Consider the following 137,741-nt stretch of genomic DNA (forward strand, 5'->3'; position numbering starts at 1 on the left):
AGCAATATGCCTTGCTTGTCTTGTTGCTGTTTGAAAGGTTTTTTACCAGCCTTGGTTCGGAGTATCTTATCTGATAGTCCTTGATAGTCTCCTGTGACTTGGAAGAGCTAGAAGGTAAAATTCTGTTGGGTCTGATAACTAATGAGGGACGACCTTCCCCTCCTGACCTGCCCTTCTGCTAGGGCTCCTGCACGGAGCAGTGCTGTTAGCAATGCTAGTGCGGTGCCTGCCAGAAAAGTTGGCTCTGCCAAAGGCTTGCCTGGTGGCAGGGACAGCGTGGGAACGAGCTTCCCAGCGCGGAGGGGGCCGCTGTGCTGGCTGTGCCAGCCGCTGCCTGTCTCAGGGTCGCTCTCTGCAAGGGGTACTGCAAGGACGCAGTGAGCCTGCACGGGTGGCACACAGTGTTTGCCACTAAAGACGTCTCTGATGTCACCTGAACCAATCTGGAGAGCAACAAGAAGAAAGCATAGATGTACGAGCTGCTCTCTCTGAGACCAGTGGGAGATTTGCCCCAGGCTTTGAAAGCCCTGCCTGAGACGTGGTAAAGGTAGGCTTTCAGAAACAGCCCTCTTCAAGAGGTGTTCTTGAAAAGGAAGAAGTTACAACTTCTTGCTGCTCCAGCCAAAAGGTACGCCTAAGTTTAGTGCTGCAGGATAATTAGCCCTTTGTGTACTTAACAAAACAAGTCAGGGATGTTCTGTACAAAAACTTTCCCTCGGCAGCTGTCAGACTTGTTAAAAGCTGTAGATGAGCAACCAGTCAGGACACGTTGTGGTTTTCTTGGGAAGAAAGTTGTTACAAAGACTGTCATGTTTCTTTATTCCAGAAAATCAAATTAGCTCCTCTCTATGCCATATTCTAGCAATAAATTCCTACAGAAAATACATCCTCCTTCCAGCATGGAGGTAGGAAAATAAGGCAAAAATAGCTCATGCAAAGCTAGTACTCTTTAGAGAGAACATTTAGAAAACATTGAATCCTTAACATCTCAATCCCTAGCATTTATTTAAGAAAACCTTCTCTGGCATGAGTGGCAATTTTTTCTGGGCAGAATCTCCAAGAGCAGTCTAATATCAGCACAAGAAATGAAAGATACCAGAGTTTTTGATAGAGAATTTATTTTCCACAGCATATTACTAGAAACAGAAAGTATTAGAAAAAGTTAACTGAGAAGAAAAACAGCCAATAAAATATCAGTAAATATTAGAGCTTTACTAGCAGTTATAGACTGACCCTGATGAAAATGTTAATTTGCATTAGCAGTTATTTAAAAAGGAAAAGTCAGAGTGAAAAAAGGAGAAACAGAACAAAAAACAAGATATTTTTCTGTTTTCTAAACATTGGCTACTCATTCACCCCGCTTTCTGCTAGATAAGAAAGTTCTCGTGGTGGCTATTTGTGAGATACTTAATGCAGTGAGACTTTTTTTTTTAATTATTTGTGCCCAGGAGACAAATGTGTAACCATATGATTTTTTCCCCCTGCTATGTTAAAAATGCATTTATATTTTTTCAAGCACACCCCGAATAAAGAGGGCACATCTGTTTTAAGTCCTTCTTTATGAAAATTACTGAGCTTCCTCTGAAAGCTTATCTTTTAATTTCAAAATTCTTTGTAGCAATAACTTAGATAATAACCAACCATATTTCTGTCTTCTTTAGAAAAAAAAAGAGAGAGAGAGAGAGAAAGAAAGAAAGAACCATTTTGAGCTTTGAACTCCCCCTCCCTCCCCTCCTTGGGTCTCCTTTGAAAAGGCCCCCCTCATTTGCGTTTAAAATGGATGTTTCATACTGGTTGATTAGTGTTAGTATGGGATACCAGCCGCTCTGAGCCCAAGGCTCAGCTTGAGATCTGCGGATTATTCATCAACTTCCCCGGCAGGGGGGACCGTTTCTCACTTTCACCGCACAGCAGCAAAGTGTTCAGCTTTGCTTTTTAAGATTTTTTTTCCCTTTTCACAAAGGTTTTTTTTTTCTTCTTCTTCCCCATGAAGGGGTTACTTGAGTGTACATAACACCAGATCACTTTTAATACCAAACCTCCCTCTCCCCCACCAGCTTTCTTGGTTTGAATAGTACGTAATGGATCAGGACCTATTTACCATATGTCTGTCTGGTTACCACCATTGTTTAAGGCAAAGATCATTTAAATACATAAATTGAGACTTGGAGAGGCACTTGATTGTATCACTATATTATGGTCATTTTATAGCTTCTCCTTTTTTTCTTTTCCCTAGATCTGACTGGTGTTCTGTTTATTATATATTACAAGTTAGAAAATCTGTAGAGGACATATGTCAGGATGTGTCTGTATTAACAATATTTCAATAACATTTATCATCACTGCTATCAGCATTTTGAGTACCAAGCCTAATCCAGCTCTAAACAGGTTTTTACAAAACTGTCATTTAACAGTAGCTACCTATATATATTGGTAATATTTTATTGTTCTTACTAATCTTATCTGCTGTGATAATACCTGAGAACTAACCAAAAAGGAGTTCTCATTGTGCAAAACAAAAATAAGCAGCAGACAATTTTGTATGCCTAAAATCTAGTCCACTTTTGTATCATCTGATCTTGCAAAAGATGAGATCCTTACAAACCTGGGGTGTCCTGTCTCCATAAGCCATTCTGGATACAACAATACAATAGCAACATGAAGGCTTTTTTCAGACATTTTCTTATGAATATATATATTTTCCTTTGCTCCTTTGTCTCCAGCTGCCTAAAGGCATTCATCTTTCCTTCAGCGTAGTGACCATATACAAAATTATAATGGCTACAAAAAAGAGGAATTACTTTCTTTTAGCTTTAACCATCTAAAACTTAGGCATGAACCTAGATGATTAGTTTAGGAGAATCTATTGTTGATAGAAAGAAACCAGCACCAGCAGAATGAGCCCATCCTAGCAATACTTACGACAGGAAACAATATCCTCTAGATATGATGCACTATTCCCATTGATGGGGTCTAGATAACTAGTTCAGATTAAATTCCTAACTTTTAGATAGCAGAAGTTGGGTGAGATGAATCACATTTATTAAGATAGAGAGTGATTTAGTGTAATGCTCACAACTGTTAGTACTTCTTAAAGCTAACAGCTGCCACGAGCAGGATTTTCCCTTTTGGCTCCTACTCTTATCTCTGAAACCTCGGGAAAAAGACATACTTTCTTTGGTACTTTTAGTAAACTGTGTTTCCTTCTGGACATTTTTAATCTGCATTCAAGGAGATTAGTAGGGATAAGAGAAACAGCATAGCAATATGCAGACTTTGAAAACAAGAACTTCTTTACGCTCAGATGGGCACCCAGAATTCCCCCTTCCTTATAAATATAAAATAATGATGTGTTTTCTCTCGTGGTTACTTTCTTTTTCATTTTGACCTATACCTTCTGGCTGAGGCTGACCTTCTCTCACCATGAAACCACTGCATATAACAGTCAGACCTGCTATGTTAAAGTACAAATGGCCACAACCACTGTGCATTGTGCCAAGCTGTTGATATATATCTGTTATGCTCCTCAAGGAACTGGTATCTTGGTACTCTGTCTAGGTCCCGTATTCCATGAGGGCTTTGGCAGGAGCTGGTACCTAGCTGCTCAGACCAGATGTGTCCAGAAGACACAACTGTGAGTGTCTGGAAACCAAGCAGTCAAAGAATGATTTTAGCCATGTTGAGGCTTAGATCTCTGGGATATGCTAAGTGGAAATTCGGCAGATGGAAGTTTGGAATTTAGGTGCCTAAAATCTCTGTAAATCTTGTCCTGGGCATATGCCTGTTTCTTTTGACAAACCCTTAATGCTTCCTTACTCTTTTCCATTTTCTTTCTACTACTACCATTATCACAGCAGTATCCGAATGCCTTTCAGAATTGCCTTGTGAATTCTGTCCCTTTCTTCTTTTCCCAGAAGGAATTTGTGCAATAACTACAAAAATTTAAATATATTTATATATTTATATATGCATATGGACCAGCAAAACAAGTAACCAAGATGTTGACTCCTGCAGTCAGGAGATAGCTATTTTCATCAGAGACATCAAAAGAAATATATGAAAGAGGTGATGATGACAATGAAGCTGATAAGTCAAAGAATGTTGCAAGAGATATTGCAAGAGATGGAAAGACATATTTTACATACTGTGCTGTATTACAAATGATGCAGTCTGCGTAGAATATTCCAGGGAGAACTCAGAGAATATACTAGGTTAATATGTGGCTGGATTTCTTAAGGCCACTTCAGCAGGATACTGTCAATTGGCAGAGCTCCACTAACTTGACTGGAGTTGGGCAAATTGCAACAAAAGAGGTACCGAAAGAACCCCGGCTGAACCCTCAGTCATTTTGTTCAGTTGTGTCTAGAGGTATGGTGATACTTCAGAATTATTGCTTACAAATAGTGGTAAAGCCATTTATGCTAGACTTAGTTGACAAGTATTTGCCCAACTCAATTCAAGTCAGTGACGCCATATACAAGTGCAGCTTCTGTTTGATAAATATAGTATAATATCAAATATACTTGATTGATAGTACATCTGTATTTGATACAATTGGCTCTGAGACTTACCATTTTGTTTAGGGAAATGCTGATTTGTCACTATTGTTAAAGACTATAGTGCTTTCCTGTTCAGATTCCAGAAGTTAATAATGTAAAAAGAATTTAATGAGAATTTAATGTTATTGTTTGGTCTAAAGGTAGAATGAGAATATCTACAAAAGAAAATACAGCAAGTAACTGAAAATGATTTTCATTTAGGAATGTAAATTTGGGATCTTTTAAAATCCTGTTCTTCAGCTTATTTCTAATTTTCTGAAATGTATCCAGGCAACTTGCATTATTTTTCTCCAGCTTCTTCCAGCATGAATAGAGTGAATGTGGCTTTTCCTTGGAAGGTCAGCAGTCTGATAGCAGCTCTTATCCACACTCAGTACAACCTTGATCTGCTCCTCATTCCAGAGGCACTGGGTGTCCAAACTGCATCCTGAAATAAATTGGAGCCAATTCAATATACTCAAACTTACAGCTGGTCAGTCTTTTCTTGAGCTATTTCACCATTTAAGACTAGTATGCAGGAGTCATAATAATAGCTGTAACCTTGAAATCTGTATTACTTCTATAGTTAGGACAAAAATAATAATGGTCAGCACTTAATTCAGAATATTTACTAAATTGTAAATTTCTCATGTTTTTAGACTTTTATTTTACTGAGTGAATAAAACCTTACAGTCATAGTCTAAAATCCATAGGACTGTGTTACTGCTTGAGTTGTTATAAAAGCACTTCTTCAGAATATCCCTGCAGTGTTTTGTTTTGGGAGTGTTCACTGGTGAGCTTAAGCCACAACTGATCCCTGATGCTTATGTAATGCACAGGCTGGGCTAAATGTGCAAATGATAGTGCCAAGCTACACACTGATCCTGTGCCCTCAGCTAACTCGTGAAAACTGTAGCAGACTGCCTCAGATAAGTCTCTTCTACTCTAACTTATGCTATCTCTTAACAACATGAATGGGTAAATCTTTCAGCTGCTCTGTTAGGACAGTTTTACAACCTCTTTTCATCGCGAGTGCAATGCAATGGATAGTATCGTGGACCAGAATGCAGTCCAGGACAGCTTTTAAATGTGATGAAGTTACTGCATCTTCAAATTAATGTTACTGAGAGCAGGATCTTTACTACTTTGTTGATCACCATGGTTCCTCGCCACAGTCCGTGTGGAAATCCATTTAGCAGGAGCATTTATAACATGGTCCATCAGGCTATGATTTGATATTTTAAAAGTTAACTAAACCTGAATTTTATGAAGTCATTGTTTGCAAATATTCCAAGGAGAGTGAGTGAAATGGTGACAAAATGTGTTTAATGTAGGTACATATAAACTTTGTTTAACATAAAATGTGTGAGAATAATTTAAATTCAGTTGCAGAATTAATTGTCGACGTTTTTAAATTGTAAAGCACCATTTGCTCTCTAAAGAACGTTCACAAAAAAAAGAAAATAACTCAGGTATTTATTGTTTTGCTTCAATTTACATTGGTGCTATAAATAGCTGACAAGAAATGATGACAAATAAGCTGTTGTAACCCTTTGGGAGTTGATTAGGTCATTTGTGAGAGCGTTCAATAGAGTCATTTGTTGCCCTCAGGTGTTTGAGAGTCTCTTTACCCTTGGGAAAGGAATTTAACAAAGGAGTGTATTTCAAAGAAGGCACTCTGTGTTTTCCACCCTTTTTCTGAAGTGTTTTCAAACACACTCCAAGCTAAAAATTCTCAGAAGTGAGAAAGGAGGTATATATCAGACGACCCCTGAAGCAGCTGACAATCCCAGGGAGCCGAAGACAGGGTCAGATTCTAGATGCTTGAATCCCAAATACATTTTCACCATAGGAGGCCCTGATTTATTTTTGCCCCACCCACTGGGTCCAAACTTTGAAATGCACAATACAAAAGCATTGGACTAATGCTCTCCTTGCATTTTTTTATTCTGCTGAAATATGACGTGTCTTATTTTTTGTCTGTTTCCAAAAAATACCGGGCAAGTCCTTTGTTACAGAAAGATATTGCATCTACCTTAATCTATATATCTTCTGAATTAAATAAAGGAATAGCATTTGCTTGGCTATACTAAAACAGAGTGTCAGGCAATATCAATATAGCCATCGTAAGAAATCTGTTAAACATAGATTTAAGGAAAAATTAACTACAGTTCTAGGTAGCATCTAGGCAGTTATCTGAGGAAATACAATGGGCCAGACAGTTTCTCCAGTGGAAGGAAGGGTAAGAAGGAAGCCAAGGGGAAAAGGAAAATGGAAGTGAATCATTGTATGTTATGTTTTTTTTTTCTGTTTTTACTTCTCTGCAAATTTCCTATGAAATTTAGCTCATGATTCCTATCTCAAATGCACAGAGTAATCAGTTTTAGCATCACCTATCTTGTATTTAGTATAGGAGGTGCTATGAAGTGAATTCACTAGCTCATTATTTCTGCTTAATTAAGATACTTAGAGATGAATATCTGTGGAAATGAAAAGGTTAGTAGTGACAATGATGAACTAATAATGGAGTCCAACTGATTAGAGTAAATTTGCAGCAGCACAGTTGTCCTGAATTTAATAACAACAGTTGATGGAGGCCAGGTAATAAGAAAGATCGTTGTTTTTCTTTTTCCTTTCTGGCTATTGTCAACAGGTCCTGGGCAAGATCCTCTCTGTTTCGGGAGAAGTGTCCTGTCTATATGCATTTTGCTTAAAATAACTTTGATTTGAAGAGTCTATCAGAGAAATGTGCCAGATAGAAATAAGGAAACCACAGACTAAAAAAGTAGTGGGAAAAAATTATCTTGATTAGGGAGCTGTCGCAAGGACAGTAGTTCAGACTAGTGTTACAGGCATCTTTGGCAGAAATAGGGACAAATGCACTAGTGAGATTCATAGATTGGGCCAGGGATATGCTAAATTATATAAACTAGAAATAGGGGCAGAAAATAAGAGTAAATTACCTTTATGCAATCCTTATGCAAATGACCAGAAGTTGGCAACTACTGGATAAGATATTCAGATAGCTGATATTCAGAGGGGAAGGATAACCAGGGAACTAGCAAAGATGGGCATGAGCAGCTGAACACAAATATTTATTATAATAGTGCAGCAAAAGAATCCACACAATTTAGGATTGCATTTAACGTAAAATTTTGGATTGAGTCAGGAGAAGTCTTGCCTTCTGCTCATCTCTTGATCTGTTCTTGAAATATTGTGCTGATTTCTGGATATCTCATTATCAGAGAGATATGGGCAAGTTGGATGGATTTCATTAAACTGCAGTGAAAATGATTAGAAACATGGAAATTTTATTTTTATGTATATGTAAGCAAGAGAAAGTAGTGATGGTATCTTGTGATACTACTGATCTGTCAGCATGAATTTGACTTCATTAATCATACAGGATAAATCTTTAGAATTAGTTTTGTAGTTAACTTCAATTTAATGCCGATCAACCTTCTAGCATCACCACACCAGCAGTACAGGAAGACTACAAATGGTTCAGAGATTTTATATTTTGTTATCAGGACTTTCTTCCTCTGTAAAACCAGATGTTCTATTTGTCACTATGAGCCCATAGAACTGGGCTTATTGGGAACCATTAAAAACTGTTAAAGTGCCCTAATGTACAGAATAATTTTGGGTACTTCTAAAAAAAATCACTTCTTTAAAAATGTACTTAGACTTCTAAGGGTTGGAAGTTAGTGCTTTTTATCTTACAGGGAGGCTGGGAGATTTCGCTAGTACAACTGCTGTTGTTTTTAGCACAGTGTGTGTTTAGCACAGAAGTATATATTGTCAAATATACTTCTATAGCAGAGGGAATTCTGGGGAGAAGACCCCCAGGAAAGGATGAAGCTGTTACATAACTGGATGACCATAAAAAAAGAAAAAAAAAGTGCAGATGCCTACTAGAAGTAGGGTGTAGTTAAGAAAGATTGAATTAGTTAGCAGAGAATATTAAGATAGCCAAGTAGGTGATAAATTAATGGTCACTTTTCAAGACGAGTTTAAACCTTCCCTTTTATTCTCCCATTCTGTGGGTGAATCTTATCATTTTGAATTTCCTGAGAAAGGAGTAGACACATTGCTCTGCCAAGGCTACCTTGCAAACTGCAATTGCAACCCTCTCAACAGTCCCCAAAATAAATAGGAACCATGGCTTTATTTTCTTATAGTACAAGCCAAGTGAGCAAAGGAATGGATGCTACACTTTTTATAGAATTTGCCACTCTCCCTTCCATAGTACAGTGTCAGGCAAGAGTTAACTCTATGTTTGAGAATGAGAAAAACAGAACAAAGCAGTGTGAAGCAGAGACTGTTCTCAAAAACATCTTTCAGATTTCTGGATGAGGTTTTGTTTCCCTCAACAGAAGTCTGAATGTAGTGGGCATTTCTGGCTTACATTTTTGGGAGCTGACTATTGCCTGTCTGTGTGTATATAACACATAGGAAATAGCATAACACTGTCTGTGTTCTCACTGCGTGCTGGCAGGCAGGGATTTGTACATTCCCAACACCCTTAACAGCTGGCTACAGTGGTTCCCAGACCGTCTCAGAGAGTACTTTTGTACTCCTGGTCCTGCAAATATAGTCACTGAATAATTCTTTTATCACTGAAAAGAACTACTTCAAGAAGTTTATAGCTACAATAGAAACTAGAGAAGGATTTCAAACTTTGCACTGGAGGTTAGCAACTAGGGATGCAATGTAATAAAGATGCCTGGCTATCGACCAGAGTTCCCCTGCACAGGGGCTCAGGAGGAGACCACAATAGCCAGCACTTTGAGCCAGCCTAACATCAGCACACAGCACTCGAATCCTTCTGTCCCCTTCTTCCTCTGATGATGAAGAGCTGATGCTTATGGCTCTTCTTGTTTTTTGCTTTCTTGTTTCTTGACTGGAATCACTGTGCATGCAATTCACAGCTAATTCAGACAACTAAGCCACTGTGCGCTCCAGAGATGCCCCAAGATGAAGAATGGCTGAAGTAAAGCTGCTACCATTGGAATAACTCATGTAGCCCACATATCTTTTGTTTAGGCTCAACTTGTGAGCACACAGAAATTAGACTGTGGGCTAGATGAATATTCTGACAGTGAGTGCTGCTTATTCCTGGCTGTTGCTCATTCCTCGTTAGGATCTTTCTTAGGGGCCTTTCAGTATCTTCCCCAAATTGTCATGGATATAATCCACAAACTGAGTACATCTGACCTGGAAAGTCTTGTTTTCTCCTGAGCTGCTACTTTGGTCCAAAGAATCTGAACTGATCAGTTTTGTTGAGACAGAATCATTCTGGCAAGGCACAAAAAAGCAACTTGGAGTGCCTGGGGAAACCTATGATCAAAAAGAACAGTGCAAAAGAAATCAGGCACCTTCAAGATGAGGAAGCATCTAAGCAGGAGATTCCAGTATCAACGTTTTGCATTGAAGTTCCTTATTGTACACTCTGTAAGCACACAAAGTCAGTCTACTACTCCATTTGCCTCAATGGAAAGTTTGTCACATAAGCCATTTAGGTAATTAAAATCTATGTGTTTTTTTGTAAAGGGCTTAGAATATCTTAGGAGGTTTGCAGAAAGATTTGAAACTTGCCAGTATCTCACTAGACCGCCTAGACCCTGCCTGCTATTGGTTGACAAAATTACCAAACTATTTGGGTAGGGAAATTTAAAATCATTTGCTAACACTAGCTACAGCAAGATTAATTCGTTTGTGAGAGCGTATTTCCCATCAGAGTCCCAATAATAGCCCTTTCTAGTTCCCCTGTTAATTGACACCTGGGTTGGCAATTTGAACACATAAATGTAAGACTGAACTAATATGGAAACGAGATTAATGATATAGTAAGACACTAATTCAGATCCTGAACTGAAATGTATCTTTGGTATCTGAGGTTGCATCCATACTTTGGAAACATCTGAAAAAAGCCATTCCAATTCCTCCTCATTTTTCTAATCATCACTACCTTCCCAACACTGCCAAAAGCACGGGATTCAGATGCCATTCATGTAGCGACACCAGCACACCAACGCTGCCTCAGTTAACATGTTTTCTTACCTTGTGCTCCCAGTTCCTCAGTAGTTCTGGCTTAGTAGACTGCCTCACTCACGTGTGCCTCAGATGAAATTCTAGCCTGTTAAATTTCTTAATACTTTCTTATGCAATCCCTGCATCACTTCATTATGTGGTCCTCATTTTTAACTCATTTTACATATACAAGAAATATGCTTCCGTAGTGACAAATACGCTTCCAGCAGAGGCTGAGCCCTATTAATTTTAACTTGCTGTATTATGTATCAGATCATCGTGACTGATTAATTCTAAATGAGAAATGCTAAAACAAGATTTAAGGAAAAGGTTTAAAACTGAAATTAAGTCTTCATTATTTTGCTGTTAAATAATTTAAAACAGCAGTCTTAAACATGGGGCAATACATTTAATTTCCAAGGCACTTCCTAGATTGCATCTGGAGTGAAGTTAAGTGCTAAAACACCACTGAAAGATTCTTGTTGTCACAGAGAGAGTGCAATACAAGATGACAAAAATGACATCCGATCTTGACAATTGAATACAGGAGGAAAAGATAAGAAACTCTTGTTAACGTCTTTGAAGTAACCTAGCAAAACTTCTGAAAACTATGAATCCTTGAACAAAGTCTACAAATACTGTCTGGGATCTCAAAACATCCATCTTTACGGAATCACATGGAATTCAGTGAGGGTCAATACCCCACTGAATGTTTTGATGTCATTGTAAGACTGAATTCACAAGCATCTTAACTAAAACCTGTTGCCTTTATTGGTAGCCTGTGATAGATTCACTGAAACTGTGAAAGGAGCCATGTATCTTTGATTATGTGGACTGCAGATAATACTTTTGCCTCTGTTTCCCATTTGTGCAAATGCTATATGCAGTATACCTTTTCTATATGCAGAATGTACCCAAGAAAGCCAAATTTTCAAGAGCAACAGCTAATCATAAAAATTACATTTACTCTGAATCATTTACATGAATGAAGCAATAGAACACGACTAAATACTGCCTCTTGTGGAAAGAAAAGTACACGTTCAAATATAACATCCTTTGAAAAAGGTTAGGGAGCAGCAAATGTTGATATTATATTTTCCATGTAAATAGACTAAAGACTATCACTTTCATGCAATAAAACGTTCAGGATAAATAAACTGCTATGGAAGCAGAATACAGGCTCTGTGGTTTGGTTGATGAAGCTACGCAGGTGTAGAAGACATGCAGAAACCTGTTTGATGCTTAGTTGTGCACTTCCATTCCTTTCAACCCTTCAGACCAGACTCTGTATTTGTAGGGAGCCGGGAGCAAAGTGCTTTTTCTAATGCCTTACTAATACACTGAGGAATTTATTCCGCACTTTTGTAACTAAGGATATCATTTGTGCATTTGTGTTCTTGGCTTCTCAGATGAGAGCAAATTTGCCAGATAATCAAGAAATTGACCCATCTTTCAGAAGATATTCTTGGAATAGCTGTAATGAATTTGTTAATTCACTAGCTTGTAGATTGTGACTGTGAATCTGATAATTTCAGTAAAATGTTGTGCACAAAGGAGTAGCAACACTGGTCTCTGTATCAGTGACACCAATATACAAATTCAGTGCTTTGGTCATACATCAATGCTGTGCTGCAAGTCCACTCGCTCTCATGCACAGGGCCGACAGAGGTTTCAAAGGAAACATTTCAAAAATGATTTTGCAACTTAAGAAAACATACTTCAGCAATTACCATTTCCTTTACCATGAAACCAAATTCACTGTACATTACAGCTTTAAAGCTGAGATCTAAGGTTCAGATCAACTCTTTAATCCTGACTGTGGCTTCGGGTACTTCCTGATATTTATGAGAAATGCTCCAGGCCTGCAGCTGGGCTTTGAACAAAAAAATAATGAACTTTGTTGACTGTGAACAAAGTTCTACACTATTTTAAAGAAAGTTAAGCTGTGACATTTTTTTAATCTGACACTAAATCATATAACTCAAATTCTCTGCATAATTCAGGGATGTTCAGAGCAATAAGACAATTAGATCAAACTAGCTTGCTAAATGAGCTGAAATCTCTCTATCTAAACTTGAGAATTCTTGTTAGTGTCTCTTCTGAATGTGTCCCATTGCTTTTTGGACTAATTTACTATATAATACCAGAATCAAAAGTCTGTTTCAGTTCTAGTGTACGCCATACACTAATTCTCCATCTCCTCTTATTATGTAAAAATGGGGATAAGAAAGGATAGGACTGCATCTTACAGAATTTCATAACCATTTATACAATATGTTTTACAAATCTAATTATGGTATTAACCTCTGGAGGCCTTGTTCCTGTCTCTATTTAATTTGACTTCTCTATTTAATGTGACTATTTATTATGAACTTAGGTCAAATCACTCTTCCTGCTCACTTCATACAGGATTTGGATACAAATTAAATGTCAGCTGGGACTGATGTGAATTTGGAAAGGGCAGAAATTAACAGAAAATAGAGTTGTCAATACAGAATGGGAAATGTAAGAACAGATATGATGGTTCATAAATAAGAGGCCACTTTCTTTCCAGGAAAAGAGGGCTCAGGGCGCTGTCTGGCAAGACAGGGCTTGGGCTGAATAGTGGTGTTAACTGTAGCGACTAGATACCCTGGTAAACAGAGAGCACATGAAGCAGAAAAACAGTTTGCATCTGTTGTAGCACATTGTTGTCAAGGAGAACAGGGGAGAGGCCTAGGAAGAGTCCAAGATTAGAGTGGGTGATGTCTTATGAGAAAAGTTACAAAGAATAAAGGGCTCAGACAAAACAAGTAAGGTCATGAATGAAAAATAGAAGTTAGAGATGAAAAAATAGACTAGAAAGCAGCAGAGGAAATCCAGAGTTGAAAAATATACTTTCCCTTCTCCTGAAAGAAAATGCTTGTATTATATTTGTTATGCAGTCGGGTATTATCTCCTTAATTTTTTCCATAACATACCTTTTACTTTGTTTTGGTATGTAAATAATAGTTTCCCTGCCTCCCATACTCCACCCAAGGTAGTAAGTAAACCAGGTGCTACTGCGTAAGCAGATCTGTTCCTCTATCCCAAGCATAATTATAGTAAATTAAATACGACATTAAAAACTTGCATTGGGAAAAAGCAAGACTGTTAACTCATGAGATATTATTTCAGATAGTCTTAAAACCTTGGCTCTCTTACTTCAAAAAAACAACATGAAGAGGAACATAAAAACACTGTGGTCCAGATTTAAGAGTACTTGATACCTACCACAGGAACCTGAATTTTAAAGTTTATTTTGAGCAATTCCCATTTGAATTTTTTTATTCCATGTTCATAAAGTTTCAGGACCAACATGTTGGGCTCTTGAAAATTTAGCCACAAGTGTGATGCTGCGTTCTGTTGTGAACTGTTCCTTGTATTTTTATGCTTCACCACAGGTGACAATACTCTTTATTCTGGTATCTTGAAGTATTATCTTTTCTGGGGCTAGAAGTGAAAGAGCTGTCAACACCTGGACTTTAGAACTGCTTGGTGTCACAAGAAGAATGCGAGAGTAAGACTTGCATTAATATGCCTTATATTAATTATATTCAAAATACATTGCCAGGAGTTTGCAACACACTTAAAGATCATGCTAAAGGTATTGAAGTGAGCATTTTCTTCACTGTGTGCATTCATGCCACATATTTATTTACCATTCAGAATCCCAGAGTGCTGCTAACTACATAAGTTAACAGCTGTCTGCTAGTACAGTTCCTGGCTCCCACCTCCTCAGGCATCTTTTTCCTGTTTATACTTGTACATCAAATGGGCCTTTGGAAAAATCCCTGATTTTCTTTTGTTCTGTTTTCTTTGTTCTGTTTCCATGCGGTCTTTTCCCCTTTGGAGATGACAAGTATGGGAAATGGCTTATTGTAGCAACAGGAGGCAGAAGGCAAAAACAATTGCATCATGGGTAAAGCAAACATCAAAGCAAAGCGCGAGCCAAGTAGCTGTGAAAAAAATTATTTCATATGTGATATTTCAATGTGTTTAAGTCCAGTGTTGGTAGATTTTTGGCAACACAGAAAAAAAAAATGCAAACAGCTACCATTTTCAAAAAGTTCTTTTTCTCTGTGTTTCTGCTTGAAACCAGCCASGAGTCAGTATATGACGCACCTGTTGCAACTGGTGCATTGCCATTTATACATTTCGTGTGCCTGTGAAAATTCATTAAGCCTACCTATAGAGTCCCATTTGTAACTGGGCTTAAATCAGGAAAAAAACAAGTCTGAAAGACTGTGAAAGCCAAATTGGAACCTATCTTTCATTAAGTACTAATTAACTGTCTTACAACCCACGTATAAAAATTAGGTTGCTTATTGTTGATGTTTATTTTCCTTTTATAAGGAATTGCTGTAGGTAACCAGCCTAATTAAATACTTTTAACAGCTCCCATCTAAAGATAATTAAGTTCTGCAGAGAAATGGAAGGAATCTGGCATAAAAAAAAAAAATTAAGCATGGAAAATATTTTAAATGAATAAACAAACATAACTATTTCCCACATATTTTGTGTTTTTTTTGCCAAATTTACATAACATAAATGACTTTGACTACATCTTTATATTCTGTTTAAATACTGCTGAGCTAACAGAATCTGCATATTGTGTTTTTGCAGCTTTAACCCTCTGACCCACTGGAGAGTTCCGCGGGCTACTAAGTAATAAAAGTTGCTGCTGTTGGTAAAAAGCCCATGGCAAGCAGTAATCAGTGCTCTTAAAAGCAGTGAGCATGCCTCATCTAAGTGTATGTGTTGAATTTGTTAAATATTTATCCACATTTATATTTGAGTAATAAAAATTACATGCTGAAAGTGCTTCAACTTTAAGCAGCAGTATCAACACTTAACTTTCATAGTTTTGAGGATTTTCTTTTTAATTTGTAAAAAAGAATTTGGTTTCCTACATGGGTTGCTATGCTGACAGCAATTAGAAGCGCACCAGGACTGAAACCAAACAAATGGAGATATTTGTATTATTTAAGTATTTATGTTAACGCTGCCACCCCTTTCTACCTGGAGTAACAGGGAGCAAAGGAAAGGAACATTTTGCTCCATTCACTGCAGTTAGCTGACGTAATGGGATCAGACTGGTCTTTTACAAAGCTGGGGTTTAATTACATAGGGTTATCTCCTGCCCCTTGAAGTCAGTGTCTCCAGATGCATCAGACATCTAATCTTTAAGCAAAGGCACACTTAAACAACAGAAATGTGCACTTAAGCGTTTGTGTTGTCTAGACATTCCTTATTTCTACAGAAGTGCAGAAAAGCTGGCATAGAGAGTTAATTCACATTTAAGGCTGCTTACCTCTGAGTCCTAAGATCTGATAGTCCTATGCCAAAGCAGCTAAAATAAAAGTTGTCATTCTCTATAAACAAGCAGAGCATTTCAGTCAGTTTTGATACTTAGAATAAGGCTTTTTTTTTTCCCACCTGATTGCTACCCTGCTGAAGAACCTATCTCAATGCAAGGATGATTGCTTATGTGTTTTAAGTTGTTAATAATTGCTGGATAGGGTTGTGTCCCGTCATTCCCTCCAACAGTTCGTGTGCTGTGCGCATTCGTGCCCATTCCTAACTCTTTATGCCCATGTTGTGTACGTCTCTGGAAAAGAGCGAGTTTAAGCAGCGCGCTTGTTCATGTCACTGACAGATGCAACCTTGCGCTGCAACACCGCAGTTTTATTTCTTGTTTCCTTGCTCCACCTTCTGGTTGACTTAGACAGGATTCATTTTTCAAGCGAGAACTGGGATGTGGAGGGATGCGCCTTTAACTGGAAAATCCTCCTCTCCTGCACACGTCCATCGCGACGTCTAACTGCTTTGAAATCTCACCGTTGTCCTTCTGTCGCACCGTTTCCGTATCGTCCATCTCACTGGTGCCGCTGGAACAGAGCGGTTAAGGAAACCGCACACCCGGAAAACTAAACACGAGTCATTTTTCCCCCTAGAAGCTACCTCCTCTGGGACCTTTTAACTCCTGGCCCCGGCACCTGTTTCTGCCGGGCTCACCAAGGTCGCCAACGCCGCTCCAGAGCGAGCTTTGCTCAGGGGGCAAAAACCTGCCCAGGGCAACAGGAGCGCCGAGGCGCCGGCTCTCCTCAGGGCCCGGCCCGGAGGGGCGCCCGGCCCGCGGGCACCTCCCTACGTCGAGAACAGCACATCGTCAGTATTTGATGAAATACCCGGCGCCAGTTTTATTAACCGCCTGAGGAAGCAAGCAGGGGAGCAGCGACGGCGGCGCCCAGTCCCGGGTGACAGGCGGGCGGGAAGCCCCCATTCCCCTTCCCCCCCCCGCTGCTTCGGGAACTTTCGGCTCTGCCGCCGCGCCTCGAACTCCGCCCTGCGGCCGGCCGCGCCCCTCGGCCCTCCCCCGCAGCCAATCAGAGGGGACCGCGTGTTCCGCCGTTCGCGCCACTGGGGGCCGTGCGCCTGTGAGGGGGCCGTGCGCGAGCGCGAGCGCGAGGCGGGCGAGGCGCTGAGGGCCGTGGCCGCGGCGGTGGCACTCGCTCGCTGCGCGGCGCGTCGCGGCTCTGCGGAGTGTCTGCGGAGCGGGGCTCGGCTCGGCTCGGCTCCCTGCGCGCCGGGGAACTGGCCTGAGGGACTGTCGGCTGCGGGAGTGGCTGTTGGCGCCCGGCGGTGAGGAGGCCGTGTGGCGTCGTTTGGAGGGCGGTCGTTGCTTCTCGCTGGTGCAGGATCGGAGCCCCTTCACCGCCCCGCGGCTGGCTGAGGTACGGCGGGGGATGTGCCCGGGCTGGCGGCGCGGCGGGGGGTGCTCATAGCCGGAGGGGAGCGCCTTCCCCCACGGATCCGGTCCCAGAGGCTGCTGGAGGCCGGCGGGGCCATTAGGGCGAGCCTTGGGGGGGGGGGAGGCGACAGGTCGCGGGGGCTGGCGTGGGTCGTCAGGGAGCCGGCCTCAACCGACCAGGCCGTAGGGGTTGGCCTGTCTTCTGAGGGAAGCATGCACTGCTCCTAGTGTAATGAATCACGCTGGGTCAGGCCTCGAGTGAAACTTGAGCGTGACACCGGTGGACCCCAATTTACACTTGTGCAAGGCTGCAGATCTTGCTGTGCTCTCTAGTGTAGCTGTCCGTCGCAGCTTGAAATTTCTAGCCAGGATGCTCAAAGGTGACTCTAAGAAGCTGTAACTTAGCCACACTAGTGTACTAGCAAGGACACCCAAGAAAGCAGGAAAGCTTATAGAGAAAGATCTGTTTTACAAGACCAACTATACAGTTCTAGGCAAGAAACAAAAAGTTTTTGGGCAGCTCGAAGGAGTTCTTGTCCGGAAACTCGTTTGCTTGAGTTAACTGTATAGTCTTGTCTAAATAAAGCTGTTGTTGTGCTCTGTGAATTTAGCAGACTGCTTAGCAAAGAGTGGTTGGAAACATCCCACTTTTTTTAAGTTTTGGTCTGTTTTTACCTGACCTTCTTAAGCAGTACTAAATTTCACTGCTCTGTGCGTTTTTTAGCAGGCTAACCGAAAACAACTTAAGGAACTGCGTGCCTGCCACTGTTAAAAGTTCCTTGGTATCCATGTTTAAAAAAAAATTCAGCCATGTGAAGTACAAATATTTTAATGTTCACACTACTGTGCACTACTTAAAATGGTGCATTTGTTGTCTCTTTAGGTATTCATGGCAGCAAATGAGAATTTTACCATAAGTTGGGTAGGAAAGCCAAATTTATTTTTTCCTTGACATTAAATGAAGACAAATGAAATAGTGCTGCTCATAATATTTATTGGAGTAAGACTGGGGGAAGGAGAAGATCAGACACTAATGCTGTAGGTGGTTTGTCTTAGAAGAGAAAATGACAGGAAGAGCTAGAGCCAGAGCGAGAGGAAGACCTCGAGGACAGGAGACTGCTATTCCTTCTGTAGGAGCTGCATCTGTAAGTTTGTTCTCTTTTTAATTAGCACGGCAAAGGTTTGAAATGGCATACCTCAGCTACTTCCTTTTATTGCTGCACGTAGATATGTAATGTCAGGTATATGGTCACATTAAATCCTTTTGAATAAAATTTTTTTTGTGTGATTACAAACAAGTGCTTTACTGTAGTACAATTGTCCTAATAGAGCTAGTCAAAATAGGTAGACATTTCTGTATTATGCTTTGTTCACTGTGATATCCTGCAGAGAAGCAGGTCATATTAGGCTGTTGATGAATGTTTGTCCAGAACGTGGGTCTGGCAAGTCTTCTGACCTGATCCTAATGTTTTTTGTTTTAATATCAAGGGCTTTACGTCTCCGTATTTGAATTAGTGCCCTGTAAAAAGTGTAACTTGAAGGTGGCTGATACTTTTGTAACTCAAGTCACTGCCACAGACCTGGAGATTTTGTTTTAAAGCAGTTCCTCAAATCTGTCAGTTCTTAATAACCATCTTTCATCTGAGGTGTGGTTAGAGTGCAGGAGTGCCCCTAAATCATTTCTCATCAGTATCAAGCAGATGAGTTTAAATCATGATAGAAAGTAGTTTGTGCTTCTGTTTCCCAAATAGTGAAATGTGCCTTGCTTTACCATTAGCATTGATGCACCTTACTGAACCGGGATCAGAGCTAATAAACCTAAGAGACCACATTAGTTTGAACGTGGGCTCTGCTTTGGGGAATTGCAGGATATGTACCTTGTACTCCGAGAGCGAAGGGGTAGAGCAGATTCGGGAATGGATTGCTGGCAGCTTATGACACTGGCTCCAATGCTTTGTTGTAGGACAGGACAGAGCCAAGCTGGCTCGGTAGCTCAGGTTTCAGGGTTATCCTTGATATTGGCCTGTTGCTTGCTTCCACTTAAAGTAGATTTGGTTACTCAGCGGGAGGGACTAACCACACTGTTGTGGCAGACTGCTGTTTTGTGGTTACATGTAATGTGAAACTGTGAAGTATGGGATTGCTCCTGGCTGAAGATTCAGTGTTGTAGTCGCTGAATAGAATAAATGTCTGGTTTTTGTTTGTTTTTTTTTATGGGAAGATTGCATTTTGGGGGGAGGGGAATCTCCAGCTGGTTCAGCTTATTCCAAAGTATTCTTCTAGACATGACACTTTCAGTATTTCTTATTCACTGGACACTAAAGTTACAAGAACTGTTTTTACAAAAATAAGTAATCTTTTGTTTGGAGTATCAGATGATGTGTTAAAAATTTAAAATTCAAAGAATTTGGATGGGGCTTGGAAAGAGGAGGATTGCATTTATTACTGGTTAAATGAACATAAAAATCCAAAAGCTTGTTATTTTGGAGTTTGACATGCAGAGGAATAATTCTAATTTCTGTTCTTTGTAATACTAGTTATGAAGCTGAGGATAACTTTAATATTACTGAATAACTGATACATAAGTCTTTTTTCTGTTTTAAGTAACTGAACAGTTACAGAAATTTTGGTATTCTGGAGTTGGTTAGTGGCTTTGTTTTTACAATACTCTCAGCATTATGTTATTTCTTCTCCTGTGGTAGGAAAAGTTGTTCCCAACTGTTGCAGGCTTTGCAGGTTCAACAGACTTTGCCAAGTCAGCTGTCTGGCCATCTGCAACCTCAGCAGCCATGTCCTCTGCCGTTACTGTCAGCAGGAGAGCTTGCTGGCCGTGGGCGACAGAGAGGCCCTCTGGGTGTTCCAAAAACAGAAGGTGAGAAAGGGAGAAAATGAAATTTATTGCCCACAAGAACGCGTACTTTGGACAGAATGCAGTTAATATGTTCTTTATATTATATTTCTAATTCTTTCTTTTCAAAATGAGATTCATGACTAAGATTTGGAAAAGTGTGCCTATCTTGTGATCGCAGTATTGTTCTAATGTGCTGTGTAACTAAACTAGAACTTTGAAAACTACCTTAAATGTGCTGAACTTAAACAGAAAACCATTTTCTCTGTCAGAATAGTTTAAAAAATAAATATCAGCTGACATGGTCAACTACATGAATTCCAATAACAAACTTCATTTGGATACCTCACTATTATTCTCGAATTGGAATCAGGAAATGCAGCTTTCTTACCTTTTTCACATCACAGTGTCTTTAAGCAATTCATTGAATTGGCTGAAGCTGAAATGAAGGATGTGTCCTCTCTGTTTGCAGAAGAGATTATTGACTCAGATGATACAGGCATACCTCGGAGATTTTGTGGGTTCGGTTCCAGACCACCGCAATAAAGCAAATATCCCAATAAAACGAGTCACACAAATTTTTTGGTTTCCCAGTGCGTATAAAAGTTATGTTTATACTATACTGTAGTCTATTAAATGTGCAATAGCATTATGTCTAAAAAAACAATGTACATACCTTAATTAAAAAATACTTTATTGCTAAAAAATGCTAACCATCATCTGAGCCTTCAGCCAGTTGTAATCTTTTTGCTGATGGAGTCTTGCCTCGATGTTGATGGCTGCTGACTGACCAGGGTGGTGGTTGCTGAAGGTTGTGGTGGCTGTGGCAATTGCTTAAAATAAGGCAGCAATGAAGTTTGCCGCATCGATTGACTCTTCCTTTCACAAAGGATTTCTCTGTGGTGTGCAATGCTGTTTGATAGCATTTTACCCACAACAGAACTTCTTTCAAATTTGGAGTCAATCCTCTCCAACCCTGCCGCTGCTTTATCAACTAAGTTTATGTAATATTCTAAATCCTCTGTTGTCATTTCATCAGTGTTCACAGCGTCTTTACCAAGAGTAGATTCCATCTCAAGAAACCACTTTCTTTGCTCATCCATAAGAAGCAACTCCTCATCTGTTCAAGTTTTATCATGAGATTGTAGCAATTCAGTCACATCTTCAGGCTCTACTTCTAATTCTAGTTCTCTTGCTGTTTCCACCACATCTGCAGTTACTTCCTCCAATGAAGTCTTGAGCCCCTCCAAGTTATCCATGAGGGCTGGAATCAGCTTCTTCCAAACTCTTGTTAATGTTGAGATTTTGACCTTCTCCCATGAATCACGAATGTTTTTAATGGCATCTAGAATGGTGAATCCTTTCCAGAAGGTTTTCAATTTACTTTGTCCAGATCCATCAGAGGAATCACTATCTATGGCAGCTATAGCCTTACAAAATGTTTTTCTTAAATAATAAGACTTGAAAGTCAAAATTACTCCTTGATCCATGGGCTGCAGAAGGGATGTTGTGTTAGCAGGCATGAAAACAACATTAATCTTGTTGTACATCTCCATCAGAGCTCTTGGGTGACCAGGTGCATTGTCAATGAGCAGYAAYATTTTGAAAGGMRTCTTTTTTTCTGAGCAGTAGGTCTCAACAGTGGGCTTAAAATATTCAGTAAACCATGCTGTAAACAGATGTGCTGTCATCCAGGCTTTGTTCCATTTTTAGAGCACAGGCAGAGTAGATTTAGCATAATTCTTAAAGGCCCGAGGCTTTTCGGAATGGTAAATGAGCATTGGCTTCAACTTAAAGTCACCAGCTGCATTAGCCCTTTATAAGAGAGTCAGCCTGTCCTTTGAAGCTTTGAAGCCAGGCATCGACTTCTCCTCTCTAGCTATGAAAGTCCTAGATGGCATCTTCTTCCAATATAAGGCTGTTGCATCTACACTGAAAATCTGTTGTTTAGTGTAGCCACCTTCATCAGTTATCTTAGCTAGATCTTCTGGATGACTTGCTGCAGCTTCTACATCAGCACTTGCTGATTTGCCTTGCACTTTTATGTTATGGAGACAGCTTTTTTCCTTAAACCTCATGAACCAACCTCTGCTAGCTTCAAACTTTTCTTCTGTAGCTTCCTCACCTCTCTCAGCCTTCATAGACATGAAGAGTTAGGGTCTTGCTCTGCGTTAGGCTTTGGCTTAAGGGAATGTTGTGGCTGGTTTGATCTTCTATCCAGACCACTAAAACTTTCTCCATATCAGCAGTAAGGCTGTTTCACTTTCTTACCATTCGTGTGTTCGCTGGAGTAGCACTTTGAATTTCCTTCAAGAACTTTTCCTTTGCATTCACTACTTGGCTAACCGTTTGGTGCAAGAGGCATAGCTTTTGGCCTGTCTCGGCTTTTGACATGCCTTCCTCACTCAGCTTAATCATTTCTAGCTTTTGATTTAGAGTGAGAGTTGTGTGATGCTTAGAGGCCATTGTAGAGTTATTAATTACCCTAATTTCAATATTGTTGTGTCTCAGGGAGTAGGGAGGCCTGAGGAGAGGGAGAGAGACAGGGGAGCGGCCGGTTGGTGGAGCAGTCAGAACACACACAACGTTTGTCGATTAAGTTTGCTGTCTTATATGGGTGCGGTTCGCAGCACCCCAAAACAATTATGATAGTAACATCAAAGATCACTGATCACAGATCACCATAACGGATATAATAATAATGGAAAGGTTTGAAATATTGTGAGCATTACAAAATGTGACGCAGAGACATGAAGAGTGAGCACATGCTGTTAGAAAAATGGTGCTGATAGACTTGCTCGACTCAGGGTTGCCACAAACCTTCAATTTGTAAAAAACGCAATATTTGTGGAACGCAATAAACCGGAGCGCAATAAAGCGAGGTATGCCTGTATATTACTCCAACTTTTTTCAGGTGGCTAACCAGCTGTTCTATCTAATCATTAGTTAACTGTCTGTAAGTCTTAGGAAGCTAATACGTATTACCTGAATGCTATGTTTAGATGAGTTTACTATATAACAAAAGCTGAAACTTAACCTTTCATAGTTTCTCTTAATTTTGTGTAGATCTCACTTTTAAAATTAAAACTGTATTTAATTCTGATTTATAACTAAAGCTCCTTTGTCGTTCTTACCCTTCCCCAATTTTCAAAACTATAGAATGTCAGATTTCAGCGGGCTTTCAGGAAATGTCTTTAGGAGACAGGGGTGGACGTCGTCGAGACTTCCATGATCTTGGGGTAAATACTCGGCAAGCCATAGAACATGTTCGAGAATCAAAAACTGGTACGTTTAAGATTATATATAGAGCTATAAGTAAACCAGAATGGTACTGTTTTATTTCTCCTTTTAGCTTTTATTTGAAAATCGGAACTGACTGTATTACAATATCACTTAAAGAGCCAAATAAGCAAATCTTTATTGTGTTTAAAAAAATATGAGTTGCTCCTGATATCTGAAGAGGAACAGTTAGGTGACATGTCTGATGCCGAAGTACTTCAGACAAATTGTATAGTGTTTTAAATTCTAAGTATTTAGATAGAAATAATGCTTTTATTATCCTGATGTGCACTTCTCCAAGCAAGACTTATCTTTTAGTTAAAAACTTAATGATATTTTATTGAAATTGTTACCTAGACTTGTTTGGTTTCTTATTTCTCTGCTTGTCTTGTAAGGATCTATGTTTTTCCCGTGAGGGCAATATTTTCTACCTTGACAACTTCAAATTAAACTAGTGTAGTTCAGTATTTAGCTTAGTTAAAGACTTCTGAACTAACTTTTCTTGGTGAGATTTTGGAGCTTGCTGGAGCTTCAGTGCAGTATTACAATCAGTTTGTTTATCTTCATGCCACAGCTGAAGCAAATTATCAGATGTTTAGCTGTTTCTCTTCCACACAATCAAGGCAAGCCAGGATTATTTGGCTTCTGTAGGTTTGCTTCTATAACTTCTTGTTTGTAATACATTCACCTGACCGAATTCATAAAGATGTCCGAACAAACTTTGAAATTGAGAACTCTTTGAAAGAAATGTTTTAGTGATTAAAAAGGTGCAAGTTCTGTGCTAATAATACTTTTATATTGCAAGTAGCTCTGAGACATCACAACAATATTAAATAGTGAATATAGTCCTCTCTTGCTTAACTGGATGATAATTGGAGCATGCCACAGGCCCAGGAACAATGGGAATTGCTTCTGCTTGAGTCAGTTTGGCCTGGAAGCAGTATAGCCATTTTCTTTCTCATCTAGATTTTTCTGTCTAGCGTTATGTTGATGCTAGCTCATGTATATCTGTACTTTATAGGCAGCTGTATTGGTGGCCTTTCTTTTTCTCTTTATAACCTTGTACAGTTTTCTAGCATAATTAATGTGCTGTGCATCTGGTGGGAGTTCTTGTTTTCATCTGGCTTATTCTCTTTTGGATAGAAAAATTTTTGATCAAAATCACATAAAAATGGATAATCAATGATCAACTGCAATATATTTCTTGTATTAGATGTGTCTTTAATTCTAAAAGAAATTAAAATGAAACATAAACAGATTGAAAGAAATCTTGAATTAAGTAACTGATCTGGAGTTTGTTCTCACAGTGTATTAGTTTCAAAATCTTGAAATACCAAAAGGAATGTCGTATTACTGCATATGAATGGGAATGTGGATATCTTTGCTGATTGATACGTGGTTAATTTTTTGTTCTGTGCCTATGATTCATGTAAAGAAAGAATAATTTGTCCACACCTGGCCACCATTCTGACAGAAATTTATCTCTATTGTACCTGGTTCTTCTCCTTTGGGAGACAGGCTACTGATCTAAATGCTTGCATCATTCCATGAAACAGTTTTCCTGCTAGATGAAAGAATTATGAAAAGATCTGATAATCAGGTGGCTACCTATGATCATACTGTGCCTATGTGAGCATTTTCTATAGCTTATGGTGTTAGGAGAGTTGCAGTAAACAAATGACCTCTAATGTTTGAATCGATGACTTGCTATTTTAGACTTTCTCAAAGTTGTTAAAATGCTACAAAAGTGGTAGAACTTTTTTATATCTATTAACACGTTTGCCTGTCATTTTAGGTTCTTCAGGTATTATGATAAGATTAAGTACCAATTATTTTCGTTTGACGTCTCGACCCCAGTGGGCTTTATATCAGTATCATGTTGACTATAATCCTCAAATGGAAGCACGCCGTCTTCGATCAGCTTTGCTCTTTCAGCATGAAGAGCTAATTGGAAGGACACATGCATTTGATGGAGCAGTATTATTCTTGCCAAAAAAACTAGGGAATAAGGTGTGGTATGAGAATGCTATATTCTTTTTACGTTGACTTGCTTTTTATGATGCTTCCTGTTTCTTACTAGTCTGGGTGAACTTTGTGAATTGCTATCTTGTGAGCCATACTTACTGCATTGAATATGTAAGTATAAGCTAATTTACTTGCCTGTAGAAATTTGGTAATAAACTTCTAATTCTGATGCTCAGGTTCTGCAGGCTAGAATAATCCGCACATTTGTCAATAGTGCAGACAGTATTTTTCTTTTAGTTTTCTTGCTGCTTCAATCTTTTCATAGCTTGTGTATTCTTACATCCAACATAATTGAAAGGGTGGGTCACTTTGACTATACTGTACCCTTACTAATGTTCTGTTCCGAGTTGTCTGCTGGTAGAAGATGCTTTGGAATGGCCTCCATTCTGCTCAATTAGTCTTTTTCACCTGAATGAACCAAGCATTCAGGTTGCAGTTTACAATCATAGACAAAATAGGAATTTGATTTCCTACTAAGTCTTGAAATTATTACCTGGAGTCTTAATGTGCTGGTGCAGTTCAGTATTAATGGAGCAAAGTCCGGACATAGCCCTGTTTGCCTCTGGTTTTATTAACCAGCCTTCACTCTCTCAGGTTACTGAAGTGTTTAGTAGAACCCGAAATGGAGAAGATGTGAAGATCACAATCACTTTAACGAATGAGCTGCCACCTACTTCACCTACATGTCTGCAATTTTACAACATAATTTTTAGAAGGTTTGTTTTCCAAGTTATATCTCTGTTTGAAAAATATGTGGCTTAAGTGTTGCCTTTCCAAAGGATGGACTACAAATCTATATGACAAATTTACATTTGTCAGACTTTGTAGCTACCATTACTACATGGCTCACCACACTCGGCTACATTTTACTGTGCTATGAAATGTGTTTCATGCGCATGCTTCTGGCACATACCAGTGTGAAATGAATTTGTACCTTCTTTCTGAACAGGTAGATTGACACTAGAGTGCTAACTGCTGTAGACAGTTCCCCTCCCTCTGTCCACCTTTTCTGCATGTGAATTTGCCTGTTAAAGCAAAAAGTAGTGTGGGACCTTAAACTGACATACTACTTGCATAATCTTTCCATATAACTTTGATGCCTGGAGTACCTAGTTTCATCTGAAATGTAGCCTGGTTAGACTGCTACCATCAATTGGTTGGCAAAAGGCTGAGTTGTGTGCTAACTTATTCTCAACTGCTTAGTTGTTATTAACTTTGCAAGTGTCCATGGCATTTCTACATTTCATTTAACCAGAAGTTCACATTGTGACTTGGTTTCATCTAGCCAGATGAACCAAAAATAAGGTTCTGCAGAAGGATGGGACTGTGGGTAGTTTGATTGGCTGAATAATAATAGTAAATGACATCATTATTTCAACTTCTAGGCTTTTGAAGATAATGAATTTGCAGCAAATTGGACGTAATTATTACAACCCCAGTGACCCAATCAGCATCCCTAATCACAGGTTTGGAAAAAAGGATACCCAGGTTTAGCAGGGGTGGGGGGGGAGGGAGGAGGGAGAAAGGATGATGCTTTCATATCAGTCCAGTGATTTACCTTCTAATAAAACCATAGGCTTAAAAATTAATACTCCTGAAGCAGTACAAGACCTTATGCTTTTAATTTCTTTTATGTATAACTCTAAGATCTGATTATTCTTTACCAGTCTGTGTTCTGCTATTACATTTTACTTAAATGTTAGAAATCTTCCTTAAATATCTCTAAGGCTGAGATCTTTGAGTACTTTAATTCTAAAGCTCATGAGTGTCCAGCCTTCATTCTGAAGGCCATTTAGTCTGCCAAGGAAATTCATAGCTGGTTGCATCCCACTGGATGGGTAGTTTTGGAACTAGCTTATTGGTAGCTGTCATACCCCACCCCACCCCCTTGGCTGCCCCAGAGTGTGACTGATGCTTCTGGCTGGCCCTAGGCCTGTTTTACATGTTGGTAAGCTCCAGTTTGACTGGGGCCCAGTCATACGATTGTGGTGCACGCTCTTCCATTAGACTAGCCTATGTAATCTGGTTGGTGGAAGAAATTGGGCAGTGTTCCTCTAGATAAACTGTTGGCCTTTGACTCTTTGAAATGTCTTGAATACCCAAACACTTTTTACTTAAGATATTTAAGACTAATAGCATGAAATGAATTTCTTAGGTTTTGCAGCATCCTTAGTTCAGTTATATTGCTACATCATTAAATTAATCTTTTATCTTAAGTTGATTAAAAAATGTTTTCTGGCCTTTTGGGATCTTGCTTATATTTAGATAATGGTTTCTTTGTGTTTTGACTGCTTTTCAGTATCTAGGGAAGTAGACGGAAATAAGGGAGAAAACAGAGATGTTTTAAAGCATGCTAAGGTTCTGTATGTTCTCTTTTGACAGGTTGATGGTTTGGCCAGGCTTCACAACTTCTATTCTCCAGTATGAAAAAAGCATTATGTTATGTACAGATGTGAGCCATAAAGTTCTTCGTAGTGAAACAGTGTTGGATTTTATGTACAATCTCTATAACCAGGTCGAAGAACAAAGATTTAGAGATGTCTGCACTAAAGAACTGATAGGTCTAATTGTTCTTACAAAGTAAGATGTTTAAACTTTTTTTTTCCCCTAATATGTGTTAAGCGTCAATTGGTGTAGGTTGTTACAACAGAGTATATGGCATAGTCAGATGGGATACCAGTGTGTACCAGAAATAATTGAAAGCCAGATAAATCTGTCCTGGTGTAGTATTCTGACTTGGCTAATGCTACTTGATGCTTGCATGCCTGAGATCAGACTAAATGATGTATTTATTGTGGCTATATGGCTTGAAAAGCTATTATCTCTGGCTTTTGCATGTTGCAGTCTCTTTTTGCTTGGCAATATATCTTAGCAAATACAACCTTAAAACTTAACTAAATTTGCTTTATATGAGCCAGTTGCACTTCATTTAGTTAAGGTGACTTGTGAAAGCCAAGAGGGCATCATTGTTTAATTTGCTTTAATTATGGTTCTTGTTAGCCTGATTAGTTTATTTTCATCTGTGACTCAAACCCCTCTCCCCCCTTATATGTTTTTAAGTTGCTGCTTAAATAATGAACCTGTTCGCTGACTGATGATGAACATAAAAAAAAAAAAAAAAAACTACTTGGCAATGGTGTTAGTGCCATTACTTGGTATACAAACCAGGGACTTAGCATCTCTGAGAACCAATTATGACTTTCTGACAGAGAAAGATAAATTCTAGAAGATTTGGTGTTATAGCTCATACCTATGTATTTTACACTTTTTAAAACATTCATCGAAATCTTAGTAATATAAGTTTTCCCTCTTCCCCTTTAGTTCTTAATGATTTAAAAGAATCTTTTAGCAGTCTACAAGTAGAGTTGGTATTATGTAAGATAAAGAGTCTCTTAGGATTCTTGTCTTCTCAGACTTCTTTATTTTTCTGGGTTTTTTCATGTTCTGAGGTAGACAATGAAGTATCAGAAAGCATGAAATTAGCATCGTTGTCAGCTTAACAAACTGATCAAGGTGACAGCATTTGCAAAAAGCAGGAAATGCTTATTGGATTGTTCCTGTTTTTTACTCAATTCTACTAAAAGCTAAATTGTATCTGTTATAATGGATAACTTGAAGTTACTGCTGATGGAAACAAAGTTTCAGCTTACATGAGTACTGCAATTAACTCTCTTCTCACAGTTCTATTTCATTTATATTTGACTTAAGATTTTTTAAAAACTCATGAAATGTTTTATTCAGGTACAATAATAAAACATACAGAGTTGATGACATTGACTGGGATGCCAATCCAAAGTGTACCTTTACAAAAGCAGATGGCTCTGAAATCAGCTACATAGACTACTATAAGATGGTACGGAGTTTGTGCATTCTGCTTAAACTTGAAACTTCAGAGCGTCAGTAGAGGACTAGTTATAATGTATGGATTAGTAATTAATAGTCATCTTTAGTAGAATGCTATCTTTAATGGATATTATAGAATCTGAAAGAAGTAACTACCCTAGATGGCATGCATTCCACTTGTGTTATTTCATAGTGCTCAGATTGCAAGATTGCACTTACGATAGGCTGGACTGTCCCTTTTCAGCTGACTATTACAGTTTGATTACTGGAGGTAGAATAAATGGACAGTCATGTTAAGAGAAATTACTGTTTGATAATTCTAATTCTTTGAGATGCAGTTTATGTATATCTTTCATAGCTTAACCTTCTCTGCAGCTGAGTCCTACTGCAGAAATTAGTGTTTTTCTACGCATCAGCTCCTTCTGTAAAACAGGATGGGGCAGTTGTGTCCCCTTCTCCTGTTTCTGTTGAAAGGGTGAGGGAGTATAAGTGGTCACCTAAAATGTACATTTTTATGGCATTGGCTTGTCCTGAATAATACTGTTTACTGAGGTAGTTGGAGAATACATACTAGAAATAGCATGGGATTCACTGAGCCTTTTCCAGGGAATAATTTTTTTTTCCTAAGGATAAATAGGGCAAAAAGTTCCCCACCCCCCAGACCGCCTTCCAGAACAAAATATCAGGCTGTTCTTTATTGATTTAATAAAATAGAACCAAAAATTATATTGTCCATTCCAGTGCAGGATGGGGTTTATAACTGATAATTTTTCTCTGGCATTTGTCATTTGTTGTGATCTAGTTTTTGTTTGTTTGTTTTTTAAAATGCTACCTTTTGCATGTATCTTAAGGTGTAGTTCTCATTAGTGTGTCACCAATCACTTAAGACTGGAAAAGAGGTAAAGTAGGAAGTAATGTTTGTAACATTACTGAGAGTAATGACTCTCAGTTTGTGTCATGTTTCTTCCTTCTAAATCAAATTAGGGTCTGTTAAAGCAATCTTGCCAAGTGCAAGAGAGGTTGAAGAAGGGGAGAATTTCAGAGATCTACTTGGAATCTTGTTTGATTCTTGTGATGTCTTGAGTTAAATCCCCCTGTAGGGCAGGAACCTTGCCCATAAATGATCATCCTGATTTGAATTAGATGCTTTGGGTGGTGCTGACTCGAGCAAAGCAGGAGGATTGTTTCTATTTTATCCTGCAACTCAGTAACTTGATATCATAAGTAGAGAGGATAGTGAGGATAATGCCTCATTTGGCATTTTCTGGCAGAACCAGTTCCCCTTAAGTTAGACATACTGTTGGGCAGGGTTTTTTTCCCCCTAGGAAAACCATTCAGTTTCTAAAGTGAGCATTATTACTAAGAAAAGTGTGTGTTATGAGTAAACTAACACATATTTCTAATACAGCAATATAATCAAGAAATTACTGACTTGAACCAGCCTCTCTTGGTCAGTCAGCCTAGAAGGAGGAGAGGAAGCCTCATGCCAGGACCTGCTGTACTAATTCCAGAGCTGTGCTACCTAACAGGTACTGTAGCAGGGGTTTCTAAGCGTCTATCAAACTGTATCTCCTACCAGAACTGGTAGTTTGACAGTAACCTTTTGACAGATTAAGTAGAAATAGTTTGCTTGTATAAATGTGAGTTTAGAAACATGTTTTGAAAGGAAAAGCTTAGATGTTTAAATGAGGCTGTAAAGTTGAGGGATTTCTGCTGTTATATAGCCTTCACATATGGTGTTGAACATTGGCCCACTGGTAACTTGTAGACTTTTTGGTGATAGAACTTCTGTTGAAAAGAGAAATTTACCATACAGAAAATAGAAATATTTTATAGAAAATTTTATAAAATGCTAATACATAAATACATATTTTCATATGTGAGATGTTCACTTTGCACTTGCAATACCTGTCCTCTCAGCACTGCCTTGTTGTGCTTTGCGATTATAAACATTGAGCTGCACTTCTTGCTCTTTAGTGTCAAGTAGAAAAATCCAGAAATTCATTTTCCTTAATATGCAGGGTTAACCGAGAAGATGCGTAATGATTTTAATATGATGAAGGACTTGTCTGTTCATACACGACTGACACCTGAGCAAAGGCAACGTGAAGTTGGAAGACTTATTGACTACCTACAGAAGTATGCTACCTTGATATTCTGTGCGTCTTTAGCATGAAAGATTTGTGTGAGAAATTTCTATTGCAACAAAACTTTGGAAAACCTATTGGCCTTAATAAATAAATAATATATATATAAAATGGATCTCAGCCAGACACATTTTTTATGTTTTAATTTAAATCTTGTCTTTAAATAGAGATGACAGTGTTCAGAGGGAACTTCGAGACTGGGGTTTAAGCTTTGATTCTAACTTACTATCCTTTACGGGAAGAGTTGTTCAAGCAGAAAAGATCCATCAAGCAGGAAGAGTGGTAAATAAACAACTTAAAATCTTTTAGACCTCTTTACCAATGAAACAGATTGTTAAAGGATTAAATGCTACTTGCTGATTTATTTTTTTTTAAAAAGGGGATTATGTGTGAAATCATTATAAACAAGTCATTTATTGTCCAAACAGGACATTTCTGAGCTTCTCAAATTGTTTGTAAGCCCTGTTTAAAAAAAAAAAAAAAAAAAAAAAGTCTGAAGATTTTTCTGATTTGCATTACGGTAATGTCTTCCTTTCAAAACAGTCCCGTCTGTCTATACAAAGTGGTTTAAGATATACAAACTAGGAGAATAGAGATGTTTCTAACTAGTTTCTGTTTATTTAAAATGCTAAAGCTTTCAAATGAAAAGCTATTAATTATTTGATTTCGGTGGACAGAATCTATTCACTAATCATGCAGAATCTATTCACTCAAAGCTGGGTTAAGTCTTCAGCATGAATAACTGAGCTTTCAATGAAATAGGAAATTGGTTGCCATAAAATACTACAGATCTGCTCTATAGTAGTCTGTGCCCTGATGCTGTGTCAGTCTGTTGCAAATCTACAATGGAATTAATTTTTAACTCAATCATGTCATGCTCTGCCTATCCTGGAAGTTCTTCAGGAAACAGCATGTCAGCATCCAATAACAGCGTTCCTGTGCTTAACTGTTAATTGTATCTCTATGATTTGAATTTCAGATTTACTGTGTTCAAACCTGTTACTAGTTAGTTGTCAATTTTTGACAAAACTTTTCACCAAACTGAAATCAGCCAACCCACATGCATGCTAGTTTACAACTAATATAATTGATGCTCATGCTGTTAATTAACAAAACCTGCATAAGAGGCTCAGTTGGAGGAACTTTGTTTGTCAGTGGATGCTAGATGGAAAAGGTCATTTCACAGCATCTTAATCTGTATATCTGTGTACTTGCTAAAGCTTTTTTTTTTTTAATTCTAATTCTTGAAAAGATCTGACTTCTGTATAATACTTTACTGTTTCTTAAGAAGCAGTTACTTTATAAAAAAAATGTGAAAAATCAGATCTAGGGAGGAAAATATGTCCGTACAGAATCAGCTATGTCTCTTACAGCTGTATCTGGCCAAAATCTGTGCAGCAAATAGTAACAACTTATGTGGGGTAAAAATCAGAAGCATCTTCACATAATTTCAAATGAAGTGTTTAAACAGGATGGCTTGAAAGGATTAGATAAAACTTATTTTAAATTGGTCAGTGACAGTAGCATAAATTGAACAGATTAAAATCGTATCAGATTTTTCTAGGCAGGGAGTTAGAGCCTATCCTTGATGTGTATAAGGAAGTAGCTTTAGTATAGCTTGTCTGGTAGGATGTTGATTTTCTTTATTTCCTTCCCCCTCACCCCAATGCTCATTTACAGTTTGACTACAATCCTCATTTTGCTGACTGGTCGAAGGAAACTAGGGGAGCTCCCTTAATCAACGCAAAGCCTCTGGACAACTGGTTATTAATATACACACGGCGCAACTATGATGTTGCTAATGCATTACTTCAAAATCTGTTTAAAGTCACACCATCCATGGGAATTAGAATGAACAAGGCAATCATGTAAGTTTTTGAGGCATCTGCTGGGAAATACTTTTACACTTACTAAAGTATTTCTGTTAGCATGCTTAGGTTGTTAAATGAAGAGATAGTATGGAATTCCATGCTACCTGTTTCTGTAATGTTTTAATAAAGTTGCTTTTGGTATGCAGATTCTTCAGATGTCTCAAGTGACAGAGTTTTAGTCACACTTCTATCTGTGGAAGCTTTTGCTGGGGGTTAGGCTTGCCAAAGTCTAACAGTATTAGACATCTAGTTATTGAGCAAAACCTTCTCAGATAGAGCTATGTCTAATATAAGGGGGAACATAAATGTTCATGCTGACTTTGGACATACCCTGATTTGTTCTCTTTACAAATATATTCTTTGACTTTGACTGCTTGTGCTTGTTTTTAACTTTGGCTTTAGTTGCTGTTGGAAGCCTAAATTGGAGGCAATTCCTCTGAATGTTCAAGAAGTGTGAATATTGTATGTTTGTTTTGTTAACAGGTATAAATGTGACACTTTATACAGTACTGATGCATAATACGTATTTATGCTTTTGTTAAAGTTTCAATAACTGCCAATTATTTTTTCTGTAAGTATTCATGGTTTTTGCTCTTCCTTTTCAGGATTGAAGTAGATGATAGAACAGAAGCTTATTTAAGGGTTTTGCAACAAAATGTTACCTCCGACACAAACATAGTATGTATTTGAATCCCTAATTTCAAAGCATGTTAATCTCTATAATTTGTATCTTGATAATACTAATGGATACGTTCTCAGAAATAAAACTCATGGCTCCTGAGCATCTACTGTTTCCTACATGCCTGCTCTCATACTCCTGTTCAAACCTCAGACTATCTAGAACACTTCTCTGGAAAAGAACCTTCATACTTGGTCCTGAAGTATAGACACTAAAACTTTCCAAAAATTCCTTTCATTGTGAACTCTTCAATTTTTCTCTTGTGTACAGGAAATGTTCTTGAAAGAACTACAACTGTAATGTAAATCTGAGACTAGCTTCTTAACAATTTTTTTTTTTCCTTTAAAGGTAGTTTGTCTTTTGTCTAGTTCTCGAAAGGATAAGTACGATGCTATCAAGAAATACTTATGTACAGATTGTCCCATTCCAAGTCAATGTGTGATTGCTCGCACTTTAAACAAGCCTCAGAGTATTATGTCCATAGCAACAAAAATTGCCTTACAAATGAACTGTAAGATGGGTGGAGAGCTTTGGAGTGTTGAGATCCCAGTAAGTAAAAAAATATATATATATAAAAATATATATTAAAAAAAAATTTACTACCCTTTATCTAGTATTCTTTTTCTACTTTTTTTTCTTGTGTGTGTGTATGTAAGAAGAGGTGTGAAGTTAAATGTGAGATAAGAGTTGTAGAATTCTAAGAATTCAATGCCCATGACTTAAACTTAAGTGTCCTGAAACCATAGAGCATATATCATGATCTGTTACACTGTAGGATGGAGGTGACAGGTACTTTTGGCATGTCTGCGCTTACTAATACATGTTCTGTGTTGATTCCTTTTAAGCTGAAACAGCTAATGGTTGTGGGAATTGATTGTTACCATGATACTGTATCTGGGAAGCGGTCAATTGCAGGATTTGTTGCTAGCCTGAATCAAGCAATGACCCGGTAAGATTCTAGTACCAAAGAAAAAAATAAGTCTCTTTAACATTCCCTTAACTGAAGATAAACTTTTTTGTGATGGGTCATGATATAAAAGTGTCTGAATTGCTTTAACTGTATTGTTAATTGTTTTTACTGTTAATGAGAACTATGTATTAAAATAAGAACAGACTTCACTTGTGAATTCTTCCTTGTGCTCTGTCCCGTATGGACAGCCTTTTCTTCTAGAGTGCTTGTAGGAGGTGGCAAATGGTGGGGCAAGGGTTGGGATAAATAGTGAACACTAGGGTGACAGACTCTTCTCTCTTTTGTGTTGACTTATTCGAAAGCTTTTTGGATTAAGAATTTCATGTGATGCTAAGGCACTTGCCTGCCACAGGAGCTTTGCAGGGGCAGTATTCTCATACAGTATACTAACTCTTGCTTGCGTGCCTTGTCCCTCGGTAGCCCTAAAGACTAAGCGGTCATAGCCATTTTCAAAACAACTCTTTATTGAAGTAGACCTAGGAAGTGCTTTGAAGGTCATCTTGTATTTTCATCTTCGCAGGTGGTTTTCACGCTGTGTTCTTCAGGATCATGGGCAAGAACTTGTGGATGGACTCAAAGCCTGCTTGCAAAGTAAGGGAAGGCTTGCTACTCTTGCTGAGTCAGATTTAAGGAATGATAGCTTTGCTTTTTCAAAACACACCTCTGCTGACTTGAGGGGAAAGATTGCCAACTTGCACTTAGATAAAAACAGATTAAAAATACAGTTATAAATGTTGCTGACAGTTAATAGCATTTTGCATAGATTCTGTCATTGATTCCCTTGTTTCTTAGCCATAGTTAAGTAGTATCAATATCAGTGCACCTCAAAGAATATTTTGGAGGAGACTGATTTAAAGGAGATCAGAATTAATTTTACTTTAAAGTGAACAAGTTTTCTTCTGATTTGCATCAGTCTTGAAGAAACCTATCCTGCAGAACAGGTGGAGGCAACAATTGTAAAATAGATGTGGTGGGTTTTGATCTGTGAAAGGGATTTGTTTTAAGCTTACAAATAAGCAGCCCTGAAGTTTTTAGAGTATGGAAGGAAGGAATGATGCTTTCATTGAGTATGGATTTGTTAGGATAGTATACTTGTGCACAGTTATATAACCCTGAGATTGCTTCTTGTTTCTCATCATGGTTATTGTGTATATTATCTCTGAACAGACTTTGGCAATGCAGATTCAGAAGTCTTTTCCATTTAACTTCTTCCCTCAGAAATGTGTTCCTTCAGTCTGATATCTTGTTTGCTGAATTCTGTAGATAAATGGTTCTAATTATGTAATCGAACGTATACTAGTACTTCTAATATAATCCTGTAATGTATGTAAGAATGAGATCCTCATATGTTCAGTGAAGTGAGCCATTTTAGGTGAGATTTTTTTGGATGACTGATTTCAGTTTAGAACTATCTTAAGAGCTGAGAACTGAATAAGAATAGAGAATATGACTTTGAGATTTTAGTATATGATTAATCTGTTTGCAAAAGATCACTTGTTGAATTACACCAACTTCTGCAGTAACATGTTCTAAAGGGCAGATTCATACTAGAATGTATAAATAGGCATGTAAGATGGAAGGTGTGTGAAGTAAATGTTCTATTCTGCTTGGCATTGCTAAAGCCTCAGCTAAAGTACTGCATGCTCCAGTATTTCAGGAAAGATGAGAGTTCGTGGCAGAGTCCAAAGGAGACAATACTCAGAGGTTTGGAAAGCATGATCTCAATGAACATGGGATCACTAGACTGAACAGATGATCATGGCGAAGGATACACTTTCAAGTCAACAAAGCTATTGCAAAAGCAATGGTAATACCTGACTGGGTGGTGAGAACTAGCAGGCTTAAGTAAGTTTTGGCTAGGTATTAGGGAAAAAAATGACACCAAAATGGATTGTCTAGGAAGGCTCGAGGTCCACATTGTTGAAGGGCTGGGAGGAAATGTTAGATAACAGTTGAGAGGAATGACAGCTACTTGCTGTCAAACAGACCACTGGACTAGCTAACCTCTTCAGGTTCTTTCTGTGCTGGTACACAGGTAAATCAGAATTCTTTTCTTAGTTTACTTCTGTGCGTCATGATGCATATCTGTTTCAGGTAGCTGAAAGAGTGAGGTCCCAGGTTTCAAAGCTTATTGCTGTTTTTCCAGTAATCAATTTTTCCAGTAAATCAATTTGAAATTTTAGTTTTGGAATGAATTTTAATTATAGATAACTGAGTTTTTCTTATTTATTTTTTAAGCTGCTCTAAGAGACTGGTTCAAGTGGAATAAGTATTTGCCCTCTCGTGTTATGGTGTATCGTGATGGTGTAGGAGATGGGCAGCTAAAAACCTTGGTTAATTATGAGGTGCCTCAACTTCTGGATTGCTTGAAGTCTGTTGGTAAAGACTACAAGTAAGTATGTTTCCACCAACCCCCTTTTTTCTATACCACAAAAAAAAACTATGCTAGACTACCAATGGAGGTACCATGGAGGAAGATTGTGTCATCTTTTCATCCTTATTTATATATACTTGAGTGCAAATAACTGCTTTTCTGCTGAGTTGTCTACATGATTTGACATATCTAACTTGTAATATAATAACTTGTAATTGTAATATAATAACTTGTAATATAATATTAAAAAAATTAGTATGCCTATCATTTGTGTATGCCATACATATGTATGTATGTGGACACACTTTAGGCCATTCTTGATGCATGTGATAATTAAGACCTTTTTTTTTTCAACTGACTGATCATAACCTGACTGTGATTACATGTGTGTGCTAGGTTAATTTTTTCTTTCCACTTCTAGAAGGACTATCTGTTGTCTAGTCACTTACATTCTGCTCAGTCACTTCTCACCATTCTGCTTTAAAACTGTTATTGATTGCAGTGATTCTTTGACTTTGTTTCTTAATTTCATTATTCAGAGCAGATTATTTGTTGACACAGCAGGCAAGGAGATCACAAAACAAGTTACAGCTGGTAGGAATTGAAGTGCTTCTGTTCAGCTTCTGTCTATGGCTTGCTTTTTACCAAAAATACTGTTAAAGCACAGTAGTGTTGGCTATATGTAAAAGATGGGGTAGAAAGATAGCAGAATCAGATTTGTATTTAGAAGATCACTTTTGCGGCTTTGTGCAATGTCCTACTTAATCTAAAGTAATAAATCAGTAGGGACTTCATCTGTGAAATTAATGCACTGGAGAACTCTAAAGTTGCTTTCAAGTTGAAGCCCTAGAGAATCTGCTCCTGAAATACTCTTGGTGCAGTTTTTCAGGGCAGGTTTTTTTTTGTTTTTTTTTTTTCCAATTTAGTCCAAGACTTAGTGTGATAGTTGTGAAGAAACGAGTAAATACCAGATTCTTTGCACAGTCTGGTGGAAGACCTCAAAATCCACCCCCTGGTACTGTTGTTGATGTAGAAGTTACCAGACCAGAATGGTAAGTTTGTATAGAAGTAATACTTCTGTTGGCTGGCATCCCATAATAAAGGGAATGTATCCAATGTTAAATTGACTGCTGGAAGTAGAAGAATACTTTCCACACTTCTGCCATTTTGAAAAGAAATCCTAGTGAATGCGTAGATGAAAGAAATGGAGATGCTTAAATTTTATGCATCTACTGTGCAGTATTTCATGGTTTTTGATATGTATGTTTGTATACATTATAGTATTGTATATGCTTTTATTAAGTTTGTGGGGGAGGGGCTTTTTGGTGATGGTGTATTATTTTTTGGTTTAGTACTGAATCGGTGACTACTGATAGGATTGCCCAACTGCCCTAACTGAAATTAAATTCTGTCTGGCTGTAGTATGGACATTACACTTCAAATTTTGTTACTTGGTAAGGGTGCAATTTTTGAGCAAGTGGTGGAACTTTGGTTGATGGCTGGGACCTTACTTTAAGAAGACTCAGAATTACACAGTGCATTGGTGTGTATGTAAAACATACGCACACATCTCATTGACTTCACTTGCTGGCTGTTGATAGTGATCATTTTTGTAAGTCACACTCCAAAGATCTCTCTGGTCAGGCACCTGGGAAATGGGGAAGAAAAACATATTCAATACACTCTGAAAGGTTTGACTTTGGCCAGGGGACTCTGGAGCTTGTAGAACAGAACCCAGTCTTCTGTGGTAGTACATAATTCTGATTAGTTTTTTTGCCTTTTTTTCTTGTATTATCCCACCTCACTTCCTGCAGGTGTTCCAAGTTTTGTGACTGTAGTTTCACAGACATCCAAAGATGGCTTAGGGTGATGTAGTAAATAAGATTTATAACTAACCTGCATATACACTTAGCTTATCAGGAGGAAAGCTATATGATGAAGGGCTAGGACCTGCATGCCCTGAAAACCCATGGCATATAATAGGATTTATATTCTTCCAGATACCCTGTCCTTTCAAAAAAGAGGAAACTGCATTATTTTGCAGCCAGAGCATAGGCATACTTCTGGGATTTACTGACTGTGCATTAAAGAGGCTTTAGGGAAATAAGTAGGACAAATTTGGGGGGATTTGTATATGTCTAACAAAACCAGCCCTTTCCATACCAAACTTTTGGTGGTTTTGTTTCTTCTATTACAGGTATGATTTCTTTATTGTGAGCCAGGCAGTGAAAAGTGGTAGTGTTGCACCCACTCATTATAATGTAGTTTATGACAGTAGTGGACTGAAACCAGATCATGTACAACGTTTAACCTACAAACTTTGCCACATGTACTATAACTGGTCGGTAAGTATTTTCTCTGGAAAAGGATAGTATTTTTCTTCTAAGATTGAGCGTCTCTGTGCAGTAACAACAGTTAAGACTTATAAGGTGTGCAAAGAGGAAGGTGGAAGAAGGTAACCTTAGAACACCCACGCAGATGCAGAAAGCTTGCAGTTATGACTCTTGACCTAGAGTGGTGGTCTGAGGACTAGTCATGCTAAAATTGTCTCATCTCTCTGACGTTTGAAGATTTAAAGTAACTGTTAGTCTCACTACAGAATAGTGGCTGTCTTGAGCATTGTCCCCAAATTTTATGTCAAAACTGAAACGATTGTTTCTTACCTGCAGAAATACTTCCTTCTGGGTGTGGAGTGGAGATGGAACTGCATCTCCATTTCCCTCAAGACCTCTCCTTTTGCATACTAAGACCAGCACACAATCAGCTCATGCCTGAAATGTGCTTTAGATTTGTCAGTTTGGTAATCATAAACACCTCGCTTGACTTCCCTGTGCCCCACCCCCGGTATGATAGAGCATTGAATGTAAACCTGCATGGCAGGTGGTTTTTTCTTTTTTCTTTTTTGTGGGGGCAGGGGGGAGGAGAGGATGATGGAGGAGAGAACCTGTTTACATCTGTGTTTTTATAAAACACATCTTTTAATGCATTCAGTATATGTAATGTTTAACAAATCTGCACAGGTTACAGGGAATATAAGCTTCACACATACCCAGACTTCTGAATTTCAAGACTCACTTTGTTATAGCAAATGCATGCTTTATGCTTTGTTAAATTAATTGAAAATAATTCCTTCTTTTTTTGTTGTTTTTTCTCCTTCTCTTCTGTAGGGTGTTATCCGAGTACCTGCTCCTTGCCAGTATGCCCATAAACTGGCTTTCCTTGTAGGTCAGAGTATTCACAGAGAACCAAACTTGTCGCTTTCAGACAGACTGTACTATCTTTGAAGTTGAAATGTCAGCTGCAAAAAATAGTGCACAATAGAATGTATAATTATCAGGGGGGTTTTTTGTTGTTGTTTTTTAAAGCTAGTTGCATATGTAGGGTAATGTAAATGCACAGCTGTGGAACTTTATTTTCATTGTAGGGGAAAAAAGACTTGAGACAGCAGGTCTGCATTTTGAATAGGACTCTGCTTGCTATAAAAAGTGTACTGTTTTTTTTTCCCTTGGATTCTTCACAAAATATCATTTATTCTTGGTTGTATTCTTGTTTTTTGGGGGGAAGTCCCATGCATAATAAATTTTTTTACCATACAGGGTATTTAGTTATGTTGACCAAAATCCAAGCTTCTCCAGTTCTCACATTTAACTTTTCATTTTCAAAATGCACTTAACTGTCCTTTGTTTTCTTGGCTGTTAAAAGGTGGGCAAAATTTTGTCTCCTGAACTATTTCATATCGACTGCCTCCTCAAGAGAGGGAGGCTGTCAGCTATTCTTAGTCATTAAGGCTCTGTTTTAAGATTGCATATTGCTGCAAAACCTATGGAAGAATTTTTAATGCTTACCCTTGCAAGTGAATTGCAGGAAAATGAACAACTGTCTTGTACTCACTTCTCTTCCTAGCAATAGAGGGAATGGATTTTACAGACTGGCATAAACTAAGTGAAAAATTCTAGGTATACCAAAGTTTCATGAAAAGTCAGGCAAAATTATTTCTGTATCTATCACAGATACAGGAGCACCTCGATTATCTGAAACTACAGGTTCCTTTCTCCTAAAAGTGGTGATTTTGACCAAGCATGAATGCTGTTATGTGGGTGTTAATTTCTTAGCAGGGGCTATTAACAAGCTTCTTCTTAGTACAGAAATCATATTAATATCATAGCATAAGTAAGTAAATCATTGTTTTAGATGACTCAAATGCCTAACTGGAACAAAATGATCTTGGTTGACACAGTTTATTTTTCATTTAACAAGCATCAATTAATTTCTGTCAAAGAACATCAGTGCCTACATCAGCACTGGCTTGCAAAAAAGAGCATCCTAGATAGTTGTACTATTCATGGTTTTTTTTCTGTTATGCAGTTCCAAAAAATTGGAATTGCATTGGCATTAGCTGGAATGTAATTCCATGCAACACTTTGCATGCTTCTAAGATTTTCATAGGTAACTATTAAGCAGGACTAGCTTAATTTCTAAAGCAAAAACCCCTGCAGTTGTGTTTGTGGAAGACTATTTCAGTTTTATTTTATTTATTTATTTATTTTTTGTATTATGAGGTGGCCAAAGTAGTGCATATGGAGGGGGAGGTACTTGAATTAGTGCTGTGGTGTTTTTTGTTTTTTTTTTTTTAACTAACTGTTGTGAAACTTGTTCTTTTCCTTTGAGAGATTTAAATAAAGTTGTTGCTGCTGTGGTATTTGCTTGTCTGATCCTGTTAGATGTATTTTTATACAAACTTTTAAGATTAGCCTCCGGACATACTGTGTGACATAGGCTGGAGTAACTTCTGTGGCTATTCTTTGCCTCTGAAAAGCTCCTTTCTGAGCTTTAGAGAACTGCACCAACCTCTTTCTTGCCCATGAAATTTGTAATGACCAGTATAGTGGTTTGGGTTTTTTTCCTGTGTTTTTTCCCTAAATATTTTAGTCTTACTGAATGTCACATGCCAGTAACTTTCCCTGTTCAGTACTTACTATCTCTTTATTTCTTCCTAGCTATATGTAATTTGTTTATACCTGTCACTGGTATTCATTCTGACCTGACTTTTGTTATTTGAGGCCAATGAAGAAGCTAGGGCAGCTGCTCCCCTAACAGTAGTTATGGACAGGCGAAAGATGAACACTGCGTGCTGTTTCTGCTCCACTTGGGTGCAGTATTTGAGCATCTTGCCTGCACCATTACTGTATACTTAACAAATCACTTTTTCAGCTGTGGTGGGATGTATCTTACTCTTTGTAATTTTTTTTTTTTTTTTTTTAAGAGAGGAGGTTAGCCCAAAAAGCAAGCAGCTCATACAGCAGATATACAAAACATACTGCGGTCTACAAAATATCAAATTATTTATTTATATAAAATATATTACACAACATTGTACACATGCACACACCCACACAGTACTTTACCACACATTTAGGCCAGTTATTTTTTTTTAATTAAATGTTATAATCTAGCACACAGTATCTTACAATAATTTACATTATTATCTGAAGACACAATGGGGAAGCTTTGATCATTCATTTATAAACCTTCCATAAATTACAAAAAGAAAGGCAGTCTGAAAAGTATGTATAAACAGTAAAAACAATTTACAAATGGACAAGAATTACAAAATAGTCACAGCCAATAACTGCCATCGATGTGTAAGGTTTTTTAACTATTATTAGAGATGCCAATATTGCAGATAATTTGATTTTTCAGCTGTTGCAGCCTTTTTATTGGCTACGGCTTGTGTATATATAACAGTTTTTCATTTGAGTTTAGACATGCACTTTAGCGTGAATCTGACATCAACAATATGAAAATGCCTTTTAACTTAGGACTGCACCTCCACAGGAAAAAAGGGGGGGGGGGGGGCAAAATATTTTCTGGTCGTTTTAGAATATTGAACCAGGAACTTGAAAACTGGAGTTTGTATAATTGAAACTGTGGGTGCATTCTCTGAATAACTTATGCTGTATCTGGCTTTAGTTTAGTGAATATGTTGACAAAAGAAGTCCATACAAGGGTGCTTTGTTTTTGTTTTTGTTTTTTTTTTTAAGGAAAAAAATAAGCATTTTGCACAACACTTTCAAACTCCCAGGAGTTACATCAGACATTGAATGGAGTCAGCAACATAGTACTTGATCTTAAATTACCATGTTTTAGGGAAGATGAAGACAGTTGAATACACAGTACATACAAAGTATACGCTGTATATTTATTAGACAGTACAAATCATTGTGCATTAATAAGGCAAAACATCAAGGCTGATTAAACTAGGAGTTTCAAGACCATCTTTCTTTAGGATAAAGATTATGTATGGTAGGGGTGATCTCTTTGAACGAGCATCAGTGAAGAGGGTTTTCTTTCCCCTACTCATAGTTAAAGAAAACTAAATGCTGAGCTATATCCAATGAAGTTACAGGTGTGGAGGTGACTTCAGATAAAACCATGTTCTCCTTCTGGTCTTATTCCCCCCCAAATTACTTTTTTTTTTTTTTTTTTAAAGTAATAAAATTGTATTTGCAACAATGAGTTTTAGCAGCAACAAATCCACTTCCTTTTTTCTTGCTAGTTTGATTATGCAATTCACATGATTCTACTGCTGTCAGAGTTAGAAATGCAAAGGTTCGGGAAGTTGTACTGCATAGTCATGAAAGCCCTAGTTTTGATGTTTAAAAAGAAATACAGAGATTGGAAGCTTTACAGGTTGTCCAGGAGTGCATGAATCATTTCACTGCACCAAGCTTTTTCAGCAGTTTCTTGCCTTTGGAAAGCAGCCCCTTTTTCTTTTTCGAGGACATATCCCTGCCTCTCCCGGGACTACCAGAACCCATAGATGACGTAGGTGACCCAGAATGGAGATGAACTGTGGGGGATGGTGCTCTCCTTGATGTACCTGTATTCTCAGGAGGAACCTATTAGGTACATTGTTATAATTTATTGAATGTTTGAAAGCTTAAAAGCTATTAGCATCAAGAAAGTTGGTAACATCACTTGTCCCATTACCCACTTAAATACAAAGTCTGGTTCATTTCTTCTTTGTGGCTTAAGATACCATAGGGATTTATAGAAAATAATATATAAATTTTGAGAAAAAATACAGGCAGTAGAAAACGCACACTCCAGTAGAGCCCAAAGTTGGTTACACTTTTAAACAGAGTTGGATACACTGGTTTGGCCATAGTTCCGGCAAAAGCCAACAAAACTGGTTTTGCATTACTGTACTCTTGACAGTGAGCACAAAAATGAAGAGGGACACTTGTAGCTATGGATTTAAGAAAATTAAAATGTGTTAATTGCCACAGATATTAGCAGTCTGTAGAAGCCAAACCATTTCCAGCAGGAATTACTGCAAATGCTACTTGATTTCCCCCCCCCCCCTTTTTTTAATGTCCTTTAAATGCCCTTTCCTTAAAATTAGCTAGCATACTTTATATACATATTTGAGAAGATGGCACACTGGCTTAATAAAAAAGAAAAGAAAAGGAAAAAAAAGCTAAAATGAACCTTAATTGCAATCAAAGAAAGCTTAAAGACCCTGACTGCTTGATGTGTATGCTGCAGCTATGAGGTTGCCGAGTGAAAGTGAAGCCTTGTACGATAGTTAGAATGACAGCATTCCTAAAATATTTTAAACAGAGCTATACTTTTTTAATTATCAAAAACACTTGGATGAAAAGGCTAAAACTACTTATACTAAGCCTATGGTAACTACAGTGCCCTGCTGACAAAACATGGTACTATCATCTGTTAAGGTATTTTCATAGTAGAATCCATGCCTTAGGGACCCCAGTTATTTTGCATTTAAAACATTAGCAATTTACTGCCTTGTTGTGCAATAGTGAATTAAGCAAGGGGCTTCAAGCCAACTTTGATTTTAAATCAAGGTCTAATTCTAATGAAAAAAAAAAAAACAACTTAGTAAAGCACCCCAACGTACACCTGAAGATACCATATATTTAGTCTAATGCATTCATTGAGTGAGCTGCATGTTTCATATCAAGACTTTTATTGCATTGGTAAACCAAACAACTGCTAGTATTTCAAATGTGTGTACTTTCTAGAAATCCTACTAAATTTCAGCATATGAAGGGATTTGTTTTTTCAGAACTGTTGATAGTTAGGCAAACTGGGGTATAATCAATCATGGAAAAATGCATTTTAAGGCAGACAGTTTAAGTAGCTATAGTTGAGTTCAATGAGTTTCAAAATCAACTATACCCTTGTAAACTACAGTACTTATCAGCTTACATCTCATTTGTACGTTCTTTAAGGGTTGGGGGTGTTGTGCTTTTCTCTTTCTATAGGTACTTGGACTTTGTACATCCCAGGTTGGCTAACAATGCAATATGCAGCTTTTGTTTGTAGGGTAATTAAACATCGAACTCTCCTTTCTATGTAAACAGAAACATTTAGCTCATGAAGAAATATGTTCCAAATGTTGACCTTCATAAAGTGAGGCCTAATTGACTAATTTCTAAGAGTTCCTTTTTAAAGGATTTGTCTCTTAAAAAACTAAATTGATCTGTATACATACAGTAAAAGCATACAGCCTGTTGTTCTGTGGCCAGTGATTTTGGAGACATATTTCTTTTTTTTCCCCCGCAGCTAAGTTTCAAGACTTGCATTAGATAGTCAGGTAGCTTTAATTGATATCTTTATTGGTATCTTCAGTTGCTCACTTACGTGAAGGCTACATTGCCTTATTAAGGTGTGAAATGAACACTCTTCTTCTGTTTCCAAGCAGATGAGCAAAGAAATAAAAATATATATAAAATATATAATATATAAAAGTATTGCAGTGATGAAACAAAACCAAAAATGAAAAACTCTAAACATGACTAGTCTTTCATAAAAGAGAAGTCTGGGGGCAGTTAACTAATGCCAGTTGGAACAGGAAATCTTAAGGGCTATAAACGAACACTGTCAGTTGCATTCACAATTTGTATTTAAAGGAATGCTTGTACCACTCTGTCATCCACAAGAACTCTTGTTTTCACCTATGTATTGCATGTAGTAGGAATAGTTTAGAAGCGTTAAGAAGTAACTATTTTCACCAGGGAAAAGCTGGCAAAACTCAATTTCTAATTGAGATATTCTAATGACTGCAATTAAATTTTAAATTTAGATTCTTCATTTACAAGCGTTTGCAACATGCTGGGGAAAGGCTAAGCAAAATCATTTTTCTTTAGTCTGCTATGTTTTATATATTTGAAAGTTAAATAATTTAAAATGGGCAAATGGATTTAAAATGTTAAAAGTAATATCTAAATTATATATGAGACAGAATGGAATGAAAAATAAAAATTTAAGGTTTTCCTTATTCAGTTGCTTACCCTTTTTGCTTTTGTACGCATCGGTGTATCTTGAACGTATCGTGAGGGTGCATCAGATAGATAGACTTCAACATCATCAGGCACTTCTTCAAGAAAGTTGGAAGGAACCAGCCCCTTTTGTCCATTAAGTTCACCCTATAACATGATGAACAGTTTTCCATTTGAGTGAATATTATAATTAAATCAAATGTAGGTTCCCAAGAAGGTAAGGAAATACTTTTCATGATATTTTTCAAAGCCAATGAGGAAGTATGCACCTAAGGTTACATCACATGCTATATCCAAACTAGAGTCAGACACAAGCTAGATTTTCCTGTTTCTGTAATTGAGCAGTGAATGCTATCCATCAAATAAAATAAGAAATGGCAAGATGAGAACAGTTTGTGTCTATAATTCAAGGTGACCCTAAAATACGTATCTTAAAGGTGTTTCAAGTACTCTGGCAATTCAATCACTCATCCAATTTGCTATATTAAGGTTACAACGTGGCAGCCTTTTTTATCTTGGTGCAGATAATTCTAAGCTACGAACTGATGAATCAAGACTTATCCCCAGAGGATTTGTATGTGGGAATCCTTAGTAATGTTACGCCAACTTGCAAAAACAGTCCATATATAATGAATGAGCTTACGCAAAATCACAGGAGCTAGTGTATGTAATGGAGCGACAATGTTCTTTTCTATGAGCAATGGAGAAGTGAGAGCTGAAATCCCACACCGTTTCTAGACTTGGATCCTTAAGCCTGCAATAAGCTAGATATATGTGGTGCTAGGAATTACAGCCTAAAAGCATTTCTGAGGCAATCAAATTATTCCTTTAGGTCTGAACTTGAGTCACTTCTAAAACGTAGTGGGAAGAGGCAGCTATGTCTGGTTTTTTATGGAACAGCAAATGGCTAATTAATACACTATGGAAATGGAAGACCCAAGTTCAGGATGCAGACTGGCAGCTACTGTCAACCTGGAGACAGTTCCTACTCAGCAAGCAGTGCTGGAGTATTATTTGTCATGATTAAATTCTTCTTCATAAATGAATGGCAAGGAAGTATGATCAGTTACCTAGTGCTCAAAATTACTATTAAAATTTATTTATTTTTAAGTAACCTTTTATCAGAAGGAGAGGCTGTATCTAGGGTTTTTTTCTCCAAGTGAAGTATCTTACCCATTAGGAAGAAGTCATTCACACGTTCATGTAGATACATGTGCGATCAAAATATGTATGTTCCAGCCAAACCAAGTGAGACCAATATTACCTGTAAAATGCTAGAGGCAGCACCGAGTTGAATGAATAACAGTCCATAAATACGTGTGTTGAGGTGGCAAGAGTGAGCCATCTTTAGTCCAGTAATGCTCTCCTCTTCTTTTAACTGAGAGTGTCTTTTGGGTTCTGCTACAATCTGCACAGTTGTGGAGTCTTGTGAGGCTGGAGTCTAATCCTGGCTTGCTAAATGGACTGTTTTCAAATAAATGATACTAATCCCATTTTGAAAGTGCTTCCAGGTATACCATATAGGTTGATATATTTTTTAATTAGGATCATAGCTATTTCCACAAAATATCAAGCTGGAATTGTAACCTTATGTCCACCCAGATTGTCATTTAATAATTCATGCTAGCAAGGGTAGGTGTAACTGAGCCTGTTGCAGTTCAAACTGACCAGATAAAAGCCAACTTACGTAGTAAAATCCGTCTTCATCAATCTCACCGAAGACAGTAATAATGTCCCCTGTGCAGAACGTAAGCTCAGCCTGCAGGAAGAGGAACACACGACAGCTCATGTTGTGCTAGAGAAATGTTAACGTTGGCGAAAAAATTTTGGTGAAACTGAGCTGAACTGTAAGAGCAAAATCTGACACACCTAAATTTTTTTTTTTTTTTAAACATTGCTAAATCTAGGAACCTTTCTCACTAGGTTCTAGATACGGACAGGAATTCTTGGGACAAACAAGCTGAATACGTCCAATCCTTGGATACACTCAGCACTCATCTGCACAAAGCCGGGAGCACCCTCAACAAACACTGACACTGGCTCTGTGTTGAGCAGGGGGATGAACTAGCCGACTTCAAAGGTCCCTTAACGACAGTCCTGTGGGGAACAAGACAGGAGAGGACAAGGTTCAGCTCGCTCTCTACTGAGCTGAACACTAGGACTAATGGATACAAGAACGTGTTTTTCCTGAAACACGAACCAAATTGTGGAGACAAACCAGATTATTTTTAGTAAAGGCTTTGTAACAGGCCTCTCCGGGCTCTCGCCTGCAGGCCATATACTGGGCAGAGTATTAATCTCCTGTGTTTTTATTTATTTATTTTTTTTAATTTCTTGTGGCCATGGGAAAGAGAAAGAACAAATACAGTGATGTTGTTTGTTTGCAACATATCAGTGCAACATTTTTGATTTGTTGCCCATACTATTTTGTAACGCTCTCTAATTTAGAATCAGATTTGGTTCACTGAAAAAAAGATACAACTCTGGCCCATTTTTAATGTATCAGGTCCCAAATATTTCTAAAATGCAGGTGTAGAACTCACCTTCTCCATTAAAAAAGTCGAAATTAATCTACCCACCAACTAAAAGATGCAGTAAATGATAGCTGAAGAAGCTTCTAGGTATGCAGTATTTTGCGTAGAGCTTTGAGTGCAGCCTGACATTCCTACCACAGTGCATTTAGTTTCCACCCAAAATTGCATCAGCAACTGAGGGACTTACCATGTAACATCAAAGACAATGTAAAAAGTGACTGCACTGTTTGATTCTGTTGTTGCTGATGACAAATATGGAGAGATGGGAGACTGCATCCATGTAAATGGAAGATAAACCCATAATGAAGATCTAGCTAATGCTCAATAGTTGTTTAAGGTATCTTTTTTTTTTTTTTTTAAGAGAAAGGATTATAGACAAGACATAGAGTCATGAAAGCTCCATGCATCAGTTAAAGAAAAAATACAATATATTACAAATGCTGTTCTGTTGTACTATATCGCTGTGTTTTGAGTGGGAGGGAGGCTTGTTTTTTGGATGAAAGGTAGGTTACAGGCATTTAAAAGCATGCTTCACTCTATCAGTTTGCCAGTGTGAGCTGGGATGCTTCTAGAAAATAATCATCCTCTTAACTCAAAACATATAAGGGAAATTTGAAAATAATAGTTGGGAAATAATCATTCCCTACAATTTTCTTCCTTATACACTTACTTTACATACACATATATATATTGCACAACCATATATCCATAAATGACTAAAAGTAATGCGTTGAGCCACACCAGATAAATCGTACAAGGATATTCCTTGAATGTGTTTGAACAAGAACCATAAATCTAATTGTGCAGTGGTCACAAACCTTTCCTAAATATACATCTGTCTGAAAACGTGACCAATGTTTGTAATTATGAACTTTCTATTATTTTTCTACATGCCAACTGTAATGTATAATAGTGCTTTCTAATACCAACTATGTATTAACTAAATTATGGGTATATAAATTAAGAAAAATAGTAAATAGTTAATGTCAGTACCTCTACATCAACATTAGGAGAACTTTCTCTTGGATCGTAATCATATAGCGCCACCATCCTTCTTGTAGAAACTGAATGTTGTCTGCCACTCCGTCTGTTTCTTTCTGTTCCAATCATAAGGAGAGGGAGGGAAGGAAAGCTATCCAAGTTATTTTGAAAAGAAAAAACAAGGTGCAGTTTTTCCCCATGTCATTTTCACAACAGTGCAGTAACAAATTCAATATTTCTCTAGTGTAATGGTAGGTGGCCACAGATTACCAAACCTATGAACACAGATACAGGTTTCAAAACAACATGTGCATTTCATAAATAACGTCTTAACAGCTGGGTTGCCCTCATTATTCTAAGATACTGAATCCTCTAAACTATTTGCACAGCTGATGTTCAGAAATTTACAGCAGTTCTTGGTTGGAAGAATCAGATGTTACCAGGGTTTATAAAGATAAATGTTCAGAATTCTGCTTTGTTTCACTTTAGTCAAACTTCCACATTTACTGACTACTACCTCCCCTCCAGCTCCAACTGATTAGGAATTCTGTGCATGGGATTACTCTTCCCCTTTCTGCAAGGTGACTGGAATGAGACATGGACATTCTCTCAGCTGTCCCAAGACAAAAGAGGTTACCCGGTATGTAAGTAAGTGGTCTGCAATATTTTTAAGACTATGACTACAAAAACCTGTTTCAAGTATTGTTTAATTTTACAAATTTCCTTTGTGGGGAATGGAAGGAAAAGAGTAAAACTTGCAGTTCCCAGGAACCACATGAAATGCTTATTGACCAATATTAAACATTTACAGAGAAGTCCAGGACGGGCTTCATTTTAAATTTGAATGATATCAGCATGATTCTTGCAGATGATTGCTGTAGCAAGAGAAACATGCTTGTTAGTACTGCTCACAAACAGGCACTGAGGGCAGCTCTGATGAGCGTAATGAAGTGAGACAAAGGCAACCCGGGGTTAGGAGGAGCCCTGCGACTGCTCCAGCAGGACAACGAGCATTAAAGGCTTGGCTAACGCAGGAGCAAACACCGAGTGCGGCATGCACTCAGCGTTCACGTCACCCGCCAGCGAACACCGAAGTGCTCACTCAGAGGAGAGGAGATCACTTACTGTTGCAGCGGGGGGATGTGAGTTATTTTCCCAGCTACCGATGCAAGGGATTTACACAGAACACAAGGAGAGATCCACAGCGAAGGCACGGACTGTACCAGGCGTGGGACCCAATCCCCCTCTTCCCCAAAGCCTGGCCAACCCGGGGTTAGACCTAGATGTCTCAGAGTAGCACTTTCCACTTTGAAGTACTTCTCTGGGGCAAGAGAGTGCCCATCGCGCAGGGATAAGGGACCCTATATAATTGCTATGGGACAATATTCTCCAGCTTCTGGTTTGCAAAAGATCAAAGGCATGAAAAAATAAAACTATACAGCTCAAGTCATTTCAGCTACTTTACAGCTTGAATCACATTATTGTTTCTTAGCACAGACCTCTTTTAGACTTTCTGGATCTGCGGTGTACAGAGCGTGTGCTCTCTTTGAAACGGTCACAGTTGACTTCAGGAAAGGAATGCATACAAATAAAAGAAGAGAAGATATGAAGCTGTTCAAAGTCCTGTTTTTAAGGATTTAATGTGGGCAAAGGATTAAGAAAAATATAGTCATATGAACACGGCATGTTAAAGTGTCTGATATGACATTAAAAATGTGAGTAACAATATGACAGACTGGCAATTTAGAGCCTGCTTCTGCTAACAGATCCACGTGGGAAGCCTCTGCGACAGCAAGGGTCTGAGCACATGGATCTGTTTGCTGTTCTGAATTTGTATTTAGTTTAAAATTAAGCCAAACTAACTATTCTGTCCAAATCCATTAGTAAGAGGGTTTATTTCTTTTAAAATGTGACTAGTAATTTTAATTCATATTAGAAAATAAATGATGCTTTTAAAGCGCTAAAATATTTAAAGGTGAACTGCTAGGGGTAGGTTGCTAACAGCTCTCAGAAACATCCAAGAATGAAAAAAATTGCCTACAAGTATAAGGAAGGGCAACATTTCTAGCAAAAATTGCCTCTCCCTCTGTCCAGGATTAAGACTTTCTGATTTCTCAGCTATTTCAGGAAATACTGACAGTTGAGTACAATAAAAAAGAGCCAATGACATTTGCAGCATATGACCCCTAAAACAGCCAAAATATCCAAATTATGGGGAGCTATATATGTAACTGGTTTCATTTTCAAAGATATTCTGTATCCACAACTTGTTTCAAATAAGGATGTAGCTGATTTAGCCAGTTATTTTCTGTATTCAAATGTGACCTCAGGCTAGAATTAGAAATATATTAAAACACTTATTAATCCAAACAGACCCCCAGCTGAATTTATAGACGTACCTAAAGGAGGTTAGGTATCTATTTCCAAAAGACTTCAAATGATGTAGACCCATAGTAACAACTACCTTGGAGGAATAACGCTTTAGACATCTATTCAGGCACAACCGTAGGTCCTCCTATGTGCCTATCCCAAGTTTTTGGCCTATAAAGGTACATATAGGTGTATGTGCTATACCTAGAGCAGCAGATGGGCAGTGGCATTTACAGGCGCACGTGGGTGGCAGTATTTGTTGTATTTACATGGCATAAATAAATAAATATACAAATTTGAAAATACAGCATTTAAGAACTTAAATCACCCCTCCTTTTCATGGACAACTGAGAATTTTTAAATATCTCAATATCTTAAAAACAAAAAACAAAAAAGTAACTTGCCTCATATTTACTAATATGATTTTGGAAATTATAAGGTTTTATTCAATCTAGGAAAACAACTGTGGAAGATTTCTTTATTTTTTAGCAACCACTTTTACAGTTCACTTTTAAACAGGACTGAACCAATTCCAGCCCTTTATACTCTCTGAATTGTGTTGAAAGCTTTAAAACATATTGAGATAGTTGTATAAAACATATCTTCAGAAGGAAATGTAAGTTAAGATACTTGCACGTGTATCTCTGTACAGCACTGAACTGATGATTTAACACTACTGATTCATAACAGAGAAACACTTGGTCAACCTCTGCTTTTTAAAGGGTTTGTTATTGTAGTATCTGCAAATTCTCCTAATATGTAGTGTCATCCCAAATTATATTGTACATAACCCTTTGCCACCATCCCTTTAAATTATTGGTAAAGTAGGAAAATGTAGAAGAGTAAAAAGAACAACAAATAAGTGATTCTTTTTATGCTTTTCAGCAGTGAGCGTATCACAAAGCACCTCAGCACAGCACACTCCAAAGCACAGGGATCTTGTTCTGTGTCTAGAAATCTTTCCGGTGACAAAAAAAAAATTTAATAAAAAAATAAAATAATGTGTGCAGTAGTGAAGATACAAGTCCTCATTTACAGCCAAAGGTGGGACCAAGATTAAATATTTGTTGAATAAAGTCATCCAGATACTGACACAGAATGTATCCCATAATGTGGTAAATTGCTGTAAAATTTAGATGCATCTGCATATAATAAAAACAAAAGGCAAAGCAGATCCAGCCAAGTTAATAGCACCCAAAAGTTAGGTGAAGCGTATATATTTCCCCTTACCTATTTTCTCAACCGGTGTGTTCAAAGGAAGAAAACCTTGTTTCAGAAGCTGATCCATCATCTCTTCATCATCTGCTTGGATCTCAGAGACCATATTACATGGGATAAGGCCAATTCTTGTACAGGTTTCACCCCGATAGAATCCATCAGCATCTTTGTCCCCATAAACCTATTACACAAAGAATAATAATGTTGGTCAATCAAAGTTTTATCATTTAGGATTTTTAATGCAGTAAAAATGGTTACTAAGTCATAGACAGACAACTACAGTTTGAATGTGAATATATAATATCTGTTTTTGACTACTCCAATCTATGCTACAAATTTTGAATTGTTAATTTGAATTGTGACTTTAGATACATAAGCAGAAATTAGACTTTTTGTTAGCAATGAAATGTACATAAAAGTGAGAGACACTCACTTCCTTTGCGTGGCAAAAAATACACTTAATGGTTTACACTGATGTTCATGGAATTATGCATATGGCATTTCTTGTGGTACTATGCTTAATAGTAACTAGTTGCAAAACTGAGCTAAAGTTTTGCTATTTTGAATAGAGTATCTTGGGTACGAGCAAAAAATCCTGTATAATATCTAATATACTTGATATATGTAGGTACTTAAGCTCTGCTATTATCTTTTCAGACAAAATGAATTAATGTGTAAAAATAGCATGAATTTTCTTCAGTGAGAATAGGTAATTCCAAAATTTCTGTCTTAACTTCTAAAAATGCAGTCAATTCATAAAGGCTGCTAATGATAAAAGGGCCTAGATCTATGACTTTACTACAAAAAAATGGTGTTCTTACGGACAAACTCATAACTGATTTTAGATTGTTCCTTGTTTAAGCACCATTGTTTCCTTCCTTTCCTTTTAAAAAATAAACAACCCCCCCAAATCAATCCCTTCCATCCAAATCAGAGTTTGTTACAACTGATCTTCAAATAGCCTCAATTTTCTAAAGCAGGAACTTTTGTCAGGTTTAGTCACTACGGGTACATAACGTCCCTGGCATTACTACTGCTTCACGCAGAGCAGCACACGGGACCATGATGCATGCACAGGACAGACCATGCAGCCTGCGGTGCAATAGATCCACCCTTCATCCACTTACCACTTACCCACCTTGTGGGTAAGGTATGAAAAGTATTTTGAAAATACAAACTAATCAACCTTCACAACAATTTGATGAGAAATGCAAAGCAATAGATGACATATAGTAATTTCCATGGTCCTAAATATAAAATAAACATTACTAAAAATAAGTATCTGACGTGCGACCTCTACAGACTTTTCAGTATCAAACCTACCTAGCTGTGAAGAAATAATTAAAATACCCAAGTGAAATGGTCATTTTTGCAAAGAAAAATAAGTTTTTAAATCAATTTCCATACTTCTGGCATAATTTTGTATCTATATCATATAATGTAAAGATAAGCAAAATAGCTAACAAATTATTTAACATTAAAATACTGTGATTTTGGTTATCGACATTTGTGTTAGGATCTAAATCAATACAGTTGGAGGAAAAGTGTTTTAATAGCTTATGTTGCAATTTTACCTTGAAAACTAGTATTGTTATAAATGATTCTATTTATTCAGATTTAGTTTCAGATCACACTTAAATCTGAATTACCCCTGGACAACCAGCAGCCCTTCCTTCTCCCTACCCCACTTTCATTTCCATTTGCATCAGATGGATTAGATACAGGGCTGCAGGATGAGACACTCAGAGCTGCTGACTGAACGGAAAAATCTGTAACTTCGTTATAATTATCATCAGGTCAGCAAGCTGAACTAGTTCTCCTTGCAGCTGCACAATCTTAAGATCTGAGACAAACCGGGGTTGAAGGTATGGCTAAAGACAGGAGCAAGAGCGGGACACCTCTTCCGGTGGCGACATGCAGTTACAGCATGTTTAGTGTGATTATCAAGACCAGTGGAAGAGCATTGGCAAAGCCGAACACTGTATCTGTCTCCTGAAACAGGGCAGACTTGTGTTCTGCTCCCTGTTTAAGGGCAGCTTGTGTATTTTACACTGACCAGTCAGAAAAGGGAACGGTTCTCCCAGCGACACTGAGGGAGTCCCTGGTGGGAAGCCTCAGAAAGTTGTGGTATCCACCGCAAATTGTGAGGAGGCTGTCCCCGGACCCATGTGTTAGGTCTGCTATGAAAATGCCTTTAGATGACTCTGGAAGAGAAATACCTAATTTTTGGACCATAATTAAAGGGAGTTAAGAGCGTAACTCTCTAGCTAAGAGTGCTCAGCCTTTAAAAAATTACAGCAGCTCTGGATATGTATGAAGGTACAAAGCTAAGCACTTCTGCAGTACCTCCGCAGCAAAGGGGATGGCATTTCTGAAGCAATTTTCCATAGGGTTTGTGGCAATTGATGTGGAGATGGCTTCACAGTCACAATTTTGGACTTAGCAGTTAAATCTCTAATTGAATCTGTCTCTAAATACCTGAGGCAACTTTGAGATTTTTGCCTATTACCTAAATATTTTTAAGTCATTAGCACTAGATATTAGGTTCTAGCTCCAATGAGATATATAGCCTGAGCCTTTGGAGGAAGAAAAGGTCTCGGACTCTAGTCACACAAGTTGCTTTCTATACAGGGAACAAAGTGGACCTTGTTTGTAACACTGGTCCTTTGTTTCCTTTGTTTTTAGATCCCACCTTAATGATCTGTCCTTCTTTAAATGGCAGCTCTTCTTCTGCAGCATCAGGGTTTGGGGACATTGTCAATGGATCGTAGTCAAAGAGAGCAACAAATATTCGAGTAGAAATATCCTCTGTGCCAGGATCTGTTTCTGACTCTTCATAAATATCTGGAGAAAGATGGTCACGACCACCGTAGCCATCTATGAAAGTGAAGTCAGAAAAGAACAATTCAGTAATACAAATTGGTCTCATTTTTCAACTTGTTCCACTTCATATTTGAAAAGTGTTTGGCATTTCAGTGGAAAATATAACTCAATGCATGCCCTATTAAGTTTGAGGGTTTTTTTTAATGCTCTATTTTTTTAAAGCACATTCAATCTGCATGCACTGAATGTGGTGTTGTCCTACACCACACTGACATTTACACGTGTTAATATAACTCAGCTAAGAAAGCAAATTTTGTTAGGTTTACTAGAATTGCCATAAACTAATGAAGCATGTAAGAGTGACATAATGATGAGTCTTGTAGGCTGTAAAAATAACCATGCTTTGGTTCCACCTGTTTTCCAGCACAGCTACTTCTGCTCTTCATGGACACAAGAAAGCACATCCCAGCTGTGTTGATACACCATGTTTTAGGCACCAAAAGTTTAAAACATGGTTATAACCTCTTCTCTCCAGACAAGCAAGAAGATACATTTCATCCCAGGGCTGGAACTACACTACCCATGATTTAGTTTAAAAACAGTCAATAGCTAACATAGCAGTGCCCCTAAACCACACCAAACACTAATGAAGTGTGTTAAAATCCAGAGGAATGATTAGGTACGGTCTTTAACCATAGGCTCATTAGGAAAGATCATCCACGAATATCACAACACTGACACTGCAGTGAACTCCACTGCAGGGAACCAAATCAATTAGGACATATAAAGTGAGAACGGACATTTTGTCTCATACATATTTTAGACATTTCAAGTGACCTGGAAAATGCATTTAGTTTGTGATTCAACAACATGCTTAAGGATGTATTTCAGTAAAACATCTAGGCAAAATAGCTAACAATGAATGTTTTGTTTGACAGCTTTCAACGGCTTTTAGTTTTGTTTTCAAAGAGCATATAGCAGCACTTTCCCAAAAAACAGGCCCTTTCAAGACACATGAAACTGAAGACCCCCAAAATAAAGCACTCAAAATGAAAAGCCACTTTTGAAAATCTTGGCTTACTCTGCAAGTCCCACTAACTTCAATGGGAGTCAGGTACTTTTGCTACGTTCTTTGCTGAATCAATACTTATCCAGTTTGCAAGATCTTTATATGGTAAGTTGAGAATACAATGTTGTGATCTACAATGAAAATGCATTAACTATTTCAAATTTTTTACATACCATTTTCATACTAATACAATTTCTACTGTAATCATCTCTTACAAATTAAAGACTCCCATTTTTGGTAATAATCCAACCATTTGATTTAGTATTTTTGATGACATTCCTCTTTTTGCCTCAATGTCAGATGCATTTTATTCAACATTTGACATTTTTAAATTACCGGAAAAAAATTTCAGAGGGGCACAGCTTTAAGGGAACAGCTACTGACTCTTGGGTCCAGAGCGCAAGAAAGAATGTGAATAGGGGAAATGCAGAACAGCAAAAGGGTAGGGAAAAAATTCCAGCCAACAAGCTTTATGCAGGCACAAAGCACAGAACGGAGGTGTGGGAGAAGGGCACGTATGGGACAGAAAGCAATGGGACACAAGGAATGGGATTCTTCCCTGTTGTGTTCCCCTTCCCACAGTCAGGTTGCCATTTATGTTTCATCAGGCCCACCAGGCAATGAAAAACAGGGAGGTTAAGGGGTGTTTTCTTTATTTTTTAAAAATTAAAAAGATCGATTTCTGCATTCAACTCCAACTGCAGTTAATGGGAGTTACGTGCAAACATGAATTATAGCCAAGTGCATCTCAATTAGAAGCACTGAACTGTAATAACCCTGACTCAGAATAGTCACGTTTGCTTCAGTTAAACAGAATGCAAACATCTCTTGATTAGCTCATTAGCCAGTTACTTTATTCTGTCAAGAAGGTGTGTATATATATATATATATGTATCATACATATACACACAGATATAATTGTATATGTAAAACTGCAGTCTTTGGATGCCTCCAGCCAGATTCCCAGCTGGTGTAAACTGCCATAGTTGCACTGAATTCACTAGATATACACTGATTTACACAAGTTGATGATCTGGTCAGATATGTTTGCTTTGAAACCCAACATTAAATTACAATTTATCTAAACTTTCTGGGTCCCTTGCGAAAAACTGAATGCTCTTCCTAGCTCAGTGTATGGCCTAGGCTGCTTCTATGGGTTGTGTGTTAGACACATCAATTCACTGTGTTATGAGCTATGAAAACTGAGTTGTTGATCATGTAATGATTTCTATGTTGATGAAGCAACAAATACTATCAGTAGTGGGTATAATTATTACCTTACTCATGTAATGCAAGTTTGTCATTATGGTCTAATTATTCCTAAAAATAATTTTTTCTTCAGCAGGTGACAGAGCCAAAGGCTTGTGTAGTCAATGTGAATCAACCGTTAGCCCAACTGGTAAATCAGAATAATGTTTGGTAACACTGCTTCCTATTACAGGACATTGGGTTGTGATATACCAGCTACTGTTTGACCCTGTCCAGTCTACATGAATCAAGTGGAAATGCAGTCGTTTTGATGAATGAGTGTTCAGGTATATACAGTAAATACTGACTGGCATTACTAGCAGCGTAGCTTCACAGAGGTTCATGCAATGCAGTGTGCTTGGATTCGGTTGAAGATGGAAAGGTGGCTGCACAGCACTTTCAGAACAGACGACTAAGGGCTGGCGGCCCCTCAGCTGAGCTGGCAAAACTTACCTGAGAGCGAGGCAGACAAGACTTAAGAGCTAGTTCCCCTTGCATTCTGCATTGCATGCAATGTTGTCATACAGAAACCGCACTTGTTAACACGCAGCTCTAAAATGTGTCTGTCAGAAAGGAGGAATAATGTTCGGCATACCGTATCTATATTCAGAGGCCATGGTACGCTGCTGAGGCCATTTCTTGTGTCCACCAATGCTGCGATAATAAGCTTCTTCTTTTACAGGTGAAATATTTCCCTCACTACCTGACCGAGACCGACCGCCTTCACTGTTACTGTCCATTGTAATTTCTATGGAGAAAAAGGGAATGATCTATTAAAACATATTGTATAGTCTCCTTTGCGGAGGCTCCCGAGGGCAGGCTTTGCCTACCTTCTTTTCTGACTCACATATAGTAGGAAGGCTAAACGCTGCGGAAGCTTTGCCAGATGTCTGTCTCAGCCTCTAGAAATACTTCAGCAGGGGAATCACAGAAATAGACATCTCCTTTTTCAAAGCATCTTAATTTTGTACTTGTTAAAATTCACACAGGGTAAATACTGTTTGTTAACTCTATAGGTAGGAATCATCTTTTATTATGAGGTTTAAATAATCCTACCTGCCAGATCTGCAAGGTCAAGAGCACTGTAAACTGTGCTTCACCTTCTAAAGTATACAACCTAAAAACAAAAATTAGTTAATTTACTTAAATCCTACCTGCAAGAAGATACTAATCCAAAGTATTTATAAATTAATGGAGAAAATGCCTCAAAGAGTTTAAATTTCGGAATGTTTTAGAGAAAGATTTGATCACTGGAATCCTAAGAACATTACAATTTTGAAGGTCTTTCCCACTAATTTAACCCACAGAGCTGCATAAGGAACTTTCCATCATTTAGTGCTGCTGAATAACTCAGTTAACTACTGCAGGCCTGTATGTAGAGGAACAAGCTGCTATCAGGAAACTAGGAAACCACATTTTTAAGCTATACGCTGAGGTCAGTAAGAGTGTCATTTATTTAAGCAGTCTAAAATTTGGCTTAATCTTACTTACTTTCTTCTTTCCTTTCATGTCATTCTCTCTTTCATCCTTTGCAGAACTTCATATTATAATGACAGAACCATAATAGTTTCCTTCTTCTAAAACCATACTTGCAGCCCTTACTCATGGGAAATTTTCTCACTGCTCAGCAGGAGTTTTAAACAGTGGGATGAAGTTTACACAGTGCTCTACTATATGCTTTTGGATGCCCTACTTTGAACTCGCTTTATTTATCTGACCTGCTGATACATTTCACATCATCTAGATTTTTTCCAGCAAGCTTCAGGAAGCAACTTTTGTGCAGAGTTTCATCCAGTGTTTACATTTGCTTCAGTTATCCTCAAAGTGATTTGATACAGTATGATGCTGAAAGTGAGAAATAATGCATACATATCTTTCAGCATTTTTAATAACTAGTCTATTTAGCCAGAATTAGGACTCTTGATACCTAAGCCACATACGGCCTTTCATCAGTTTTACAGAAAATTTTTTTTTTGCTTGACACTGAACGTACTGTTCTGTAGTTTGTATGTTATCAGCAAAAGACAAGGTTGTAATTCATTTCTAATGCAGCTTCCCCAAAGAGCATCTGTGGATTGTACTTAGCGCAAAATACACTAATTCATTCTTTAAGTTCCACTGAAAGAAACAAAGTCAGATATTTTATTTTCTGTTTAGTTATCTGTTTGAGCAGAGACTGATTATAAGAAATTAATTTCTTTATCTCATTCCTAAGATGTTGCTCTTGAACTACTAAACAGCAATGCCACTATTTAGTAGTTTCCATGTTTCAACTTTGTTGACAGAAAGTGCTGATAAATTTAATCATTTCCCTTGTTTTTTATTTAAAATCAAAATGAAAAGGAGACCCAAAGGATTAATTCAAACAAACAAATCTGATTTAACCCACTCTCCCGCTATTTATGAAAAAATTGTTTTAGCAGATAATATGAAAGAAGAACTTAAATACATAACTAGTTTTAAGTAGTCTAAACATAAACCAAAAATCTTTACTCTTGAGAAAGGAAGACTGCTTTCAGACAAAAAGAAAAGGGACATTAAACTCCAACAGACCTGATACCATCATCTGAAAGCTATTTGGTTCAGCTAACAAAAACCTGTCAACAGAAGCACAAAAGCTCCCTGGAGCCAATTCTCCCCCATCCCATTTTTGTACCAGTGTAATTCCATTGACATCTGTCAAGATAATTCTGGTTTACACCAAGATATGGGAGCAGAATCAGACCTCTGAATAGCCACGCTGTATTGCAAGAAACAAGAAAGTTTCACACATTACAGCCGTGTGTTTTTTCTCATCTATAGCTTCATTGATAACAATTACTATTCAGCAGGTACCAAAAAATTGCGCCCATTAGGAGGGTTTTTCTTTAAGTTTAGAGAACAGCGATTCTAATGTGAGCCTATGAAAAGGGAAAATTATTTAAGACTTAAAAATAACAGCGTTCCTTTATGGTCAATCTCTATCCTTCTGATAGTCCCCACTTGTGATGTCTCTCCCTCGCATAAATGTCAGGTGAGAATTGCCTGACACTGCTTCCTGATCCTCCTGATGATGCCTATAATATTCACAAAATAAAGTCCAGGTTAGGGACAGGGACCAGGGTAATTTTATACCTCCATGGAAAAAATTTTTGCTAATAGTTCACAGAATACTTCCTGCACTTGTTTTGCATGTGTTTCCTGACTTTCAGTGTGAATATACCTTACTTGTCAGTGTAAAGCACAAGTTTTAACAGATATGTATTTGTCCATAGTGTCTTCATTCCATTATCTTTTCTGCACTACTTTTTGGATTTTCTGGTATACACCAGCATATATTTTAAGTCATGAGTAAACCAGAATAGGGATGACTCTGTTAGAAACAGCAAATATAGTAAATATATGCAAGTCTACTGATTTGTTATATTTAACAACTTCCATTCTCCTGCTGAATTCCAAAAAGTAGTTAAGAAAATGGAAAGTGAATGCAAAATAATGGTTGATGAATGGAAAGATGGATGGTTGAATGGATGGCTGAATGGGTGAGTGATTACATTTGTTTTTTTGATCATATAGTAGCATACCTTCATTATCATTTCTTTTTAGGTAAGATTCGACAGTATCTTATCTTAACCAAACTTAGAAAAGCCCCAATGCTCACTAAATTCAATGAAAAGACTCCCAGTGATGTCAATGGTTTCTGATTCAGCCCCCTGTGAAACCCCAGTACACTCGTATTTAGCTCATATTTAGATGGAGATGCTTTTAGTTTCATTTCATCCCATTTAGAAACTAAGAGTAACCGCGGTTCAAGACAAGCTTCCACTGTTTCTGTTTTAAGGACCGCTTTCCCAACTCTGAGGCTGCAAAGCACAGAAAGGCACCAATCCGTCCAACTAACCAATGGAAGGGACCAACATTGGTCGAGACCTTTGTGGCACTGCACTGCCATGAGAGGACCTTCGCCCTGCATGCTCCGCCCTTTCAGGCCGTCCTGCAGATGATGGATTACCTAAAAGCTAGAAAACAACAGAAAAAACAGGTTGGTAAGTTACATGGGTGCTATCGTTATGGCTACATGACTGGACATTAATCAGGTCAATCACGTTTGGAAGCATAAGCTCTAAAGGCAACTAAACTTAGTTTTTAACTGAAAGGTTAGCTGAAGAGTAACTGTTGCCTAACAAACCTGCAAAAGAAAAAATGGTTCCCTGACTTATGGCAGAGTTTTGTAAACAGCAGTCACACATCAGAACAAAAAGAAAAGAAAAAAATTGTTTTGGAAACATTCTTTTGCCTTTGTTGTTGCTGCTAAGATGACGTTATGATCTCCCGAAGAGGAGTACAACCAGTCATTAGAGCTGTGGAGATCGGACAGCACTGCAAAGTTAAGCCTGTTCTGTTTTCAGCTACATGGTTTTGTCCAGTTTGCAGCATGTGAACAAGCGTACATTCTTCTGTCTTTGCAAAAACGGCTTTTCTATAATGGCCTTCTGTCGTTAAAGCCTTTTAAAGGTCATTGGAACGTGTAGAAGGGAATGCAGACACACTTCATCTCACATCACAGCTGTCTCTTTCTGTTCACTACCTTGCAGAACATGTTGCTATTTTAATAACTAAATGGTCCTATTTTAATGGTCGCCAGGATTTATCATGCAGCGATTGAGATTAATACATCTTGGGCATCAATTTTAATGTGAGAAATTGTAAAGAATCATTTCAGAATAAACTGCTGGGCTAGAAAAGCAGGCAGCTGATTTCTACTCTTAATAAAACACATCAGATTTGAGATTTCCACTCTAGACTGTTGCAGACTGAGACAGTAAAGCACGTGCTTTGGTCTTTTGGGGAGCAGGGAAGCCTATGGATGCATTTATCAAAGCATGGAGACTCTACTATAGATTAATGGACAGAAATGCAAATAGGCAAGATCACGCACAGGCATCCTTGAGAGTTACGGATCTGCCCTGGCCTCTCCCTTTGGAAGAAGCTGTTTGCCTGCATTCTCATGCAGAGATGCAGTCTGCAACTTCAAAGGCAAGAAGAGATGGTCTAAAAAGGAAGGCAAAGTAGTGGCAGTGCAGAGAGAAGCTAGAAAATGGAAGTATGATGAACCTGTGACTCCATAAATCTGGGTCACTGTCACACTGGGGGAGAAATTGCTTGATTCTTGTCCAGAGATGCTTCATGATAAAGAGCATATCCTGAAAATTCTGAGAGTGAGATGTATAAAAACAACATGATGAAATGGAATCCTCAAGACAAACATTAAAAATAATAATTACTGATGAAGTATTTTTCCAGCTAAAATACAGCTTTTTTAAAAGCAACATTTAGATGGGCAAAATAAAAATAAAGAAAAACAATCTTTTGGAAAATTATAGTTCAGCTAACCCTTAATTAAAATTTAGATTCAGTTGTCCTTTAATAAAAGCAGCCATTATTGTAATTTGTTCTGTGGGAAAATCATTGTAAAGCAAATTAAACTGATTTCAGCATGACACAAAAGAGGACTGTAAAGCAAAATGCAGAATAATAAACAAAAATGAATGGGGGGGGAAAAAGGGAAAATGCAGCAGATAGGCCCAAAAGATGGACTCTAAAAAGTAATTCAGAAAAAAAGAAAAAGATTAAAAAAAAGAAGAGAAAGAAAACAGACTGATTTGGCAAGCAGATGTTAGAAGGAAGATTTATTTCACACACCAGAGAGTCTTCTGCATCTCTGTGGGATGACTTTGCAAGTGCACCAGCTGCCCTAGAATCAGCCATTTTTAAGTCGGTCTTCCAGCCTCCCTGAACATCTTCATTAGACAAATTATCTGTTCTATTACATTTCTGAGTCTCGTACTTTTTCTCGTAACTGGGCTTGACCTGTTCACTCCTGGACTCTACAAAGGACGGACCCAGGTCACCAAAATCTTCTTCGATGCTGGTTTGTCTGGTTAAGGTTTTCCTGCGAGCAAGCAATGGCCTCATGCTTTTCCTGCAGGAACAGTAAGCAGTCTCTGCACAACAGCTAGATGCAACATTGGCAGAAACTGAATCGCAAGTGTATCTGAAATTAAAACGAGATTCTTCTTCTTCACTTCCACAGTCTAGTCCACTGTCTGGGCTTCTTGATAAGGATCGGCTATATTTACATCCTTTGTCGTCTGAAGCAAAATCCTCCATGCCTGCAATTCTGTGCTTGGCTGGGTACCAGAAGTTGTGCTGCTGGTCTTGATTGTAGGGCCTAGGTGCTCTAGCGTCTCTAGCTATTGTGGGATTCTTTTTATAGGGCATACCTAAACCCTGCTTGTACAGCAGTTCAGAGTATTCACCATCTTCTTCAGCTACTTCTGGAATACTGAAAAGCTTTTTACTGTGATGTATTTGCTGTGAAAACTCAGGCTGTTCCAAAAAAGTGGCTTCAGTGGTCTTATTCTTACCGCACTCCTTAAGATAATGTAATGTTAAAAACCAGACAGGGAACAAATAGTGTGTGACAAAAATAAAATGGGAGGGAAAAGGGAGAAGAAAAGAAAAATAAAGACAGAATTAGTTTTAGAGCAATGGCAAACATAAGACATGCAGCTTATTTAGTGAAAAGGATGTCATGCTTTGAACAAGAATCTGTGAAAATAAAGACATGATTAAGAAGTTGCTGGGTGTTAGATACAACATGAGAGGTCAGTACAAACAACTGGGTGATGCTCTAACAAGAATAAACCCATGCATTCAAAACAAAGCAATAAAAGCTGCATACAGGTTCCAGCATGGCGAATGAGAATGGCATTAAAACACAGCACTAATGCTTAGTATGCTCCTTGCCCCATGCCAAATTGTGATTTAATTTTAGTTTGTAATGACAAACCTTATCTGAGAATGAAAATTCTATTCTAGCAAGCTTTCTTGCTTTGCACCTGTTAAAGCATCCTATGTGAATAACAAAATACTTGAAGATCTCCTGCCAGAGAAGAGCTATTTTGCAAATTTGGAGCTCTAGCTTCCTTTGCAAAATTGTAAAAGCTGCACCATTTTTAAAGCTTGGCTTCCACACAAAGAACCCTGAGAAGCAGGTTGCTTTCTGGTGTCACTTGGTCTGCACCGTCATCAAATCTCTCATCATAATCTTGTACCTGCTTGATAAAACCAGTATTTGAAAATCAACCTATTAATACAAGTAGAAGTCTCTATTTGTATCAGAAGAAGGTAAAAGCTATCCCAGCCTGGATCAAATAAGCATTCTGAACATGATAGATGTATTTTTTCATTTTTGTATTATAATTACACGAAACATCGGGTGGTGTAACAGAAGAATACTGTGTGGCATCTTTGCTGGCCTCTGAGAAGAGATGAGAATAATGATGCAAGAGGTGCTGGTTTTCATTTAACAGGTTTATAGATTCTGTGTGATGGAGATCACCTCTCCTTGTGCTTTATCCAATGCCCAGATCACCTAGGTCTCTGGAGACAACAGCACCCAGAAATAATGACAGGATGTTCTTGGAGACTTCAGCAATTCCTCTCTCTGAGCATGTTAGACCTAACTGCCTTTGGAATGTCTTCCCCTTCAGGCATTAGGAGCTAAGTTATTTTGTCACTGTATTTGTTTGCCCTATTTTAATCCTTTTTAAAATGTATATCATACTTGTGAAAATTTTATGACAAACTGCCATTAAAACAGAAAAAAATGTTAATAAACACCAATAAGGATAGTTTTGATTTGGGTTCAAATATTCCACCTTTTAGAATGCTCAGATCTAACAAGCGAGTTGAATCCTGCCTTGATCACCCATGCCAGCCTTTGTTTTAGGGACCCACCGGAGGGAATAATAATCTCCCAATAAAGCAAGTAATCTATCTTCACGTGAAATATTTTCCCGTTACTTGAAGGTATCCATTAACTTGGCAGAGCAATACTGAATGGCTGCTACGTTCAGTCACAGCTGAAAGTGGACGGTTGGCATACCTTCAGGTGCAAATGGAACAGGCACCTGAAGGATTACATTCTGGAAACTTCAGTAAATATGTTCTTCATTTTTTTGTTAATTACAGATGTTGCAAAGTGAAACTGGATCTAGTAAAAGAGAGGGGAACTATGAAGCACTTTTGGATCAGAACCTGACCTGAATTTTACATCAGCACACTTGTCAGCATGGTGGGCAATATTCTCCAAATCATATTCATACACCCACGAGTCCTTCCTCAGGAAATACTCACATACTGAATTCCACTTCTGCAGAGTGAGTGAACCAACTGCACCCTCCACATATATTACATCCACAGAGGTATGCCTGCAGACTTTAACAGGTCTAAAATGATTTACTACACCAATTAAGGGTCTGGACCCTTGTATTTAGATATCAACATTGACAATACTAAGGTAAAACCAAGAAGTAAATGTATTTTCTGATGCATAAAGAACATGAATAGTCTAGGAATACTTCACTATTTTCCCAGAGGAAAAGGACAGAAGCAGCACAACAGAGGGATTTCAGTTTCAAGCTTTATGTTAAAAAGAAGAATTGAAATATCGATTATTTTTTCTTTTAAAAAGGTTAAAAAGAAGAATTGAATTATTATTTTTTCTTTTGAAAAAGTACCTGTCTCATTCCAGATGGTATCAAAATAAAAGGTCTGAATTTAGAGTAAATGAAACTGTTGTAACAATGGTCAAAAGTCTTCTATGCATGAGAAAATAGTATGGGTTTTTAGTTACATAACAGCATGTTGGAGGAAAAACCCATCTGCAGCTTCCTTATCATTCAAGTTATCCAGCTTGCTAAGAAAACACGATTTAGCAGAATTGCTAGACACATAAAAAGCAGATACAATTTACACATACAAATATACTATAGGAAATATAAATTCTGTATTGGGTAAGTCTTACCCAACATCTTAAGTTTACTTTAATTGTAATAATACAATTGTTTTTCACAATGAATATTCCTATGTAGTGTTAAAGCAGTATTTCTGATAGATATTTCCTACTGTCTCTGGTGATTCCTTAATAAACAGTGCACAAGGATTTCTGAAAACGCATTTATCAAACAAAACTCACCCAAATCTCTTTCTTATAGACATGCTTTAAAGCCTGAGGAAGAGATGGCATTGGTGGGGAAAAGGGGAAGAATTCCTCAGACATGAAAATCTAATTTTTTTCTATATGAATATATGTTTAGATAAACCTCCTTCTCCAGAAACAACTCATCATCTGGGTAGCACATCCAGTTTTTTGTTGTAAAAACATGCAAAGGACCCTAGATGCAGAGCACAAATTGCAACTTCCACAATTACATATAGGAATATAGTCAACTAGCTAAGATATTAGCTATCAAATAATGAAAAAAAAATGTAATCAATGTATTAAAGGTGGCCCTGACATCATAAACAATGTGCACCCCAGATCTAGGGCTATACCACAGAGTGTGTTTTAGTGGTCTGTAAAATCCATAATTGACTTTAAAAATGCTTTGAAGGAAGAATAAGAAATACAGAGATACTCTTAAGGTTTCTCTGCTGTCACTCTTACCTTGAGTGCATTGTGTGAAGTCACACTGACTCTTCTTCTTCCTCCATCCTCTAGCTGCATTTCGGAGTACAGCTCTTCCTCATCTTCTTCCATAATATCAGACAAGTCAGAACCTCTGCTGCTCTCTGTATGATACTCTTCACCATGGCAATAGTGAGGCTAGTAGTGAGGGCAAGAGAAAAAATCTTGACCGCCTGTAAAGCTGAAAATCCTGGCACACCACCAATGAGGACTAGAGTATTTCCTAAGTTTTGAATATTGTATTAATAGCATATATAAATTGCATCATGCTGCTTGCTACTCTATTCTAGTGGACAGATCGTGTACAAAATTTATTTGCCCAGTTATGTTTCCAGTTCAAGAAATCCAATCTTAACCCCATAGGTGATCCAAAAAAGGAATGTGTGCATTCACAGCACCAAGTTTAGCTTTAGTCTTGACTAAACTCCTTTGATCTGAAGAGGTCCTTCATGCATCAGTGGGTTTGCTGGCCAAATTGTAAAAGCCCTAGGATAAGCCACATATCATCTGTTCTTCACAGCTGTTTGCTACCTCACGTTATAATTTACAAGTGATCAGCATTTAATTCTTGCAGGACGTTACCATCATTGTATATAGCTAGCTGATGGGGTTCAAAACTTTAATTCTCTTAAACGCTGTAGGAATAGACTGGATAAAACCTTAATGGTCTTTTAAAAGTAGTTCAAATATTTTAAGTTCCTCTATGTTTTCAATTAGTTGGAAGATATGGAGGAAAAAGCATGTCCTACTGAACTGCTATTGTTAAACAGCAGTGGCCTTTATTAAACTCTTGTTTAGCCAGAACTTTCATCTAGCAAACCAGACCACAAACCAAACAGACTGCTTGCCCAAGGACACATTTTCAAATTGAAGTATCTGACTGTCAGATTGCAGCAGAATATTTGAAGAATCAGGCAGCAAAACAGTAGAAGGTCAGCAATTACTGCATTCTTTCCCCCAACAATACTAATGAAGAAATAATTTCTGTGGTACTAGATCAATTTCCATATCTATATAACATGCTGCCAGCAATCAATCCCAGCAATGAAAGAAAATGTCTACAGCAAGCATTTTCTCCAAAGCGAAGATGCATTCACTCTCGAAATAAGAGAGAAAATTTCTCCTCTTTTAATCCTTTGAAGGTAATTCTCAAGATAAAAAGATTGGAGGATGCAGCATTTAGTAGTAATTCCCAGTGCCTTCTGAAGGCCAAGCCCATAAATGTTTCAGTAGTTTCTTTAGAATATCTTGGCCTATATGTATCAAGAATAATCTTAATTGAGTATAGAAGCAAAGATGCATCTCACCCCCAAGTATATTTTGTAGACACAACATGATTGCATGTATTCTAAAAATGGGACCTACTGTGTGTGAAGATGGAAACAAATCAAATCCTGAAGCCAAATATTTAGAGCATTTGAAACCTAGAATAACATCCATATATTTATAAATGCTCGAACTTCTGTAATGAACAGAACGAAAATTTCAGAAAATCTCAGAACTGGCATGCAAAGAAGGCATGCCATAGCTTGGACCCCTTCAACACGTGAGGTCAAATATTTAGTTAAAAAAGATTATTTGATCATGCCAAGACATAAGAAAGTACCTCTTTGCTGGAATCTACATCTCTCTTGAAATTAATGCAATAAATTCATGTTTGTTTTCAGTAGAGTGAGATCAAAGACTGAGCAGATGTAGAAAATACTTCTGGCATTACTTTTCTTTTCCTTACAGCATGCCAAGTATATATGGTGTTGGTTTTCTGCTAATCAGGATTACAGGTTATGGCTTTTGTGGAACGCAGGAATCCTTTCCCCTTTCTCTTTTTTTCACAGGATGTTTTCACGTGCAGCAATAACACATGATGCAGAAAAAGGCCTGAGCACACTCTTTAATTCCCAGTGCTTAAGACTGCTGCTCGGGATAACAATCTGTTCATATGCACAGTTCCAAGCATTCAGCTCCCATAAGACAGTGTAATGCTTCAGTAATAGGACATTCATCTCCCTCTCCACCCCTTAGCTGCTTGTCTGTATAACTTACGAGTACGGCCACTACTGTCAGCAGTGGGACAGTGCTCTGGACAGCCTGCTGAGCTTTGTAAAATACTTTTTTCCTGTCAGACACCTGACACAATAAGAAGACCTGGCTACTTACTTGCTTTCCAAGTTCTGACCCTTTCAGGAAATCATCAACTGAAGCCCCCCTCCTTTTGATATTAGGAGAATCATAGCCATCTTCCTCATCATCTGAGTTAGCGTACTGGGCTGCATTACTCCTTTCGCTAAACACACTCCTTCTCTCCATCTAGAAAAGCAACAGAAAATGGAAAATTGTGAAGCAGACTTGTTCCTGCAACCACTGGGAGAAATGACAAATGTAAGACATAAGGATTCTACATACCTTGCTTTCAGGACTCAAGAACACAGAATTTAAATATATTCATGGGCTTAAAGTAATTTCTGTTTCTCTTGACTGCAACCTCTTAGGCGCTTTGGGGAGTTTTGTGCTTATAGTATTATTTTCACTCAAGCAACTATATGCTTTTATGTGACCATCAACTCAGCTGACAGCTTTCTTCCTCTGTACCACTATTACCTCAAAATATTGCTGCAGGCAGGGTGCTCCTACAGGACACAGTATCGGAATCCTTCCCCTAAAAAAAATGGGCGGTTGAGGGCATTATTTAGTGTTTGAACTCTCTTACGCAGAGAGTCTTCTGCTTATGTCACCTAACTGACAAATCCAGAATGCTGCATTCCTTGACATGCTATGATTAGCACATGACAGGTAGTGCTTCTTTTCCATCAAGTTCTTTGCCTTAAACTTTACAGAGTTATACAAAAATTCTACTGCCAGAGGCTGCCTAAGAAAGACACTAATGATGAAATTTCTCTCTTGGCAGAGGGTTACCAAAAGACCTAGACACTTCAGCATTTATGACCTCAATACAAAGAAAGATAAGAATAAGACTTTATGCTCTTCCTCTGCTCAGAGATGAATCTTGCCATCAGCTACTGAATGCTGCTGCCTGCTCTAGTGCTAGGGCCTCATGGTTGATGCCATCTAACAGGCTGGGTGGAGGGCAGCAAGAACACACAGATAGCTCACTCTGTAGCAACCTACTGCAAGGGGAGAGCTTCTACTACCAGGCACTAAACATGACAAATATCACCAGCAGAAGTTGGCTCAACCTAGATTGAATCTGGCCTTAAAATTTTTTCCACATCCCATGAATGAATCAAGCTACACCAAAATTATTGTAATTAAACACAGTTTGGGGTGTATTTTATGTCAGCAGTTTTCAAACACAAAAAAAGTATTTCAGTTCAGTATTTCCTCAAAAAAGGAAGAAATATATGTATGTATATACTTAGCAAACTGTATTGATGCAACGATTCCAGAACCACTCAGCTTCCCAAAAGCTGTACCATCACCCACTAGCTCAGTCCTACCCTGAAACAGGGATAGTCAGCGAGTTAGGGCTGTTAAGGCAGTGTGAACTGTCAATGTGAGTGGAGTTATTTTGGAAATACAATGGGAGATCAAAGACCAGACATTAACAACTAATGATTGCCAGATGGAGGGCAGAGAAAATATATGAAAGCAGTAACACTGGAGCTTGAAACAAGTAATTGGCAACTGTGAGCAGCTTGCAATGAGAAAGTAACCACCCGTGGCACTAGGAGTATTTAAATATTGGATGCTTGGGTAGGAAAAACAGAGCACTTTGTCAGGATGCATACACATCAGCTATGCTTACCATTCTGACCCAAGAGCTTCAAATATGGGACTTTAGTTAACTAGCAAACATCTGAGTCACTGCAACAAGCCATTGGTCTTAACGCTCTCAAAAACGGGAGTCTCCTTTAGGCCATGATGCTTCTAGTATTGACAAGAGGAGCTGTAATGAAAAGCTTTTTCTCACATGTCAGCTATGTTGAAGCAGTTGTAACAACTGTGAGGGTGTAGCACTGAGAAAGGGACCCTCTTGGAGGGCAGACTGATGACAGCTTTAGCGCTTTACGTGTACGCAAACTGCTTATTTGTTATTTTGAAAAAAACATCTATAAAGCTTTTAGGATACAAACATGCTTCACACTAACTACGTAGACTTACTGCGAGGGCTAATCTTTTTATGACAGCTTAAGAAATGTGGGCAGAATCTCATTCCTCTAAGGGAATCTAACCAACAGTCAGATAACAGACATTGCTTTTGATAAGGAAATTAAGAAGAGGGAAACTAAGGTTTGTGCTTTTGCTTGTCCCATTTGTGGGATATCTTGTAGAGCATTCAGAAGCTGTAGTGACAAATGCAGAAAATACACAATTACGAAATTTTTCTAATACTGAAAACAGTATTAGAACACACAATACTGCACGTAAAACAAAGAGTTAGAACAACTGTTTTTTTTAAATATAAATCAATAGTCCAAAACAAAGCTAGTGCTACATTAACCTTGTGACTAGAACTTGATGAATCTTCTACTTTACAGAAGTAAATAGTCCTATCAACAGCCAGGAAATATTAAGAACATCTATCTGCATTTTCAGGACTTCCATCTATCTGCCTATTCCTGGTCCCATTTTTAAACTGCCCTCTCTATTGTTTTGGTCTTCTTCAAAGTACTTCAGTGCTTGGTTGAATTTTCTCACATGGACATAGTGTCCCTTTTGACTCCTATATGATCCAAGCACAAACTTTGATGATCTATTGCCATCTTTTCAGAAGAAGTAAGGCTCTGCAGTTCTTGGAAGTAACATTTCTGGTTATGCTACAGGGTTTCTGCAGTTGATCAAAGGTTGATAAATGCCCCATACAGAGCATATTTGTGGTAGGTGCTACAGAAGTTTATCACACTGCTTCTTACCAAACTACTGATCTTCAGGATTCAGGAAAAAGTAACTGCTCATTAAGACATATACTACAAAAAATTCCTTGATGGGATCTGCCACAACGAATACAGGGAGCCAAAAAAGCCATAGGAAAATGTCTCCCCTTACCCTGTTGCTCTCTGCAACTCGCTGTGCAGCTTCTCTTGCCATGGCTTTTGCGACAGTATTAGGGACAGGTGTGCCTTGAGGCTGAGGGAGTATTCGGTTAGGTGATGGAGACCTCCTCCCCTGAAGCGGGCCGTGAAAGTTAGGGGCAGGTGGCTCGAGCGTGTGTCCATGAACGGGGGATGCCGAACGAGTCTGCTCCCATGACTCATCCATTTTTAAATGTGGACCTAAATGTTCGTCTTTGGTTTCTGGGACTCCGGCACTTGCTAATGGCTTAGATTTGGGAGCAGTTCTAGGGTGAGGGGTTGGAGGCACCAGTAGGTCAGATGGAATGGCAGCAACAGAAGAGTCCACAGATTCCCCTTGTGCAGAGAGCGTTCGAACAGTAACTTCCTTTGCTTCCAAGTTCCTTATTCTCATTAGCTCCACCAGTGTGTTCTCTGCTGTAGGAAAGATCACCTCTGCCACCTAAGCACACAAACAAGCAATTTATTAGCATGAAGGCATCACTTTCCCTGCCCCACTCTCCCTAAAACACAGCCTTCAAAGTATTAATACGGAGTGAATTACTGCCAATACTGAGTGGGCTGTAGGAACCCACATTAGGGCTCCACATCACTTAGCACCAGTTGTGTTTAATCCTTTCAGCCCCCTTGCCCAAAAACTGAAGTGCTTGTAGAAAGGAAGCTACTGATCAAATTACACAAGAGCAAGCAGAAGGGTTCTGTGGAAACCCAGAAAGCCAAGCACACATTCAAGTGCTGTCACACGCTTACTGCTGCCTTTGCCTGTCAATGGAAATTCACCTGATGTAATCGGTCATTATAATGCTGGAAAGAGAACTCACCCGTTGACCTTTCGCATAAACACCATAGCCAGTGACATTGGCACCATGGGAGGTCCCTGTTGCTGTCAGAGTTGGTGGTTTCCAGGACACCTGCAGAGTTGCCGGGGTGGACCCAGCCCGGACAGTAACATCTTGAGGTGGAGCTGGAGGACCTAAGAAAGAAAAGCCTGGTCACCATTCAGCATTAGATCAGGAATATGTAGGTCCATTGACACAATTGTAAGTTGCAAATACATATCTCAAAGCACTTATTTATGCATTTATTTATGTATTTATTTTTAAGACGACAAAATATCTTTATTGCCGTTATAAGATACAACAGAAGCATAAAAGCACTCAACAGGTCATGGAGTCAAGAACTGACCCTCAGCCTACAGCCATTAACTAAGCTATATTCATTTGCAAGCTCTTCTGTACTTGCAGCTTGCTCTGAACTTAATTTTATCCCTCCAGGCTGTATAACTGCTATTTACTCTGAATGCAAGAGACATTAACATAAAAATGTGGTCAGAAAAGTGCCAAGGAGTGGCACTGTGTTAATGGAAAACTGCTGCAAGTGACTTTTTGGTGTACACCTCTGCACCGTATGCACAGTGCATACTTTTGATTTATCTGACAGTGTAAAAGGACTGGAAACTGAAACTTTAACCTTTATAGTCAGCAGCATATTGGTATAAAGGACAATCAGACTCAAAATCTCTTCTCTGCACTGCAGAAAAAATTAAACCTACTAGCCTTTTAAGGCATTTACAGTACATTAGCGTAATAGCACACCAAGTACATCTTTTAATTAAAAGTCATTATTATCCTACTATAAATAGCTCCACTCTGGGCAGAAACCCAAAGTAAAAGTATCTTAGAGATTATTAGTTCACACATATTTCAAGCATCCTGTTGTGTTAATTTAACAGTCAAACACTGAGAAGTGTATCACGCTAAAACATTTCAGAAGCAGGGGTCAGCTACGGCCATCTCTGGGTAATAGCTGGGAGAAGACAAGCCTTGGCTGCTGTGAATTTGTTTTTGCCAGTGAACTTAGCACAAACAATTTCTGTTCATCTACCGAGACAGAAAAAGCTACAAATATTACAACTGTGTGCATTCACTGCTACTGAACAAAGTATGATACAACTGTAAATATCACACAAGTCTGAGCCTTGGGATATTCTGGCAAACTTCAACGCATAGCCGTAGTTTGCTGTCATGGAGTTTCATCCTCTAGAGGGCACTGAAACACAATCCTGATCATGTTCAGGACACTATAGGCAAAACATTACATTCTTGCCTATACCATCCCTTCCACCTATAGCGTATTTTTGACTTGCAGGGTCAAAGCATGTAAACCGACCTAATACTATTCTTATTAATTTAGGATTCAATTTCAGCTTCCCCATCAAGTTTATTTTATGAGAGCCAGGAGCCCCAATCCAGCAGAGCTCTTCAGTTTACAAGAAATAACGTATCTGATCTAGTCCCGTATCTTGTGTCTAAGAATTAAACTCATCTGCTGCTTCAGTGAAAAAGGTAACCTCCTCTATCCGCCACAAAATAAACAATTCCCCTGTAGTCTATCTCCACCTTCATAGGCTGCAACAGAGACCAGTTTAATAAACTTTAATGCACAAGACTTGGTATGGTTTCTGCTTTTCCTGTCATGACTTGTTCTACCTCTTGATTGTCTTTGTTATCAGCACAAACATGTAGTTTGTTTTGGAATTCAGCTACAGTTTGGTCTTCATGAATCAATGGCATAAATTAGCTCAAAAAACATTACTGTCTCATTGGTCCTGATCCTATATGTACTTATGTCTATTTTTAGATCTGAGCACCTAAAAGAGAACTGCCTCTCCTGTTTTAACTTAAGCAACAGGGATATTTTGATGAATCAAGAACAGAAGTTTAACCACTGATCAACTAAAGAGCCATCACTCAGCTTTGGTCTGATAGGAAGTATGTTTTCGAGCATGAAGCATGCAAAACATCATACATTTAGGCAAAGAGAAAAAAGAAGTGGCCTCTAATTGTCCTGTACTTTTCATTCAACTGCTCTCTCCAGCTTTGAAAAGTGAGCAGTTATCTCAAGTTCATTTTTGCTTAATATATTCCTAAAAAAACCTGGGACTGCTATCGTGTGAAAACTCTACAATATTCACTGATCTCCCCTACCCAGTCCCTTTCTAGCATAAGCAGCTGATGGTATCCTTTCCCATGAGTCCTTTCCTACGAGGCAAAGACATCACTGAGCCCACCAGTAAAGAGCAGAGCTTCTCACCTTCAAAGAAAGTGAGCATGTACTCATTTGTAAACATTTCTGAAGCCCTTAGAAAAATGTCAGTACAAACTTTAACAACTGCCTGTGGCCATTTATGTTGCACTTCATGCTGCCCGGGTTACTAAAACTGACATTCACCACAACTAAATGCTTATGTGATACCACTCACCTCCACGCATCTTCCTAGAGAAGCACAATAATGGAAGATACCCTTCACACAGAATATCTTTATTGCTTTCTCAGCATCTTCTAAAATCATCTTTGAAATGCCTCCCTTACAATGTAGATTAATTGAAGAGATAAGATTAGTATATATAAAAGATTAGCCATATTAAAGACACTTTTTCTATCTGTTTTCTTTCTCTTTTTTTAACTGTAGTTTGGAAGAAGTGGTATGTGATTACTCAGAGACAGTAATATTTGCAAGAGGAAAGCATGAGACACTATAATAATAGGCCCTATGGCTGACTTAGATTTCATGGGCATATTTTTTCCTTTGTTTCAGTGGCATTTGAAATATAAGCATCAACCTCTAATCTCCTCAGCAATTGCTATTTTCCTTTGCTATAACACAGTGAGAAGTTGATGAGCTTTTCTAAAAATGCCCACTGGGAAACGAAACGGTGAGGAAGATTCTGGGATCTCTGAATCTAAAGCAGAGGCTTTGTTGCACATTGGCTCCTCGACAGAGGATGGCTCATTCATTGCTTTAATACATTTCAGCAACTAACGGGAGGGGAGGTACAGTGTGTTACATGTCTGGCCTGAAAACCTTACTCTAGAGGCCTTTCCCAAACAACAAAGAAGCAAGATATCTAATAAATTCAAGCCACCACCTAGGCAGCATCACCTAGCTCCCACAGAATATATAATGTACAGAGATTTAAAATGCCCCACTATTAGCAGATGCTATAGTAGGAATACCACTTATCCTGCTGGAATGATTTAAGGCAAAAGAGTAAATGCCTAAGCTTAGGACATTTTTACTGAAGTTATAAATCAATCGCATCAAAAGTAGAAGACATACAAGCTTAATTCCCTTTCTGCTCCCCAAGTATTACTGCCCTGCATGTCTCCTTATATAAAAGTCCTGCAAACTAAGGAGACCAGAACTAATTCCTGATACTTTGCTGGAATCAAATCCCAGCAAGGAGTCAAAGAAGGCATAGCACAGTACATGCTATTGAAATGTCACCCACCAGGAGTCACTTGTACTTCAGTGCCTCTGCTTTGGAGGCATTCAGTGCTCTGAAAGTCTGAATATATATAAGGAGTGTTCTTCAAACTTTTCAAGTACTTCTAATTATATCATACATCCCATAAATTATGAGACTATCCTTTAAAAGCATTATACATTATTTCAGCTCCAGTTTTCAACATTTGGTGTTTTTTAATATTGGGATAAAACTGGTAATACTTGTCAAACATTCCTATGTAAAAGCAAGGTGGGACAAAATAACTTGACTTTTCAAAACATGACCAATTTGTCATCTTTATAAATTCAGATTGTACCTATGATTAGAGTCTCACAGCCAAAAGGCATGTGCATCCTCTAAATCACTGTGTGATCCTCTACACTGTCTATATTGCTTTTCATTATAGAAGGGGCCTGGCTCATCCTTGTAAAAAGTGCTTTGAGACACACAAATAACATGCCAGAAGTAATAATTAAGTGTACTTTTTTCAGTGTTGGCCACGACAAAGAAAATAAACTACTACCAGAACAACTATAACTGGATGAATTAAAAACAAATGGAGATTATAAAGCACATGTCTTACAGCATGCGACCCATCATGACTCTCCCTCGTTTAGCTCCGCCAAATGTTTTAGTCCTTACCCAGGTACAAGGAAGAGAATAATGCAGGACAGAGATGTATTATGCCATAAAGCAATCTAATAATCCTCAGCCTGTTCATGAATGTGACAGGGATTACAGCATAAAGCTAACGGTTAGGTTCCCACATCTAGAGTTTTCAGAGAAACCAAACTGTGGAGTTTTGGGGTAGGGAGAAAAATAATCAAACCTGCTGGCAACGTAGAAAATTCCACAAAGGCTTCCTTTTTCTCTCGTTGTTCCAGGGGAAGCTGCCAGGGCATCTGATGGGGCTTTGCCATAACCTTCACCTTGTAGGCCATATTGGGCTTCAAATTAAAAAAATGGTACTTGTAGCTAGCAGCCTTGACAATGTCAAATTCTTCTTCGTTAAGAAAAATCACATGACTGTAATTACTATTTGTAGGGAGCCAGGACAGCTCAGCAGAAATCTGGGTTATGTTCTCCACTTTAAGATTAGAGGGGGCTACAATGACATCCTTCCCAACTAACAAAGTGCATTGCAGTTCATCTGAGTTACCCTTGTTTGTAATGCTCTGAACTGATATTCGGTATGTACAGGCAGAAATATTAAGCTTCTCTATAAGAGCTTTAGTTCTGCTTCCCAAGGCTATGTTCATTCGCACTTCTTTGTCAACCAGCACATTGTAGCTGCTAATGGTTCCCCATCCAGGCGGCACTACCGGTGGCTCCCAGCCCACAATGACACTTTTGGCTAGTTGTTTAATAAGGGTGATTTTTCTAGGATAAGGCACAATGTCTTCTCCAATTTCATCTATATTCACATCCAGAGTCCCTGCGCCATTGCTGATTACACTAGAGTCCATATGACTTGGTGGACTTATCTCTAGGAGATCTTCTTCCAAAGTAGGACCCGAATGATTGATGAAATTCTGATCTTGTTCACTGCTTAGAGTGCTTGACAAACGGGTCTCATTGTCTTGAACAAAATCCACAAAATTTGAAGGGACTAGTCCTCTTTGTCCATCTAGAAGTTCCCCTGGTGAGAAAAAACAGTGTCATGAACATCCTTTAAAGAACAGACTTCTTTCATTGCTGGCTTAAGTGTTTTCTGAGAAATGCTACCATCTAGTATGTTGAAATGAAGAAGCACATCAAATAAGAGAAAATGGATCAGCTTAATTCGGTTAAGTAGAATTAAATCTGTGTATGGATTAAAATTCTACTTAAAAGTAAACCATATTTTACCATAGCCATAAACCATATTCATGCTGCACATCACTGCATGGTGCCTGCTGAAGAAGGGGTTAACAAAAAGCAGAATTCTTCCTCTCCTTGCTTAGACTGTTGGTTTTTCATTTTGTTTAAACTTACTTTGCACCATTGCTATAAACAAAGAATGGTCCTTGATATCAGAAAAAAAGTTGCGGGCCACCATTGAATCAGGTGGCTAATTACCAATGAAGATCAAAGTGTAAGTGACGTGTCCTTGAATTACAGAACACCAAGGGAAAAATGAAGCTATGAAAATTAAGTTGTAAAGGGTGACTTTAGAATAAAAAGGTCTGTAAAGTAAATGGCAACTTTCATGCTATTAATCAACTTGCATGAAACCATTAAAAGTATCTTAGCTCCTGTGTGACTTTATGTCAATGCCTTGCAATAAGTGGACAAGGCAAGGAAGAAGATATAGGTGAAAATTATACATACATTGCATTCACAGCTCAGGAAAGTAAAGGAACACTGAGGCAAAACCCATAAGTGTCGGTAAGCTTCCTTGTCAACTTAAATCTTGCAAGTAGGAAAAGCTGACAATTTAAAATGTCTTATAATTAGCTATGCCTGCAAGGAGCAGCTTTGCTGGTGCAGAAATTCTGTTAATCAACACAAATATGATAGGGGTAATTTTAGCAACTGATTTGGTAGTAGATGAAGGAAAGCACTGGGAGTGTGTTTGACAGATGAAATTATTTGAATCTGCATCAATTAGCATGTATTTACAGAGTCAAAAAAATACCTTCATAAAAGCCATCTTCATCCATATCTCCATACACATAAAGGTATTTTCCTGCTGTAAGGGGGAGCTCTGCTTCTGGATTTTCATTTGGTCCATCAAAAGGGTTGTAACTGCAATGGAGTACAGATGAAAAACATGCATGTTCACTTACAACCCACACACAACTGAATACTAATCAGAAAAAGAAGCTGTACAGTTCTGCATAGGAAGGTGACTCCAGTCTGTTTGCTTACCTTTTGAAATATGTATTTTGAGAGATGCCTAGCCGAGTTAGTGAGTACTATGAACTGTAACTGGATTGCAACAGGCTGCCATGAAACACAACCTATTCACTTAAGTGCTATAAACTTAAAACCATATCCTTCTCCAAATAATTTACTTATGAATTTCTCAGTTCTCTTTGAATACACTACTGGCATAAACCTTCTTCATATTGTAAAAATGATCACAAAAATTTCACTTGCAGGTCTGAAAAAGAGAGTCCATATATTCCATTCATTTTTATATGGCAGATTTCCACACAAGTTTATTAACTTCAGCAGAGACAAGTTAAACACAGACAAAAGCAGTTACTTCTGGCTAAAAACAAGCTAGTCATAGACTAAACTTCTTAAAAAGTAATTAAATCCATATTCTTGCCAGACTGTGAATGGCTGCATCCTGTTGGTAACTCGAAACAGATAATCATTCCTTGCTATAAAGCATAGTAGAAAACAGAACTTGGCAGGAGGCTGACGAGTCATTTAATTCATGATGTCTAACTCTAAACTGGCATAAGCAGTGTATTACTGCTCACTCAGGCAATCTCAAGGAATTTAGGTGAATATTAGAATCTGTTTAAAACCAATCTGAAATGTAGGAGCATTAAAACAGCAGAGCTGCTGATGACTGCAGATTAAGGATACAGTTATCCTCAGCATGCAAACGTCCCTAGGGATGACTGCTGTCTTGACAGACTCTAAGAGCTTTGGGGTACGTTTGTATCTCTTTTGTAAATAAACACACAAACACTTTGTGCTGTTTATTTAGTTAGTTGTATAAAAATCCTTTTGCCAAGAATTGCACAGATCTTAATGACTCTGACCTCACCTGCATTTAAAGAAAACAATGCCCACCTACCATGCTATAGTCTTGCAAGTAGTCTTATTTGTAGTCTGCAAGCTGATTTAAATGCACACACATTCTCTTCCCTAAAAACTTTCCTATCTATAGTCAACATTAGTAAGGTAATATAAACATTATACAGGCCTCAGTCACATGAAAATGGTATAAACTATATCTGAACAGAAAACTTCCATGAACGCCACACTGACTTCTGTCTTTTGAGATCATAGTATCTTGATGTGGTGGTGCTGAAATACATAAAAAAAGAAAAGCCTGCCTAATTCTGAAAATGCACAGAAAACAACACAGCAGAATTCTTCTCTTGCAGCTCCTGTGCTGTCTGTTTTTCCAGTGGCGAGGGCATGTGATACACCTTGAAACATCTGTACATTGAAAAGAAAGTGGTGCTCACATCACTTAACATACCAGGCTTTGAAAAACACAGTGATATTGAAACTATAATGAATACATCGCCAAAGGAAAGAAGCTGTCAGGCATAGAAAGTTTTATCACAATAGTACCTCACATCTGAAATTTTATGTGCAAAGTAAAGACCTGTGGAACTTCTAAATCCTTCTGGCATGGATGAAAGAACAATTCATATGAACAGACTGAGACATCCTCTATAAGGTAGGAGGGTAAGCATTCTCATCTCATTTAGACATTGAAGGTTAGAAACACAGTGGTGGGTAAAAGAGTCTTGCCATGTTAAACTTTCTCTGACAATTAAAGCACATGGAAATGGCACTATTTTGCAGCCAGTGCAAACAGGAAAGAGGTTTGCTATCCATAGTGTGCAGGCTTGAGATTGCCTTTAAAGCCTACAGGGACAACGATCTTCTTCTGTTCTTCTAGCATGACAGTATCAGAAGTAAGTGAACATCAAATATTAAGGAATCCAGCTGATTGATTATTACATTTTAGCTCACTAGAACCTCACTGGCCAGTGCTGGGATCCAACCCCTGATGAGTCTAGATTGTCCAGATCTAACAGGCAAACCTCTTTGCCTGCAGAGAGACACACTGCTGGCCCCCATGTGCTGTAAAGTAGACTCACAGCCCAAAGGAAGTGGGGGCATTGCTTTGCTAACCCACCTATCCGCTGTGAAAAAAACGCATTTGCACTTCGCTTTTGACCATGAACAAAAGGTGCATGAATAAAAGTGAAACAAAAGGTTGAATACTACAAATACATATTACATATGTAATGAGCCGTTTATGTTACCTATAACGGGCAATGCAAAGATGGACTTTCCCAGAATATCTCTGCTTTGAGGTATTGGAATTCCGATCATTATCCATCTGTACAGAAAAAGAGACAATGGGATTTCAAAAAGATGCATACACCATTATCCTGACAGGTGATGTAAATCTGACACAGAACATGCAACATAAAAAAAGAAAGATGAAACTGTGACATGGAACAGAATTGATTAATTTTATTTAGAAATATTTAGGCCAAAAAGAAATTACAAATTAGATTCTAACACTGCAAAGAAATTGAGCTAATTGCCTGATCTCTTGCAATATGGAGATTGGTGCCTCATCATTTGGGCAGTGGTCATAGCTGAAGGGGATGTGTTGTCAACCATACCACTCGCTTTCATGATGCTGACTAAAGAGATAGGCATGACTTAACCATACCAGCCTCACTGGCCTCACTGACCACTTCACCCTCCTGACTGAGTTTTTATTAAAGTCTCTGTTACAGTATTGTAAAGTCAGTTACTCCAAGCTGACCTATTAAAAGTGATATGCCTAGTGTTTCTGGGCTTAGTACAGCTATATGATTACACAGTTAATCTATAATGGTACCCTAAAATTTTAATCAGAAAACAACAGTAGTACCCAAATACCAGTGACTAAGTACTTTAGACAAATGCTAAATTTTTGAGCTGCTACAAGTGCCAGCTTCCATGCACTTGCAGACAATGAGTATCAGATAAAATATACCCCTTTCCCAATCCAATCCACAGCAGCAGCATCGGCTGAATGCCAGCCACCCTGTAACTGAAAGAAACACCACAGTCCCTCTGAATTTACCATCATACTTAATTCAACAGAGTTCTTCAAAGCCACACATTTATTTCATCACAAGTCTGGTCTAGAGAACCTGGACATTAAATTGTGGTGCTGAATCAACACAGACTACCTTACTTTAGCCCTGCACTAGGTATCTCACTGGTAAAATAGTAATTTTCTCTCACAGTCTGAGCTTGGTTGAGTTTTTAAAGTGACAAATATGCTTTTTCTCTCCACTTATCTTATAGTTTGCTATGAGCCCTTTAAGGAAAAATGAACAACTTTTCACCTGAGCTTGAGAGAACTTTAAGGCAGAAATATTAGGTTTGACAGTAGGATCAAATAGATAAATTGTCTAAAAATGGACTCGAATTTCACAATCTGGAAAAAGAGTGAAGACTGAACTACAACTTCCAGGTTTAAAATGGTCCCTGCTTGGTTCCCAGGACGGAACAGGAGGAGAGTGAGAGTCAGCTAACGGATACTCTCCCTCTGCGTATCCTTTGGGGATGTAGGTAACCTTTTCAAGGCTTATCCTCCTGATGTCTTTTTAAGGGCATGTAGCAATGCTCATAACTAACCCAATAATAACTGCTCCAGAGGCCATTGTTGCTAATAACAATCAGGAAAATTGCAGAAATATTTTTGCAAAATATCATTTTTTATTTCACGCTTCACAGCATTGAGCCCCATTTTTAGATTTTGTTTTTAAAGACTATTTCCTTATGATTTCATTCATACACTCTCCCCTGGGTCCTGGATACCTCTAAAAAAGAATGGAGCTGAATTCCTGTGAGCTTGAATAATGTAAGTACGTATCACATAATTACACTCAAGAAGGCACACAAGGAACAGTTTCGCAAAAGAGGGCTTGACATTCTCAGTGAGAGATAACTGAAAAATAATAGAAAAAGGGAATTAAATCTGATGTGCACTTCTCCTGTTCCTTGCTGTTAGTTCTGCTTCCCTGAACCTCACTGCTATGCTGCCTTTTCTAGTTTGATTACTCTGGGCTGCTTTTTTTGTGGCCTCTCCAAACAGCAGTGAATATTCCCATGTTGCTAGCAATACGTATGTATTTATTTGTGGACAAATCCTTAGATATGCTTGCAGAATGCCTACTGTACAGGTATCTAATATTTTGTGGAACATCTTACTCCATTCTCAGGCTTGCAATCCATTTAAAAACATCTTGATTCCACCATCTTTCAAAGGTTCAGTAGCAATGAATATAAATTAGCTAGAGACATGCACACAGTTGCAGTTTATCTACTTCTATAAAGAGTAAGAATGGGAGTCAGGACTGTATTTTATATGGGTGAGGGGTATAATCTAATGACCTCATCGCTGTTTGCCCATACAGAACAGGCTTACAGTATTTAATAGAAAATAATACCCTTCTACAGAGACTTTTAAAATGTTTCCTATACTTTCTTATATTTAACATTTGTCCTAAATATCAACAACTGACTTGTATGGCACCTTTGCAAAGGTCTTCTGAGGTTTCCAGTGGCTTTCTACTAGAATTCTACTGGGAACCTAGGAAAAACAGAACCTTTCAAAAGTACAGATAAATACAAGGTGGAAAGTTGAACGATGTAAGAGTTTGGTGATAACATCCTGTAACTTTCACCTCCAGGTTACAGGCTCAAAATCAGTTTAGAAGAGCGTGCTGGAAACTGCTCTTAGCAGGTGGTATCAGTCTAATTGTAGTGAGAAGATTCACACATCATGAAAACCAGGCAAACAACAAGTTCTGCAGAATGAGCCACTTCTCAAACCTATAGCATACCTGCCTGGACAGGGCACTGCATGGAATTGCTCTTCCAGTTGCCCAGGCTGTTTCAAAGTGACACCTTTTAGTAGATATAATAATAATAAAAACAAAACACAACATAACATAGACATACACCAAAACAGACACAGACAAAAGTCCTGACTTTGACCTCTTAACACAGTATAGAACTCTTCAAATTCATTATCAAAGGCTCAGATTTTCATAGAAGCTTGAGGATCTCACACATCCATTTTTCATGCTGCCTAACTATTGAAACTCTCAGTTAAATTCCCACTGATCTTGTTGTCAAGACGTCTAAGAAAATGCGGACATTCCACCTCCTGACTTTTTAAAAGCAGGTGGATCTCCCTTCACTGGTCCCCTGGAGAAGGGAAGTCCTAGCCCCATGACACACATTTCCAGTAACAAACTTAAGACTCACGTCTGAATCAAATCTGCATCTCGGGCTACCAGATCTTGACTTGGACAGGAATGTAGGTTTGACAGACAATTGTTCTGGTTTGTCTCCAGATATCTGCAGGGGTCGTATAAACTCTGAAATCACACAACGACTTCCAGAAGGACTTTCATGACCTGGCAGTGAACAAAATACATATGAGAACAAATAATTGCTATCAATTAGAAACTCTGCCAAATAATACCAAGAAATGAGTTATTTTCTCCTCATGTTAGAAATCTTGAAAAAAAATAAGGTAGATAAACTGGAGAGCATGAAAGTAACTAACCCTATTATTTCCCAGCTTGTCTGTAGATTGCATAGATCAACAATACGTAATGGAATATCATGTAGAAAGTGAAGATATTTTAATGCAACAAAACAAACAAAAAACCCCCACGAAGTTAGTTTCCTGTAATGAAAAAAGTCCACCCGTGCTCTGAGCACCCTAACATCTTTTGAGAAGTTATTTCATGTGTTAACATGCCCACTTATTTGAACAGCACTGAAAAGGTGCTGTTAGAGCCCTTCTATTTCTTGCTTTCTGAAAATCTGGCATCTACTGGAAAATAGTATCAACTTGTGCACTTATATTCCGAGAAAGTGACTAAAATGCTGGTAATTTAGTTGGCAGGATGTTCATTTTGAAACAAAGGGAGGTGGTTTGGTTTGTTGCAGGGTAGTAAGTTCCAAGACCACCACCTTCATGTTTATTAAGAGCTCCTCATTAACACCAGTACTAAAATGCATAATCTGATCACAGTGCCATCTCTCAGGTTTCTGGAAAAACAGGAGACAGACTATGAAAAATAAAAAAACCTCCAGAAATATTTTAGTTTGAATATTGATTTTTTAAAAAGCACTTAAAAACAGAAAGGAAAAGATAGCTTATACGACACATTTAAAGGATCTAAGGAGGCAACCTTGCAAGAGGCTACACACTCTAATCTATCAACTCAAGTGGAAACCAGGCCTAATGGTGAGGGGAAGCAAGTAAAAAGAAGAACCTCATTAAGGTTGCAGGAGAGTAATAAAAGTGGTATATAAAATAGCTTACATTCTTTCCCTTTAATTGTTAGGTTAGTCCTCAAACCACAAAGAAACAAGCAGGAAATTGTAAACGGAGCCTAATTATATGTGCAGTAGCAGCAGAAGTTATAGCAAAGCACACAGTATAGGGCATTGCTGACGCAATCACCTATCCAGGGCACCTTCTTTCTCTCTCTCTCTCTCTCTCTCTCTCTCTCTCTCATAATGAGTCCATGCTCTGATTTTTCAGACTGAATATGTGCAGGTTCAGCATTCCCTCCCCAGTTCTGCCAGGAATCTGAAAGTACAAGGTTCCCAGATACATGTCACCAGGAATCGTCACTGGAATCTCTTTATTTGTACTGCAAGGGAGAATGAGTTCCAAAACACATCATCAGAGGGTTTTCTGGTGTGTTCCTTGCTCCAGTATGATTAATTTTCTCTGCATCACTGTAATTTACAGCAAGATGGCTTAAGCACATTAACAGCAAGGAAACATACAAGTCATCATACAAAAGATTAATTACAAGCAGCCTTGCTTGCAGCAATCCCTGGACTGGAAAAGGGCACATTTTTTATTCTTGGAACCTTTCTCACATATATAACGAAAAGTCATCCCCGTTCAGAAACCTTTAGCCAATTTAGCTCCTTCTGTTTGCTGTTAATGTGCTTGCCATAGCAGCCTGTCAGTGCCAAGTCTATAAATAATTGGTCCAACTGTAATTATTCATTCAAAGGAAACTGCTGTTGGGTCTCATGCCTCCTGGACTTTTCAGGCTTTGTCATTAAATTAGTTACACTAGATACAAAATGCAGAGAAAGATTCTTGGACTATCTACCCCTTGCTTTGCATAGTATACAGGATGATGACCAGGCCAGGAACACATACTATCAAGAACAAACTCCAGGAATAGCAAGACACAGGAAAATATTCAGCTATCTTATTTTTTTCACCTGTAAAACAGAGAGCAGAATATTTACCTTGGGTGTTTCATAGACACTATCTAGGGAATAGACTGCGGTAGCTGTACTTGCATCATGTGCTGGACACTTGTATGGTTCCAGGTGGTGCTAATAAGGAGATACAGCCCATTTAGACACCTCACTTCCATCACAGTAAGTCTATACCCATACCTAGCTACATATGTGAAAAATGTAGCTTTTGTCCCAAATCCAGCTAGGCAAAATGGATCTGTTTACCTAACTGGATTTACTGCCTCCTTCTGTGTCCTCTGTTTCTCTATATATTTGGCTACTTGTGCAACATAGTATCTCCTTCTTGCTTCGATAAACACTGCACTGGATGCCCTCAACTCCTGTCTCTTTATGAAAAAGTTGGTGAAATAACAGAAGCTGATCCTCTAAGACTCTTGCAGGACTGCTTTTATCTGGGACCACGATGTAACCTATTTCTTGAAGCATCTTTAAAACTACTATGATTCTGAGCTATTCTTATATCTGTAATAAATTGGAAAGCACAGACCTTGGACAAGCCATATCATAGAGTGTTAGCAGTTAATTTCCATGGACTCTGCACAGCAGACTTTTTTAAAAGGTCAAAGGATATTTAAATAACGTGTGTAAATTCATGCTGACTCTATATATGTAGAGTCACAGTTGGATTAAAAATATATAAACATACCAATTATCAAGAAATGCCTTAGCAAAAAGCTAAACTGAGATTCACTACGCATGCAGCACATTCCTTCTGGTATCTCCTTAATCTCTGAAATCTTTTGATCATTTCTGTAAAGGATGTCTACTTTTGTGGATTATGAATTGATGAGTACAGCCATATATGGCTGCATTTGAAAACTAGTCTACTTTTACCACCAAAGTAAGAAACAATTTCAAACTAAGTTATCTTCTTCATCCATTGCAATTTCACTAATTTCCGTGAACTTGAACAACATATGAATATGGAGAATATGAAGAATATGGTGGAATCTGTCCTATTAAGAATGTTCTAAAATTTGTTAACGCACTGGAAACTAAGAAAAACAGATAGCTTTCCTTTCATAGTTGCACTCTGGAAAACACTACAAGTTAAAAATAAAAAAATTGCCTTTATTTTGCCATGACTGGCAGTTAGTCTGTTAATGAAGTCTGAAGAACACCCTTTTAAGGAAGAGGCAAGGAAGAGTTCCAGACTATTTAATTTAGATGTCTGAGGCAGAATTAAAGCTGACCATACTTAAGTTCAATTAGATCCTCCATTTTATTTATGGGACTGTTGATTCATTACGGACTACCTAAATTATCTAGAAAGACCATTTAAATGCTCCCTTTATCTGATATATAATAAATCTCGAAGGTTTCTGTATCTGGTTGTGACATTATTACATATTTAGAGTGAACTTCTTACACTCCAGTCTATTCTGGCTAGGTTTGTTTCATTTCCTGATACATTCAAACATCACAAATTAAGGCAAAGCAGCTGGTCATAAACTGATCTCATTTCCGTCATTTGCTTTGCTTTGAAAGCTGTCCTTGTGTTCTTTCTTCCTCACACATAATAAAAATAATTACACTTCTGGCTTGAAGAACTTGCTGTAGCATTACCATTATTATTGTGAAACAGTTGATTTCAATAATTAAAAATCCTACCCACTTGCTTAAACATTACTTTATTGTTATCAGTGCATTCACATTGAGTATGAGTATTGTCCAAGGATTTCTGATGTTTATACACCAGTGCTGCAGGCCCTGAATTCTAACTAGCATAAGTATCAATAGGTTATGAGAACAGTTTTACAGAGCAAGGCCTTTAAATCACTTCAGTTCAGACCTTGCTGTGTTTAAAGTGTTTTTAGTCAAAGACTTCTTGGAGGTTTTTGTTACATTTTGGAGGTTTTATTAAAAGCTGTTTCCATTAGTATTTAAAGAATAAATATGAGGCAGCTTAGAGAGTTTGACTCAGGACCTCAGAAAGCTTATTTGTTCTTCATTTGAAGTTTGGGGCCTATTGAGATAAATTCCGGGGATGGAGACTGTACCTTCACAAGCTGCCTAAAGCAGATTTCAATTCCTAATTACCTTTCCCTTAAAATTAGTTGTTGTTTTGAAAATCCTGTCCTTAGAGAAACGAGGAGCTAATCCTGTTGTTATTAAGGAAATTTCTACTAATTTCTTACCTCCACCATGTCTTCTGAATTCTCCAGTTAATGCACTTTGGTAAGGCAGTTGCAGCTTCAGAAAAGCCTACAAACCACTATGCACCACAATGGGCGAGACTGCAGGCACCTCAAATTTTGTGCTTAAAAACCCACACCAAGTACAAAGTCACTGAAGTGAAATGAAAGAAGGATGTCATCTTGGTTCCTTTTGACTTGGTTTCACATCGAGTTTAACACCCTTCATTGAAAATATCTGCTCATCTGCGATGACAGGGAAATGATTTGTGATTTCTAGGCCCTCCACCTCAGAATTTTTCTAGAAGTAAGACGAAATTTAAAAAATTCAGGACTATTTAATTTTTCCGGTTCAGCTTCATATCTACTCTAAAACAATTCTGGGGGAATCTCTAAGCAACAGAAATTACCTAATAGGCAACTATGAATGTTCCTTTGCAGATCAGGTAGTTCATTCTATCTAGTTCAATCATTCTAGCACAGATGATACTGAGCTAAGTATCACATGCACACTCCTCAGCGTTGATAATGATGTAGTTATGCACAATCTAACATGGGATACACACGTGAGTTCGAGTGTCCTCAGGTAATCTCTCGACCAGTGTATTGCCTTGATCTTTGAAAATTTCTTATGCAAAATGAACCATTAACAAACTTGTATACTTAGCAGAAGCAGTTGCCTTTGGCAACAGGAGATGACTTGGCAAAAGTTCAACACAGATCTTGGAAAAACACACACTGAGATGAACATATTAAGCACTATAAGCACAGGAAAACCTATACAGATGTAAATAAATTTTATTTTTCTGACGTTACAGTCTTTGTTTCTTTTAAAACTCAAATCAATAATATTTCAGTGTAGCCTCCTCCATTTTTGAAATACCTAGTAATTAAAATGTTCAAAAATGAATTTAAATACAGTTAAAAATTTTAACTCACCTTTGCAGATTTTAGTAAATGCCAATAGATGTTATCCATAAGTAAATCTGTTAAAATATATCCCATGAAGCTCCTTTTCAACCCAAATCCATCTGTGATAGAATTAGTGTTTTTGTGGACAGTGTCTGCCACCCTCAAAATATTTTTTAGATTTTTTTCTGTCAAGTTTTTATGGAGAAGTGCTGAAAAAACTGCTGAAAAATGCAACTAACACAAAAATATTTTCTTATTTGTCAAAATAATTCATTCAGTTTTCCCATTGTCTCCCCAGCTCTAACTACAAGTTTCTTTTATATGATGGCTAATGCGGCCTGGGTGTCTCTGTTCTTTCTTTCCCTATAAACTTACTTCAACAAATCAGTAGACCAACTGCTGCAGCTGAAACAACAAAGGTTTTCCAACAAAGCTTGTGCTTGTAGAGACTCATTACACTTTGAACAGATATAGATGCTTATACAATGAATACAGTACATCTTATTTTAACACTGAGCAGGCTTATCATCACCACACCCAACAACCTATCTGAATCAAGCTGGAACAACCTCAGTGAAGTCATAAGAAATATTGTGAAATTTGCAACAAGTCACAAAACAGGATCAGGACCAAATTCTATCCTCACATTTGCATAGTCAAACTCTATTTACATCACTGCATCACATCTCAAAATCTGAAAGCAGAAGAGACTCCTACAAATAAAATGTTATTCCTTACCTTTGCCTATAGAAGTGGCTATACCATTCATTAACTGGGATAGAGATTTACTAGGAGAACCAGGGATATCTGAGGATGCCACCGAGTTACTGCTCAGGAGGTCAATCTTCCCAGCTTGCTGCCGAAACTTCTCCAGTTCTTTGGACAAGAGGTTAAATTGTTCGCTCTGTGTCCGGCATTTCTCCTCTAGCTCTCGGACCTTGGCCTGCACAAGCAAGACATAAGACAGACATTTTGACTGAGATCAGAGGGATCCGTGATTGGGTCAGATTTTCTTAAAGTACCAGAAAGCAGGGAGAGGCAAACTAGTTGGGAAAAACAGGCCCACAACCACACTTTTCTCCCCCTAAATTCTAACCCATATTTAGAACAAAACCTTTCAGTAGCTCTGCAATATTGAGGTAAATATTCTCAGTATTTCCAAAGAGGAAATTCCTCATCATGTTTTCTGGCAGCGCTAAGAACATTACTGCCAAGAACACCTGCAAACCTACAGTTTTGTGAGTTCTACTCACATCTGAACATCACTTTTACGTGCCTTTCCAGCTTTCTCTAAATTCCAGATATGTTTATGAGGTTCGCCCATCCTCAGCTATTAAGCTGCAGCTTCCTGAACTGCTAGATTAACATTTAAATATTAAAAAGCAACACAACGCAGTGGTTCATGCAGTGGGTCTAGCTACTGGCTGAAGTCTCTTTCAAAAATAATGCTCCTTACTGCAGATGCCAAACCATACAGAAGTAATCTAAACACCAGCCAAGAGGAAACTGTTTGTAAGCTTGCGAGAAGTACAAAAATACCATAGCTGGCAAACATTTCTGTTTATTTTTGAGGCATCAGGTTTTAACAAAACAGAAGTTAAAAAATAAGTTTCTGTGCTTACTTGGGAAATTTGCCTATGTACAATTTATGAATTCTTGAAGTGAAAAAACTGGATGAGGTGATGGAAAAGAAAGTTTCCCTGGCTGAGATGAATGACAGAGAACATGGGAATTCAGGATTTCTTGTATGACCTTCACTCAAAAGAATGCGTAGCAGTGGCAAAGACACTAAGGCAGGAAAATGAACATAGTACCTTCTATTTTATCCAAATCATATATTTATTGTACCAGCTATAGTAAGGATAAATTGATGTTTTCAATGTAATGCATTTACACTTCAATCTGTATTTACAAACAGCTTGCATATCTGTTTGCATTCACTATCAAATGTTGCTGAAGAGAAAAAAATAGAAATTCAGAGTGCCCAGAAGGTTAGGAAAGTGCATATTAACACCTGTTGCAAAGACCTGAAGGATCAGCAGAGCTCCTGAGAATTTCATTTGTGAGGTCTGATCTTCACCTAAGGGGAAACAGTTGGTCTGTGCTCTGGAAATGTGCCAGAGACAGACTGCACCATTTCAAGCCCCGGGAGCACTCATGTCTCAGGTGATGTGACCCAAATGTTGCTGGCAGAAGTAGCTCAATAGAGGCAGTAATAGGCTCCTTATGTGAAAAGCTGATGCATTATTTCCTAATCTGATGCTTTATCATGAGCAAACATCCCTTTCCCTCATTAAAACTCCCTTTATAGCATATGCCTGGTTAAACAGCTGTGTTAACAAAGGAAGGCTGGATATCAATTAGATTCATTCAGCTATACTGAAGGGTTTTTTTTCTTGAAAGAGCAAAATTTTCTCAGTTCATATGAGGAAAACTGCTGAAGACCAATACACAGATCTTAACACAACTAAAGATAAATGAATGTGCTGTGTAGCCCTCAGAAGAACACAAAAATCCAAATTTTCTGTGACAGAAGGTGGCATTGTTTATTCCTTTTTTGTAATAAATATATTTATAAAAGCTACAGTGAGTTTTGAGGATATAATTTCCTCCTATTCATTCAACAAATTAATTTACTTCTGGTAAAGAAGTCTCACTGTATCTATCTGACCGATTATGAAACCAAATATAACAAGATGGAGAGACACTGTGGGAGTTACACAAAGACCAAATGCTTTTGTTTTGTCTTTTATCTTCTCACTGTGGCTTTAAGCAACCAGAATGACCGGAATGAGAGCCTTTGCTACTCGTCACTTTGCTCATGAATAAGGCACCTGTGTACATTTTTAAAAGAACATTAAATAGAAAAAGCAGTTAAAGTAGTTTCTAGATCCTGTCTTTCCAATGCAAAATTTTAGGATGACAGTATTCAGCTCCATGAGACTATAAACTGATCTTTCCATAAGCAGTTGTGGAAACTCTAGCATGAGATAAAAAATAAAAACATCACGATCCAGACTGCAACAAAATGCTAAGACTGACTTAAAAATATTATTGAAAGATTATTTTTTATTATTTAAAATGTATTTGCATTTCAGTATTTGCCTTATTTGACTTTTCCTTTGAGTATCTAAAATCCTCATTTTCAAGCTGTTCTCTGACACTATGAAGCCTGGAAAAAAAAAAAAAAAGCTTTACTGCTCTTTTTAATGAAGGTTGTGACTTAGAAGTGAGCACAAGGCTGATACTATATGAAGGAAAAATTACCATGAGATCCACAAGAGTATTGACAGGAGGCATCCCCAGGCCCATCCTTTTTTTCTGACTTCAGACAACTGTTTGCTTCACTGTTAGTATCTAAGAGCCAGAATCACCTAACTGTAGAAAACCAACAGAATATCCATGTACTACCAAAATCCCATTTAAAACTTCTTATCAGGACTTTGGAGTGGCACAGACTTTCTGAACAGGAAAAATTTCCCATTACAAAACAAGATGTAAAAAAATCAAAGCAGACTTCTAGAAAATTATTTGAGTAGACATGATCGAACACTGGTGACTGTGAGTCAGAACTTAAATACAGCTAAGTAGCTGATGAACTCTTTTCATGCCACGTCTTTAATGTTAATATTTTAAATGTGCCTTATAAAAAAAGATTTATGCAAAAATGACTGCTCATGAGAGATACTAAGCGGGCTTTAAACAGAGTAGTATTTCTATGTTAATAAAATAAACAAATATAGATTTCAGTAGCATTCTAATAGAAGATAGCTGCTTTATGCTTGATGTTATTTACTAGTTTTTGATGTATACCAAAAAGCTTTGTGGATTTGATTTACAATGATCCGATTTTAATCTAAGTCCCTTGCCCTTTTAAAACTAAATAATATATCTTGATAGAAGCTGTTAAATGTTAAATTTTACTGAAATTTTAATGAAAATAGAGGATCTTCTACTGCTGTTTGAAAAAAACCTGGGAAATTTAAGACAGGAATGTTTCCTCTGATACTGATCAAACACTATAATATCCAAACAGTACTGCAGCAACACACAAAAATATACAGATGATTATAATTGTACCACTGCTAACAAGAAACACCAGCCCTTCCTGAAAAATGCAACAGATTATTCCCCAGAAAGACAACCAACGTCTTCACCTTTTCCTTAAAGATTCTTGTCACTTCCCAATTTCTATGTAAGAACTGTGAGAAAGAGTAATCGGTGTTGGTTGAAGGTCCAGCTGTCTATTCTTTGCTGTAAGACATTGCCACTAATGTCACAGTGAACTACTAGACTCTGATCAAAACAAAAATAATAGGTGAAGGAATGAAGGTAGAACCATGAGACAGACTTTTTTTCTAATCAGGCTGAAAAAGTTACTCTGGGATTCACTTCATAAACTTACTATGAAAATCTAATTTATTTGGGAAATAAGGACTACAGATAATCCCTACAATTTCAATTTACTGATTGTATTTCCTACTGATAAACAGTTTGTTACACCTATAGTTTTCCTAGGTACTGAATTACTGGCACTTGAAGGATCATAAATCTATATCTCTGATTTCAGTTCTGCTGAAATCCTGAAGTAAGCAGCGGTAGTAGAGCATGTTACAATAAAAAAGCAATTAGTTCTTTATATAATACTTTTCATCTTCAAAGAGCTTTGTATTTACAATTTTACTCTTTCTATGCTTAATATAAGGTACTACATATCTGACAATGCTGGTACCAAAAACTAACAGCTAAACTTTATTTGAAATCTAGAAATATTTTTCCCCTGTTACAGACCTGGCAAACCTGGCAAATGGCTGTACAGGTTATTTCACTTTCCAGCTAGCACTGGAAGAGTCTATTTTGGGTAGTTTAGGAGTCTAATTACATGTGCCACAGACTGATGGTGTCCATTAATAGTGGTGGATTACAACATGATCCCGTGCGAGGGCCCTGCATCCAACAGGCTATTTGAGCATGTGTGCATGCATGTCCCAGAGGAGGCAGGCATGTGCTTACGCTCTCGGTAGGACTGAATTTTTATTCCATATCATGGCTTTGCCCATACGGACTATCCTAATAATGATGGCACAAAAGTGCCAAGTGTACCAAATCCCTCTAAAACTGGATCTACTAATAGTAGTAGTTTTATGAAAAGACATTCTCTGCTGCAGACCATAGTGACGTTATTTCACTCAGGACTTGCCAAGTTTCTCATACAATATACAGCGCTGTTTCTAAAACTTAAACAGCTTCTTAAATCTAAAATGAAGCAGACTTGATCTGTTACAATACAGATACTGTTCACACAGGACACAGAAGATGATGAGCAGCTTTCCAGGTGGACAGCCTGAATTCAGACTAATGATTAGCTCACATATTCAGCTACTGGGTTATCATTTCATAGTTTAACTGTATGCAGCAGCAATGGCTTTCAGTAGGTGGCTCAATACATCAACCTCAGGTGAATATATCATGTAAATTTATCTTTGCATTAGCAAAGAAACGATCTGAATTCAGACAAAATCCACACAGTCTGAAAGCTACAGTCTTGAATAAACTATTGAACCATTCTCACTGGGCATGCTTGTAAGAATGTATCTGAGCTATCATTAAATCATGCCGTATTCAAAGACCAATCCTCTGCAGGAAAGGTTTCTGATTTGGGTGATTTGGTGTTAAGCTAATCAATGCCAAGCATGCTCGCGTAACAACGGTTCTAGCAGGCACTCCATGCGAGGTAGGGCAGGACAAGCATACGCATTCTGACGTGGAAGGAGCAAGATTCAGGACAGAGAAAGGAGAATTTATGCCCTAAAATACCTGCATGCTGTCCAAGGTGTTCTGGATGAAGTGCAAAGCAATAAATTCCAAACAAGACACAGTAAACAAAGAGATGTGAAATAAACAAAGAAATAAAAACAGTTTTGAACACTTTTTTAACATTTCAAAGCAAAAAACATTGAAACAGTTAATAAGTGTAGAAACATGCATTAACACAAATCCACTACAGAATGTTTCAGAAATCAATAGTGCTGCTGATTTTGAATCACAAAAGGCAGATTAAATAAGCAAAATGCTAAAAATTAATAGGCTTATGGCAATAAAAGGCAAAAGCTTAAGAAACTTTGATGGGGTTATGCAAATCAGAAGAAGCAGACAAATCAGTTAAACTGGAATTTAGATTAGCTTCAGGGGGTAAATAATCACTGCGTTGTTTCTACTTATATCTTCTTGCATCATATACTTTGCACCAGGTATTAAATAATTATCTTACATTCTTAAAGGCAAAACAAACTTAATATATATGATAATAGTGAAAGCATATGAGTAAAGACTTTCTGTGGGAATATTAACTTTCATAGATGCAAATAATCAAAAAAAATTTTTTTAAAGGTGATCAGTGCACCAGAAAGATTGTCTTCCATCAGTGCATGACCAGATAACTATACAGACAGAACTACTGCCAAAAAGGAAAAAGACTAAAAATTATCTTCTGTTAAAAACACATTTCTAAGAGAAATATTGAGAAGGTGCTTGTTATAGCCAATCCATGATACTGCATGTTCTTTATGATATGTTATGTTATGTATTAATAACTATTTAATGTGATTTTTTTTTTCCTCAGGCAGAAAAAGTAGTTTGGTATTTATTCACTGAAAATTTATTATGCATGAAATAAAAGTGAAAATAAAAAGAACAAAAGCAAATCTGGATGCAATTAGCATGTTATTTTCTGGTGTGTCTGTATTTTCTGATACTTTACCTCATCCTTGCATATCAAATTATATGATTGGAACTTAAAACAAAATCTGTAGAGCCCAGCTTTGAAATAACGGAGCAGAATTGCTTGCTTTAGGAACCTCCTTACAGGGCTTCTAATTTCCTCTACATGTAGTTGTCATTTGTCCTATCTTGCACAACACTGCGTGTCAGTCTGCATTTCTAAATAGCAGACTGGGAAAGGAATAAAAGGTTTTGTCAGCACCAGGCAGATATTCAAGTGTATTAATTTACTGTAATTTTCTGTTGACTTTTTCATGTGGTTGCAAACATTATTTAACCTTAATTGTAAGTATCCATTATAAAGGTTCCATTATTATAAAGGTTCTGTTTTTAAAACTGTGAAACTCTGAAACTCAGAAAAAGAGGTTTTGCAAACCTTGAGCTATTCCAACTAAAACTGACAGCAAAGTTCATGGCTTTTAAATGGGAGTAAGAACTTGCTTCTATTCTTCATGTCATTTGTACACAAGAAACAAGGCATTGTGTATCCTTAGGCACAAAAGACTAAATTACTAGATTTTCCCTTAGGATTAATGATGATTTTGAAGGAAGGCTGGAAATGTGATGTAAGGTCAATAAACACAACCACTAATTAATCACCAGGAAATGCCCTGTGCCAAGGTCGTAATTGCTATGAGCAGTTACCAATGAAACTATTAGGATTTTTTTCTCTGTTTTTATGGATGATGTTGCCTTAGCCAGTATGGGCAGGCAATTAGTGTTTAAAAATTAGTAAATCAGATTATCTGAATCATCTCTCAAAACTTAAGTTTATTTAACAGTGTTTACTTATCTAATGCAACAAAATCACTGGAAAATTCTAAAAACACATTACGATATAGGTGGAAGACATTAATAAAAGGCCATTTCTGGTGGTAAACAGCAGTAGGCATGGGTTGCATCAGGAAAAATTCTAACAGGATGCAAGAATAATATTCTTCGCTATGAGGATGCTCAGAAACTGAACGAGGTTGCCCATGGAGGCTGTCTTATCTCCATTCCTGGAGATATTTAAAAAGGGACTGGACAAAGCCTTGAGCAGCCTATAGTACCTTTCAAATGGGTCTTGCTTTGAGTTGGGAGTTGGACCAGTTGGGAGCTGGACCATGAAAAAAATTCTCATGAAAAAAATCACTTCCCTTTTAGACATCTGACAGTAGTGTACAACAAATGGTACCAAAATTTTCATTTTATACAAAGAGAAACTGAGGTACACAAATGTTGCTTCCAACAGCCCAGTTCAATGCAGTCATAACTGCAAACTTGAAAGGATGTAATTACATTAGAAGTTAAAAAAAAAAATTTTTGCTTGCATATTACTTGACTCTATCAGAAGTGATTATAGTGTCATGATATCACATTCAGAATGGAACCTCCATAACCACAGGTAACACAAAGAATATCTTCTTACCTCTAGCAACTGAACTGCTCCTTCATGTTCCTTCTTAGCTTCAACCTGAGCCTTGTTTTTATAATTTAAAAAGAAAAGAAAAAATCAATTAGTCATGCCATATATAGTGTGCTCATATCACATAAAGCAGCATACTGTATACTCAAACCAAAGGCAATTATAGTCTTGGAGGGCTGGATCCATCAATATAGTAGAACACACTGGTTCCAAGCCATCAAAATAAGATAGTGAGAGAGAGAGATGGAATCTCACTGAAGTTTAATTGCTTCAGTATTTTGTTGGTCAAGACAAGCATGTTCCACACACTGCAAGAACACACCCTAAGTAACTCTGAAACCCTCTAAATTGAAAGTGAAAAATAAGCTCTTTATTTTTGTTAATTTATACTGTAGAAGATTCACAGAGTAAAAGCCCACTATACCTGCTAGGAGAAAGTGACTTAGTGCTTAGACTCAGCAACAGTATCTATTATCTAAGTAAATAGCTCACAAAACCCTGGAAGATAGGTTGTGTAATGTAAACAGGAGCACAACATTCAGGGTTCAATTCAACTGAGCCAAAGAGGAAAAGGGGATCAATCAGAGCAGGAAAGAGTAATTTATGCATCTCAGAAATTCAGTTATCAGAGTTTGGTCAGGAAAAGTCTACGCCTTAAAAACACAAAAAATTAGCACACCATAACTTTGTATTACTTCATTTCCCTTTAAGTTTGCTCTGTCTCCTTTACTGAAGCTTGCTTAAGATGATCAGAACTTTGCATTAACCAAGCAGCTGTCAAGCTGATAGCAGTGTGATGATCAACTATCCCTCTTCGCTCCCTGCTGCTATACCTCAAGGACCATATTCTGCACATTCCTCATCAAAGAAACCTTACAAACCCTCCAGTTTAACAGAGGGCAACATGCTGCGAACTTTCCAGTTTAAGGGGCCAGAGACTCCCATGATGCTACTAACAGGGTTATATAAACTTCATTTTCCTCTTCTATCGTGGCTAACCTACTCAGTTATTGGCTCGAATGGGAGCTGGGACAGGCCACAGTCACAACAGAAAGTGTGTACTCAAACTATACGTTATCGTCCTGTATGATAACAAAGACGCCTTTGGCCCTGCAAGCACAGCTGTATTTCTTCCTGTACTACAGTAATAAGTCTTTTTGCTAGCACCTGATAAAATACTGGCTCCAGAAGCACTGGCAAACATATGATGGCAGGTAATAGAAACCCTTGTGTTATCCATCATTACAAGTTTAATAAAATCTACCCAGAATATAAGCTGTTGATAAACGATTAGGAAAGCTGCATCAATAGCTATCTCTCTTTTTCATCGAACTGTCTTGTATTAAAGCTTTCTTGGAGGAAAGGAAAAAACACCTTTATCTGATTCCCTATCGACACAAAACCTGGATGCACAATATTATGTTCTTCTTTTTAGGGTGAAAATCTGAACAATCTGATGGGGCGACACGCATGTGCAGAATGATTTTTATTTAGTATATCAAAATGGAACAGCAAATGCATCAGATCGGAGCAGTTACTGGCCTTGTTTTAAAGTGCACATTACTGTGGTTCATCAGCAACTCTGTGATGGTAACAAGTTTTACTGCAGAATGCCATCCTGTTATTGCCTAGAGATACCAGTTTCATTTCATAGCCTCTTTTCAAGTAATTAGAAAAATCTAATAAAAAAGGAAAAAAGAACGTAACACACATTTATTAGGCACACTGGGTGGTCAGCTCAGGTTGAAACGTGAGCCTGTAATTCCTGCTTAATGATAGAAGGAGAGTGTTACAGTTACCTAGGTAACTGATATATTTAAATGACTTTTCTGACAATATACACTGCACTATAACGTTGAAAGGTGATGTTCTGGATACCAGCAGTCTAGAGGCTAGAAGCAGGATAAATTAGTCACAGCGCACATCTCCACTACCATGTCTAGACTGCTGCAGGTATATGAGCTAGTTTGGTATCTCTACAAGACAGAACAGCACACAATATAGACATCCCCTGAAACCTTTAATATGTTGAATGCTTCCCCTCTTCTACCCATACAGGGTGCTAACCTGGTCTTCATTCCAAGGTTATTATTACAGTAATAGTATTATAGAAGAAACCAGGCATCTCAACCAAGCTGGCATCCCACTGTGACTTGACAGAATGGAAAAGAATCTGAGCTTGAAAGAGCTGAAAATCAAAATTAGAAAAGAGGCCTTTCTTCTTTTTGAGAGGTATCTAGAATGAATAATACATGTAGATTTTCTCAAGAGATGCAATGGATAGCATGATCATTTAAGTTATCACAGATCCTTATCATGAAAGGCAATAATAATTTAAAAAGACACAATAGCAACTTAATCACTTAACGAATTAGGTGTTTCAGGGCAAAAATGAATGTCTGCAAAAAGCCCTAGGAGGAATGTTTCAGGCTAATGAAGGAAGTCGGAAAGAAGGATGAATTATTTCTTAAATGCTTCTTAGTAATGCATAACTGAATTGCTACAATGCATTTTAGTACAGGAATTCTAAGCTAAAAAGAACTCTAAGCTCAACTCAGTGGTAAATGTTTATTAGAAAATGATTTTTAACATAAATGATCTCCATACTACTTGGATCCACTGACAAGAATTTAATCACTTGCTTCAGACACTGAGCCGGTTACACTCAGTAAAATACCAAATATAAAACCTTGTTGGTGCTCTAAAATGTCTATCTTGCTAAAGCTTAGCAAAAACAACTGGAAAAAATAGTATTAGAGAGATTGGTCTCCGACTGCCAATCTGTAACAAAGAGACCCACATAACTTGGATTTAGAAGGATGTAATAAAAATGAACAAGACAAAAAGCTGTACATTTCTTTGATGAACAGCAATGCTTTGCCAAGAAATTAAAGTCCAAAATTTACACAGAATTTCAAGTAATGGCAGCCAAATACAACAAGAAATGGCATTCTGAAATATCCCTAGACAGGTTAATTTTAAAAGGCTTACAGAAAATAAACTGAAGATTTCATTCAGGCAGGTGAAACTTCACAGTTAAGGCAAAACAATATCTAGACACATTTCTAGACAGAATAGGATTTTTGTTTTGGAAGGTAGGAACTGGTTTGGTAGCTTTGGACTAACATTCTTTAAACTAAGAGATCTGTTTCATTACCCGTGCTCCATCACTGGAATTTGCCATTTCACCTGATTTTCCCTTTCTCTACGTACCTTCTGCAGGAGTTCAATTTCCTGCTGTTTTGCGTTGAGAACAGCCAAGGCTTGCTCATGCTCTAACTCCAGCTGTTGCCGCCGTTCAGCAGCCTCTCGCATATGCTGTTTCAAAGGAAGGAAGACCAAACTATCAGGAGATTTCAACATACTCCACCTGCAACGAAGCATGCTGACATGCTGGGGCAGGCAGATGTTCATCTCAACATAAAACCTCTCTGATTTCACTGATAGGCAAAAGGCAAACTGGATAGGATTTCAGTTCAGTCAGTCCTTAGAAACATATTGCCACTGTGAACTCAGGCATTTTGGTAATAACCTCTGTTAGGAGTTATGACTGTTTATCACCGCTAGCAATGTGGCCTCCGTGATGTACAAATGAGTAGTTCCTATTGTATTCAGTAGGAGGCAGAGCTGATACACACTTACACATGATGTTGCGCTGAAAAAAATTAGCTTGACAATTCCCCAACTGACTCTTTATTTAGGATATGATTTTGAGATTTGTGTTGCAAATTATGACCCCCAAGAAATAGTTTACTAGTCCTAATCTATAACTATTATTTGTAGTAAATTACACAGAGCAAAATTAAAACAGGTGGATTTGGATAGAAGTGACTACACAGTACTGAAAAACAACTTTTAAAGAACACTTGCTGCTAATGATGCAAAGCAATATGAGGCAAAGTTCTTAGGAAGAGTGCAAGCTGAACAACGTCAAGATATCCTTTGTAGATAGAAGGCTTTTTCATTACAGGTTAATATTATTCTGCCCAATCTCATTATACTTTCAAACACTCTGTTTAATAAATGGGAATTAGGAAAGAACCCTTTATAGATTTTGATCTCTTCCCTGGTGAGGCTGGTATTACAGATTTTTATTTTCCAAACTACATATTCTCCCCATAATACTCTCAGAGCAGAAGCGCAATTCCTTATCTGCAGCACCAGGGTTATTACGCAGAAACCTATTAGGAATCAGCACTTGGGAACACAAATACATGGCTGCAATTGAGTAGAGTAAGCTAAAATACCTGGTCCTGTGTACAAGAGAATATTTTATCCAAGCATATTGCTAACCTCTAATGAGCCGTTACTCTGTGCTACATATTACTAATAACAAAGAGGGGTAGTAAAGTGAGGCTTGCTTCTCTCAATCGCAGCATGTTTGCAAAGGAAACAGAAATGTTCCCAGTACTCCATTTGACCTCTGCTTGGAGTTTATTTTCATTTGAGGTGTTGGTTAAAAACAAAATATTTCATCAAAGATTTTTCCAACTCTGTAGTTTTGACTCTCAGTTATAGCTTGTTTTCTGAGGAGTTTTCTGAGGATTTAATATTTTGGCTGTAGACATTTCTGAACTGTGCATATTGTACAAAAGTTAATTGGATCTGTTCATGGGTAATATCTATTCTCAGTATTTAATAATGACCAAAAACTGTGGTCTCAATTCTCAACTCATCTGAATGAACATAATCTATTTTACTCACTAGAATTACTCATGATTTAAATTAGTATGAAACTACATTTACTGAGTTCAGCAGCTTCCATCAAGTCTCATGTAAAATTTGACACTGATAGAGTCTCATCATATTTCTTATATTCAAGAAATGGTTGGGCAATCAAGCAATTCTCACACTGCAAATCTGTAAAACCATTAATTATCACCAAAAAAAAGGTCTCTCTTCACTCTCCAAAGATTTAGTACCAGATTTGGCATAGCATATTTTGATATTGTTAAATTCTTACTACTTTTACAAAAGCTACTACAGCACTTTTATAGTCCTCTGCAAAGATCAGTAAATAATTACTACAGTGACCCTACAATGAATCCACAAAATGAAAGGAACGGACACACTGCGATGCAGGAACTGTGATTCTCCTCAGCATTTAATTTCTCTCAGTTTCCTAAAATCTGCATTTGATAGTCTGCGATTCACATATTTTAAGGCCAGAAAGGACCATTTGGTCATCTGCGCTAACCTAAAAGTATCTTACAGTCATTTTAGCACCGTCGTGTTCTACTTAGTATTTAAAGCAGCAAGGATCTCTTCACCCCAACATCTGTCCATCCCCTGGCACAGCAATTAAATCTCCCCCAAACCAGAAACCATTTGCCCCCCTCCCACCCCGCTCACAGGTCGGTTCTGTCTGCAATTCTGTTTTGCACCTCCTATTCTCATATCAGCTGCTGCCCTTGCTTCTTCCAAGCCCGGGGGGAAGAGGTTTGGGGAGTGGAGGAGGACTGCAGATAGCATTAGAACAGCAGGAGGGAAGCGCTGAGCTGCTGAATTCTTCCTGCTTCTTCCTCCCTCCTCTAATAGACTTGTGAAGAGGAGACGAAAACTATACTTCATGGAGCAATTCTGATCCAGTGCCCTTCCCGCATAGGTGGGCCGGGAGGGAAAGGTAGCCAGTTAGCACAGGTTTTATCCTAGTCAGAGAGAAAACTAAAACCACAAATCTCAATAATTAAAGCATCCTGAAATTTTACTTCTGAGCAACTGCACCCTGTCGCAATGTAAGCACTAGATTTTTAGTCTAACCAGAGCAGGATGGAGCTTATAGTGTTTGTTCTATCTGAACATTAAACGTTTTTCATTAAAAACCTCACATTATCAGAATTTTATCTTTAAGAGGCAGGGTTGAAGTCTTGCCCATTAAGACATTTGGAAGTTGCTATTCTAGGGCTTTAGAGGTGGCCATAGATTCCTGCAACATTTGACAGCTTCCGGATTGAACTCCATGATGACCACATCGCCATGGGTTTGCACAGGTGGTGGCAATCCTTTTGCACAAGCAATCACTGTCCTTAATGTGAGACAAGTTAGAACTTTCTTAACATGTAAATTTGTACTTCCCTTTTCCCAGCCTTTCTAGGGGGTCTATTATGTTGTTCTAATATCAGAAAGCAAACCCACATCTAAAAGAGCATAGAGCAATAGGGTAAAGACTTTATATTTTAAAACAATTGGCAAATAACGTTCTATCCTTCAAAACAGTGTGAAGAGGAGTCCTTTTAGTATATCTTTCAGATCAAAAATCCTGCTAGGCAGCAGAGAATGACCTGGGGACATCACAGATTTCTTTGTTTTCTTTAAGAGCTAGGCAGCTCTGTAGTATAAACTGTTTCTGAAAAGGTACTTTAAGGACCCTGCTCAGAAACAGATCTAGTTTTTCCAGCTTCCTCAAGGGTAGCAGTGGGATTTGACAATGACCATCCTAGCCCCAACCCTTTCACTGGAAGCACTGTATTACCTACAGCAGGAAAAAAAAACCAAACCCACACAAACAAAAAAATCCATTCTTTCCAACAGCAGTCTTTTACAGTTCTAAAAGGTATAAATGGAAAATGTTAGAAGAAACTCAAATGGCTTTCAAGTACCAATGTCTTGTTTATGAGACAGAAGTCACACGTGACACGAAATGAGGAACAAATTTAATTCTCACCAAAGTATTCTTATCAAAGGACTTGTCATCTGCTATTGCACACTATTACAGTGGAATGAATGGGAAAAGATGGCCAAACACATCAGGAAATCAGAACTGTTCTGTGTGAGAGGCAGTGAGGAGATTTTCAGAAGTTTGCCAATTCAGCACTTTTTCATCTTGCCTTTTCACCTTTGTTGCTCTATCCTGAGAACACAGAAAGTATAACTAAATTTCTCTTTTGACAGGGAAACTAGGCCAAGTATTTCTCAAAACTTTCATGCAGTGGGAAAGCTATAAACTATTTTTCAAACTAATATGGAGACACACATGAAATACACAATTAACTACATCTGTTTGTGCATGCTTTAGTGCCAAAAAGGAGATTAAGGATTTCCAGTCTGTTCAAGGTACTCTGCCAGTTCAGAAGAGTTCTAATCAAGGGCCAGAACTCAACCATGCCACTTGGTAGGGAGATACAAAGCAAAAAGATATCCCTAGTCCAAAGAGCTTACAATCAAAATACATGGAAGAAATAATGAGCGGATACAGACAAACAAGAAGGATGCACAAAAAGCCCCTGAAATCCAACAACAAAAGCAAAACAAAACTAAAACCCTATATTACTTAACATTAAAAGCCAGGGTCTCTATATCCACTGGACAATTTTAGTTTCAATGAAGGAAAACTTTTGAAGGAGCTTTAAGTAAACCAGTGAGATTTATAGAATGCTTCTCCCAAGTGCATTGAAAGTGTTATTTCAGTAGCAGTGAAGCAACTTCTACCAAATAATCAGATTCAGCTCTTCTACAGAATAAATCTGGAGGGCTCATTAAGTCAAGTGCCAGTAGATACTCGGATTAAACTTTGGGTTAGAGAAGATGAAAAACAAGCTGCTATTTGACAGTCTGTCAAAAAGGTTCAGCACTGGATCAATCTTCCATTCTAATCAGACAAACACACCCTTCATTTTTCTGGCCTGTGTGAAGCACAGACAAGTGTTTATAAGTGTTTTGTCTCTCAAAATTTGTCACTGTCGTCCTCAGCAATGCAATGATTTTTTTTTCTTTGCATAACCTTAGTTATTTAACAGTCTTCAAGGCATGTTCATGACAATTTTTCATGTCACAGCTTCCATATTTGCTACAACTAAGGGAACTTAGGAACAGCTGCCCATTCAATACAGTTTGTGTTTCTACCATATCACATTCCTCTTTGCTTCTGGCTCCTTCTACCCCATCACAGTGGACACCAGCTTGTTGTCTGTAAGGAACCTTTAAGAGCCCTCACCACCAGTCCTGATCCACCTGTCAGGTTTGGTTTATCAAGTTACTGCTTTCATCATTTAATCAATGAATTGGGAATTTGGCTGTCTCCTAACAAAGCTTTTTCCTTCTCACCACGGGAACTTTTTTCCACTTTGTTTCTACATATACAAATTATTGCCCCCTTGCCTTAGCTTGGCAAGCGATAAGCTGTTGATTCCATTTTCCCCACTTAATTTTACTCCTACTCTACCCTCTCACCTCACTTCCCCATTGCTAGATCCAACCAGTTGATTATGCTATTTCATAGAATCAATCTGCCACATGGCATTATGCACACTAGCCAGGCAAGCAGGAGCAGGACATCTTCAACCACACAGCGAAACCTGTACTGAAGGATACACTTATGATTAAAAATACACTAATGCATTTTTTTAAGTTGAAAAGGAAGCACCAAGTTGGTGAACATGTGAAAACAACCATGTATCTAGAAAACAAGCACGGCTCAACACTAACATAGTAAGCTTCTCTGGACTTCTCTGGAAGCATGTTAACAGAAAGGTAGTGATACACCAGGCTCTAAGTTCTTTTTAATAAGACCTCTCTAATAATGGTTTTGCAATCCCTTCCTCACAACGGGATGTGCTCTGCACAGGTTGTAGGAATTGTGACCAACAGTTTGTTTCACAAGGCCACAATGACAGTGAATCAAGCCAGATCGGGCAGACAGAGCCTTCTCTAAAGTGAAATATTTCAAAAGCTGTTCGTATTTTCTTCATCAGCAGTCACTTCTCATCCTTTTCTTCTCGTCTTGATTCACATCCAGTAACTAACTGCAGAGTGAAATCCTATAACCAGTTGTTGATAAAGGTTTCCAAAGATATCTCTCTTCCTGATAGTTAAAGATCCCTCATAGATACTTTGTCTACTGTACTCCATATTATCTGCCTTAACTAGTAGGGGCATTCAGGCCCCTAGTTTGCAATGTACTTATGTTTCTGTGACTCACTGTACAAACAACATGAATGTTAAACAAGTAATAAAATTACTGGATTATTGGAATTCACAGCATTATACGTACCTTTAGGACCTGCTCTAAGTTCTCCAGCTTGGCTTGGAGCTGGTGTTTTTCCTTTACAGCCAAATCTCGTTCTTTGGTCACTCTGATAAGGGTTTCTCTAAGATGTTCATAGTCTGATTTCACCTAGAAAAATAAAAATGGGATTACTCCCTGAGCAGATAATTAACCAAGGGAAAAACACATCTGACACAAGCAACACTTCTCCATGTGAAAATGAAAATAGGAAAAATTTGAAAGAAAAAAGGAAAGAACTATATAAAAATAGTCAGAAGGGAAAAGTTCAATAAGGAAATTGTGTGCATCTCATACATGCATGCATGAAACGCACATTTTCTTTGGACAAGGACTACAATCTGACAACCAAATTGTAATTCTGCATAAGCTTAAGTAAAAAAGCTAAACAAATATACTACTTAACTTACAAAATAAATAATAATCAAACAATTTCTAATTTCTCTGGATCTCAGGGGTGTCAGAGATGCGTGTACTATATAAGAGATCTGCATGTATACATAGAAACATAACTCACACATTGTATGTTTTCCTGGACTATTCTTTAGTATAAATTGACTTCAGAATAAAATCAAAAATTAAAATAATATATATGATCTGCCTGTGCTAAAAAGTAATATTTGAAATCAGTTTCTCTTCAATTCAAAAATATGCATTCTTATGCAACAAAACTCTTGCTCTCCCTTCAAATATTTGGATATAGCAGGTTTTAAAGAATCAGTTACTCACCAAATAGGATTTGTTTTCCTATTTAATTTACTTGGTGCTAGCTTAACCATTTCAGTATGACTAACTCTTTTTATACAGGATTTTCTGAATCATCAGTGATAGCGATCTGTTTATTTCATAAATACATACATACAGAAAATACGAAAATGTGATATTAAACTACCTTATGCTGCCATGGAAAAGTTCTCTCTCTTGAATTCAGATCAGTTGAAGACCTGATTTCTTATTCCAAAGCATTCTGTCAGTTTATATACCATACTTATATATAACCATAGGATTTTTATAGCTTGCATCATATCAAAAATTGCAACTTTTACATTTACATTTTACATTTACAACCACCAGTACTAAACACCTGGGTAAAAAATGTTTATATACCACTACAAAAATAATGCTCTTCCCTTCCTTGCAATGGTGATAGGAGGTTAGAAAGTAAAAAAGGGCCATAATATTTTTAGTGAACAATGTTCCAGGCAGCACCTGTTTTCCTTTGTTAACTGCAAATCAGAAACATAAACAATGCTGGCAGGATTACTGAGTAAGGAAAGGCAAAGCAGTAGGAAGCATTGGGAAAATGCGCAGGTTTTAATCTTGGTGCAGCTCATCTTTCCTTCTAAACTCAGTCAAGGAAGTGACAAGTTCTTTTTTTCCACTTAATTAGTGTAATCTCATTTTTTTAAAGAACCAAGGGCATTAAGCAATCTCCAACACTGGTATCTCCTAGAGGATTTCCAAAGGGACGTTTTGGAAACGAACTCAGCCTTTCTATTTGCCTTCTGGCTCCAGTTTGTTAACTTGCAAATTCTGCTACGGACCAAACAATCTAAATTGCTCCAGTCAGCCCTAGTATTCATCTTTGTAAGGAGCTTTTTAGAGTGCAGTGGACTAGAAAAAAAAAGAGGAAAATGGAACAAATCATGTTTTCACAAGAACTACAATTATTGTCAACCTCAGGATTTTTTCTACACAGATTTTTCTTCTTCTTTTCCCGCATTTCTTTATAACTAAGGAAACTATTAAACAATGGATTTTCAGAATCTGTTGACTTCCTGCATCCTTTGTATTGTATTTCACTGCTCAGATCATTCAATGTATATTGTTGGAGAATAATGGAGCGGAAAAACGAAGCAATGAGGTATCGCCATCAACAACACAGGTTTGCTTTGTCTGTGGTTCTCAGTTAATTTACTGAAGATGAATGAAATCAAAGGTTTTGAACAAGTTTCAATAAAAGATCACTTTCCTCAGGCTTCAGTTTTTCCTGTCTCTAAAATAGATGATACTGACTGACTACCTTTGTAAAGATTTTCTAAAACTTACTAGTCATTGTAGCCTAAATATTTTGGGGAACTAGTGAGCATGGTACCTTTCTGCTATGTGTTTTTTCCAGTTGGCAGCGAAGGAGCTACAGGCTACAAACAGTACCTACAAGACTGATGATGTGATTTAGAAAAGATATGAATTACAAATGGGTAGAACTGTAGTTGTTTTACACATCTCAGGATCTTTCATTCAGGATCTCAAAGCACAGCAGCCAGATTAGCTAAAGCTTAGGAACAACTGCCTTTACCAACCGCCTTCTGGTAATTACCCTTGCTCTACCCAGCCATACTCGTGACTCTCCGTACTTCCACAGGGCATTCCTGTCAGGACCTGCTTGCTCCTGGTGAAGACTCTGCAGCACAGACAATACTGTGATAAAGGTATTTATAGAACCCGTAAGGCAGCATAAAACTTGAACTGAATGATCTCTCCAGCAGGCTGTTTAAGAACATATGGGCATACACAAACCTGAATTACACACAGAACACATCAAAACATCAAAGTTCCCAGTAGCAAAAAAGTTGACCTAAATAGAGTGCCACCCTAAACCGTTCCGATTTAATGAGAGAAACACAGGGAACATTTTGATCTGTGATGACTCTCTGTTCAATGCATCAACCAATTTCCTTTCCAACCCATACCTTCCCAGTTAGTAAATTTGCCCTCATCTGAGCCAATTATGAAGGCCAGAACATTGCTAAAGTGTCTTCCACGTTCTGAACTCTTAAATCCAGAAACTAGTTACCAGAAAAACAAACCAGCAGTTTATTTCATTGGTGAAAGGGTCCATCAGCCAACTAGCGAAAGACGACACTCTTTCTGTGTCAAATACAGTTTTCTTTAACTGATACGCCTAGACTGGAAAATGTTCTCTGCCACTCACAATTTCCTATGTTGTACGTAAATCACAAGTATCGAACTTTAAATACTGTGCCTGGCATATAGAAAAGCAACCTAAAACCCACTCTTTGCCTTAATCCTAGATTTAGTGATCTGCCAACTTCTCATGCAACTGAAATGGCTAAGAAAATATAATTTACAAACTATCAGTAAAATGTTATGTTTTCAGGTTTTTTTAGAAATAACTTCTGAGCATATAATGTCGACTCTATTTTCATATAAAAACACCTGCCCATATATACTCAGAAGAGCAGGGAAACGAATCAGAGCCCAGCATCTGGATGTTGCTTCTACCAGCACAACGTTCTTTTGCAAGCACTCCGCTCCCAGCATGCAACTTCGCCCCTCCTGCGCAGAGTGCCAAAACAAAACCGTGTGCAACTGAAGTACAATTTAAGCCTTATTTTGAGGATTTCAAGTTAGGACAGCCTTGTACCTGCTCTTTTCTAGGTTCAAACTTCAGCAACTGCACTGTATAATAAATAAGCAAGAGTTTTATCTGTGCTACATAATAGAATAGATATACACTCCTGCAACCCCATTTTCTTGGAGCAAGTGGGCCTGTTTTTCTAAAACTGTTCTCACTGGGGAAACAGAATAAATTATTCTGGACAGGTTTTCCCTTTCAGTGCTTTCTCCCTCTGTCAGAATTCTTCCCAGACTTCAACATGCAGTAGTTTCAGAGTTTCACACTTTCTGAAATAGTACAAAGTAACCCGAAGTGCACAATCTATCTTCAACCTCATTTTATGTGTGGTAAAAAAAATGCAAGTCATTCCCTCAAAACACCTGCTGTGCAATCCAGAACACACAGATTTGTTAACCTAAAGTACGCTGCAAAGATCCTCATCTCCTGCATATTTTTAAAGTTGCCAAAGGCAAAGGGGTATACATAAAGGAAGTCTTTATGATACTAAACAGTGCAGGAATCCAGAATTGTTGCAAAGTGCCTTTCATAGTATTTCATATATTTGAAGAAACAAACATCCATAATATGACAAATTCTGACCCTATGATAGTAAAAGGTAATTTTACCACTAACTCCACTTAGGTTGACATTTCACTTTTATATTTTAAATTGCTTTTACCAGGTTGTTCAACATATCTCAAGTTGTCTACTTGTGTAGGAGACAAACTTTATCTATAATAAAATGTAGATATTGCATAGTTCCTCACCTTCTGATAATAAAAGAAGGTTAATATTTCTAGTGTCACAAGTGTACTGAGCCTTCACTGCATTAATACTGCATGTTATATCTGTGTCAGCTAGAATACAAAACTGCCTAAGTAAGATTCGTTATCCTTATGTGCCTAGTGCAGTAAACAGTAAGGGTGATGTATAAGCAACAATAAAGAGAAGAGAAAAGCACTGGAAGAGGGAGAAATTCTAGACAGATGGATGAATAAAATTAAGTGATGCTGTGATCCACATGGTTTCCTTCTATCATAAAAAATTATTACACTGCTTATTTATATAAAAACAATTTACATTCTTCACCAAACTTGAAACAGGAAATTTCAGGTCTGCTTGGATACCAGGTGCCACACACAAAATGCAGAGTACATGCATAACCACCTTTGAATCTTAGTAATTTGCCCCATTTGTCTCAGGGACCAAATAAGACCTTCTTTGGTCTGGAATTTCAACACTGGGCTAACTCTATGCTTCGGACACGTCAGAGATATCGAAACATGCAGTTATCACTGTTTTGTGCGTTTCGGAGATGGGCTTTTCATCAGAGCCTACGTGAGTTATGGCTGTTCTGATGGGAGTGAGGTTGCTGAGCAACTCACTTAAACCCTGTAGAAATCCCAGATTGGAGTTTTATTTTTAGCTAAATGTAACCCTGTAAAGTGGCTGGTTCATGATATTTCTTCCTTCCACTGTGTGCATATGCGGTGAGGTTAAACACATCAGCACCTCCTCCCATACTACTCACGCCATGCAGTGTTTGCCACAGATATAATCTCTACAGTCAGAAAGATACCAAAAAAAAAAAAAAAGAAGAAGAAGAAAAATGCTTCCTATTAAAGCAGTTTTTCTATCACGACCTGGAATAGCTGAGACATGGAGTTATGCCACCTGCCACGCTACAGGGGAAATGACAACTGCTCAGCAGAATTTTGGACATATACTGCTGAAAAACAGCATTTCAACATTTTATTGAGAAATTAAAAAATGCAAAGGAAAAATGCACAGTGGAAGGAAGCCAAAAAATGTTAGATAAAACCCATTTCCATCAGTGTTATTTATTTATTTATTTATAGGAAAAAAGGAGAATTTTCCAGTCAACTCTCTTAAAAATCACTGGAAAAGGCTTCTTTTTACCAAAGCCTAATACCAATTTACAATACTAAAAAATGATGCATCAGAGTATTAATGCATCCCTATAAAGATTATCAGTGGGTTCAAAATTTAAAGTAACATTTGTTCATTAAAAAAAAAATTTTGTAAACTATTTTTCATTAAAATATTTTATGTACTCAAGCAAAAACAAGCAAAGAAGAAAAACGACTATACATTCTACTTTCATCCACTCGGCAGCCTGATTTCTCTAACAAGTGCATGCATGCATTCTATGCTCGTGATGTTACCTGGTCATATTGCAGTGCTTTGTGGGACACACTTGCATACTGAAGGCTCAGGCGATTCTCTTCTTGCACAGCATCCTTCAGTTCATTTTCCTAGAACACAGGTAAAGGGTGTTACATATCATGTATCTTCATTATGTTACATCCTATTAAGTGCTAAAGGAAGCAATATTTTGCATTATTTGGTATTAACAAACTATTATGAGTAATAACAGGCACAAAGCCAGAGGCGCTGAAGATGCAGAAGCAGCAGACGAGCTTGCAATTACAGTCAGCTCTACCATAAAACCACATTTTTTCAGTAGCTGATCTGATTAAAGATGTGCAGACAAGGGGAGGTGACCTGACATCACAGGTCTGGTGTCTGTAAAAATATCTCCCTGTGGTTGCAACAAAGAGCTCAAACCTGGCTGCCTCTCTTAGAGCTGGGAGAAGACTTGGCTCCCAGAAAAAAGCAATGCTCTCAAACTTAGGTGATCACAAGGCATTTTGAGGCCGAAAGTCAACAACTAGAATACATAATTATTTACCTTTTTTTATATTTGTATAAACACTCCGTATATATTGTATATTTATTTATAATATATGTACATTTACACATTCAGATGGAATCATTTTTAGGATCTGGGTAGAGCATCTGTGTAATACAGTGGTAGGCAAATCGGAAATGCAAACTGATGTCAACAGATAAGTACTCTACCCTTAAACATCAGGGTATTATTTCAGCATCGAGTATATATCTTTATCTATTCATATGGCATTATAAGAAGGTGGAAAAAAATAAAATTCAAATATACAGTCAAAGGTCAAACTGAGGGGAAAAACACTTTCTTGCATCATACAAAAAAATTCATGGAGCTCAGGAAAAACAGCAGTGTCCACTGGTAGTTCTCAGAACCTCATTTTTGCATGAGTTTATGAAGATAGTTCTCTGAGAACAAATCTCTCATACCCATCACAAGGAAAGTGAGTACTGAAAACATTTCAGAAATTCATCGGATTTGACTGAAAGGTTGGGAGGACTCAGGGGAAAAGGTTACACACTAGCCAGACTGGGAATTTCCAACTAACTAGATTTTAATTGTTATATCAGTAGTAAAACTGAACTATCGCAACAATTCACTCCCCCTTCTCCCTCCCTGCTTTTTGAGTTAAAAAAACTAAAAAGCTCCACAACCAGTCATGCTGGGCAATGTGGAATCTTTCAACCTACAGCATTTCTATTCTACATTATCCCTTGAAAACTTTGCTTAGATTTGCCAAAAAACTATATTAAGATTTGTAAAACTCGCAAGCAAGACTGGACCCACTTTTGGGTGATTTGCAAAAATCCACATTATCAACAGAGCTCTCCAGAGCTCTTCTAATTCTGTTCAGGTCTTAAGAAAAACTGTTCAATTTAATTTCTCTATAAAATTCTCATTATGAAAAAAAATTTTAATTGATCATTTTTGGTTTACCAAATGTAGGCCCCCCAAAAGAGGAATTTTTAAATTCTAGTGTTTAAATATTTTTCACACTACTTGAATCAAAAAACTTGTTATTGTAAGCACACCATTTCCTAAATCACTTTCAACACTTTCTGCTTACAAGAGCCATATTCTGAATAGATGCATAGCATTTTCAACAAACCAAAATTGCTAAATTATTTATCTAAATTATTTTCTAAGCATCATTAGTTTTGAGCGTCAGAACTAACAAAGCTTATGGGTTTCTGCCTAATGGCTACTTGACTTTGATATCTAAGAAGGTGTGACCTCCAAATCAGGTTTTTGTTATATTGTACATGCAGCTTTTCCTTCAATGAATTACTTCTAAGATCAAACCTGATTAAAATTTAGCCACTGGCTTCAAAACTTATGGGGTCACATACACAGACAGTATGATCATATGAATCATAGGAAAGAAGATTAAAATGTCAGTTATATAAAACATCTCTCACAGAAAAGGACATTCTGAGATCTTCTAAGTGACAGTGATTTTGACATACCAATTCATTTTGCAGATAATATTCCATTTCTGACCACACTCGGAATGGCAGTCTGATAGCCACGTTTGAATGTAAACAAGGACAACAAAAATATTCAGTTCAGCTTAAGTAATGATGTATAAAGCACTATCATCTTACAGTATCAGAGTGTCTCAGGGTTTACTGGAAGCTGTCCTTTGACTACTAAATGTTAAGTGCTACTGCCATGAACTAAAACAAAAAAGACTGAAACTGCAGAATATTCAGTCTCCTAACTACAGATATACCTATTATCTCAGGCATAAGGAGCTCAGCAATTACGGTTTCTCAAGTTCTGTTAAATCTGTTGTTTAGGAAGCAATTAAAAGTGGCAGTCACACCCTGTGAGATGCTAGACACTTCTAAGGGCCAAAACAAGGAGAATTTCTTAGCTCATGTTACATTTTAATAGGTGTGAATTAAATCAGTAAATATTTTTACAATATGAGCAAACTGTACTATACAGTTCCTTGGATATGCAAATAAATCATTGTACGCTATTAATTACTGGAAGCCACTTGTAAAACATTGTACATCTATTCTGAACTTTACAAGGGAAAAATAAGCTGCACTACCTGCTTTGAAACCCTTACAAATTAGACTGTACCCTGCAACACTTAAGCGAGGCCAGATTTAACATTGACTTTAATGAATAGGTTTGCATTTGTTGCAAATCAGTATTGCTCAGCTGACTTTAATGTGGAACAAGTGACAACAAGTTACAAGTTTTTAAATGGGGAGAGGAAGGGAAAGGAGAGGCAGAGTAACCGGCATGACTCTAAGCTGGCATGCTGCACGCCACACTTAAATTCTCCAGAAAGGAAACTGGTTTATGAGAGATAGCAGAGCAACTGGGGCTGGCTGCTAATCCTACCTGAAGAAAATGCCTTTTCCGATGCTATTTGCAAGGTTGAATGGAAGCAGGGCAGTAACCATCTCAGTTTCACTGGTCCTTAGTTATAAGTCTATTTCTGTTATGTTTCTGTTAATTTTAGTGGCAATACCTATGTTCCCTATCCCAACTAAATCCTTTAGGATCAAGAATCACCTGAAACTGTAAGAGGAACTACTGGCACATTTTTAGCCTAGAAAATATGAAGATAAAGAAAGAGACACAGCAACTAAGAAACCCAGAAGCAAAGGTCCATTTGTGCAGTATTTGCAATAAGGAAATAATGTATTCATAAGCATTATCAATGTGTTTCAAAGTGACATAAATACATGTACATCTATAATACTTAGATTGTTTGCTCTCAGAAGAAGCATTAGGAACAAATGATTCATCAATAGTCTTAGTAATGTGAGGTAAAGCCAGAAATTGAACCTAAGTCTCCTAAGTTTTAGCCAAGTTACTTTATCAGATCTTCTATCCTGAAGATGATACATGTCATAATCACTGCCAACTCATAAATCTCCATATTAGTTTCAATCGTTTGTTGATCTGAGTCATCTGTCAACAAAAATAAACCCATACAGTAAGGGCTCTGACAGAAGAATTCTGGTAGATTTAGCTGCAATAGTTTAAATAGCTCCTGCATATTATTATTACTCAGGTTCTTCTGCAAAAGGCTACCAGAATGGCCATCTCTCTCATTTCTCTTCCACCTTGGTTTGCAGTCTAGCATTTTAGTCAAACTACTCATAAAGGTTTCAGCAACAGTGCCCATCGACAGAGTAAGTGGCTGTGGTATTTACAGACACTGACCCCTTCATTTGCCTGGTATAAGAGTGATAACCTCCAGCAAATGGACAGGTATCCAGCTGGGAACAGTTTTAAACCACTGCAGCTAAATCCACTAGAACTGATGTGTTAGATTCCTAACACATCTCAGTAATCATAGATAATAGTAATTTTTTCCTATCAAGTATCAAGGGATTGGGTTATTTTAAAGCTCTTTTGCTATCTCTGCAAGGATTGCAAGACAGAAATAACAATTATTAACTTTACTCAACTTCTTTAAAAGGTTTCTACAACTTCTGAGATGTGCCTAGGATTTTGGAACAATATGTAAGCCTTCAATGGTTTGGATCATGGAAAATATTCTCTGCTAACAATCTAAAACAAGCTGTCTACCCAGAATTTCCCCCTACACCCATATTAAAAATGAAATAGAAAGAAAAGAAAAAAGAAAGTTAATTAAAGTTATGCTCTTTGGCACAGTAGGCAAAGCTGGAGAAAGAAGGCTATGGAGGCTTGTGCTTGTTCACCTCATGGGAGAAATACTACAAAAGATCAGAAAAAAGCATACAGATGAAGTTATCCATCTCACTTCTAAAATTCCCTAGGATACTTTCATAACTCAATCGCATAAAATTTTCACATCCAGTGAAAATATTTTCTTGGTCTACAAAAATTCAAAACAGTCAAACATACATGAGCTGTACCTAATGTTCTGTATGTGGAGAAACCTGGTGTTTACAGAACTCAGTTTCCCCTGTGATGAACTCATTGCATACAGTAAATGATTTTTAACTTTCCCTTTTTCACTTTGCCCATTCTTATTATTTATCTGTATGAAAAAGCATTTAAACAGTACCATTCTCAAACATTTTGTATCATATACCAGAACACAGCTGAACATAACAAAAAACAACAGCATTGCTAATTCAGCTGGGGTTTTGGTGATCTCATAGAAAGGAAAGCAACAATTAAGATCCCTGCTTTTCTCAGAGCTTTCTTGGAGTAACAATCTTCTATTTGATCTACAGAAAGGAGCTACAGAAACACAAAATATTCCCATGTTTGCTTATTATTTAACAGAAGCCGCAGCTGAAAATCAGAACTGTGTTTTGCATAAATAAAGAGGAAGAGATTATCACTACTCTAAAAAAGTCTGTTTTCTAAATTGAGAAGAGAGAGAAGCAGTGGAAGAGGAAACAGATATGGAGAGATCAAGTCACTTGCCGAAGGTCATGCCCCCAAACCAAGAGGTTGGATGACAGACCTACTCCCAATCTGGGTTCCCACATACTAGCCCAGTTGTTTGCCATGGCCCAAGAGTAACCTGTGGTTGGATTAACTGAAGGAACATGTAGTTATTGCTCAAATACACACACAAGCTAGTTTCTGTGTAGTATACATGAGTATCACAGAATCACACACAGCTGGGGTTGGAAGGCACCTCTAAAGATTGTCTTGTCCAACCCCCCTGCTCAAGCTGGGTCACCTAGAGTAGGTTGCCCAGGAGCGTGTCCAGCCGGATATTGAATATCGCCAAGGATGGAGACTCCACAACCTCTTTGGGCAACCTGTTCTAGTGTTCAACCACCCTCACAGTAAAGAAATGTTTTTGTGTGTTCAGGTGAAATTTCCTGTGTTTCAGTTTGTGCCCATTGCCATGTCCTGTCACCGGGCACCACTGAGAAGAGTCTGACCCCATCTTCTTGACACCCTCCCATCCCCCTGAGCCTTCTCTTCTCCAGGCTAAATGGTAGTACTTTCACAAATAGTTTATGTTCTCTCTCAAAATTTCTCATGTTCAGTTTCTCCAGTGTTGAATGTTTCCAGTTGGTAACTGCACTTGCCGTATTCGTTACACACTCCCTCTTCTCACCAGAAAAGGCATTTCTTCTTTGGTTAGTGTGAAATACTACCTTCACTTTTGAAAACAACATTTACCATATCATATTTGTTGCAGTATGTTGATTTTCTGTCTAATCCATTGACTTTAGTGGTTTGGTCCCTCAAAGATGTCTGCTTCCAGAATAATTAAATATAAGCCTTCAACAAAAAAATGACTAAAGTCACTCCCGGTCGCTCCAGGACTAAACTCCATCCAATAGGCAATTCCTATATTAAAAAAGAAAATTTAAGTCATGGAGAGGAAAAGACATTTTTAGTTTCCTTCCATGGAGAAAACAGAAAGCTCAAATTTGTGGTATAAAATCTTACTGACCAACAGTCAGTCTCTGAGAGTTGCCAGTTCATGTTTGCGCTAAGTGCTGGCATACCACCACTGTGTACATGCGGATTTGATGGGGGCCAGAGAGAAACACAAAAGGGTGTTTTTCATTTTGGGGGGAATACAACACATTTGATTATTATTTTACTCTGTTGTGATTTGATTTCATTAGGATTTTAGGGTTGGATTCTGAAAGAGTTTTGAAGCTTCAAACACATTTTAAGGGAGACAGGTGCCTTTTGAAAATCCCAGCTATATTTCTTCTCTCAAAGGAAGACTATGCTTCCTTAAGATGATGTACTCAAATGAAAACTATTTTTCCATTCTGTTCTCCTTTGCTTGGCAGCTAGCACTGAATGCATTAACAACAGGGCAACACTGCTCACTTCAGCTCTTACAACTGCCAATTTGAAACAGAACCTCCAAGTCAACAGAAAGTAGAGGTCAGCAAATCCATAGGGTAGCCATCACTAATGACGGACTTATTGGCTACAGGCTGGATATGTTCTTCTTGCCTCCAGCTTGTCTATGAATGCTAGGGCTTCTCCACTGTAGCATTCTCTCCTTCTCAATTTAATAACTCTACGAAAAGTATAAAGGGAACATGCAGAGGCCTCTCATTGCTTGGGCCTAAAGGAAATTTCGTTGGCTTTTGCAATTCATTTTGGAGCTTGAAGAACTGGATTCAGATTCTTCAGTTTCTTGACAACTAACCAATATCAGTCTAAAAAAGAAACCCGTGGAAAGCATTACCATGCACTCTACCATCATCCTTTCTAATTTTTTATACAAATAGGTTTTGACTTCTTTTTATAAATTTAATGAGGGTTTTGTCCTTTTTCCCCTGCTGCTCTCTGCCCTATTCTTCATTCATTCACTGTATGTAACAATTCTGATAATTCAATTGTACCTAAGAAGCAACATTTTACTACATTCAAATGAGATCTATCATTTAACCTATTCAAATCAATACATTGCAGCTGTTAATAAAGGCAAGTAGACTGAAGATTAAGAACTCAGCAAGCCACTCTAAAACACTGTATAAAACATATGACAAGGCAAATGTTGATTAAATGTTAGCAGACTAAGTGCAAGTAAAATACAAGCAGTACCTCATATTTCCAAAAAGCTTCTCATCAGCTGCCAGTCTTGACATTGGGTTTCAATTATTAGTTGAACACAAAGTTGAACATTAGTCTGTCACCCCCTTTCTAGTGATGTTGCTACACAAATACCCATTTAAAAAATCAAGGGCTTGAAGCAATTTATTTACCAGCCTAATAGAAGACAGCCTGCATCCAAAAATTTTGCAAACACAGAAATGAATGTGGGAAAAGAATGGTAAGAGAAGAAGCAACAGAAGCTGTATTAAGAACTATTTCACCTCCCCTCCAAGGGAAAATGAAAGTATCTGCTGTTCACTATCACAGCTTAGCATCAACAAGCTACAGAACAAACAAAAAACCACAAACTTTTTCTAATGCATGTAGGTACAATTTGCACAGAGCTTAGACATCTCCTGCTTAAGCTTTCTTACTTAGTTAAATATGAGAAGCATAAGCCATACTTACATATATCACATATGTGCTGGTATGCCAATCAAGCACATACTCATACCATACTCATGTATGGAGTGAGTTGCAAAAAGAATCTGAAACCTTGTCTTTAAAATACAACATGTCAGACAAAATTCTAAACAGCAAGAATATTTCCTGCCAGATGTAAGGAATACTTCAGGCATTCTCAGCTCAGACAAGCATTTCATTTTAGGAAAACAACACTAACGATGATCTTCTCAGAATCTGTGAAGTAAACTGATTCCGAAAATTGACAGTGCTCCCAAATGTATACAAATACTCCTGCAGTGTTCCGTTTTTTAAGAGGCGTCCAAAGCATTACATGAATTTAAAAATTCACCCACCAGTATATCCATCACAAAACACGAGACCATTAACAAAGAAACATCTACAAAAAATTAAAAATGAAAGACATATTAAAAAGAAAATATATTACCTTATATATGAGTTTCATCTTTTTAAGTGCAGAACTGAAAGCAAAAATGTGTGTTCATAATACAGCAAAAGTAAAAATTCTCCTATGGATATGAGGACTGACTATAAAAATTCACAGTAGGAGGATGACTTCTGTAGATTTAATACAATCTGACACTACTGTCTGGGTAACAAGGTTCTGCATCGCCTGGAGTAAGGCATCTGTTGCCCTGTGTGCTAGTTTGCTCATACATCAATTATTTTTGTTTTAAAAAAATGTTATACACTATTTGTAGCTTTTTTCTTTGAGACAATTTGTTTTTGCCAGTAACCTGGACTGACTGTATTAGAGCACTCTGATCATAATCCTGTATGATGGTTCTCTATTTTGATGATACATGAATAGAATCACATTACTCCAAGAGAAAAGTGAAAACCTCTGGTCTACAGGTACTTAAAGAAAAAGGAAAACATGAAGAATCTTCTGATCTTTTTTCATATTCTTGCCCTGTAAATGCCTCACTTCTAAGGTCACCAATTTGTTTTTTTCTTCTTGTAAAAGCTTGATTTTAAAGGCAAAGCTGACTCATCCTGAATAGTACACAGTGGAGCTATTTAAGAACTTCAATATGGACAAGCTAACAGAGATAGGCTGAGAGGCACAGCCTGTGCAAGAAGCTGCCATTAACACCTTTCTAATTTTCTCACTGTAATTAACATGAAGATGATGCAAGAAAAATACAGGCTATCCTGCATAATTCTAACCACTATATAATATAGCACTGAGCAAAGTGGAACAGGAAGCAAGGGGAGAAAAATTGCATTCACAAGAGATGCTTCTGTTCTGTTACTGTTCATTAATGTACTGACACCCATTCCATTATATCTGACAGTTTTGTACAGATGCCAGTAAGATAAAAGTGGGATCAAAGAAAACACTAAAAGATGCTGAATGTCCCCTCCACATCCCATGAAGGGTACAGTACTACCCAGTCCTGGCTTCCAGAGTTATCAAGTTTGATAGTGAGAAAGAAATTATATTTTTAATAAACTATATTATGAGTTAGATATAACCTATTTCCATGTGGGTTCACAAATCAGTTAGCATTCTGGCCTGCTATGTTGGAATATACAGTAAAGAAGACTGCTGATAAACACACTGGATGAGATCCTGGAATTCCTGAACTCAACAGGAATTTTGCTGTTTTCTTAAATAAGACCAAAATTTCATCTATTTTGTTGAAGTCCATTCCTACACCATTTTAAAACCTATAAACACAATGAAAAGTAATGAAACTAACTAAAGACTCTTGTCTGAGAGGTTTTATTATTTTACTGTGATTCTGGCTCTAAATTGTCACGATGAAGTAAATGTTAGTAAGTAGTAAGGAAAAGTATAATCTGACATTTAACGATGTTAGCGTTTAAGGACTAAGGAATTAAACTTGTACAGAGAATATTAATAGGCAGATACAAGTTTATTCTGCTACCATTCTCATGACAAAGGAGGCTCTATTTAGAAATGCTCACATTTTAAATAAGATCACTTCACAATTAGATTTTCTTCATTTTAAAAATAGAAACATTTCCATGCAAATTATACTCTGCCGTAATAAAAGAAAACAAATGCAGTTTTTACCCTCTCATCAGTAGGCTGAATTTAGCATAAGAAACACCATATAAAAATAGCGCTTCTTAAAAAGCACTGCTAAATAAGGAGGAACACAGGAACTGCAGCAGTACGTTGGACTTGGAAATCACTGAAAGGGGTCTGTTGTTGTGGCACTAGTGACCAGGACCAAGATATTATGGCATAAGCACAAATAGTGAATGGATCATATTAATTTTCACTTCAGTAAGACTTTTCAGGTAATAGGCTTTCCACTACCAATTCATTTCACTCACGTTCCTTTTGTCTTGTCTATTTGGAGTATTAGCTCTTCATACACTTAGTTTGTTCACACGCAATTTTTTACCACCTTGAATCCATGACCCCTGTAGTTTCACAAGATAAAGTACTCACTGCTATGTTTTGCAGGATCAGAGAGGAAAAAGACAGATTTCCAAAGACACTTGGAGGCTTTGATTATTCACGTCTGATAAATGCACCCTCAGTGCTGGTCAGAACTACATTAATAGTTTCCTCAAAGAATCTACTCAAAGTTTAAGTTAAACATTTGTAAATAGCCTTCCTGGAACAGGGCCTGGAATAACACAACCAAAGGAGTTTATGGATACAGAGAGATTTCATTCTTCCCATTTCTCATTCCTCACAACACACACATTTATTAAATATCATCCCTCCCTCCCCTCCCCCCTAAAAAACCTTTAGATAAAGGATGCTCTCTCACAGAAAAAGACTTGGTGCCTTTGAAAAACCAGCCCTAACTGTCCAACTCACTTTCACGAGCTCTGATATAGCAGCGAAGACCTAAAGACCCATCACACCATCATGACACTGCAGAAAGGTCAATGACAGTCACATAACCTCCTTCATGTTTGGGAGAGTGTGGAAACTACCCTCTCTGGACCTGAAAATGCATGAAATAAGTGGACAGTAGAGTGGACCATGTCTCCCCTTCTTGTCCTAAGACCTAAATGAGCATGCTAAACATTTTATACTTTTCCTTTTTAGACATCAAAGCACAGAAGCAATGTGAGATAAGAATCCCGCATACAGGAGAACTGAAACATGTATGTTGCTTGTCCAAGATAAAACAGCATGACAATTAAAATGTTTCAACTGATCTTGAAATCTTCCCTCACTCCCCCTTGGTGATTTGACCATACTTTACCGAGTTTAATTTCCATTTCTATGGTCAGAGATAAATCATTGTTGTGTTCCTCAAATGAACTGATTGGAAAGGGAAAAGCGGGTCATTGTGTTCGATCCTCACGTATATTCACAGCGGTAAGTCCTTGTTCCAGTAAAAACAATATTTAAATAGGATAAGCATTGCAGAGACATCTGCTTGTGAAGATATCAAGAACTACTCCATAGTGAGGAAGAACAGTCCTGCTAAAGACACAAGCTAGCAGCTGATGCACACACACAAGTTCTATACTTAGCTGTCTCCTCCTGTGTAATCCCTGTAAATCAGGCTGTGCGTTTCACTTTAATACAAGCTGTGGATAAGCAGTTTCTTCAAAAATGACGTTCAACAATCCTAAGATGGATCACTGAGAAAATGAGGCATTAAAAAAAATTAATCGTTGTTTCAAAATACTGTTTGCAATTGACTTTCCCAAGTACATTACATGAACTAACATTAGACTGAATTCTTTCTGGAACCCAGTGCTGAGCTTTGAGTTTTACCTGTGGTCACCTCTCAGTCTGAACTTCTAAATATAAACTACAACTGCCATAAGGCAGTTTTTTAAAGTCTATCAGATTCCCAGTCATGTCTATACAATTCTTGACAGTTATGAGATATCATTACTATACGCACTGAATGCTTTACAAACAAAATGAGACATACCCTCTATCCTAAAGGTCATGGAAATAACATCAGGTTTCAAATGGGAAAGTTGTCGCTTGTCCAAGAGAAGACAGCATGGCAACTGAAACATTTGAACTGATCTGATGTTCCACCATACCGTCAGATAACGGCCAGCTGCTGGGAACATAACACAGCCAAAGATACAGTAAAAATACATTTCTGTAATATCTAATAGTGGATTAATTTTAACCTTTATATTACAACCATGTTTTCCCTTGGATGGTATTATAAAGTTAATTCATTTGATTTGTGGGTTGAGGCGAAATCAATATATTTTCAGGACTTTTTCTTCAATTATTTTTACACTCAGTCCTCAACAAAATAAATCGGTGTATCTAAGAGACAGAGGGTCTAATTCTCATTTACCATGGCACAATTCTATTGACTTCAGTGGCAATTCACCCAAAGGAAAGACAGAAATATCTTAAATCATCCAGAGAAAGAAGGAAGGAAGAAATTTCCAGGGAAGAAATGAGCGAACAAGATCCTTGTTCTTGTATAAAGGTGCAAAGAAAACACAGTGTGGGGTAAACATTAACTCCATTTGAATGCTAGTATCAACCTGGCACTGCTTGAAGGGGACATTTCCTACTGCCTGCTTAGCAGGCAGTAGGAAATATATCTTATTTGATTTTACCATCATATTCCATACTTCTTGTTTTACATCTCCAATTGGTAGTGACTTGTTCTATAGTCTTGACCCCAGTGGATGTGCCAAGGACGTAATTTTCTTCATAGGTCATCAGCAACCAAATATTTAAAATAATTAAAATGAATACTGTGGTTTTAGTTGTTTCTGTACACACATGAATTGCTACTCACACTTTATGATAATTTGTAAGAAATCTGCTATCCACCTTTCCACTTATTTTGATTTCACTAGTGGAAGAACAAACAAAATGTGTCAACTAGACAAACATGAACAAAGTTCTTCTGATCCCCACAGGAACTCATTAAGGATAAGGCTGCAACTGAAAGCAGCTATTCAGTTATCTACTGTGGCATTAAGATTTCCATTTGCTGATCAACAGAAGATATACGGAAGACTGGTGAACTGCACTGTGAACTGGGAGGTCTCTCAGTAGAACACCTTATCAGATCTTCTAAAGACCACGTACGTTAATAATCTGCTAACAGACCTGTTGCAGACGCTGTTATATAGGACTGTCTCATGGAGAGGTCTTGTCAACTTTGATTAAATAGTCCATTTCATTGCTCTACTTCTTATAATAGAAATTTCTTATTCTTATAGAAACAGAACAAGCCATTTCTTGTTCTATTTCACTGATAATTAAAATGCAATTAGTTAGATCAGCTTTCACAAATATGTCTCCAAAAGCTTTGCTTTTTGTCATGCACAGAGGAGAGAACAGCAAACAAGATCAGCCGTTGTCATGGTAACATCATGCCCCAGCAGGTGAAAAACTCAGTCCTGTGGCACTTAAAAACAAGGATGAAACATACTGAATCTAAGAATAACATCAGCCAGCACCCGACAATGCTTTCTCATGGATTGGCATCTTTTTAAACAATAAATTTAGAGAGGCAAATGTTAAAAAGAAGTGTGAACTCCGGTGACATTAGTAATCATTCAATTGTCTCTCAGAGTAATTTTAATGGGCAGAGGTTTATATTGATACGTTGTATAACTACTGAAATCTCTTCATTAAGTTTAGAATAATTGTAAAAATTACAAGTGACTTGAAAACAGGAGATAATTTTTCATTTCAAGACAAATAAATAAAAAAATGCTGAATAATTTTAAGAGTTAGATGCCAGAAGCGCCATTCAGAAGCAGCTTTTCATGCTCTAAAAGTTCTGCTTATAGAACAGATAACATTACAGCCTTTGAATAAAACTTTACAGTCAATTTTGCATCTTCTGTTAAACATAATATATAAACACTACAGTTATGAGTTAACCAAATCAAAGTGCAATGGGCTACTGCTTTCTCTGCAAGATTTTTTTTTAAGAAAAACTATACCAAACTGTATACTACTGTACACTACTGGACTGTAGCTCCTTCTACAGTCCAATCAAATCTTCCTTAATTAAGATTAGCTACAATTGGGTGTTCTCCTCAAAACACTACATTTCCATTTACAGCCATCAGAACAATCTTTTGCTTTCCCTTCTTAATGAGAACGAACATAGAGCTAAGGCACCAAGCCTTCTTTTCACCTGCAGAGCTCTCCAATGCTGGGGAATCACCATGTCTCATATTCTTTTAATCAAAGATGTTTTAAAACCATTTTCAACACAACTTAAAAACTAGAAAAAAACGGAAATACATGTGATCTCTTGCATAATACAATAAACATTAAATCTGAAAGGGCTGCACAGTTTGTTCTAAAGAACACGGTTTTCATATTCTCTGTTCATTTAGCAAAACATAATCACTTTAACAACGCGTAACAGCTTTACTATGTGCAGGTGCCTACACACACCTTTTTTATTCCCATGAGAATTCCCAAGAAGAATACATCACAATACAATGGGGTAAAAAAGTCTATCAGTCTGAATTTGAAATTATTTCATTACTCATGGTCCATGAGCAAGCAACAAGTGAACTGTGCATTCATCCCACGTAAGGGCCAACAAAGAGTTCAGATGCCTCTATCACCTGCCATTACAGGCAATATATATTTTACAGAAAACAGACCTGTTTAGAGCATTCCCTTAATTAAAGCAATGCTGTTTCTTATCCTTCCACTCAATATGATCTAAAGTCCTGTTGCAAGGACACCAAGAAGGAGAAATACAATAGCTAACAAATACTAGAATTCACCAGAAATGATGGACAGATTTTTAAAATAAAATGCTATTATTTTATTACTGCTCTGCTCGAACCTTTGTTCGACCTTGAACCATAGTAATGTACTAGACTTCATGCTAGGCACTACCAATTAGAAGAAAAGGAAAGTCCCTGCCTAAATGTATTTTGCTTTGTCTTTTAAAGCATAAGATAAAATGGGGAGTAGAACCAGCATAATTTTGGAAGCAAGAAATCTGTTGCTTATAGAAAAATGAAAGTAGCTTTTAAACAGAGTTTTTAAGCAATGGCTGCTTGAAGACACTTTGCAGCTTAAAGTAATAAAAATGGTATTAGGAAAGGTAATTTGATGGAATACAAGGAAAGATGATAAGAGCAGTATCTCCATAAGAAATCAAGTTTGCATATTGATAGATATACATATATGCTGAGGTTTTTGACAGTTTGTACAGTAAATCTGGGGGGAATGTATGATACCTATTTTTCACAAAGAGGAACTGAATAATTAATTGTAGTCTCAATTCACTTCTTTGAAAAACTGGGCAGACAAAATGAACAGTTCTGGAAACGTGGTCTTAGACGATTAACCTGGTGCTGAACAGCACTATGAAAGCAGATCCAGAGCCAGATACTGACATAAAAATCCTTCCTCTTGTAAAATACCGTTCTCCATGGAAACAGGCAAGTCTTTAAACCTTTAAGAACTACCACAACCCCTCTGGGTTTTTATTTTATTTTACTGTCATAAATCTGTTCTGCAACTTTTTAATCTATGAGGACAATTTTCCAGGCATTTTTGAGGAGAGTACAACACAGACAAAGTGCTTTGTGCTAACATACCGTAAAAAGCAACACAAAATCTAAACAACATATCTAGCACGTTCCTTTTTCCTTTCTTCCCTTTCCTAAACCTAATAAATGCTGCCAGGGAGATATTTGTGTATTATTCTGCTTAATATAAAATCAAAACAAAACTAAATCATCAAGGCCCCAATTCAGGCAAGGAAGTAACTGCTTAAGATATGTGGAATATTGAAGCAATTTATCCAGAGCCCCAAGTATTTTCCCCTTCATTAAACTATGACATTAATCCAAATAGATTCTTTTCTCCTTTCAACAGGGTATAAAACCATCAGCTAGAAATCTGCATTAGCGTTGCAATCAGGCTTATCTCTTTGCTACTTCTAAGTCTTTAGCAAACATGTTATTTGGCATCTTCAGTTAATCTTAAATTTCCTTCAACATGACTAATTAGGTGTATATTACCCTCAACCTTAAACCATTAATTATTTCATTACTTAGAGGTATATGTGGTAGCAATGAAATGTATTTCACCCCCACTTACTCAGAAAGCAGTCCTGTATATATGCAATTGCATCCATCTTCCCTCCTTAATGACACAGGCAAACAGAAAGAGTCAGAGATACTTTCTGCTCATTCATGCTGTACCGCATCACACTGTTAAATTAAAATTAATCTCACTTACTAGTTGAAGCTGACCTTTTAGCCGCTGCCTGGAAAGAGAACATCACTCCCCTGGGGGCTGTTCAAGGGGAGGGCCTTCTTTTGCCTGACACTTCTCTTAAGCACCAGACGAGATGAGGCAAAAGCATATTAAAAAGGGTAATCTGGTAAAGTATGATGAATTTTATTTATACAAGGAAAGCTGGCAAGCTATGCTCAGCTTCGTGCTTCCCTGAGTACCACGCAGGGAAGCCGTTTGTAATCTTAACACCAGTAAATACTTAAATTTTGGTTCGTTCTTCAGAAGTTGATATTACTAATTACTATACGCTATGACTAATATTACTAATCCCTAAACTAGAGCAGGACATTCTGGGACTTAAGGCATTTGTATTCACTTAAATAACCAAAGTTTATTCATTGATGTTACACATTAGGTAAAGTGCAGAGTTTATATTTTTGCTGCTTAGTTTCTTAAACGAGATGTGTAAAATAGTTGTAGAGGATGCAAAAGGCTTTTACTTTCTGCCACTCCGAACAATCTGAGCACTGAGAAAATTCATTTCCCTTTGCCTATAAAACCTTTTTTAATATGAGCATGTATTACTCATATCCTGAATACAGCTTTTATAACCTTGTTCTCACTTTTGTTTCATATAATATGCACATTATTTTATGTCTTTTTTGAAAACATTTACAATTTGTGTTGTTATGATTTGTACATCTGCTGATATTTAATCGAAGTCTTATATGTAAAATACAAATTACCTGAAAGAAGATCATAAGTCTGAAGACCATTAGGGCAAGCAAGCAAGCAGAGTTTTATGACAGCACAGAATTCATCTTTCATATAAAACATCAGCTGATTAACTAATAATCTTGCTTAAGGAGAGAAAGGGAAGGGGCAGGAATAATTTTGTAAAATACTTCTGATTTGTTAATTGACTGAAAAACCTTAGTTCAAACGATATATAGAAGTGGAAGTACAATAAAATTAAAAATGTAAGGAAATCATTACTGTATATAATAAAAGGATATGAACTGACATAAAACCTGACGCGTTAACAATGCAATCAATATCAGAAATAGCAAGACCAACTCATCGCACCATCTACTTCACCAATTTTCTTCTTTTTCCATTCCAAGACATATAAAGTGACAAACACATTTTTAAAAACATATACAGTAATATACACACCATCCCCAAATCTGGAGGAGAATGAGTTCAGTTTAAATTCTTGGAAGATTTAGATTAGTTCCATTTCATTTCATCTGAACTCATTTTCACTTCACACTTTCTGATCATCACATGTTCATCTTTTGTTTGTTGTTAGTTTAACTGAGGAAAACAGTGAAAAAATAATTTATTTCATTTATTAACGATAAAATTTAAGTTTGTTGCACATTTCTTAAAGCTATCAAAATCATATTTCCCCATGAATCATCAACTGAAAAATAACAAGAGCAAAAAAGATAAAGAAGATATTTGATTAAAATAAGCCTTGTGTTTCATCTTTGTATAGCAACTTCCTAAACCACATGTAGAGGATATCAACATAATTCCTGAACTCTTCCAACTTATCAATTAAAAACAAACCTACAGTTGAATGTCTATTCATGAAGTACAAAATGGCTCATAAGGTAATTATAATCCTCTATGCAAAACAAATCCTTGGAGAACATTTAAAAACTACACTAAAATTTCCAGCATTTTAGACACTTAAGAACAGATACTGTCAAATATGTTTCCACATGTCTATTATGTATTTCATTAACATATAATTTCTATTCATACTCAAGTATTTTTCAGTTTTTGCCTTTTTTTTCCTGCTGTATTTATTTGTAACAAGGAGGGCTCAGGCAAACTAATTAGCTTTGATAAAGTAAAAAAAAAATAGTTTTGGTTAACTATAAACAGACAACAAATTTAAGTGGTGCATCTGAACTTCAGTGGGTTGAATTTCAAAACTAAAGGATAATCAAGGAGGAGGTTTAATTTATCTCCTATTATGGTTTATGTTGAAATGAGGAAGCATTCTGAGGTATGTGAAGAACTGAAGAGATGGTGAGATAATTGATATGATAGCTGACAATTAGGTTGCCTTTCAGAATAAATCTCAGGAAAAACAAAAGTAGACTACAATATAGCAAGGACTATTCGAAAACATACATCTTAGCTGCATTTCTGAAAATATTTATTTAGAAGTATCAATAATATTAGCTGAAGATCAACACCGCCCTTATGCTTCCAAGGGATGCTGCATAGTATTTAATCTGTCACTTAACATGTAAGTGAACCAGTCCACTACCTTCCCTAATTTTAAAATAGACTGTACTAATAGTTATGGATGCATTTTAAATAGTGGAGTGTAAGGATGTCAAGTGCAAATGCAAATGATGCCGAGCTTTTCCTTTGAGATACAGAAGAAATCTCGTCATACTGACACTAGGCTTAAATGAAGCTGAGCATCACTGAATTCTGATATTGCTATCAACAAAGTGAAGAATGAAACTGAAAATTAAAGATGGACTCAGAGGACCATGCATTTATTAAATTTTCTAGAAGAGAGAAATTTTATCTCAGTGCTTCTTTCTTCCAGCTGTGTATCTACTAAAGGATGACACCTGCCTGCAAAAAAGTGATTACCAGAGACCGTTGAGGTAATCAGATTCCTGGCGGATTCCCCTGCTCCAGTGACAATCAAAGTGTCTGTCATTCTAACAGGCATATTAGCACACAGAACATTAACATTTCTCCTGAATTTTCTCATGCTGAATATATAGCTCTGGAACTGCTATTTAAAGTACTTCCATTCCCTGTAGCACTAAACTAACTTCTGCTTTAACAAAAATATTTTGATGAGAATGCATATCTATGAGAACCATTTCTTAGCGCCTCATTGCAAATGATACCTAAGTCTGTGAACAGGCTGCTTTCCTGGTGAACTGTTGTTTCAGAGTTAATGCCCGTTCTAAAATGGAAGAACCATGACTGTGGAAAAGCTAACATAAGTGTCTGAAAATCGTGGGCTTACTCTCATGATCCACTGAACAAAAAGCAGTGGCTAAACATACTGCTTTTGATGAAATGTTATTCAGGGTTTATTTAACAAACGCTCCAACCCTTCACAGCTAAACTACTGATTTCAGCTCAGCTCTCTTGAACATAGGTTATTTACCTCCTTGCAAGGCATGGACCTTAATAATTTATGATACTGAACTGCCATGAACACAAAGAAACAAAAAGTCAGAGTTTCATTTGTTCAGTTTACATGCATGTAAGAAAACTAATTCCCATTTTCAGTTGTTAAAAAGAAAAGTTCTTCCACAATGTTGTTGTGGTGATTTTTAATCTATATACAAAAGAAATAACCTATGACAGAAGCCAGTTCCAACATACAAGACCAAAGTCTACACTGTTTTATTCTCCTGTATAATCTTCAGTTACTACAGATTATTTCATGCTGTGATTTAAGCCATCGTTTGTCCCACTACCAAACAGTCATAGGGTGGTAAGAGAATGTATAATTTGGATATTTCATCAGTTGGAAGATCTACCCTTGCATAAGCGGTCACAGGACAGACACAATCATGTATCTGAAATGAGGTGACCCTCAGCAACATATGGCTAGAGATCCTGAAAGGACCCCACACGTCCTGTAGCCGAGTAACACCGGAAAGAGGACTTCTCAATGGCAGAGCAAAACAAACAGCAAGTGGGAAGCGAAGGAGAAAGAGATGCAATGTATCTGCCAGTTTATATCAAATTGGGAAATTTGCAATTAAAGCAATTGCATGGAAAACTACTAAAATTAATGTTGTAAAATCCATCATAGACAAAATGCAAGAACCTGTCTCTACCTGCATGATGAAACACACAGGCTTTCCCAGTGCCTCAGGCCTCCATGAAATCTTCTGGAGTGCAGGACACGAACACAGGACTGCACATAGCATTTGGTTTATTATTTACCTCAACAGCAATGGCAGTGTTTGGGCTTTCTCCTAAATTTGCACTTCATCCACTACTGGTCCTTTCCCTCCCATAGTAAAGTTTACTGTTGTTCTATTTTGCAAATAATCTAAACTCCCAGCAAATTAATACTAAATTGCAGTCCATAGAAAAACACATTACAGGCTTTTTCCACCATGCCTGATTTAATCATATTTGCTTCTTCTCCAATTTATGCTACATTTAATGGTGGAAATTATTTTTTGGACTGATTTCTGATGATGATGCTTATTATATTTCAGAGGATTATTCTTCCTATCTATCTTTGGCTAATTCTCAAAGAAAAAATTTGCTTCTAGAACAACTTGCGAAGGCCAAAAATGATATTTATAGAAGAGAGAACTTATTTTTCCTTCTACTTCCCTTTTAAAGCACCAGCACCCAGCGTGTCACAGAAGAAGGCATCCTCACATATTTCCTTCTTCCATGAAAAATACTGCTAAAATGATAGAAAAAGGGCATTAGAACTAGAAAGAAATCAGTATCACCTATGAGCTATCAGTCATTTGAACTAGATGTAGACTAGTTCTATAGACTAGATGTAGATATAGACCAAATTCTTCTCACTGTGGACAAGCGGTTGCCAAGCCTGTAAGTAAAGACATTCCCTGACTGTTTTAAAGTGCTCTGAAATCATTTTAAGAAAAGAAAATTAATATTTATTGGCAGTATGTCATGAATAGGTCTTGAAAGAAATTGTCCGTTTTCTTTAAAATTTCTCCATATAAAATTACAGCTTTTTAAACCCCTATGCTTCCAATCGTTTGAAGTACGATAGGAGATTATCTCCTTAATCCATTCCTTTCAGTCGGGCATTTTAGATTTCATGCAGCTATGCAAAAAGTTTAGTTCTGCCTAGCAGACTCGTGAAGCTCTTCACAGACCAGAAAAGTAAGTCAAGAGAAAAAAAAAATACAGTCATAGGGCTATTAAAAAATGTTTAGCAAAACTGAGCTTAAAGTGAGAAATGCTGAGCTACATCTCTTACTGATACCGCAACTTGCCAGAAAACCCATGCTACCTTTCCCACTGGACAGGTTTTCCACGGAAAAGGCGGCCAGCTGAGGGAGGCTCGTTAGCTCCATTTGTTCAGACTCCCAATTCTGTTCCAGTCCTTGTCAAAATGGAAACTGCCACTCGATTAGGAGCTCGACCAAATGCAAACTACTGTGGCCCTCGAACACTCAGACGATGCTTTATTTGCCGAGAGGAAATGTAACTCATTGCCAGCATGTTTTGTATTCATTTTTTTGGCTTATTCAGAGGATCAGAATCCAGGCCCTTTCTCTACTGTTTTCAGCATAACCCAGCTTGATTCAGCCTTGGTCGTGCCAAGACTACATCTCCTTAAATGGCCACTAACTACATAATTAACCAAATAACTAACATTGCTTTATTCCTTCTTTGAGAATGACTAGATTTCAAGTTAATGCTGTCTCCTTAACTTGATCTGCTAACCATTGCTAGCTGAACTACATGTATAAAAGGAAAGAGCATTTTTCCCTGAGGCTCCCCAATTACCCACCATGAAGTGATACTCTCCTGCAGAGTAAAGACGGCAAGCTAAATGTTATGGCAATCTACAGCTCTGCGATAGCAAATCTGCAAATTCCTATACTGTTCACTGGGCAGGCTGAAAAACAACTCAAATTCTTAATTCTCTGCCAGATTGTCAAATGCCATTACTTCTGTTTATGTAGCAAATGTGTGCTGAAAATTGCTCAAATGCCAAAATTTGTCTAAGCCTACTATAATGTGGTAGAGAATAATTTATAAATTTAGGAAGTAATTGCTTTGCAGTCTAGTGAAACGTACACTAAAAATAATCTCCTCTAGGCAAGTCCTCATTTTAAACACCAATTCAGCCTTCAGACGCGAGCACTAAACCTGCAGTTTGCCAGTTGCATGGGTGCTTGCTCTGTATCACAACACAATCAAAATAATAATACTTAGTGCTTCTCTGCCATCCAACAGTTACAAAGTGCTTTGCAAACAACACTACACAGTTCCCTGGGTATTACTGCTTTTCATGGAGGTTTTGGACTCACCCAGTTGAGGTTTTATTACAATTCTGAACAAAAACCTGACATTTCTAACTTCCTTGCGCAAATGGAAGGAATGAAAGGTTCTTGGTTTAACTACAAGCTACTTGACAGCTGCCCTAGAGAAATTCCTTGCAAACTTGAAATCTGGGAGCACTCAGTCTCTCATTTCAGGACTTCTAGAAAGCTGACTTCCGAACCTCTAAAATCTGGAAGCCACTGGACTGGACAACTGAGCAAACCTGCCAGCCAAGCAGTTTGCCATCTGCCTATTTGAATAATGCTTCCAATAGTCTTTCAGTGTGTGTTTAATAGACCAATGATTCCAATACACTGTCAACCCCCCAATCAGCTAATTAGTATCAATCCTGGTTTTAAGCAAGTTACATGCATTTATCACATATAGGCTTTAGCTTCATATATGCATGCTATTCTACAGATTGATACAGAATATAAGATTCAATGGACACACTTCACACAAACTTTGATTTTAGAGTTCATAGGACTGGGCACCAATCCAACCGGGGGAAAAAAGCAAAAAAGAAAACCCAAACCCCAGCAACCAAATTTCCAATACATTTTCAGGAGTATTCAAAAGGAAACAAGGTGAAACCCAAACGAAACTTCCCAGAACAGTTTGTGAGCTGAAATCACAGACAGAAGAGAAAGAAGTGCCTGCCACCAACTAGTGACAACCGGAAGCTTCCTTGGAAAGCACACCAAACTGCCAAAGTAGTTTGTCACCTTCAAGTGTTGTCTGGTTGGGGAAAAAGGAGGAAACTTAGTCCCATCCATACTGAAGGCGTGCACATACGCACTAACTCCTGCCTCCTACATTAAACCCGTCAGCAGATTCGATCACCTTCTTAGCCACTGGCAAGGCAAGAGCAAAATTATCCAGTCCACAGAAAAAAAATGTGGTAGCAATCATAATAACCTAATCCCAGGGAATATTCATGGATAGTAAGTCAGAACGCTAGAGTTCAAGACAACCCCCCAAGCCAGCGCAAAGGTCTGTTTTATCAAAATTTTTGCAGAGGGTTATGTCATGACCCCACCTTACACAACGAGCAAGCTTTCGCATGGCAAAAACGGAACAACAAAATTCTTTTTATCGTTTATGAGGTTCCTGATCTCTGATTGCTGGTGATATTAGACAAGTACTGAATCCTTCTTGCTCCACTGGCTCGAAGGGACCTTGTTTGAGTTTCCTGAAAGTTCTCTGAACTTCAAGCTATAACTTCCATGATTGCCATTAATGCATTCTCATGCAACACAGGAAAACTGTTAACAAAAGTATGGAAGAAAACCTGCAAGTCTACAGCTGAGTCCTGCAGATTCAGGAATTCACTGCTGTTTAGGACTATCATCATCTGCTAAGGCGGTGAAACGTCACCACTGATTAGAATAGTAGTATTTACCCTTTCAGTGAGAACTCTTACTATGTTGGATCAGAGCCTTAGGCATTATAGTATATCAGTTGTGGACCTGTGTCACTATATACACGCAATCTGATCTTGCAAGCCTAGGTAACACACCATATATAAGCATCAAGAATATGACAAGTATCTATCAAAAATCTCTTTTTTGAGCTTTCCAGTTTACTGTGAGCCTGCATTCATTTAAATAATATTACCACACAGCTATGCCAAAGTGCAGGTCAAGCTTTTGTAGAATTCTACAGGTTTTTTTCTTTCATTTTGAATTGAATCCATTTCTATTCATGGCCAATGTAAACAGTAATATTAACTAAAATGATAAAAATCCATAAACTAGATTAAAATAAAATGCACTATAACCAGTAATTTTGTGTTAGGGAGCTCAGCAGACACCATGAATAAATGCAAGAAAATATGCTCAACAAAAGGAGATGTGATTACGTTTCTGCATAACCTTCAAGTCGAGTATTACTCTCTTCAATAGCATCCCAAAAAGAAACACACAATTTATTTCAGCTGGTTTGCCAAACCATCCACTTTTTTCACATTTTTGGGGGAGGGAAAAGAAGGTGGAAATCTTTCCACACATTGCAAACATCAGCCCACAAACTTAACAAAAAAATACTAATTCTTTTCCCCTAAAGCTTATTGATTTTCTCAGGTTAAAAATGGATAACACTTACTTAACTTTAAAAAGCTAGTTCCTTTAGTCCTTGCTATTTTTAAAATTTATTAATATTGTTATCTGACTGTAGACTAGAGGATCAACATGCACCAATAACCCAAGACCACATAATCATGCTATGCCTGCCACGAATCTAAGATAATAACTAAGCAAAACCAGTAAGCTGTCAAATTCTTGTCCGTATATCTCTTGCTGAGATATATGAAAGATTATTTTTAGATAATAAAATCCAATGATAACTAAAGAAGTTAAAACTGTATTAAGCCATTTTGATTTGGGGTCTACTGGACTTCTGGAGTTTGGTGATTATTTTGTTTTTGAGCTTGTAACTATATGTTGGGGCCCTTGCGGTACTTCAGAACAACAATCTATATGAAATATAG

At 37.6% G+C, this 137,741-nt stretch overlaps 2 protein-coding genes across 5 annotated transcripts; one reads left to right on the forward strand and one right to left on the reverse strand.

Annotated features, from left to right (window-relative positions):
- The first annotated feature begins 18,407 nt into the window (after nucleotides 1-18,407).
- Nucleotides 18,408-40,663, forward strand: PIWIL1 (piwi like RNA-mediated gene silencing 1). Of its 4 annotated transcripts, XM_026058817.1 has the most exons (22): nucleotides 18,408-18,488; nucleotides 20,080-20,215; nucleotides 21,651-21,658; nucleotides 22,743-22,752; nucleotides 23,351-23,476; nucleotides 25,266-25,480; nucleotides 26,090-26,211; nucleotides 26,881-26,961; nucleotides 27,878-28,075; nucleotides 29,237-29,348; nucleotides 30,747-30,867; nucleotides 31,360-31,477; nucleotides 31,653-31,767; nucleotides 33,166-33,353; nucleotides 33,962-34,034; nucleotides 34,384-34,584; nucleotides 34,881-34,984; nucleotides 35,526-35,596; nucleotides 37,244-37,397; nucleotides 38,306-38,431; nucleotides 39,577-39,724; nucleotides 40,547-40,663. In XM_026058817.1, the coding sequence occupies exons 1-22, from the start codon at nucleotides 18,408-18,410 to the stop codon at nucleotides 40,661-40,663; spliced, it is 2,625 nt and encodes an 874-aa protein (XP_025914602.1). The 4 variants fall into 4 exon arrangements, with proteins under 4 accessions (XP_025914602.1, XP_025914599.1, XP_025914600.1 ...); XM_026058814.1 differs by lacking the exons at nucleotides 21,651-21,658; nucleotides 22,743-22,752; XM_026058815.1 differs by lacking the exons at nucleotides 21,651-21,658; nucleotides 22,743-22,752 and having other exon boundaries at nucleotides 20,089-20,215.
- A 2,086-nt stretch (nucleotides 40,664-42,749) lies between these two features.
- On the reverse strand, nucleotides 42,750-121,544 carry RIMBP2 (RIMS binding protein 2). Its single transcript, XM_026058862.1, has 23 exons — nucleotides 121,469-121,544; nucleotides 113,549-113,638; nucleotides 107,990-108,112; nucleotides 102,214-102,318; nucleotides 99,004-99,054; nucleotides 91,551-91,755; nucleotides 85,726-85,877; nucleotides 82,710-82,786; nucleotides 80,381-80,490; nucleotides 78,593-79,402; nucleotides 74,296-74,447; nucleotides 73,449-73,916; nucleotides 70,602-70,751; nucleotides 68,424-68,582; nucleotides 64,613-65,344; nucleotides 62,811-62,928; nucleotides 59,526-59,678; nucleotides 56,483-56,667; nucleotides 53,803-53,971; nucleotides 50,215-50,318; nucleotides 48,375-48,446; nucleotides 46,700-46,834; nucleotides 42,750-44,278 (listed from the first exon to the last, which is right to left on the reverse strand). Exons 1-23 carry the CDS (start codon nucleotides 121,484-121,486, stop codon nucleotides 44,090-44,092), a joined length of 4,527 nt encoding a protein of 1,508 aa, XP_025914647.1. The 5' UTR covers nucleotides 121,487-121,544; the 3' UTR covers nucleotides 42,750-44,089.
- Between the last annotated feature and the right edge of the window lie 16,197 nt (nucleotides 121,545-137,741).

Source organism: Apteryx rowi, unplaced genomic scaffold (genome assembly GCF_003343035.1).
Source record: "Apteryx rowi isolate R43461 unplaced genomic scaffold, aptRow1 scaffold_15, whole genome shotgun sequence".
Classification (NCBI taxonomy): domain Eukaryota; kingdom Metazoa; phylum Chordata; class Aves; order Apterygiformes; family Apterygidae; genus Apteryx; species Apteryx rowi.

Bases quoted from the DNA above. Each gene is read 5' to 3' on its own strand.
- PIWIL1 (XM_026058817.1), top strand. From the start codon at position 18,408: ATGACAGGAAGAGCTAGAGCCAGAGCGAGAGGAAGACCTCGAGGACAG. The intron at 28,076-29,236 runs GTAAGATGTTTA...TGTTTTATTCAG, and splicing joins GGTCTAATTGTTCTTACAAA to GTACAATAATAAAACATACA. The intron at 35,597-37,243 runs GTAAGGGAAGGC...TTATTTTTTAAG, and splicing joins ACTCAAAGCCTGCTTGCAAA to CTGCTCTAAGAGACTGGTTC.
- RIMBP2 (XM_026058862.1), bottom strand. The intron at 108,113-113,548 runs GTAACATCACGA...TTATTTTTCTAG, and splicing joins AAGCACTGCAATATGACCAG to GTGAAATCAGACTATGAACA. The intron at 62,929-64,612 runs GTGTGTGAAATA...GTTGTTTTCTAG, and splicing joins GAGATGCAGAAGACTCTCTG to CTTTTAGGTAATCCATCATC.